The sequence below is a fragment of the Lygodium microphyllum genome, chromosome 13 (genome assembly GCF_053477565.2).
Source record: "Lygodium microphyllum isolate KBCC chromosome 13, Lygodium_microphyllum_v1.1.10, whole genome shotgun sequence".
Lineage (NCBI taxonomy): Eukaryota > Viridiplantae > Streptophyta > Polypodiopsida > Schizaeales > Lygodiaceae > Lygodium > Lygodium microphyllum.
This window is the reverse complement of record NC_141147.1, coordinates 45,236,626-45,380,804: the sequence shown is the minus strand read 5'-3', so window position 1 is coordinate 45,380,804 and position 144,179 is coordinate 45,236,626. Positions and strand designations below refer to the sequence as shown.

Genomic DNA, 144,179 nt, shown 5'->3' with positions numbered 1-144,179 from the left:
GGTTACAGAAGGTCATCAGAACCTCATAACTCATACTCAAATCATTCCAAACTATCAAAAACTATTCAATAAACTTTCAAAAGATCTCAATCTTCATCAATCATCAATCCATGCTTCATACAAAAGAAAATCAGAACAAAACAGAAGCTATACAGAAGGTATACAGAACCAATCAGAACCTCAACAGAACCTATCAGAACATCACAGAGCTTCGTATCTCCATTGAGAATCATCATGAAATTTCAAAAAATAATCAATATCATTCAAAATACTCTCAAATACTTTCTTTAACAACCATACATCACTCTAAATCCATCAAAAATCAATCATTCAGTCCCTCAAAATCAACAAAAATAGGTCAAAAATTCAGTCTTTTTCCACTCTCAACATGTTTACATGGCTAGAGATATGCACTTGGCTCCAGAGGAATGTTTTTCTCAAAAAGTACACTGTAAGTTTGAGTTGTAAAATATACGTGAGTATATGGTTTTATTTGAAGGATATTCTAAATAATGGATTATTGGTTGTAGATATCTTTCCATCAACAAGTTTCGAGTGGCAACCTGTGGAGAGCCTCAGCGAAACATTCCATGCCATTCATAAAGAATTTGCATACATTATTTATGGTAATCAGACCACAAGCTTTTTTCATAAGAGTGGAATTTTTGTGTATTATGCACAATATGTGGTTCCTTCAAGAGCAGGTGTGTATGGATACCTTGAAGATCTGCAGTTACCAAGCCTCTCATCTTTGGATTGGGAGATGCCTGATGAAGCAACAATGGAGAGTTTTAAACTCAAAATTGCTCAAGATATTCAAAAGGCCATGACTCTTGGAAGGATCTCCAGAAGAGTACACTTATCATGGTTTTTACCCTTGCATGTTTTTGTAGCTTGCTTTAAAACAACATGTTTACAATGGACGAAGGTTTCATGGCTAAATAGAAAATTTTCAGAGGAAGATTTGGACAAAATTTTAGGTCTATGTTGGAAAGTCAAGGAATCTGACCACAAAGGTGACTTTATAAGGTGCAATGTGTGCCCTCAATCATTGGGTTTATCCTATAATATATCTCGACAATCTCTTATCATAGGTTTTGATTATAGAATATACAAACTTAGATTGGGTGCTTGGGTTCCTCTAGATTCAGATATTAATTGTAAGACATTGAAATTTACACTGCAAGTTACCGCACAAGAAGTAAAAGAGGTGAACATTACTTCAAAGTGGAGTCTTAAGGATGTAAGAGACACCTTGGAGTTTCTAGACAATGTTACTCTTATGTTGTTTGCCTCATAGTGTTGTGAGTTTTGGACCATATATATGCATGTACAAATAATTTTGAATATTTCTTTTGCTCACAAATATTGCTGCCAGACAAATGGAATTATACACATTGAGAAGTACTATTAAAAAAAATCTTAGTATAAGCTTTGCAATGATTCTGTGAATAACAATTCATCGTTTGTGGACCAAAATGATTTCATTATATCATGAGTTACAAAATTGCAGTACAATTTAATAGGAAAGACTTGGTACAAGCTTTATAATTCTCTATGATTCTATGAATAAAAAATCGTATTCCATGGGTAAGATCAATATGACATATCATTACATTTTGGGTCAGAATATTGCAGTACAGATGTATATACAAGGGGAATGTTACTTCAGTACAAATAGATAAATTGATAATTATAAGGCTATTCTTTAGCTTCTCTATCCTTAAGACTTTTCTCCTTCATCCGCCATCACTAGTTTCCTCTTAGGTGTTTTTTTTCGTTGCTCAAAGAACTTAATTACCTCAGGCACTCTTTTCTCCTTAGGCTTTAGAGGAGATGAACTGAATTTCAATGGGGAAAGCTTAGGCATGCCCTTCATTTTGTGGCCCTTTTGTTTGGACCTTGGAGACTTCTTTTTCTTGGCGGTTTCCATTTTCTTGCATTTGCCCTTCATTATTCCCTGTCCTTTGGAATTTTTAGTTGCTGGGAGAGGGGAATCTGGGTCCATCGATTTAATTTCCCTATCCAAAACTAGTTCAATACACCACTCCCATATCCACCACATGTATGCCTTAGGGTAGTCTGTAACAAAGCACACAAGTTATTTGGAGTAGCAAGAGACTTTCATTATAAAAAGGATAAAGCACAGGAGACTTACATTCACCCCCTCTACATTCAGTAACTTTGAATCTATTATTCTCGAAGCATTTGAAACAACTCTCTAGCCACAACTATGTACGTCATTTTGCAATGGGACCTCTTGAAGTAGAAACTTGAAAGGTCTCTGAGGATCAACAATGCTTTCAAAACTAGTGTCCAAGTGGGTAGTAACAAGTCTAGCAACACTGGACATATTAACTTATTAGCGAATATTATAAACTCTATCCAATAAAGATAAAATAAAGAGTGTTTATTGACAATACATCTTTGGTTGGCCATGGATTCCTGAAAGAGAATTCATAGAAATGACCTCTCTTGTAGGAATATCGATATAGATTAGGCTCCAGTGACCTCTACAAACCAGAACACAAGTGAGCAATAATAATCCTAAAGACAAATCATCAAGAGATAGAATGTTGAAGAAAGTACCTTTCAATATATGGAAAAAAAATATGATGGTTTGTGACACTATTAAAGTCCTTAAAAAACCTTGCAATATTTGAATCAGAACTTGAAAACAAATCCATGAGAGAAGTGCATCAATAACAAATATACTCTTAGCAATATTAATGCTAAGAGAAGAAATATATGCCATGTATACAAAGTAAAGACAATAAGAAAATGAGTATAATATAAGGACCCTTGAAAATTTTCATTATAAATAAAGAGAAGCAAAAGACCTTACCTCAAACAACAATAAACTACTAAATCTGTAAGTTGAGTATCCTTTTTCTCAAATAGGATCTTATCCTCTGGAGAAATGCTGAGGTAGTCTTCTTTCTCAGAACTAACAGAAACATTCACGACCATTTGGTCGTACACTTTCCCCATCCTCTCGTAGTTCACTGGGCCAAGAGTCAAAATCTTTCTCTAGCAGATCAAATCCTCATTTTCTATTGCCTCTTTCCTTTTCTCCTCCATGACAAATTCCTGCTCACTTACAACCCTCGTAGGATACAAATGGGTAACCTCTTCAATCTTGGGTGGTGGTGGCTCTTTCTACTTTCTCCTGGGTGAAACATTGAGGATTTCAAATGCCTTTTGATTTGTCGATGGAAGAGGCTTCAAAACTTTGTCAAACTTATATCTAAGTCTGCTAACATACTAAAGTCTTTATTCATTAATGTAATTCGATGTGCATGGGCAGCTGCAATATAAGCATCATTCATAAAATCTATCAAAAAATCCTATGCTGCCTCTTGCAAGCATAGGAGGGCAGACAATTACCATCTCTTGTTGAGGCCATCCACAGAAGCAACAAGGGACAACCTATCAGATATCTCCTTGACGAGTCTAAAAAATGCAGCCTTAGGGATGAGGTGCCTAGTTGACTTTTGAGCTTTCCTGATCTCTACAAAACACCTCTGTATGTAAAACCATCTTGACTTTCTCTTTTTCCTCATAGGGGCTTCCTTGACAAGCTGAGATTGAGGAGAAGCTGAGGGCTTAAACTCACCAAATGATTTGTTCTCTGAGGTAAATTCACATGAACTACTAGCTGGTGTAAGAGGGACAACAGTTTCTTCAAATGTCTCCTCAACAGTTAGCTCAGCACCTTCTTCAGATGATTTCTTCACCAATACCTTGCACACTCAGGGAAGTTATTACATGGACATCTCTCTTCTCCTATATGGACATATCCAATATAAGGAGATAGATGGCCAATGCATAGTCACACTCTATGAGCTCCAAAGATTTTATATATCATGTACTCCTCATCAGGAATGTGCATGCTTTATTTGAAGGATCTATGAGTGCTAAGCATGACTTCACTACTTTTTGATGGTCTTTTCCATCTTGAAATTCCATGAGTTGTTTCAAAAGTATCCAAGTCATGTTGGATCCCTCGCTGGAGTATGTATGAGTAGCAAAGGTATTCACAAAGTCTTCTAGGATATAAAGGGGAGATCTGATGGTGAGAGCAAACATTCTAAATTGAAGACCTTTGAGAAAACCTCAAAGATCTCATAAGCTTTTCTAGTAAAGTAAGTGTCACGTGTTGCAAAGGCATCTATAGATGCAAAAGGTATAGTGGATGTTGAAAATGAGTCCAACGAGGACTTACTTAAATTAGATACTCAAATGTCCGATGATATGTTTATAGATGCATCAAATGCTTTATCCTTATGTTTAAGCAAAGTTAAAGATGTTGAGAGAGAGTTACTAGCTGTTGACAAAGAGTTTGACCAATTTCAAGAGAAGCTTGGAATCTCCAATTTTGGAAGGGAGGAGTCAGAATATGTAAAGGAGCTCAAGGATATCAAGGAGACATCAATCAGCTTATGGAATCCAAGCAACTTTAGATTGATGAAAATCAAATGGTAATGCATTCTTTTGTTTTTGTGGAATCACATACATATTTTTATTTTTTTCATTCTGACTGTTACTTTTATAGTTGGAGATTGCAGATGATGATAATTTCTTGGGAAGAGCCAAAGGATCAAGAGTTGGTGGTAGTTCCCTAAAGGATGTTGCACTTGGGCATTACATATCGAGGATTGATCCCAATATTCTGTTGGTTTTGCATAGCACTTTCTCAGAGGAGGCCTCATAGCCAATTGTATGTGTTAAAGCACTTACAATGCTTGTTGGTTTGCAATACAATGCACACAAAGTTATGTTTTTGGAAAAGATAGCAGCCATCTGAATATTTGGTTATGGTCCCGGCTTCTCTGCCTCCAGGGTTAGATACTTCCTTGCATACTCATCTTATGTTTTAGCAACCAAAAAAACAGATATCAAATCCATAGCTGGATACAAGAGAAGAAAGTTTTTACATTATAGAGGAAAAATACCTGAGGAGGAAGAAGATGTAAAGGCTCTTAAAAGCTAGCCATGTATATAACATTTTGAAAATAATATCGGTATTTTAGATTCCACCGTATTTATTGTGTTCTTTGAAGTTATCTTCGAAAAAACCAATTGAATAACTCTTGAAGGGCATTGGTTTTTGTTTCTCCTCCTCCATGTCTAATGCTCTAAAAGAAACACATGAGTGCTTGGTAGTGAGATTTCTCCATACCTTGGCTACTATAGGTTGCTAGGGGCCCTTGTTCTTCCACAAAAAAAGGCCCATAAATAAGAAGAATATGCTGTGACAACCCAACAAGCAATAATCAGTTTAAATCATTAAACCTTGTTTTCAAAACAGAAAGGTTCAAATTTGTGTCCATCTTACTAAGTATAAAGTAATATCATTTTCTCCCCAAGCTTCCTTGATTTCTTAAACAATATTCACAATTGAACATTTGTACTCTTCCGAATAGTTAGATGTTATCTTTTGTTGCATGAGCATCTTTAAAAATATGTCAAGGTGTCTCCAAACCTCCATTTGTAGGAATGCAATTCGTGGTGTGCTAGCCACATTTGTTGTGATTGCACACAACTCTCTCCGACACTCCCACAATGCATTCATTTGTGTACTAGTATGATTTCTTAGAAATCGTCTAGCTTTTGCACCCCCCATAGAGACATCTGCTAATACCTCTCTTATTTTCCCTGAGGCTTTTGGATCCTTTCTCAGGTAAACTTGACCTCCATGAAAACCCATTTTTGACAGTAAAGCCTCACATTTATCAATACAGTCATCTAACAAAGATACTGGTTTTATTGAATATGCATAGTCAAGATGCAATCTAAGCAACTTATCAATTATTCTAATCTCTGCATGTAATATACAAATATGAATGTTCCTTAGAGAGATTGAGAGAATAGGATCCCATAAGCCATCCACATTTTTGAACTTACTCAAATCTATAGAGTTTCGAGTCGGGGCTCTTCTTGCTGGCCACAAAGTACTCCATTCTTTGGATCCCAAACTCTCCATGCAATAAATGCAAGGATATTTTGCATTGGCTCCATTACTTACTCCAAGCATACATTTGATAGTTTTTAAGTCAACACTCATATGCCATTCCACATTAAAACTACCAACACCATCGACTATCAACATTTCACCTTCACTTTGAGACTTTATAATATCAGGAATGCCTGTATGAGAGAATAGCCATTTCAAGATTTCATGACTTTCAGTTGGTACTTGGGCCGCACCAATCCACCAAAGCTCCATCTCGAATTGTATCTTAAATTGTTGTTCTAGCTCCCTGTCGATACTGTAATCCAATGCCCTATTCATGATACAGATGCTGACTCTTTCCATCTTTTGTCTCTTTTGAATCTGTGCTTCATCCAATTTTAGTGCAAACTTCAAAGTACCACAATATTCTTGGACAGTAAATTTATACATATGGACCATTGCAATCTGGACTCTTTTAAGATCAATCCAAATATTATTAAATGTGTTGTATTCAAAAAAGGCCTTTGTTTTATGTTTTTCATAGGGCATGGATCCTTCTATGTGAATATACTCCCCAAAAACATCTGGAATCCTACAATTCATAGTTGTCCTAGCAATTGAAACTGCAAGAGACCGAGGCAAACCAAATGCACTTATTCTATGACATTTAAGATTTGTCAACCACAATTTAGACAAAGCACAATAACCTCTACACTGATACCCATATTGTCACATGTCTCCACTATTTCATCTGGTTTAACTGTTCCTTTTAAATCTTTCACTAACTCTTTCAATGTTTGGCTTCTCAAGTCTACATTTTCAGGTGATTTAAGAATCCTTATAATGTCCTTCTTTGTCATGGTTTCTTTAATAAGCTTAATCGTCTCATTGTTCTCTCGAATATTAATACCTAAAATATTAGAGACACATCTTTTTGCAAGATTTAGTTTCCTTTTCTTCACCCGACTACACAAGTCCATTACATTTTTAAGTGGTCTTTTTCTCTATCTAAATGCTATTGGAGTTTCTTTCAAGCGCAATAATTTTTATTGCAATGACTGATTAGAGTTTTCTAGATTATCAACCTTGTCTGTTAGCTCAGAAATAGTTTTTTGTGCCAATGTTAATGCTTCCTTCATTTCATGCATTTGTTTTGTAAATGTAAAAGATGCAGAATATAACCTCATGCAATAGCCAAGCATCCCATCACAACCATCTCCAACATAACTTATGCAGTTGTGAATATTTTAAAAAGGAGGATGCTTACCTGTAGAAGGGTCCAGAGGATAAATATTTCCATCCATCCATAAGTCTACAAGCTTCTTTCCTCGTAATCGCAACCTATTAGCTTCATCCTTGTCCAACAATGCTCGATGGTGTATACTCCTCCAAGATGAATAGACAGGATCTAATTGAATAGTAAGTTTGTACTTGTGTGGTGGGACTGTGCTTGTATTACTAGAAGAGGTACTGGTAAACATTTTGGTAGGGAATCCTAAATGGGACAACAATATCACAGAGAAAGAAATAAAAACCACAGGAAAGAGAGGCGCAGAAAATGAACGTCAAGGAATACAAACAAGCGACGTCTTTTGGTGCGAAAATTCAAAAATACAAGATTTTGCAATTTTGAAGAGAATAAGACTGAAAAGGTGACACTTAACGTCCATTAAATATTGAAGATATTTAATACCCGACCTCTTAAATGAATCATATATTCTCTCATTAATCGCGTCCAAGAAGCAAAATTTGGAGGATTTTTCTTTTCTAAACCTCTTCTAATTAGCAACTTAATCATTTTTTTACAAGTGATGTTTTGAAACGTTTTTTGCCCTAATGTCGGACCCTACTTACGTAACCCATCCACCGAGTGATGCTTGAGTGATGCTCCAACCCACTATGTGGAGGAGCCGAATGACAAAGAACCTTATGTGCATCCCTACGTGTTGTATGACAAAGAGGGCAATGTAATCCTTATGGATTAGTGACCTGTACCGGTGATGGATTAGGTGGAGGTAGAGGCAAAGGCTTTGGAGGGTAGAGCCAAGATCCAATCTTGTGTTGGACTTACAGACACCCAGGACATATATCCTCATGCTGCCTCGAATGGGAACAAGCTAATCAGAAAAAGGTCAATCTTAGATGCCCAAAGTGTGGAATCTCTCACTTGTTTGTCGAATGCCCTAGATAAATACCACCCTGTCGTGCGGCAAACCAGCCATCTATACCATTGAGGCTATTTGGAGTTGAGACATTTAACAAAGAGGGCACACCCATCCCATTGCATGTCATGACCCGCATACAAACAAAGCAGGCCGACATATTACTGCCTAGATCTAGCAACTTAGATGCATCCTCAATCGAAAAGAAAAGTTGTAGGCGAAGGAGAAAGAAAGATGATGCAAAGGTCATGCTAAAAACTGAGAGCAATACAATGCTACCTACCCAAAAAAAGTGACAGACGTAGAGGCAAAAACATTAGCTCCAAAGATGGCCGAGAAGGGAAATGTGAAGGTTGGAGAGTACCCCAACCCAAAGTGCTAACTCGAGGCTATCAAAAAGATCAAGGAACTAGGTAAAAGAAGCCTAGGAGAACCTAAAGGATGCTAAGCCCATATTGGAAGATGAGATCGATGATCTCTCAAGCATAAGCACGCCAATCTCGCCTGCATGACCAAGATCGAGGAACGTGGTTGTACCACAAGCAGTGCTGCTTAAACAGAGCCTACATGCTACGAGCCAGCAAACCAATCGGAGCTATTGGCCAAGAAACACAGGGTTACCAGAGAGGCAAGCAACTAATGGCCTTGTCACCACACTAGTAACCAGCACGGGTGACTCTAAGCCTAGGAGATCTGCTTAGGCAGCATCCAACGCTATGGCAAGAACTGAAGTAGTGGGTTGAAGGACCAATGGAGCAAGGGGCAACTGATCTACACGACCATGATGCGGTGACTCAGATGCTCAGTTTGACACTGCACTCGGTGCCCAAGTCCTTGCATGTCAATGCTTTTCAGGAAGGCACTAAAATGCATGCAATCTTACTGGTCCTAGCTCTAGGAGACACCACAAAAAAGGGAATTATGGATATGGGAGCAGGAGTTAGTGTGTTGAGCCACGCAATGCTCCAGGACTAGGGCAACCCACCTATTGAGAATGTTAGGTTCAATGTCACCCTAGCCAATGGAATGAAAGTGCTGCCATTTGGAGTATTGAAGAACTGGTCATTGAAGATCCCAGGGATCCAATTCTCCACTGACTTTGTAGTCATGAAGGGAGTAGACTATGACACCCTATTAGGCCGACCCTGGATGCACAATGCACGGGTCATAGAAGACTAGGGCAACATTCTGATCTTCCTAGGAAATCGAACAAAGGCAGTAAGAGTGGAGACAAATACATGGAAGACCACACCAGTCAACCTAGACACCATCTCCACCATGTTGAAAGGTGACACGCATATTAGAAACTCTTACGGGCCACTCACAAATTATATCCCTTGTCCAAAGGATGAGAAAGATTGGATGTATGTACTTGCTACAATTGATCTGCCATTTTCAAATGAGGAGGAGGAATACAAGCGAGTCGTAGAGAGAGATAGAGTGCCCAAGAAGGAGCATATAGTGCCAATATGCATGAAGGCCAAAATCTCGAATGGACGATCCAATCCTATCAAACTCCATGCTCCAAGTAACAAGTGAGAACTCATGGAGATCCTAGAATATCTGACAAGTACGCTAGTGGGCAATCAAGTCGCCAACCTTAAACCTCTCTAGAATCTCTTAGACGAACCTAGGTGGCAATGGACCAGAGTGCACGACTTAAACTTAATGTACAATCGGGCCTTATCCCACTCACAGGAAGAAAAGACCCTATCAAGACCTAGGAGATGATGAGTAGTCACAGAGGGGGATAGCTCTATATCGAAAAATACAAGGATTGTTGTTCCTTCAGTGATGGAAGTCAAGGAGAGTGGGACACAGTAGAATATGACATTGAGAGAAAGGTGATGGAGCAAATTCAAACTGACTCCAAACCGTGTAGAAGAATGCCTTCAGAATCGAGAGAGGAGTCATGCGCATGGATTGTGATCGAGCTTGGCTAGAGCACATGAGGGAAATTGACTATGAACAATCGGGCATTGCCCAGCTGAACACTTTGCCAGTGCTTTAGGATAGAGTCACCTTCCAGGTGAGACTCCCTTTTCTAGCGAAGATGGAGAGTTTGATTATGAGAGTTCAGATAGTGATCCTAAGGTGCCACAACCACTTAAGACCAAATGCACCAAAGCGGACCTACTAGTCCACCTGAGGCACCAAAGGTTCAGGGGAGAACGTCACGAGTAGCCTATGGATACGAAGGCTGAAGAGCAAAGGAAACCGTAGGACCTGCCAAAGCGATTTACTAAGTTTAAGAAAGTCAATAGGGTAGTGATCTTGCTAGGAGCTAAGTGACAAGGGCAAGAAAACAAACCAATAGAAGGACCAGTCAAGGAGGTTGATCTAGCTAAGGAAGGGGAGACACCCCAACCTGTCTTTATTGTTGATGACTTGACTGAGGAAGAGGAAGCAAGTCTCATGGCTCTCTTGCGAGAGTACATGGACGTCTTTGCTTGGTCCCTCGATGAGCTGAAAGGGGTAGATCTGAGTGTCATAGCTCATGATATCCCCATGATCCTTGACGCAATGTTGGTCAAGCAGCAACCGTACCCTATGAATCCCAAGCATGCTCATGTAGTCCAAGAAAAAATTGACAAGCTCTTAAGGGCAGGATTCATTTATGATATTGAGCACATAGATTGGGTCTCGCCCATAGTGATTGTATTGAAAAAGAATGGAAAGATTAGAGTGTGCGTCAACTATAAGAAAGTGAACGCTGCTACCAAGAGGGACAATTATCCTTGCCATATACCAAACACATGCTCGAGAGAGTGGCAGGCAAGGAGGCCTATAGTTTTCTGGATCGCTTCTTAGGATACAATAGTTGCAAGTGCACCCTGACAATATGTACAAGACTGCCTTCACCACTAAATGGGGTCTTCACCTACTAATTTCCAAAGACTAATGTGTGCGATATTCAAAGACATGCTTAGGAAGAGTTAGAGGTATCTGTAGATGACTTTGTGTTCACATTCTGGGTAAAGCACTGATGCATCCGAGGGCACATAGTGTCCAAGAACAGCATTGCCACAGACTTCTTGAAAGTCAAGGTCATTGTTAATCTTCCACCCCCAATCAATCACAAGGGAGTTCAATGCTTCCTACACCATATGGGGTACTATTGACAGTTTGTGTTAAATTATGCATTGATTGCTAGACCATTCTACAATCTATTGATAATATTTGAGTGGACTGAGGAATGCTAGCATGCATACGAGGAATTGAAGAAGGCTCTAACCAATGCACCAATTTTAAGAGCCCCAAACTAGAACATAACCTTTCATGGACATATTGACGGTTCAAAATTTACAGTGGGAGCGGTGTTGTGCCAGCCTGGTGACCACAATCTAGACTATCTAGTGAGCTTTGCTAGTAGACAACTCACAAATACAGAAATAAACTACTCCACGACCAAACGAGAGGGGTTAGCCATGGTGTTTGCTGTGAAGAAATCTCGACATCATCTTCTGGCTATGCCCTTTATTTTTTCGTTGACCATCAAGCCTTGCTGTATCTAGTGAGCAAACCCTATGCTACAGGACACATGGCGCAATGGTTACTTTTGATTCTCGAATTAGACTTCTCCATTGTTGTGTGCAAGGGAAAACAACACTATATGGTTGATCATATGTCTCGCATACCCACGAGAGAAGCTGCTGGATAGGGCATTGGAGACGAATTGCCAAATACACACCTATTCTCCCTATCTAGTGAAAGAGATATGTTTAGAGCCGACTTGACACCATACTGGGCATATGACATAGTCCAAGTGTTGGAGCACGAATTACTTGATTGACCCATAGAGAAGGCCCGATTGAGATGGTTCATTCTCAAAATCCAACCCTATCAATTAATAGCATGTCAATTGTATAGGCTAGGGCAAGACGGATTGCTACGGAGATATGTGTGTGAACACGAAATGCACGATGTACTAGTTGAGATGCACGACGGAATTGCAGGAGGATACTTCAATGGAGATACGATAGTTCGCAAGGTGTTCCAGTCTCAACTATGGTGACCCACACTTTTTCGAGACTTCATTGGGCCTATCAGCCCTGCGGCTCAATATTCACAAGCCAAATATGTCATCTATGCCACCAATTATCTCACGAAGTGGGTGGAAGCTCGAGCGATTTGCAAGAATGACATGCAAATCATTGCTAAGTTTTTATGGAAGCAAGTAATCTTTCGATTTGGATGCCCCATCAAACTTGTCAATGATCAATGCACACACTTCATCAATGAGGTGATTGCTCATTTCTTGTCCACCTTTCTGATCATCCATCGAAAATCCTCACCGTATTACCCAATGGCCAAGAAAAGTCAACAAATAATATTTTGGTAAGCGTCTTGACCAAGGTAGTCTTTGCTTCATGTAGCAACTAGGATAACAAGCTAATGGCAGTCTTATGGGCCTATCAAAGACAACCTATAAAACAACTGTGGGGCAGACCCCCTTCAAGTTAACCTACGGAATAGAGGCAATTCTACATATAGAATTCTTTGTTCCTAGCTTGAGAATAGCTATTCAAGAAAGATGGGAAGGAAAGGAAGCATGGACAAAACATTTAGTTGAGCCAGAATGCTTGTCAGAAACTCAACTTCTAGCCACCCACACACTGATTTGTGAAAAGGCACGATGCAAGAGATTTGGTTTAACAAGCATGTCAAGCAACACGATTTCTCACAGAAGGTGAGGGCATAGGCTTCTTCAATGGTAGCCACATCAAGAAGTACTACCCCCACACATCCACTTCACAAATCTTCAACTCCAGAAGCCCTTGTCAATGTCTGAGTACCAACCTTTATGGAGGTTGAAGACGAGGATGAGGAAGAAGTGGCTCTTGCTTACCTACACATGACCCTTATAGCCCAACAAACATGTGCCATCGATGCATTGATCGATGAGGGCACTGATTTTAACATCCTAACTTACGATCATTGGACTTAGATTGGCAAACCACAATTACAAGCCACTAACGCCAAACTCAGCCCATGTGGTGGCCACGCATTTGCAAATCTAAGAAAGTGCAAAGTTATAGTCTCTATTGGGTTTGAGAGCTTGCCAAGGTCTTTTATGTGTTGCCAAACATGAAAGATGTAGGCATATAATCACTATTAGGACGAACCTTTAAGAAGTAGGCTCACTATAATGTTGACTACCTATCATAGCATATTCACTTGGCCATCAGCAATGTAAGAATCATCACAGCTTTCAGCAAGGGCTTCACAACCTCATCACTGTCCGCAAAGCCACTAGTAGAGAAACCCACCATCAAGCCTCCGAAGGGGTGTCCTGATTCATCACCCCCCATGATGACACCAAAAGAAGCATAAAAACAAGGCACAAAAATGTCCATGCACATATCACAATTTCATCTTTTGTAAAGGGGATAACATTTACATTGTTCCAAAATCACTAAAATACACACTTACATGAGGGGGCCACATCTACATCCATCATAAATAAATGGTATGCTTTCAAGTGTTACGTGCATGCATTGGTGAAGGGTAGGAATACTCAAAATTAAAGGCCAAAGGTCTTATAATATCAAATGTATCAAAGTTTCAAAGAAATAATAAAAATACGAAGGGGTGTGCTTTTTGGGGAAGAGGTGGGATGGAGTGCACGAATGGTTATGTGCCTCTTTTCCTTCCTTCTCTTGTCCGATGGCACATTCTCTTTTTTGGTGGTGCAAAAAGTTGTCCTCTCTCCTCTCTCCTCTGTCTTTTGTGTAGAAATTCTTATTTTCCCTTTTGTTCTTGTATAATGGTTGAAGCTATGGATGAAGATGATGAAGATAACGAATCAGTTCATTATTAAAAGAGAGCTTTATGGTTTCTTTTCAGTTTTTGAGATTAATGGCTCAGCCATGTGCATAGATTTTGCATGCTTCTACCTTGGTTTCATGTTCATTTTCTGCCGTGGGAGGGTTGCTGTCATTTTGGTGCGCAGCCGGGGAAGAAGCTGATCTCAACAATTACTTGATCAAGATTATACATAAACAAGGAATGTTGATGCAACACTAACTGAGAAGCCGAGGGAGAAGTGTTATCATAAAGTCCTACTCCATTATTGTAATTGGCTTCTATTTTCTCATCCATTTCTATTTGTGCTTTTCAAAGAGAAAAAATACAAGAAAATGGAGGAGGAGAATGAAGATTTCAAACAACAGGACCAGGTTATAAAAGGAAAATTAATGGAAGAGTAAAGAGAGTGACAGAAATAGCGCTTCTCTCACACCCAATGTCCCTTCACATGAGCTATGTTTATCTTTCTCTTCCCCCTCTCTCTGCCATGGGGTGTAGGAGGGCCTAGGAAGGCATAGAAGAAGGAGATGGCAAAAACAACCAATGCCAATGAATGGAGACGATGGAGGAGGCGACGTGCTCGATCTATGAACACTCCGACGAGTGATCGGAAGCCTGTTGCAATTGTCTATAGCCAGGTGTTCTGCTTTGAGTGCATCCGCCATTGGGTGAATCAGAAGCAGATGCCGACGTGCCCACAGTGCAAGACAGAACTGACGGACAACTTCACACAAATAGACTGCGGAGGGCAAGAATCCTTCGATGTTCTCGATCTGGATGGCCCCGCCCATGTTGGAGAGGGTAGTGGCATTGGTGGTCTTGATATTGTATGTGATAACGGGCAAGATTATTTTATGCAGGATGAGAATCTGGCGGCCGTTATATGGGTCGCGTGTTCCGGTGCTGCAGATGCGGGAAGTGCTCGACGCCTCTACCGATGGTGAGGGCGAACATGGGCCTGCGCCATCTTCGATACCATCAACAACCTCAACCTCAACCTTGACTCCTGACCTCTTTACATCCACATTGAATCTGAAAATACTAATGAACGTCATCAAGACTCAAGATACTCCACTCCCTTGCCCACCCCTGCCCCCTTACCCACCTCAAAGGACGTCGCAAGCAGGACATCCAATCAACAAAAACATCCCTTGAGGATGACTCACCCACCATCCAGCTTCCCTCTGGTCCTCCCATCCTCCCCAACTACGAGCCTTCATCCTTCATTGTTCTCTGCCTCCTTGAGAGAGGCCGGAGGTGCCCTTCCCGTTCAAGACCTTCCTCCCTAAGGAGCACCTCACATACCCATTGTTGTTCGTCAAAGAGCCGAATTGGCATTCGTGTGATAGAGAAGAAGACGAAGAAGAATTAGGGCTACAGAGAGAAAGGACGACCTTGTCTCCATCGCTGTCACCAGGAATCCTAGGGTCATTTCTCACCCCCGAGCCCCAACTTCTAGGTGAGAAAGAGAGAGAGATCAACAATGGTGTGAGTCATTCGACTATGGTCCCCATCTCCTCCTCATGTTCCTCCACTAATGATGGCATGACAAGAACACAATCTACCTTATCTATCCACGCCGGTCCACCTCCATGAATTCCTAGTTCTTTCATTATCTCCAAACCTTAACCATTTTTATTTTTAAAAAACACATATTAGACTAAAACGTTTAAATTCAATGAACTACCCTTCATGTAAAAACTTGTTCTAATACCATTTCCTCATTTTCCATCCATGTGAATCCCTATCATTTTCCTCTATCCCTCCATCCCCTTCAAATTCCTTAATAATATCTCCATAACCCATTAAAAGCAACAATGTTGCTTTGTTTCTCAACCACAATGCCTTCTTCCACATGCTACCACCATCAACCTCTCCTTCTACTATATGCCCCACTCTATCTCCAGGTTCTGTAATAATCTAACCCCCCTCTTGATGCTCCATCTGGTGGCCATACCAGATTATATTTCTTCTCACCCTCATTTTCCAAGCAACAATAGCTACAATAAATGTTAAATTTAAAAGAAAAGAAAAAAAACACTAAAAAAGATAATCTAAAGCTTAATAATCCACACACTCTATCATTCATATCCAATATGAAAACATTTTTACAAGGTTTTAACTCTTTATTAAAGCTTTGTCCTCACATGAAACTAAACTAATAGACCCATACATTGGAAGATACCTAAAGACACACACATATATATGCCCTAACCCTTTTGTTTCGACTAACTTTGAAGTGTTTGGCGGATACTTCTTTCTTTCTACATTGGGATGGAGGAGTTGTGCTCATGATTCCTTGTGAAAGATAGAACCCTATCTTTTGGAGATTATACAAGTTTTTCAGTGTGGGAGTATTTGAGGCAGGAGTTCCCTTACTCTAGTGGTCATGGATTTGGAGTCCCATACCCTACCATGGCTAGGCCTCATCCTTGTGATCGAAGTTGTTTTACTAACAATTTTGGAAGTTGTTTTGTGATAGACAGTGGTTCTTCTTTGACAAGGTTTGCGAGGACGCTTCACATTTCAGTGTGGGAGGAATATGATGACACCAAAAGAAGCATAAAAACAAGGCACAAAAATGTCCATGCACATATCACAATTTCATCTTTTGTAAAGGGGATAACATTTACATTGTTCCAAAATCACTAAAATACACACTTACATGAGGGGGCCACATCTACATCCATCATAAATAAATGGTATGCTTTCAAGTGTTACGTGCATGCATTGGTGAAGGGTAGGAATACTCAAAATTAAAGGCCAAAGGTCTTATAATATCAAATGTATCAAAGTTTCAAAGAAATAATAAAAATACGAAGGGGTGTGCTTTTTGGGGAAGAGGTGGGATGGAGTGCACGAATGGTTATGTGCCTCTTTTCCTTCCTTCTCTTGTCCGATGGCACATTCTCTTTTTTGGTGGTGCAAAAAGTTGTCCTCTCTCCTCTCTCCTCTGTCTTTTGTGTAGAAATTCTTATTTTCCCTTTTGTTCTTGTATAATGGTTGAAGCTATGGATGAAGATGATGAAGATAACGAATCAGTTCATTATTAAAAGAGAGCTTTATGGTTTCTTTTCAGTTTTTGAGATTAATGGCTCAGCCATGTGCATAGATTTTGCATGCTTCTACCTTGGTTTCATGTTCATTTTCTGCCGTGGGAGGGTTGCTATCACCCCATCGAACCTCAATAGCACCAAAAAGTCAACCACGAAACTAAAACCCTTAAACACCATTAACGGGTATTGAAACATCCAAAACCGCCACCTAAGAGAACCCTGCCATGAACTTGCAAGGCTAGGAACCTCCCCTCAAAACCTAGGAGGCCCAAAGGAAATTACAGGCCGCCTCGATGATGAACGGTCAAGCCACTATTACGAGGGTAACACCTAGATTTGGGTGCCTAAAGACCTGACGGCCAAACACACACCAAAGGCCGCCCACAAGCTTGACCACACAAAGAATCCAAACGAATCAAACATCAACGCCACAAAAGCCCCTAGTTGCAGGGCCTATTTCCCCTCCAAAACCTAAACCCATCACAACTCAACAAGTCTATCAACCCAAACTGCAGCCCGCTACTCCTAAACCACCTCAACGTTGTCTTGCTAGTACCCCAACCACCGCCCAAGAATCTGGCAGTGAGCCACCCACCACACGGGCCGCCCCTAGTGCACCACTGCCAACACTGAAACTAGAGCTGCACCAAACAATTGGGGGACTATCCAGCCCCACCAAACCTTACCAACCTACCGGCCTTAAACCCTCTTACCAGCGGAGATCCATTCTAACCCTGGTCGCCGACCTAGTTAAGAATACAGGCGACAACTTGGTTGCCTACCTTAGATGCTTGGATGCCATGCTTACCATGCTTACTAAGAGTTACGATTGGCTAGACTTAGGTCTTTCAGACAAGCCACCAGCAACGGAAGTGCACACACTACCCTACTCATGGGAGGAATCTAAATTCGTATTTATCAAAACTGCCCAGGCAGCTGAGGAACTCATTGCCACCAAGATCTTCATTGAACAAGCTTGCAAACAACGCCTAATCACCTCTTTTATGCCGAGCAAAGTCCTTGCCACGAACCAAGAAATTGTGCACTTGAAGTAGCTCGCTGCCAATGACTCCTCTTTCTTACGCAAATGGTACACTCTTCGGCTTCAATGGGAATAAGAAGGCTGCCAAATCATGACCAATGCTAAGCAGTGGTGCGCCATTAAAACCTTCGAGTATGATCCCACTTACGTAGCTCCTACCTCTTTTAGGGTGTTGGCCACCACTCGCAATCAATCATTGGAAGATCATGTCATGAGCCACCCTTACCTAGATTGCATCCTTACTGAAGAAGAGCTACACATTGCTAGCAGGATCAACCCTAGCGATCTTATCACTGATGTCTTAACCTATATTACACATGTAGGCACCAGATCTGAAGATATGGATCACCATGCTCACTTCGAATATAACCCACAATTCTATGCCTAGCTTCTCCAAGGTCATGTACTGCCAAAGGCACCTAAACACCCTTAGCCCTTGGCTCTCTAATCTCAGGAAGGATTCAAATCATTCCCGAGGGAGGGAGGGGGTAAAGTGGAAAGGAAACAAGCATAAAAAGAAAACTAGAAAAGAAGAAAACAAACATGCCTTAAGCATCAATCAATGTTGAAATAACAAGACTTAAAATGTGGAAAATTTATCATGGATACTTTTGAATCATGTGGATTGCTTGAAGTGGAAACTTTAATCTATACTTAAGCATTTCACATTCTCAAGAAGCTTTCATGTATGTTTTATCTACCTCTTTGTGGAAGCCGACTCAAGAAAACTAATGGTGGACCATGATACATGACAGGAACCTAAAATGGCAAGGCGAGATAAAGGTAGCAAGCTCCCATTCATAGAGGAAGAGCAAGCAAATTATGGCTTGGTGGTAGAAACGAGGGGCTAAAACCAGTTTACATTCAAGCACACCTTAAACCTAGAAGATGCCATTATGGAAGAGCCACCCATAAAACAACTCATGGACCAGTGCAGCCTACAAAAGTACGTAGAGAAGGTTGGCTACAACAAATGCACAAAATTTCTAAGGAGTTTCAATACTGAAAGAAACTGTGGCATGGTGACAATCAAGAAAGGGGAAGAAGCCTACCAAGTACAGGTGGAATTGAGCCATGCAGTGGTGGAGAAGGCCTTATGTTTGGCTACCACGATAGAGAGACGCCCAAAGAAGAGGGACATGTATAGCATGCTGGGGATGAGCAAGGCTGCCTTATGCACAGTGGATGGGATAAGCTTGGCGGACATCCCAAATCTTGAGATCGAACTACAGGCAAAGATGGTTCATACTCTCTTCTCCAGTCAAAGGTACAATGCCCTTATGAACATAATCGAGGTGCCATTGCTAGAAAACATTGCAACTAGATCCCCATATGAGGTAGACTAGAATGCCTTTGTGTGAAAGACTATTGAAAGCTCAACAAAAGCCTTGAACACAAGCACAATAGTAGCAGGAAGGGAATCCCTAGCCTGCATAGCAAGGTCAGCCCAGAAGAAGTCCTCCTTTAAGGGATCAACCATCAGGTTTGGTGGAATACTAATGGCCATCATCCAAGAGGCCTTGAGGGACACAAAAGGAGGTGAAGAGGGAGTAGGAGAGACCCCTAAACGATTGCCACACCACAGATAGGAGCAATCCAATGAGAGGACTATAAGTGATAGGGAAGAGCAAGAGACACAATCCAGCCAAAGAGAGCCCAAGGCACCAAAGAAGGGAACCCCATCAAAGCCACAAAAGGAAATGAAAGAAACAACGACAAAGGAGGAATGGGCCGAAGAGCTAAAGAGAGCCCAAAGAGAGTCCAAGAGGGCTGAAGATGAGAGAAAAGGAAAAGCAGAGCAAGAGGTGGAAGAGTTGAGAAGAAAGGAAGATAAAGACATAGCGGAGGCCATACACAAGTCAATGGAGGAGACCTTGGGTATGGAAGAGCTAGCCACCATGAGCCCCCAAAGGAAAGGAGAGCCAAGCAGCAATGCCAAGGCCTCAGAAATTGAAGCAATCCCAATAGTATCAGGCAAGGGCAAGGCCCCAATGCACCCCCTCCCCTCAATCTTCACGTCCCATGCCATGACCACCTCGACCGCCCAAGACACTACAACTGTCATGGACACTAGTAAGTTAATGTCCATGATGTAGTTTTTGGTGACAAAGATGAAAGAGAAAACTCCAAATTTGGGAGCGGGCACCCTCTGCTATAGGAGCCAAAAGACTGCCGCAACCGACGTCGAGTCAAGGCAATATCCCAAGAGGCAAAAGCTAGAGGCCTCCATGACTACAACATCCCCCATGACGCCCACGGCCACAACATACAATGAGTATGTAAAAGAGCTCCTAGCATAGCTAGAAAAGGCCTAGGAGGAAAAGAGAGTGGCAACAACCGAGTTGGAGATTGAGAGAGAAGCCTCAACTGCACTCAGGTTAGAAGTAACCTGCCAAGAAGCAAAGCATCAACGAGAAATCCGAGAGCTAAAAGAGCAGCTCACAGCAAAGACAAGAGAAGAAGGAAAGTGGGAAGCAAGGTGGGTTGAGGAGAAACACAATCTCGTGAGCATGCAGCAGCTTAATGAGGAACTAGCAAAGTTGGGTGAAGAGCTACAAGGGAATATGAAAAACATCCTAGAGGTGACAGAGGAGCTAGAGGCCACTACAGAAGAGGGGGTGTGAAGATATAAAAAAGAAATAGAAGGCTTGAAAAAGAGGACTACCCTAGAGTTGGAGGAACAAGGGAGACTGGAAAGGGAAATTAAATTCTTGGAGCAGGAGAGGGAAGAAGCCAATGAGGAAGCAACCCAAGGGCTAAAGGAGGATCTAAAGAACATAGAACAGGAGTTGGAGGAGATAAAAACCATGGCCGAATCTAAAAGACAATGGCAGGAAGGAAACAAAGAAGCCCACATGCACAAGAATCAAGATCCACCAAAAGGCTATCGAAAACTTTCATGCAGCTCTCAGTAGCGCAACAAGCCTAGAAGATAGTCGAGGAGCAATTGAACCACCGAAACAAGGAAAAAGCACACATGCTAGATGTATGGAATGAACAATAGCAGGTGGTAATGATGCCGTCTCAAAGCATGGAGAAGGGCGAGGAGGAGTTGGAAGAGAGAGCCAAACAATGGGAAGGGCACAACTTTGAATGGGTGCAAGAACTTGTTAAGTGCTTGGCCATAGCAGAATGCGAGCGGGTGTTGGCAAAGGCCAGGAGCCGAAGCCGTAGAAGCAAGTTTAAAGGCACAATGACAAGCCTTCTTGAGCACAGTGCTCCATGCAACACAAGCGGATAGCAAGGATTCCGTGGAGAGGACGAGAAGGAATCTAGAATTGACCACCAAAGCCCTGAAATACGACCTGCACCAGTGAGCTATCCCAACAAGCACCAACCTAAAAAGAAAACAACAATGCTAGTATTTGAGGCAAGCCGGCCTCTCCACCACTGATGAGCTAAAGGAGCTAGGTTTTGAAGAGCAGGAGCAGTCGCATCCACCCCCAATTCCGACCTGACAAGAGCAACCCCAAAAGAAGGGCCGGAGGAGCTAGGAGAAGAGCAACGGGCTTGAGAGCTTAGCCAACCACTGCCAGATGTACCCTAAGTAGATCCAAAAGGTAGCAAAGTACCTGAGCGTATCATTGCAACTAAGAGAAGAAGACAAAAATTGGTGGAGCCAGCGCAAGAGAAAGCTAGAGTGTAGCCCCAACAGCTTCCTGGTGGAGAGCCTGTGCCACAACGTGAGGATTGCTATCCTATCAACTAGCCCCAGGAAAGGAGAACTCCAAACCTGGCCCTTCAAACTACCATTCCTCTACCCACGGGCCTTGGACCGAGTCCTACTAGTGGAAGTAGTGGACAGAATAATTCAAATGCAAAGTGGACTCATCTTTTTCTCTCCTTCTTGCTTGCTTGTGTGTGCTTGTGTACTTGGAGGAGGAGGGTACTCAATTGGGCATTGAGGTAAGCTCATTACACTTGTATAGAGGGAATGCACATTGGCTATGTGAGAGGTAGCCATTAGTGCTCGACTTGAAACACTTGAACAATAAAGCGGTCCATGGGTCTTCATGATCGAGCATGAGCTCCCAACATATTATATACTCCATTCATCATCACTACTCTAGATTTTCATGAAGAAGATCTCTCTCCTCTCTTCCTTTTTATATAACTAACAAAAGTTTTCTCTTTCTTACTTTGACACCTAGAAAGTTTTGCCAGAGTCACCAAACCACCTATTCTCCCCCATCCTTGGTTTCCCCCACAAAAAACCTAATCCTATGTTCCCTTAAGTGTTACGAGAATATGAGTGTATGATACACATGCATTTTTTTAGAAGCAAAAAGTTCCTAGCTTCCCATTTAGAATCCATAAACCCTCCCACCTCTAAGTTCTAATGCTCTCTTCCCCAAATCAAAACCCTGATTCATAATGCATTCCCTTCCTGGAGAGAGAGAGAGAGAGCTTACAACCCATTTTCCTAGCCACCATGGGAATATTTTTCACTAGCATCTTGCTCTAAAAACCCTAACACAAGTTCTAACCTTCTAATTTGTTTCCTCCCCAAACTTGGCCCCATGCCCAGAAAAGGGGAGAAAGACAATCCTAATGATCCCCAACTCTAATGAGTGTGGAAGAAAAAGCAAGGGAGGTGAAGAATGTAGCTAGTGTGAAGTTTCCATGAAGTGGCCCAGTGTTTTGTGCAAGGAACACTAGTTTCTCTTATTAGAATGGAGTGTGAAGTTGCCATGAAGCGGCCTAGTGTTTGGTGTAATGAACACTAGTTTCTCTTATCAAAATGAAGGGGAATGGGGATCTCAATATGGTTTCAAGATTATAAAGCACATGCATGTGTTCAGGTATTTCAAATACCCAATAGGTTTTGGAAAATTGATTAAATTTATTCAATAAGAAGCACTTTAATGAAACTTCCTTTAGTTAATATAGTTCACTTATTGAAAATGAAACATAAATTTCAATAGTTATTTACCAAGTGGAGGAAAAGATGAAGAAATATAGATGTCTACCTATTGGCATAAGTGGGATTGAGTATTGGGCTAAACGTTAGCATTGGGTTAAAGACACACTTGTTGGAGACCGAAGATCCTTAAATAAAGAGATATTGAAAGTTTGAAACATCCTTAAGAGTTGTTGTCATCCATTGCTTATGGAACAATACAAATAGAGTGGTTGTAATAAATAGACAAGGTGAAAGTGGATGTAATTTTTGGCTATTTTTGTTAGAGGGGTACAAGCTTCTATTACATCACTTAGAAGGAAGTGTCTATTAGGTTAGGTTTTAGCGGCATGTGCACACTCACACACTCATAGTGAACAAGTGAACAACAAGAGAGAAGAGAGAGTTAGGAGGTCATATCCATTATGCGAGAATGATTTGAAAGTACAATCCCTAAGGTTCTAAGTACCACACCCATTGAGGGGTGTTCACACGAGGAAAAATCCTTCTCCAACTAGAAGGTAAAATGTGCATGCGGATAAAAGAGCATTCACACCAGAACTTAGGAGGAACATGATAAGCCTAACAACCCCCCTTGAGTGAATGATGTGAATGTATACAGGGAATAGGTAGATCAATCCTCAAATGATATCAAGCCTAGAGCCTTAGGAAAGACTTCAAACTTCTCTCTGGAGAGAGCTTTCATAAACATATATGCCAAATTAACCTATGTAGGGATATAAATCAAGTCAATCTCCCTTGCATGGAGTCTCTCTCACACATAATGATAATACACCTCAATGTTCTTAGTGCGAGCATGAAAAACTAGATCCCTTGCAACTACCATGGCATAATGACTATGAGTATAGATAGGAGTGGGTGACTGTTATCCACACTAAGATTGATCAAAGGATGTCTAAGCCATACACATTCTAATGTAGCTATAAAGGCTACCCTTTATTTAGCTTTATATCTAGATATGACCATTGTGGATTGTTTCTTACTCAACCAACGAAACACATGAATCACCAAGCATGAAACAATTACCACTAATGGAAATCCTCGTGTCAAAACAATCGGCCCAATCACTGTTGGTGAATGGATGCAAGCAAAGAGAAGTGCCTTTAGGATAAAAGGCCATTAGGATAAAAGCCCAATCATTGTCGATGAATGCATGCAAGCAAAGAGAAGTGCCTTTAGGATGAAAGGCCTCTAGGATGAAAGGATAAAATCCCAATCATTGTCCGTGAATGCATGCAAGCAAAGAGAAGTGCCTTTATGGAAAAAAATGCCCAATATCTAAGTGCCTTTGAGATAGCAAAAGACATGTTTAATTGCTTGCCAATGTGTAGTACTAGGTCTGTGCATAAAGCATGCCAACTAAGAGACCCCAAATTAAATATTCATTCATACATTACATAAATACAATAAACAACCAACAACCTATTGATAAAGAGAAGCATCAAATGGTTATGATGCACCCTCAAGAGTAAGCATGCAGCTTGTCTCAACGAGAGTAGAGATAGACTTGTAGTCTTACATTTGAAAGTGCTCAAGAAGCTCCCCAATGTATTTAAGATTGTTGCACAATAATGCCCCACTCAATTGTAGTAAACTATATGCCAAGATAGTAGTGTAAGTGGCAAAGATTTATCACATCAAAAGCATGCTACAATTTTGCTTTAAGGTTGAAATCTATGTCTCATGAGATCCACTCAACAACATGTCATCCACATAAAGAATGAGAATCAAGAGGTTTTCCCCATCTTTGCAGACATAAAGTGTGCTTTAAGTGTGTGAATTACTGAAGCTAAGAGCAATCAAGTATGCATGCATCTTTTCATGCCATATCCTAGGTGCTTGTTTCAAACCATAGAGGGCCTTATTGAAATGGCACACTTTGCTCTCTAATTCCCTTTTTGAACAAAGACAAGAGGCTGAGTGACACAAACCTCCTCATGAAGATCACCATTCAAAAAAGCAATCTTCACATTCAATCGATGCACATGCCAATCACAATGAGTAACCAAAGTGATGACATTGTGAATGGTGGTCATACTTAATGTGGGTGCAAATATCTCATCATAGTCAATCCCATGCTATTGGGTATACCCTTTGGCAACAAGATATCCCTTGTAGCGATCAATGCTACCATCAGATCCACAATTTAATTTGTAAACCCACTTTGTGCCTATAGCATGCTTACCAACAAGGAAATGACATAACTCCCATATGCTTTTTATGAATAGAGTTCATTTATGATTTCAAAGCTACTATCCAATCTTCATTCTAGAAAGCATCATGTAAAGAGCCAAGTTCTTCATTGCATGAAGTAGCTACAAGTGCATACACAACTAAGTTACCATGTGCATGGCAAGTGGCAACTCTAGTTCTAGAAAGAACTGGAACAGACTGTTTGATATTTCATAATGTATCTAATAGCCCTCTAGGTACTATTTTTGCTTCCCAAATAGTAGCTCTCTCATTGACTACTTCATAATCAGCAATGCCTTGATCAATGGGCTGAAAATTAGGCTAATGTTCAGCATGTGTTAAAAAAACCCTAGGTGCACTTTACTAAAATAATGGCAAAAAACTGTTAAACATGTCAATAGACCCCAGATTGGGTTGATTTTCTCATTCCATGAAGGCTACATGGCATGGACAATAAATACCACATCTCTACTAACAAAAATCTTGTTGGTGAAGGGTTAGTACAAGTAGTACCATTTGCTTTCTACACTGTAACCAATAAAATTTGCATTTGATAGCCTTGTCTTATAGTTTATGTCTTCATGGCTATGGCACCAAAGCATATACCAAACAACCAACGATACAAATATCTAACCATTCCAAGCCTCATAAGGTGTATATTCAAACTAATGCTTTAGTGGGGCTATGATTTGGCACATACATTGCACACACAACATCAAGCCAAAAATCCGGGGCCAACTTATTGTGTGACATCATACAATGTGCCATTTCCATTAAAGTGTGAATTTTTCTTTCATCCACATTGTTTTGCTAAGGTGTGTAAGGCATAGTACACTTATGTATAATGCTCCTTTCAACCAAAAAAGAGTTGAACTCTCGTGGTATGTATTCCACTCTCGATTGGTACATAGTGCAATTAGCTTGCATCCACTGCCATTTTTAGCCAAGAACAATAAAGTTTTAAAACATGCAAACACTTCTAATTTGTATCTCAAAGCATATGCCCAAAAATGGCAAGTCTTGTTATGAATGAAGGTAACAAAGTACAAGTATTCTTTGATGGATTTGACATGCATGGGCTCACAAACAACATTATGCACAAGCTGTAATTTCTTATCAACATGCATCAATTCACCTTTTGGAAACAAAGCACGATGCATTTTGCAAAGTACACAACTTTCACATATGTTGTGAGTAGGTGCTTTTAGCATAGGAGATCAAACACCATATCTTTACTTTTTAGGTGAAGCAAACTGCCATAATTAAGATGACCAAAGTGAGCATGCCATAACTCAGTGTTATCCACAATGGTGGCATCAACCTGTAATGCATCCTCTAATACTCTCCTCTTGTATAACTCAAGCAGATAAAGTCCCTTATACAATGTACCGATGACAATGAAGGCATCTCCATTACTACAATAGTAGACATTGCATTGATCCATGTGGAATTTAACCACAAAACCAACACATGCAATGGCTAGAATTGAAATAAATTTTTCATTTATGCCTTTAGAACATATAATCCTTTTTTTTTTTCAGCTACTATCTTGTGTTGATCACATTTCCCTAAAACTATTTCATTTAATATTTCTCATTGAGAAATGAAAATTTTTGTAGAGGGTCCAAATTGTCACAAAAGTGGCTTTTTTGCTACAAGACTAGTGTTAATGGTGGCTAAGGTGATATTGGCAGCAGCAGCTAAAAGGTGTGCTCTAATACCACTATTAGGTTAGGGTTCAATAGCATGCGCAACCTCACATACACTCATAGCGAACAAGTGAACATCAAGAGAGAAGAGAGTGCTAGAATGTCTCATCCACAATGTGAAAATGGTCTAAAAGTACAATTCATAAGGTATTAAGTACCACACCCACTGATAGGTGTTCACACAGGGAAAAATCCCTTCTCTAGCTACTAGAAGGTAAAAAGTGTTGGTGAATAAGGGAGCATTCACACCATAACTTAGGAGGAACATGATAAGTGTAACAGTGTCATGGGTATAAGGTTAGCTATATGATGCTAAATAAGGCATGTGGCTAACTCTTGTGGGCTTGTTGGAGACATCTAATTGTGAGTACCTCACCATTGGGTGAGAGCCAAAGGTTGTGTCCATAATGTGGCTAACTCTTGTGGGCTTGTTGGAGACATCTAATTGTGAGTACCTCACCATTGGGTGAGAGCCAAATGTTGTTTCCACAATGAATACCACCAAAAGGCACAGTAATCACATTATAAACTCTTTTAGGCTTTTCCTATTGTATCAATATGATGCATATTTGATAGAAATATTGTATTTTTCTCACATTTAAAAAGAAGAACGAGAAAGCATCAATTGGAAAAGAGAGGGGGACTAAAATATTTATATAACAAATTGAAAAAAGAGATGCATTGCTCGCAAAAAAAACATTTTTTCCAATGAAAAGTTCAAGATATAATTTTGAGGTAATTATAAAATGTAAAGGTAGGATGACACAGTGCTCACGAAAAATTGAGGTTTAATATAAAGTGAATTGCAAATAAAAAAACCTTCAAAATTGAATGAAGAAAGTTTAAAACCGTGAACTTTTGAAAAATGTTAGTTATAAAAATGGCAAATACATGTAATTTGATTCGGAAATCCCTGCAAAAATTTGAGTTAAAGGTTGTTGTATCTGTACGAAAAATGTTTTTCGTGAACACTGGGATGACACTAGAGCTATTGGAGAGCAGGCAATAACATTATTAAGAGAGATAATAATGAAAAAAATTCGAGATAAATATCCAAATGCAAAGGCAGGATCGCACTAATAAAACTAACAGAAATAATAATGAAATGAACGGCCATTTCCCGCAAGACGATGATATGAGAGAATGGGAGGATTCTACGAGCTCCCTTCGGTACGTGAAGGGTGACGGGTTTCCGTTGGGGCAATACACATACATAATGTAATTACTAATAACAAGAAGAATGAGAAAGATTATTCTCCAAGACACAAAACACAGATCATCCAGTCCCTGCATTTCCACACTTCGACCTGCGCCAAATCTCTGCAGCGACAACAAGACATCAATACATTCATTCCATTTCGGTTAACTGTGCGCTGAGTCCAGATACGGCCTTTCTTCAGAGGGCTATCTCATCACACCGCTGCCTTTGAGCATTGTTGCCAACATTCGTGCCTGCCTACAAACCCTGGAGGTGATCAATGATGCGCTGTTTGCGCTTGCAAGTGCTGCTGATGGTCACTGAGGTGGCCTGCCTGTACGCAACAAAATATGAAGGAAGCGCATTCTGTTTGTTTAATTATCGCCATCTAGGTCACAATTATTTGATCAGAAAGATATGACGCAGGAGCGGTCTGTTTGGTTGATTACCGCAATCTAGGTCACAATCATTTGTCGGTTGGGGTTTAAGAGACTGCTGCTGGAAAGTAATTACGGCAATGTAGGACACAAATCATTTGATCAAAAACATATGTAAACAGTTATCCCTCTTGTCGGTTGGGGTTTAAGAGACGGCTGCTGCAACGTAATGATAGTCCAACCACGGTAGACACAGTTGATTCGACTGGAGCAGCGTGTTTTCAGATGAGTGTACTGCTTTTTCCTGATCGACCAGGCATGGCACCTGCACCAATGGTATGGATGATGGAAGAATCCATTTTTAATAACAATCTGCGGATAATACATTTCCTTGCCATATTGTAAGCTGCCATCATGTTCTGCATCCTTGCAAGTATTGGAACATTGATCGTTTCAAACAGAAGGAAAATCGTATTTGGTATCAATAAGTTGTTATTCAAGCGATCAATCAATTGGTTGCTACAAGCAACGGTCAACTGTTTTTCATGACAATGAGCAAAGTTTTCAGATGCATTTTATATAACTTATGTCCTTTTCCTATGAAGAAAGTACTTTAAATCCTGGTTGATGATCTAGATGCATATATACTTTTACTAAAGCTCCCCTCAATGGCAGTAAGAAATATGATGTTGAAACCGATAGATGGGAACTTGGCTGGCAATTTGGGATCACCTTTCTCTTAATGTTTTCTCAATGTTATTTAGGAATTGGGGGAACGGGAGGACTTCATAATATAAAGAAAACTTGACAAGCATATCAGTTTCTTTGCAGGAAGAAGCAGTGGGTGTCGACAGCTGGTTATTAATATGCTACTATATTAGCTTGGCTAGTTATTGCAACTGAATACATCTAGCAACTAGGCATATGGATCAAAGTGTTGATTCTTCCGGTGAAGTGCACAATGAAAATGATACTGAGGAGAAATATGATGCAACTGAGAGTGATACTGAGGAGAAATGTGATGCAAGTGAGAAAACCGACAATGACTTTCATGCTGATGGAAAATCTTTGCAAAGTGATGGAGGATCAGTCTCAGCTGACAATGGCAAAAATGAGGAGGCTGCTAGGGAAGAGCTAGTAGTTGCTGAAGATGACTGTGAATTTAAGAAAACTTTATCAGATGAAAATTCAATTGAGGCTCTGAGAGGTAAAGGAGTACAGTTTAGCCGGGAAAGCACACCAGACTCAGATACACTGACACAACAGTCGAGGATTCTTTCTAGCAGCACTAAGGATTCAAAATATGGCTTAAAGGTTGCAGACAGCAGTGAAAGGGGTGCAGCTTGTCCAGAAGGTAGCATTGAAACACCATCAGGTAGTTGGGCATTTTCTGCCAGAGCCTCAATTGCTCCCTCCAAGTTTGACCACATGGCCACTTTGAAGATGAACTATTCTGTACGCAAACAAACTAATGAAGGAAAGGAAGGGGTGCCCCTATCTTTGGTATGGTGATTGCTTAACTACATCTTCAGGTCCTTGGACCTTGCAGTGTTTTCAAGCTAAAGTTACATAATGAGAAATGCCCAAAGATGAATTTTCATTTTTCCATCTTTCCACTTCGCATAATGAAACTCAGGTTGCCAAATGACTTTGTTCAGAAGGAGTTTATCTTTGATTTGTGCTTTCAAAGTACCAGCTCTTTATGTGGCAATCCTGATATGTGTGCTTTATTATCATTTCTATGTACTTGAACAATGTATATAGAGGGCAAACTTACTACTATAAGTAGCATGGAAGGTAATCATTTGGAATTTTGAACCCATCTCCTAGAAGCACTGTTGTGAACACTGGATACGAGGAATTTCTCTGTTGATCAGAATGTTTGAAATGAAGAACAAACTTACATTCTTCAAGGTGTGATTCTGTACCAGAAACAAGCACATTTCTCAGCAGGTTATACTGGATTTACTCAGTGTGACACAGAGATGAGGAGCTCAGACCTTGGTCTTATTTACCAGCTTTGGTCATTGGGCAGGAGTACCTCCCAGCTGTCTCTTTTTGACTCTATTTGGGTGAGGGCTCTTCTATTCCACCCAAATCAACTAAGGATGTGGAAGGATTAATCATCAGGCACTGTTCAGGGGTTGGGCGGCATGGGAACTTCCTCCACCAAGGTACCACTTATCTCCAGGACAATCCTAAACCTTGCAGGAGGACCAGACTTATGCTCTCACTCCCGCCCGCCCCCGCCCCCCCCCCCCCCCCCCCCCCCCGCAATTGCCATGCAAAATCAGCATTTCCACCACCTCAAAGCATTGGATGTTAGCAATAGAGGATTTGTATCAAAGTCTAGTAGTCAAGCAGTCTAGGTCAAATTCATGGTCAAAGAACACTTGTTGGGGGTAAAGGTGCCTATGCCCATGCTGCCCGTATATTCACTACACTTATAGTACCCACACACTTGTACACTATAGGTTTTGGGCGCCTGTCATTGTCATGTCATTCTTTATTTTTTCAGTGACTAATGAATAAGGAAAGGCTAGTCACAATTGTGACTGTCGGAGTCCTACATCTTGTGTCTCTCTCTCCTACTCTGTTGCTCCATCCTCCATAGCTTGCACCTTTCTTGCTTTCGCTTGCTTGTGCTTCCACTTGGACTTCTCCCTTGAACTAGTATCAGAGCCTTGATCGAGGAGCTTCACCCGCCATTGCTTCAACCTGGTTTGAATACCTACAGTCCAGTATTCATGGCAACCATGGCTTCAACTTCAATGGTATGCATTTGATCTTCCCTGCTTCTCGGCTTGTTCTTGCCTCTTAAGGCTTGCTCCAGGGCTGCAATAGGCCTTGTTCATCAGTGCTTGAGCCTCCAGATTGAGCAAGATAACCAGCAACAGAGGTCAGCACAGCCAGCGTAATTTGCGCCTGTTGTGTTGCCCATCTTCCTTGGCTGACTGCATTCCTTCTCCAGCTCCTGTGGCCTCTCGTACTTGGGAATCAACCTTGGCAATCATCTTCAAGCATCCTGGCACGTGGTTCTTGTGGTTGGGCACCTATTGGAGTGGCAATAACCCTACTATCTGCTGTATACAGCAGTAGACCTATTGTGACATAGGTCTGTGAAGGATTTTTATCAGAGTTTGAAGCTTGTTTATGCTTCTCTTCATGCCTATTGGTGTTTGGATCATTGATAGATTCTTGGAAAATGTCTTGAGAGGCTTTATGGATTGTATTGAGCTCATTTAGCTCAAATTTTGGAGGTTATTTCACTGTTGTAATAAATAGGACAGCAAGCATTGTATGAGAAAAGATTATGCCTAATGCTCTTTGATGCTAAATGGGTATCCCACTTGGATACATTGATACTTGGTTGTTGTGTATGCACCCGGCTATACTCATGAAATGCTTTGAGCTTCGCATTTAAGCTTGGTTATATGTCTTGGAGCTTTGGTTACTATAGTGATTGTTACCTAGGGACTTGAAGATTTTATTAAGTTTTATGCACCCGGCTTATGCTTCATGTATCTTAGATGCTCGGATGTAATATACATGATGTCTTGAGCTTGTCTTGCTTAGTTGATATTCTGCTTTGTTTCAGTGGGAGTCACTTGACACTTGGATATCTACATTGAGCTTTGGATTCATATAGTTGAGGTTGAGCTTCTTTCATTGAGACAATGGGACTCATTGAGTTATGTATATGCTCTCTTGATGCAGTTACTTTTCAATGAGCTGATTTGATTGCATGTCTTAGACATCATCACTTATCTTTGTCGGCATGATGTTAGTGATGTATACGTGCTTTTTGGCTATGCATTGAGCTACATTACCTTTTGCTCAATTGGTTATGCATTTGGTAGTTCTCTTTTGTTACCCAAGAGACCTACTACATGCATGATATCTATGCCTACTGGATATATGGTTTACTGACACACTGAGGTTGTGATAGACCTTGGTATGGATTTTATGCATCTTTACTACTAGTTGCTCTTACATACTCCGTTTCTTGTAGGATATATCTAGTAGTGTGAGCTTGGATTTTCTTGATCGATTGTCTACAATTGATCTTGGATTTACTATTGCATTGAAAGAAAACTAGTAAGAAAATATTTTGGCCTCCATCTCTCTTCTTATGTTCTTGAGTGAGCTTCCTCTTATGTGTATTTGATGCAGTAGCTCAAGCAAGTTCTCCTACCATGCATTTTTTGACATGGTATCAAGGCATGCTTGAAACATGTTCCAAATATTTTATTTTATTAATTATACAATATTGGTAAAGTTCCATCCAATTTTGATATCGTATGCACATGTTATTTCAAATATAATGAAATAAGACTTGAGCCACTAAAGTGGCTTGCAACTACTTTTGTGAAAAATTACAAGACTAGTGTTAAGATTATATTATAAATTTATTAATTGTATAGCTCCAGTTACCCACCTTCTAGTAGACACACCTTGTAGGGAGAGCACAAGTGATATAGCAGGTGCAGTAGAGCACTCACAATACACATCAATATTAGTGGCCCATAACTATCATGATTCCTTGAGTATCGGCCAATTATCACTCCACCCTTTTCGAAACAACCTACCAAAGCATTGAGTCCTTCAGCATCACCATTGCGAGCCTATTTCCCAGTCCCTCTGCATCAACACACCATTCTTCCTCTCCTAGGACACCTCATCGGTAGACCCAAAACTTCTCACTTGTAACATGTTACCTTTAGCATGAGTACCATGGAATTGACACTCATCTAGGGTGGAGCCATAGAATTTGAATGTCAACTTTTGCAAAATATCCCCAAGAAAAATAGGTACCATTAGCATTACCAAAAGTATGGTCATTTTGATGATGGGTGTCACTCAAAGGGCAAGGGCAATCTTGTTAGCAGATTAGTTAGCTCATGATTGAGTCTGTACTTGTGGTATAGTAGGTTGGGCTCAGAGATTATTTAGGCATTCTATTTGCCATTGTTTATTGTGGTTTAGACATTATTTGCAGCAGGTCAGCCATCATTTAATGCTGGCCGACCAATCATGTTTTAGGCACTTATTTGGTCTATTTATTGTTAGCCTCTCTCCTCCACATTCATTCATCACTTAATAGTTTCTAGGGAAAGGGAACAGGTGCCAATGCCTCCACAATCGACCGAAGTTTGGTAGGTACAAATCCTGGAGCTGGGATTGATATCCAGGTTCATGATGGGCTGTTTCCGTGACAAAGAGCGGGCGGCTTTCGTCCGGTGCTCACATGAGCGGACACTTTGGCAGTTTGGCCAAAGAAGGGGAATCCATGGTCATTTATGTGCTGCGGCATTGGTGACAAGTTGGTCATGTATGCTACATCAAAGGCATTGTTGACAGAAATTGAGAGTTGCTATGATCTTCTCTATCTTCAAGAGCTAGTATGATCAACATCGACATCAGGTTCTCTCCGAGGCACCTTTGTGGTGGCTTGTGCACCCACTACTTAGGTATCCATGGTTCTACTCTGGTGGACGTTGTTGTATGTACTATGATGCGACATTATCATTGTATATTGTATTGTATCAGATCACCCATGATCTGAGAGAGGGTGTTAGCAGATTAGTCAGCTCATGGTTGAGTCTATATTGTGGTATAGTAGGCTGGGCTCAAAGATTATTTAGGCATTTTATTTGCCATTGTTTATTTTGGTTTAGGCATTATTTGCAGCCAGTCGGCCAACATTTAATGCTGGCCGACTAGTCATGTTTTAGGCATTTATTTGGCCTATTTATTGTCAGCCTCCCTCCTCCACATTCATTCATCACTTAACAATTTCTGGGGAGAGAGAGCAAGTGCCAGTGCCTCCACATCCGGTAACTCACATTACTTCTGTACTGTCTCATGTTTTGGTATATGGATTCCATTTCCCGAGCATACATCTGAGTTCTCATCTGTATTGTGCTCTCTCTTTCTTTTCTTTGGTCTTGTGTTAAGCAGTTTATTTCAGCACATATTTATGCTTCCATTGTTGCACCACTTTTGACAAGTCAGCCCACAACCCAATCCTCTTCCTTACTTGGAACTTGAGTTCATCAAGAGAGGGCACTTCTGCCCCTCCACATTTGAGAGGGTTTCATTCGTCTACACTTGCAGCTTATCCAAATCCGCACGGTGCTTGCACTTATCGATATTGACATGCAAGTCACATGGCTTCCTCCTCAAATTGCTCTTGCAACACCGGAGGGATTATTTGATTTTTCTACCAACACTCCCTTGGAATTTGGTGCTTAAGCACTCCTCGTCTCCCATGAAGATAGATTAGATTCAAACTTCACTTCTTTTTCTAAGTTGTCATGTACAGTGTGCAACTAGAAGTGGTAGATCCCACTTTCTTTAGAGACCCTCCAATCCAATAGATCATGGTGCCTCCCTCCTCACTCAATCTAGATACTCTTGCTATTCTATATCTTTAGTGTGCCTACCTATTGGTAGTGGGAATATGTAAAACAAAAACACTACCCCCTTAACTATACAAGCACCTAAAGCATTTTCATTGAAGTAGAGGTATACGTGTCTTCTTTGGTCCTGTGAGAATACCCAATGGAAGAGAAACATTTACACGAAGAGGAAAGAGAAGAGAGAGACAATAAGAAAAGAAGAGAATGAAGTGATAATTTTCCCTAAAACTGAATGGAAGGCTCAATACAATGGTAGACTGATTAGTCCCTGCATGTAGCCTAGGGCATTAGTGAGGGCACTGGATTAGGCTAATGACGGTGGTAGCATTAGAGACAAAAGACGGAGGAAAGCTGAAGTCAAAGTGTGTTGAACCAGCAAAGGAAGAAGAAGATGAATCTGCAAAGTGTGGGGGACAAGCTATAAATAGCTTGACCAGCCCAAAATTGGCCAACTAGCAGATAAAATAATAAAAAGTGTTATCGCAATCATCTGAATTTTACACTTTCACTAAGAAAGAAATGCATACAAACAAAATGAGCTGAAAATTGAAATAGCAAGAGCTCCTTTGTCTCCATTAGACTTTGATGGAGCTCACAACTAGGAGATGATAGACTGAAAAAATACAGGCTAATGCCCCCTTTTAGATTCTAGGGTGTTTGAATACCCAATGATGTCATGTGATGAAGCATAGAAGCCTAAGACAAGGGAGGGCTTTGTAAAGAGATCCGCTGCGTTGTCCTTTCTAGGATGGTAGGCCACTGCTAACTCAGAAGTCATGATCCGCTCTTGTACATAATGGTATTGAATCTCGATGTGCTTCATGCAATCATGAAACACATGGTTCTTCACCAGAGCTAGTGAACTCTAGTTATCCGGGTGCTACTGAGTGGGTTGTGTTTGTGAAAAGCCAATGTTTGCTAACAATTGGTGGAGCCAAATTGCCTCCTGCGTGGTAGAACAAAGTGCTTGGTACTTTACTTCTGTAGATGATAAAGCCATGATAGGCTGCTTCTTATTGCTCCATGAGATAGCTTTCAAGCCAAGGGAGAAAGCAAAACCTGTAGTGGAGCGCCTAGACTCTATATCTCTTGCCCAACCCGAGTCACTCCATCTAGTGAGAGTGATCCCCTTTCCATGGATATGTCTCATGGACCGATTTGGTCTTTAGTAAACGTCACACACACACACACACACACACACACACACACACACACACACACAGCGGACACACATACACACTCTTTTTTTCGTAAAAGGTAATTGTATTAATTCCAAAAAAAAGTACAAGTTTACTTGATTACAAGATACGTGATGACACTAAGCCATCATGTGTAAAGGCTCCAGTACTAAACTACAAAAGAGTTACAAAAGTCATGGCAAAGACGCAGAGGAAATTGCCATATGCCAAGGAAGTAAGTCCTCCCGAGGGAGTAAGCCCGAGTGCCGAATGAGATCTATCTGCCAATGCAAGAGACCTTTAAGCCTCACAATATGTGCCGGGACATTAGAGGCTTAATAAAAAAGAAGGCATTCCGAGTGGTCCAATTGTGCCAGCATCTCCAGTATCTAAGAAAATGAAACAAGATCTTCATATGCGGCTGTGTGGGTGTGGGGTATTTTGGTCGTACAAAAACCCAATCCAAAGGGCTTAGCAAGAAACCAACCACTGCGCGCCAAACCGCTGATAAGAGCGACCAGATATTCTTAGCGAGAGGGCACGAAATAAATCGATGACGGGCTGATTCCACAATAGTGGTGCAAAAGAAACAATGGCCGTTAGAGATTCGACGCTTGGAAAGAGCTGAAGCAAGCGGAAGGCCACCAATCATCACCCTCCAAAGAAAGAACTTGCATTTGAAAGGTGTCTTGTTTAACCAGCCCTCCATCAAAGTGGACACACACGCACACACACACACACTCTCTCTCTCTCTCTCTCCCCCCCTGGGTTTTAACAAAGAGTGGGTCTCACAATTTATCTACCTAATATGTGAAACTATCCTCTCTCTTACATGTGGACAATTAAATAATAAATAAAAGAGACTAAGGTGTTAAGCTATAAAAGAATCCACATGCATAGATCTTTGCTTTGATACCAAATCTTAAATCTAACGTGGGTGCTATCTCACAATAGATAGGTTACAAAGAGAACTAAAACCAGACTTCCTTTCTAAGAAGGTTGGTGAAACCCTAATTTTCAAATGATTGTAGTGAGCAATTGTTGCATAAAATTTCTAATTAGATTAATTCAACACTTTACCAACTTTGGGCTAAATTGCACTCACCAAAAGAGATGAGATGACATCAATTGGCCCCAAAACCTTGGTGCCCCTTGCATATTCGTTTTTAATTAAATTACAGAAGATGCTCAAACACAACAGAGAAAGGCCAAAGCTTTGAAAAAGTAGGAGACTAGAGTGAGAACTTGAAATCCTTCTAAGTTCCATCAACTGAAATCTCCTCAATATCAGTAAATCAATGCTCAATCCTTGACAAATGTAGAATAATTTGCTGTCCGTTTGCAACCAACTGCCCTAATTTGGCCCTTGATTTGAATGCCTGGGGAGCCCTCTTTGTTTCTTCTTCTGTTGCATACAATTCAGCCCTGGTTTATACCAGCATATACCTTCTAATCTGCTCTCAATTCGCTGATATCAGTAGCAAATCTTTATGCATAACTGAGACATGCATGCATACATCCCAAGGCAGCCATGCATGCCCTGATTCTTGCTGATTACAAACAGGGGATCAACCAAATTCGGCCAACAACAATAGTTCAGTTCCAAAGATGACACTTCAAATAGCAATTTCATCACAAGATTGGTTAGACATCAGATGTAAAAGAGATAGAAGCAGCAGAAGAGAAAAGTTTGTGTGGTTTTCTTCCCAGAAAGTGTCCAATAGTAGTCACCTTTATTGGGTCTTCAGATGCTGTTGCCGGTCCTTGTTGGCTCTCCAGATGTTGTTACCAGACCCAAGTTACTCAATTGCTGTCAATTGCTTCACCAAGTCATTTCAATTGTTGTCTTGTCTCCAAATTGCCCTCCCTTGTATTCTCTAGCCTTTCATGGCTGTGAAAGGGGTTACTTGTTTGCCACATGGCAAGTTAGTCCTTCCTTGTCACTTGGCATACCTGCCCATGCAATCTCCAGCTCACAATTGGATTTGTAGTGTCAATGGGACGTGAAATTTTGATGCTTTGCTTTGCATTTGATTATGTTGTCTATAAATGTGCAAATGTGAGGTGCACATGTGATTTGTAAGTTATTTATTTCACAATGATGGGCCCAGGACCTTGAGAAGTCAATGGGTGCCAAAGGCAGAAGTTGTAATAGGTTATCCTTGACAGGTACTAGGTGGTACTTGGTGTCGAATTTTGACCTACAATATTTTATTATCCATTCATATCAATGGTAACATGAGGAACTAGGTATTAGTTAATTAATTAATGCCAGGGTAGGGGCTAATTACTGGTTAGAATTGCTTGGGTGAGGAATTGGCCCAGCCACTTTAATTCTTGACCAGTAAAACTATTTTTACGAGCAAGAATTGAGAACTAAATTAATTTTCAAAATTAATATACTGAAAATTAATTTAATTGGGCTGAAAATTGCTGAAATATAAAATTAGAAAGTTGGCACTTGCAAAACTTGCCCATGCAAGTGAGGGAAAGGCTATTAGAGGCTAGTGGAGCCTCATTCCAGCATTGTGGATGTTTGAAGAGGAGAAAAGAGAGGTGTGGCTGCAATTTTCTAGCCATTGGTGATGAGCCTAGCCATTGGATTTTGTCAAAGAGCTTCCCGTGGCTGATCAAGAGGCCGTTGGAGGCAAGTGACAGCTTGTGTAGGCTATCTATAGGCAGGTGACAACAAATTTGGAGTCCTCAAGGGCAGGCGACTACATGTGGGGCTCTTGTTGATGGTGGGCTGTAGTCAATTGGCCATTCACAACAAGGCAACATTAAATTTCAGCCAATTTTGGTAATGAAACATTGGAATTTCTCTCTCCCTAACTTCCTCTCTATTCTCTTAGCGAATTCACAGCTTCCTTTAAGAGATCTTAGCCAAATTCAGTCCTGGAAGGTGCAATCAAATAATTTCTATTTCTACTAGCCACCTTGGGAAGAGTGCTCATAATTTAGGGCCTAATACTTAAAATTCAGTAATTGAAATTCAGGGGTTTCAGAGAATTTCAAGAGGCTAGCCAGCCAACATTAGGTTTGGGTAGAATTTGTCTTTCAAGGAGCGAATTGAAGGCCAATCCCTAAGCAAACCAAGGGGAGAATTGGTTTGAAGGCTTGTTGGTTGCTATGGACAACTGTTCAAAGAGAAGGAGAGAGAGAAAGGGAGAAACTCCATATCCATGAGCCTTCAGGCTCTCAAACTCATTCCTTCATTTCCACACACTAAAACTGAAAAGCACACTCTCTACAAGATAAAGTGACCTAGTGTAAATGTAGACTAGACTGATGACTAACTCTAGTCAGGTCACTAACTGACTACTAACCCGACTTATGTAATGTAGTCACATGTAGACACCTGTACACACTAGCTGTCATAGATGTCGGTCATAGATGAAGACACACTGACGGTGAGCTTGATTTCTAACACTCCCTCTCAAGCTCAAAAACAAAACTCAAATCATCTGCATCACTTCAAGTAGCTGTCTAAAGTGAATGAACTTATCTTTACCGAGTGATTTGGTAAAGATATCTGCTACCTGGTCTTCAGTCTTCACATGCTCCAAGTCAATCTGATCTGCTAAAACCATTTTCTTGATGAAATGATAGTGAACCTCAATGTGTTTTGATCTTGCATGATAAACAGGATTGCTTGCTAACATAACACTGCTCAAATTGTCACAATACAGCTTGACTTTGCTGTCCAAGTGTACTCCCAAGTCATTCAGCAACTTCTGTAACCACTTAGCTTCATAGGCTGCTAAGGCCGCACCACGATACTCTGCTTCCGTACTAGACAATGCAACTGTAGGCTGTTTCTTACTCTGCCAACTGATCATGCTACTACCCAATCCAAATGGATAGCCACTGGTTGACCTCCTGTCATATGTGCAACCAGCCCAGTCAGCATCAGTGTACCCCATCAAGTCAAGGGGTTTTCCATATGCATAAAACAACCCATGATCTGTGGTACTCTTTACATATCTCAGAATTCTTCTGACTGTATCCAAGTGTGGTTTGCGAGGCTTCTGCATGAACTGACTGATCAGCCCCACAGCATAACTCAAGTCAGGTCTAGTGATCGTGAGATAGATCAAGCTGCCTACCATCTGTCTGTACATAGTAACATTCTCAATCTCTGTCCCAACATCAATCTGCAGCTTGACATTCTGCTTCAAAGGCGCATCCATAGGCTTGCAATCAGCCATACCATATTTTTGTAACATGTCATGAGCATACTGCTTCTGCAGCAGCCATATGCCTTGAGGTGTAGAAACAATCTCAATCCCCAAAAAGTATTTCAACTCTCCAAGGTCCTTGACCTTAAACTCAGCCTGTAAACATGTCTTTATTTCTGCAATCCCATTTTCATCATCTCCTGTAATGATTAAGTCATCAACATAAACAACTAGAAAAACATAGCCACTATCTGTCTTCTTCGCAAATAGACTATGATCAGCATCTCCCAATCGGAAACCATGTTGCTGTAAATAACTGCTGATGCGAGCATTCCATGCTCTAGGTGCATGTTTCAGTCCATATAATGCCTTTTTCAGCCGACATACATGTGCTGGAAATTCTGGATGTACATAGCCTTCAGGCTGTTCCATGTAAACCTCTTCCTGTAATTCTCCATTGAGAAATGCATTCTTTACAACCATCTACCATAGTTTCCAGCCTCTAGCTGTTGCCAAAGCAATCACAGTTCTAACTGTAGCCATCTTTGCTACAGGGCTGAAAGTCTCCTCATAATCAAGACCATACTGCTGCGCATACCCTTTTGCAACCAGCCTGGCCTTATATCTTTCCAATGATCCATCTGATTTACATTTTACCTTATACACCCACTTGCATCCAATAGGTGTTTTGCCCTCAGGCAACTGTATCAAATCCCATGTACCATTTTCAGCCAAAGCTGAATATTCCTCATCCATAGCAGCACGCCAATTCTCATCTGCAACTACCTCATCAAACTTACTTGGTTCTCTAAAACCTGTTACTTTCGTCATATAAACATAATGACAGGCTGAATATCGAGTGTAAGTATACCTGTCAACAGGTCGTCTGACCCTCTCTGATCTCCTGAGCTGTGGCTCACTGTGAGCTTGCCTCTCATGAGGCGGCACATAACGGCTCTGCCTAGCACTTGGTGTCATAACAGACGGAATCCCCAATTCACTATCTAAGCTGTCACTGCTAGATGAATCATAACCTGCAGTGAGTGGACCTGTTACATCTTCAAAAACCTTTTCTTTTCCCTTATCTGTTCTCCCCCTCACTGACATATCCGTGTCAGTGGATGCAGTAGTGCGACTCCATAATCGTCCTGTCCAAGGACTCACTGTAGATGATACATCACCTGTCTGACCAGTCATGGAAGTACTCTCTGCAGGAGTATTTTCAGCATGACTCATACTGGGTGAGCCATCAGTAGGCACTGCAACAGGATTCCCATACCAAGATGCTAACTCATCAAATACTACATCTCTGCTTATGAGTGTCTTATGCGTAGAAGGTACATAACACTTATATGCTTTCCGTTCCTGTGCATATCCAATAAACACACTTTTCACTGCCTTAGGATCCAATTTCTTCCTCTTCTCATCCGGTATATGCACATATGTAATGCTGGCAAATACTTTCAAGTGTGAAATATCAGGTTTATGACCATACAGCCGTTCATACGGAGTGACATCATGAATCCCTGCTGTAGGGGTTCGATTCAGCACATATACAGCAGTCACCACTGCTTCAGCCCAATAACCATTTGGCAGATATTTTTCATTCAGCATAGCTCTAGCTGACTCCATCAAAACCCTGTTTTTCCTCTCTGCAACACCGTTTTGCTGCGGTGTATAACTGCATGTGAGCTGTCTTCTGATCCCATGTTTAGCAAGATACCTGTCAAAGTAGTTTGAGACATATTCACCTCCTCCATCTGATCTCAAACATGATATGTAACAGCCCAATTCATTTTCAGCATGTTTCTTGAAGTCTTTGAATGCATCAAACACATAATCTTTATGCTTCAAGATATAAAGCCAAGTGTACCTGCTGAAATCATCAATAAATGAGACATAATATCGTGCACTGCCAAAAGAAGCATTATGTGAAGGACCCCAGACATCAGAGTGCACCAACTGTAAAGGCCTAGTGCTGTTTTTTACATGTCTCATGAAAGGAAACCGTGCTTGCTTCCCAAACTGACATGCAAGGCATACATGACCAAAATCATTATACTTGAATTTGGGTAATCCAAGTACTACTTCTTTCTGCTGCATAGATTTCAGCTTTTGTACATTGACATGTCCAATCCGCTTGTGCCAAATCTCTACATCCCGAATAGCACTCTCATCATGTGCAAACATGGCTGCCTTGAGTCCTGGAATGGTCGCATCCAATGTAAACATCCTGCCATCCCTTCTACCCTTGGCAATTAACTTGCAGCCATTTTCATACTCCTCAATGAAACACCCATCTTTGTTGAACCTCACTTGCAAATTCTGTTCTGCCATTTGACCCACAGACAACAGATTCTTTGTTATGGTTGGTACATGTAATACATCATGCAGGCCTTTCTTCTTGCCATCAGGCATCATAAGAGGAACAATCCCTTTATGCTTTATGTCATGTTGGGTGTCATCCCCAGTACATACATGACCATGTGTACCTGCAACCATCTCATCAAACCACTCTCCATGCGGGGTCATGTGGTTTGATGCTCCAGAGTCAATGTACCATCTGTCATCTCTATCATGTCTCGATGCATTTTTAGATATATGCTGCATGGCAAAGAGTCTATCAATTGACTCATCATGAGCACCACTGGAAGATGCATAGTGCCCATGATGTCTGCCCTTTGCCTTCATATCTTCTTGCTTCTTGTAACAATCCTTTGCAATATGCCCATACTGGCCATAATAATGGCAGTCCTTGTCCCTGTTGGACTGATCAGACGACTGCCATGAACCAGATCCACCACCTCTACCTCGGGGTGATCTCCCCCTGTCTCTAAACCCACCAGATCCATGCTGGCCTTGTGTATTTGCACCATGCCAATTACTCTGCTGCTGTTGCTGTTGTCCATAAGTATTACGAGTGTCACCACGACCTCGAAACGAACCACGACCTCTAGATCCTCTGCCACGCTGGCTAGAGTACAACACAGTGTCTCTACTCTGAGATGCACTAGAACCTGTATTCAAACCAAGTTTGACTTCCTCATGCAGCAACAAAGCAACTAGCTCTTCCCAGTTAGGGGGCTCTTCTCTGATAGAAATGGAAGTGTCAAAAGCTTTGTACTCTTTGCCTAAGCCATTCAAAGCAACAGCAATCATATCATCTTCTGATACACTTGAGCCAATAGTAGCAAGTTGATCAGCTATGGTTTTAATCTCCGTGGTATACGTCTGGATGCTCTTGCCATTCCTTGACATGTTGTTGAACTGCTGTTTCAACTGGATCTTTCTTGCATGTATCATGGTTCCATAATTTTTCATCAGTATGTCCCAAGCATCCTTTGGAGTCTCACATCCAGTGATTTGAATTACCATAGTATCAGATATACATAAGGAAAACCAATGCAGCACCTTGCATGCTCTTTCATTCCATAGCCTGTAGGCTCTTTTTTGTTCATTTGTTGGATTGTGTGTAGGCAACTCAGGAGCAACTTCATCTCCTGTACATAAATCCCAATAACCTCTGCCAACCAGAAAGTTTTTCATTCTGAATTTCCATAATGTAAAGTTCTTATTATCCAACTTCTCTCCAACTATCTGAGTGATATTGTCAGTCCCATGTGCATTAGCCATGATGCAATAGACTGTCTATCAAATGCCTGACTCCCTGCAGTCCAATAAGTATGACTGACTAAGTTCAGTCCGTAACAGTTTATGACAGTTTTCTGCACTAAATTGCAGAAAAAAACCAGGGTATTTCAGCCCACTGACACCCCAAAACAACCCACAAACAAGTGGTCTCAACTGTAGATATAACTGTAAATACATAAGCTATGTGTTTGCTTCAGCTTAAGCTTCTGTAACCTCACTGCCAGGGCACATACATGCAGTCTGAAAACTGTAAACTGTGAGTAACCAACAGCAATTTCAAGTCCAAAACTGAGTGGTAATCATGTCATACATGTTCCAAAATCTCCCAGGTAGCTACTAGTACATTTGGCAGTCAAGACATGAGCATAAAGGCACAGAACAGTGCATAACCAGCACATACAAGTGTCAACAAGTTCAGTTGCAGGTTGTAGTCAACCAGAATTCAGCATAACAAGCTCCAAACCACTTCAAAGTGTCTTCAATCCAAATCATACATTTGCTCCAGTATGACAAGGTCAATGCATGACTATGTAGTGACCATAGACTATCTGTCTCTAATGAGCAAAGTCATACATTACTTCTGCAATTTGTACTCAGCCAACAAGACAAGATTGTATTTGCTTCAGCTCCAAAAATTTCAGCATTCAGTAGCACTTAATGCTTTTCTCAACCCATAAACATTCTGACATACACATGTCAGTACATACATCTCATAGATGTTACCAAATATCTCACTATACTTCAGTAAGGAACTAATGCTTGCTGTCCATATTCAATGACAGTTTTCAGCCTGTCAATGATTTTCAGATCTGAGTATTTTGAGCAAAAGATCTCAGCTCCAAGACATTTGATCCAATGTATACATGCTTTGACACATTCTTATGCTCCAAAGATGCCTTCTGAGTGTAGTACAAGGCTCCTGTGTGTCAGTAATGACTGAATGCATACTGTCCATTCGTGTTTACAGCAGTTCAGAAATGATTACAGGTCTATGTTTGTCACTCCAGCTCATAACAGAGCTCCCACACAAGCATTTACTTCTTGCACACTTCAAATACCTTCAATAGTGAGCATACATGCTCTATGAACCACTCAGATCAGCAAGCGCAGATCACGCAGAATTCCTGGCCTTGTTTCCAGCTGGTCCTCCTCATCATGAGGTTCAATGACCACTTGCAGATGCTCAAAGATGCCTACCAAGGCTCCCAGGAAGGCCTCAACCACTGTGATAAAGCATGGGGTCCAAGATGAGCAAATGCATACCTTCAACTTTCAATGGCATTCAACCTGTTTGAGAAAAAATGGCAGAAGTCTTCAACTGTAGACCATCTTCACTCCCTCTTGCTCCAGGAGGTCCACCAAGTAAGGCTCTGATACCATGTTTAAAGAGAAGGAGAGAGAGAAAGGGAGAAACTCTATATCCATGAGCCTTCAGGCTCTCAAACTCATTCCTTCATTTCCACACACTAAAACTGAAAAGCACACTCTCTATAAGATAAAGTGACCTAGTGTAAATGTAGACTAGATTGACTAACTCTAGTCAGGTCACTAACTGACTACTAACCCGACTTATTTAATGTAATCACATGTAGACACCTGTACACACTAGTTGTCATAGATGTCGGTCATAGATGAAGACACACTGACGGTGAGCTTGATTTCTAACAACAACAAGATATATTGAAGATTGAAGGAGATGCGATCGGATCTCAGTGTACTTCAACTTTTAGCAATACAAGTTAAATAAATACTATAAGGAGCACCAATTTTGGGGCTGATCAAGTGTCCAATGTCCAAGATTAATTGGTAACTTTTGTATTTTTAGTTTATGTGAATTTTGCTACGCTTCCTCAAATTATGTGAATTTTGTTGTGCTTAATCATGCTATTTACCACACTTCCTAAGAAGGAAGGTTGCTTTCATCTAGCTAGTTTTAATTTTGAAAAAATAGAATTTAACTAGGCCCTGCCTAATCTTGGCCATAGTTCACTGCCTAGCCTCAATTTGAAATTTCTAACCTCTTTGAAATTGAAAGTGTTTGAAACTTGCTAATCCTTCACAAACCTTAGTACGAGACATGAGATAATTTAATTCTCTAACTCCTTTGAAACCAAAAGTCATTTCTAAGGGGCTATTCAATGTTTCTGGCCAAGATTTGAATTAGGTATCCATTGGCATTTTTCCTTTACAACTTCTACCAATGTCCTCATTGCCCAAACTAGGGATCTGTGTCATTGTGACTCACATTTAAACTAATCTCACTTGTGCACAACTTAAATTATCCCAAGAGCAATAAGTTGAAAATTCATGACCTTGTGAGAGACTTCCCCCTTGAATCTTGCAATTGCTCCCAATTGCAAGATAGTGAAACAAAGGCATTTGTTACAAATGGAAACACATATAGTATCATAGTTAAGGAACATTTGCATGTATTGCTTAATCATGCTCATGTCCTTTTCATGTGAAAATTTCCAAAAACATTCCAAGCAAAGCCATGCAAACAGCTAGCATAAACAATGCCTCAAACCAAGATATATCCCACTTCTTAAATTCAACAAAACGTGGGTCTTCAATGAGCTGAGACAAAGTGCCCATTGTTGCCATGAATCGGGCTTTGAATTGGGCATCATAATCCTGTTTCTCTTGCTACTTTTCAGCATCCAGGCATTGAACTATCAACTTCATGAACAAACCGAACATTTCAACATGCTGCCCATGTTGAATGCCCATTCCATGATCAGACAATGTATTATTTCCATTGTCTTTTGATTCCTCAAATAGAGAGGCATCACCAGAACGAGATTCTTCATTGTGTAAAGACATGCTTGCTAAATTTGATGATAGAAAAGAACAATTCCTACAATTTTCTTGCAATTAGGTGCCACAAGGCCCACTTACACAAGAGAGTTGATGTTGTTGAGCTAAAATATGCTTTTCAGCTGATTAGCATTCTTAAACAGCCCAAAACACACTTAATTAATTAAAAACCCTAAAAAGGGAAGCGGTCCGAGAGAGTTTCAGTGGTCCCCCAAGAACCCTAATTCTTTGGGGCACCCTTCAAAATCTATAAATAGATAGATTGCCGCCATTCAGCCTTATTCCCATCTGTGCGGGTCTCACACCCTTGAGTGCAGATTTCAGCCATCAGTCCACACACATGTGGCTGTCTAGCCCCAGAGATTGCTGCCACCTGTTGCTGCGTTTGCTCCTCCAGTGTGTAGGCGACAACCGGTAGTCCATCTCCATCATTAGACGACCTTCTAATGCTGCGTTTGAACCTATTCTACACCTGGCGCCAGCTGGCGATCGTTGAAAATCAGAGTGAAGCAACATTGAGATGTGCACAAGAGGGAGAGAAGGGCTCAAAAGTACAAGAATAAGTGTTGCTTATTAAGTTGCTCATGAAAGTACAACTTGGGTCACTCTCACTCATCAGTTGATGTAGACCCATGGGCTATTTATATAGTCCCAGATGGCTAGGGTTAGGGTTTCCCCTTTCCCTCAAGACCATTCACATGTAGCTATCCTTATCCCCCCTAGCATAAGGAAGATTCACATGCTTACACTCTCAACAACCCCCCTCAATGCCAAGTGGCATTGGATTACAAAGCATGACAGGATGTCCCCCCCTTAATCCACAATGAGATGCCTTTATAAATCAGGCTACGAAGATGGTTATAGGTAGAGAGTTAACAAGACTCAAAAGAGTCGATCTTCAGTTGATTGGGAGAAAAAGTTAGCCTCCAATTCCTTAGGTGGTTCTGGAACATTGGGACACTTACTAGTAATATGCCCAATCTTTTTGCATTTATTGCATTTCATTTTTTTTGGGTACTTCTTCCAACAATTACTTACAATATGGCTCTTTTTATGACAGAAAGAACACTTTGTGGAAATTGTATGAACTACCACTTGCTCACGGGAAGTAAATGCTGAAGTGTCCTCCTTATGGTTCCTCTTCTCTTCATCCAGGCATGATTGGATGGTACCTTCCAAGTTGGGATTTGGGATGTTTGTTAATGTTGTTACAAGAGTAGGAAAAATCTTTTTGACGGCCTTCAAAAGGATAGCAATAGCATCAGGTTTTGCTACTGGTGCTTGTATGGAAGCTAGTTGGACCATAATCCCCTTCATATGGGAGATAAATTTTCCAAGATCCTCCCCTTTATTATATTGTAGGCTGAAAAATTCAATTTTAAGAAAAGTTTGTGAAATTTTTCCATGGGCACCATAGAGTTTTTCCAACTCATCCCATTTGGCCTTGGTGGTAGAGTGCTAATCTACATGGCATATTAAATTCATCAAGGTGGAGCATGATGATAGCCTGATCTCGTTGATCCTCTTCCACATCATTTAGGTTGGAAGGATTAATAGGTTTGGTCCCTATGATGAGAGGCCAATAACCCCTTTCCATCATCTTGTATTTGATAAGCACTTGCCATGGATGGAAGTCATTTCCGTTAAATTTTCGGATTTGTGGACAAATGTCAGCATAGGTTGAGGCCATAGGAAGATCTTACTCCTTGCTAAGTGCAAGTAGCAATGTCTAATCCTTTACAATAGGCCAGGAATAGCTCAATGCGGGAAAATTTAATGCAAGATGTTTTAGATAAAGTGGGCAAGTATTTGTGTGCTTATAAGTGGATGCACAAATATTACAAAAAATGGAAGAAGCTTAATAGGAAGTGGTTTACTGATTTAAGCTTGCTGATTTAGAGAATCAGACTAGATAATATCAGCAATAAAAAAAATAACAAAATACTTTAGTGTCAGTGTTAACAAACACCAGTTGCAAGCTTAGTATAATGCTTGACCATAACCGGAATAGTTAGTCTCGATGCACTTGACCTCATCAATGAAGTTTAGCCGAGAATCTCCAGACATGGAATGGGCTCTAGATGAAGTGCATCAGTGATTAAAATCATTGTTAATGATGACAATATAGAGAAAGAAGCAAGAAAGTCAAGCTTTCAAGCTTGTGGCTATGGCTGCCACAGGGTACATAGTTAGGGTTTGCCTTACTGTGGGTAGCAAGGTTGGAATTATGCCAAACCCTCTTAGGTGGAGATAGCCCACTTAGGGGGCTAACAAAGCCCTATGGTGGCTCAAGGGATTGTGTCCTCTATTGCCTATGTTACAGTGTGAAATCTCGTGTTGTCCAGATTGCGCTAGTTTTGCGTTTTTCAATAATTCCGCCTTCCTTGTTGCCCAATGTTGAAGTTTGTTGTGATGTTTTGAAGCACCTTGAGTTGGGAAGCAACTCTTGAGAAGAAAGTAAGAGCTGATATGGCTTCCTTTGCTCACACCAACTCCTCCATGGTCATGGGGTCAAGTTGTGGCTATGGAGGTCAAGGGATAAGGATGAAGAAGATGAAGGCTCATGTGCACTTAGTGATAGATGATGCTAAAGGAAGTTCAGGAGATCAGAGATGGCTTGGATATACCATGAGGAAAATTAGAGTGAGGCAGCATTGAGATGTGTAGAAGAGGGAGAGAAGAGCTCAAAAGTACAAGAACAAGTCTTGCTTATTAAGTTGCTCATGAAAGTACAACTTGGGTCACTCTCACTCATCGATTGATGTAGACCCATGGGCTGTTTATATAGCCCTAGATGGCTAGGGTTAGGGTTTCCCCTTCCCCTCAAGACCATTCACACTCAGCTACCTTTATCCTCTCTAGCATAAGCAGGATCCACATGCTTACACTCTCAACAACGATTGCATGTTTGGTGTCATCTCCCTAGGTGACAGCTCCTCCACACTAGGCGACAATTGCCGGCCCTCTTCGTCATCTATCTAGCTTGCGTTTGGTGCTCCAGGTTCTCTTGACATGTGCATTTGTTGCATCCTCTCCATCCTACACTCTGACTGGTGGTCACAGACTTGGGATCCGTCTCCGGTGGACGTCACTCTTTGACACTTTGCTCTGCCCTTGAGTATCTGCACACTCTTATATTCATTTACAATATTCATTCACTTTAGAGTTGTGTTCTTCTCTTCCTTCTTGTGTTTGTGTTTGAGTTTCTGAGTTTGAGTTTTTGAATTTTGCGTTTAGGGTTTGAGTTTTTCTTTTGGTGTCTATGTTTGTCTCTTTGTGTTTCTGTCGTGGTCATATACTCTGTGTTTCCTTAGTACAAATACTAACAGTTTTCTTCACAGATGTATCTCAACAATGGAACCATGAAACCAAGCAATTGTTACATAAAATAACTAATAAAATGAAATTCAACACTTTACCAACTTTGGGCTAAATGCCCATGCCCTCATGAAAAGATACATGCTGATACTGCTTGGCCCTAAAACCTTTGTGCCCCTTGTGGTATTTTTTTGGATTAATTCCAGAAGTTGCTTAAATACAACAGAGAAAGGCAAGTATGGGATAACGTGCTGTCATTTGCAACTGGCAACTCCTTTGGGAGAGAGAAATTTTTGTGTTTTTCTGCCCAAAAAGTGCCCAGCAGTAGTTGCCTGCCCCTAATTACCACGGTTGGATCTCTAGATGCTGTTGGCAGCCTCTGTTGGGTGTCCAGCCTGGCAGTTTCTGTCACCAGCCCTATTGGTGCTCAACTGCTGTCAATTACTCCAATAGGTCATTCAGCTGCTGTCTCTAGCCTGTCCCATACATTCTCCATCCTTGCATGGCCCTTTGAAAGGGGCTAATCGCCATGTGGCAGGTCAGCCAGCCATGCAATAGGAGATTGATGCAGTTATCCTCCAGGAGTGGCTGGCCCCTCCCCACTGAGAGCCTATGCCCTTAGGCCATGGGTGGGTAACATAGTTTTCGCTGACTGCACATAGGACAGCATGGTTTTTCTTTCCTCGATATCCCTTTGAGAAGGATCAAAGTCAAAGGTCTCCAAGGGAAGTTATGGCAGCTTGACCCATCCATTGGTAAAATATTCCCTAGTGGTGACTTTGTAGTTGGCTAGTTTAGATGCAATGGGATGGGATTTGCTAGCATTGTTCATAGTAGCACCTGTAGACTTTGAAGCATTGTTTATGGTCATGTGAGATTGCATTACCAGTGTGGAGAGGAGCTTATAGGATACTTTGTTGAGTAGAGTCCAACCTTGGGTGCATCTTCTTGGGGACTTTTCGTTGGGAGGTTTGTCACAGGGACATGAAATTTTGAGATGCTTTAACCTTGTCGATAACATTTGATTAAGTTATTAAACAAATGTGCAAGGTTTTTTAGCATATGTGATGCACACAACAGCTATTTCATGGTAACAAGTCAATGATCCCAAGAATGCAGTGAGAGTCAAAGGAAAAAGTTGTAATAAGTTATACTTGACAGGTATTAGGTGGTACCTGGTGTTAGATTTTGGCCTAGATCAACTTATTAGCCACTAATATTAGTAGTGACATTAGAGACTAGGCATTAATTAAGTAATTAATGCCAATCTAAGGGTCAATAATTGCTCAATGATACTTGAAAGACAAATTGGCCTAGCCAATTTAATTATTGATTGGTGGAATTAATTCTTTGAGTATTAGAATAATGATTAAATTAATATTGTGAAAATTAATTTAATAAACTGGATAATGCTAAAAAATATGATTGGAAGATTGTCACATGGCAAAACTTGCCCATATAGGTGGAAAAAACGTTTTTAGGGACTGGTGGAGTATATTTCAACCATTGTGAGAGAGAAGGAGGCTATTAGAGAGCAAGGGGAGATTGTTGATGTAATTTATAGCCACCAAGAATCAGTTCTACAGCATGTGATAGCAGTTTGGAGGCCCCCAGGAGCAGGTGACAGCAGTCCAAGGTCCTTTCGGTGCAGATAGCAACATACATGAGAGGGCAATAGTCTTTTTAGTGGCCCTAAGCTATAGGTGATAGCTTCCATGGTTGTTTGAGTAGGGCAACAACGGTTTTATTGTGTTTCTCATGATGAAACTTTGAAATTTCTCTCTCTACATTATTTTCTCTTATCTCCCAGCCATCTCTCAAGTTATCTTAGTATTTTTCAGCAGTTTAAGCTATCAGAGGAAGAGATTTCAGTCAATGTTTGCTGTAGTTTAAGTTAAATTTATCTTTCAAGGAGTAGGGTGAAGGCCAAACCCTAAGCAAATCAAGGGGAAAATTGGTTTGGGAGACTTGTTGGTCAGTTTTGACAGTAAGAGACACTTGGATTAGCGGAAGAGATTAGAGGATTACAATTTTACTCCTTCCATTTGCAATATAAGATGAAGAAATACCACAAGGGGTGCCAATTTTGGGGCCAATAGGGTATCCAATGTCCAAGATTAAAGTGGTAAAGTGTGCATTTTCAGTTTATGTTAATTTTATGCTTGTCATAATTAGTGCTTCATCAAGTTATTTACTACCCTATCCGAGGAAAAAGGCTGGTTTCATGGTTTTATTTTTGGGATACCATCAATTCCCTCGCATTGGTGGACTTGAGGCACCTGATTGAAGGTTAGAAGCTTTGCTCTAGTGCTCAGCTGAGCATTACAGTAAGAATGTCTTCAGGTAGTGAGATGGGATCAAGCAAGGATGATGCCTCTCAATCTGGAAGTTCACAAAGTGTTGGAAAAAATGCAATGCTTGATCTTGGACAAGGCATGGAGCATGGACAACAAGTTGAGAATGAGGGAATTGGACAAGAGGTGGGTCCTTCAAGGTCTCTTGAAGTTGATGATTGGTAAAAGGAAGAGAAATTTGTTGACCAATTTAAGATTAGTTGAGGATAGAAATTGAAATGTTTATATAATTGATAAATGATTATCAATTTGTGCGCTTTTTGAACCCTTAAAGGAGGGCAGCAAAGCAATAAGAGGAAATTATCTTCGAGAGCTTCGGGACAGCAAGATGCATTGAAGAAAGAGCCAATACAGCAGCATGATGTTCTAAATGTGGGTAGTGAGCATATGCAAATGATGCCAGTGGGGCAATTGATGCATATGCGAGGCCAACTTGGAAGTGCCAATCCAATGCTTTTTGGACAGCAGGGCATGTATGCAGTGATGGGGCAGCTAGGGTACTTTGATGATGGCACTAGTTTCCATGCTATGGTGGGTTAGGGATTACATACGAGGATGTATGACACTACTCCTTATGGTATGTAGCGACCAATGCATGGTGTGCAAGGCCCAATGTATTTAGGTACGGTTGGTAATATGCATAATCCCATGTATAACTATGTTGGTATGATGCTGCGGCACAAAGTGGCAAGTTTGGCAATGCATATATGCAATCCACTCTATTTGGGACTCATGGAATCAATGCTGGTCATGCATGCCCCGTATAGTGTTGGTTATGTGGAAAAATGTAGCCAGTAATGCATGCAATATATAGGAAAATGTATCTTGGTATGGCTAGTAGTATGCAAATTCTCATGTATACTCACATTGCAATGGTTCAAAGTATGCAAATAAGAATGTTTTCTAATGTATTTGTTGCTCTTAGCATGTCAGGTACACATGAGGGGCTAGTCAACTGGATGCAATATTGCATATTAGTTAAGTTGGAATTGCAACAATGTGAAAGTTCAAAGCATCGCAATGCTTAAGGGGAAGAAAGGCCTACAACCTAGTGGAGGTTTCAAGGCAAGTAAAGTTAAGAGGTAAAGTTTTCATATGCTTCTTGGTGAAGCTTTAGCATTGTTTTACTAGTAGATGCAAAGTGGATGTCTTGGTAGACTATCCTTAGTTGTTGCAGCTTTACCTAGGTGCCTTTTAGTTACATCTGACTTCAAACAGGTTCAACAGAGCAGGGGTCCTGAGTATTGCCTGGTGCTTAAGGTGGAGGTAGCACTTACAGTCCTTCAATTGTGAATAGCTCTTATATGTAGTGGATTTGGGATGTATTCAGCATGCATCCAAGGTATTGTGTTGACAGTACGTCTGCCATGAGTTCACTACTCAATGTACTAGTCACTGTGAGATGTATGCCGATGAGTATGAGTTTCACTTGGGCACTAACACTATACTTTTGCATCAATTTATGATTAGTTTGACATAAGTTTTTGACTTAGTTTTGAGACAAAAATTTTGATCAGTTTCAACTAAGTTTTTGATCAATTTGAGAACCGTTTATGGTCACTTTTGGAATCAGTTTTTGCGTTAGGTACTGATCAGTTTTTACAATCAGTTTGGGGTCACAATTGCAGCAGTTTGTGATCAATTCTCAGATCAGCAAGTAATCAGTTTATGCTTAGTTTTCAATGGTTTACAGTTGGTTTCATGGACAACAACATATTAGTAAATGCCATTGATAGTTTTAGCCACGGTTTATGTTGAAAATATGCTTTACTATAGTTTTGAAGTTAAAACAATTGAGAAATATGAGTTATGGATGCATCCAATGGGTTTCTAGCAACAGTTCTAGATTCATTTTCAGTTTTATGTTATGTACATGATGATTGGAAATTTTCAGCAAGGTTTGGGGCATATGGCATGGTTGGACGATAGTGGCTAATGTTGTGACTGTGATACCTTATGGAACTTCTAGTCTTTTCCTTTGGCACAATGTAGTGTAATCAAGGACGATTGCAAGGTTTTCAAGGGGGTCTATCGCAGAGATGTGAAATTTTGAGATGCTTTAAACTTGTCGATAATATTTGATTAAGTTATTAATCAAATGTGTAAGGTTGTTTATCACATGTGATGCACATGGCAACTATTTCATGGTAACAAGCCAAGGATCTTGAGGATGCAGCGGGTGTCAAAGGCAAAAGTTGTAATAAGTTATGCCTGACAGGTACTAGGTGGTACTTGGTGTCAGATTTTGGCCTAGTCCAATTTATTGGCCACTAATATCAGTGGTGATACTAGAGACTAGGGTTAGTAACTATTCAAGGATACTTGAAATACAAATTAGCCTAGCCAATTTAATTATTGGTTGTCAGAATTAATTTTATGAGCACTAGAATAATTATTAAATATGTTGGATAATGCTAAAAAATGAGATTACAAGGTTGTCACTTGGTAAAACTTGCCCATGCAAGTGAGAAAAACGTTTTTAGGGGCTAGTGGAGTGTATTCTAGCCATTGTGAGAGAGAAGGAGGCTATTAGAGAGCAAGGAGAGGTTGTTGATGTGATTTGCAGCCACTAGGGATTAGTCCTATAGTATGTGACAACAACTTGAAGCCCTCTAAGAGTAGATAACAACAACCCAAGGTCCTTTTGGTACAGATGACAGTATATAGGAGGGGCAACAATCTTTTTGTTGGTCCTAAGCTGTAGGTGATACCTTCCATGGCTGTTTGAGTTTTGTAGTGTTTCTTGTGATGAAACTCTGAATTTTCTCTCTCTATAGCATTCTCTCTCATCACTGCGCCATCTCTCAACTTATCTTAGTTTTTTTCAGCAATTTGAGCCATTAGAGGAAGAGATTTTAGTTATAATGTGTTGTGATTTACAACAGAAATTAAGGTTTTGATAGCCACCTCAGGATACATGCTCAGAATTGAGGGCTTAGGACTCGAATTCCAACAATTGAAATTGAGGAAATTTAGGGAGATTCAAGAGTCCTGCTAACCAATATGAGATTTGGGGCTGAATTTGTATTTCAAGGAGTAGAGTGAAGGCCAATCCCCAAGCAAATCAGGGGGCAAATTGGTTTGGAGCCTTGCTGGTCACTTTTGACAGCAAGAGACACTTGGATTAGTGGAGGAGATCAGAGGATCTTAGTTGTAATCCTTCCATTTTCAATATAAAGCCAGTAGGGTGTCCAATGTCCAAGATTAAAGTAGTAAAGTGTGCATTTTTAGTTTATGTGAATTTTATGCGTGCTGTAAAAATTTTTTTTTGGGCAAATAAAGTGTGGCTAATTATATTACTTCAGAGAAAACCTAAATATAAAGAAGTGCTTATGCTTAGCAGACTAGTTGGAGCTGATGCAGAGTCACATATATATCAAGTATACAAGCCTCTCAGGGCGGTCTAGGGGGGATGGGGCAAGAAGCCATGGAGGGGGGGTGTATTTCCATCTGGGGCTGCCTGCCTGCATCACGAAAAACAGGTCTTGGCCGCCCCAAGTGTGCATGAAATGAGAATGGAGCTTCTAACGAGCTCGAGACTTGCCTTGTACCTGGTCCCATTGGCCATGGAGGGAGTGGATAATTGAGGTTTAGAGCTTTGCTAAAGTCGCCTGTATTGAAAGTCTCTCCCCACTAAAAACCTCCTGACACTGCACCTTCTAGATATGCCATCCAATAAGACTCCCTACGATATCCCATACCTCAGAGCGGTCTGCTGTGGGCTCCAATACTTGGCGGATGGGTAGAGCCTCCAAACCGATCACTGCGCACGACCCAATCTCAATAAGGAATATCATGTCCTACATTTTAGCCTCATACAGAAGGTGATAGCCTTGGCTGACTGCTTGCTAGTAGAAAGCTCCCCATGAGATACATCCAAGGCTAGGTGCTATATGGCGGAGGATGCGGCATGCTCCTCTCCACACGAGCTGCGCCGCCTTACACAACCAAAGGCAGTGCTTTGGAGTTTCCACAGGTTGTTGTGTGCAGCGTTTACAACCTCCATCCTTCTGCATTTGGGCTAACCAACTCCCTGCCGCCAGGTCTCCATGTGCCACTAACCATAAGAAATACGATACTCTCCTCAGCCTCCAGCTATTCCATAGGCGGCGCCAAAAGGTTTGTCAGAAAGCATTCGTAATGCTGTGCTCCACCTAGTACCTGCTACGCGACGGTGCCTAGTCAATGTCCTCTTGCATTAGTATGTGTCTGCCAATCCTAGCTGTGTACTCCAGGAACCTTGGTGGCTTCTTGGCGACCGCAGTGGCCGGCCATAGCCACTCTCTCGGATCCCACTCCCGCTCATCAAGTGGCCTACCCTCCCAAATCCAGAGGCTCCACTCCCTAAGCTCCTCCTAGAAGACATAAGGGTCTAGCTGCCATGTCTTCCCCTGAAGGCCAACCACCCAAATCCTCCTCAATGAAAGGACAACTATCCCCTCATCCTGCTGCCCTCTATCAAGGGCCAGATGCCCCCCCTCTTGTATGGTAAAGAAAGTTTCAAGTGGGGCGCCGCTCACTCTACCTGCCACCTGTAGGGGGATACCTATTGCTCCCCAAGCTCTACCGACTCTTGTATCGGGGGGGCAAGTTTTTCGTGAGGTATTGCTGCATCAATATCCCTTCTCTTCAACTCAACTCCTCTCTGGCAACCTGATGCACGTTGCAGCACCTCCTCGTTCACCATCTTGTATACCTCTCGCCAGATCCTGATGGTACGAGCCGGGCTGGCTTCCCAACGAGCCCACTGGATGTGGGGGTGCTCACCAATCTATATCCCATCCCGATCTTTGACCTGGGGGTTCCAGATCACTGGCTGGCAGTCTGTCTCCTCCAGGCAGCCTGGGGGGCTCTGAATTGGGGCCTTATGGAGGCCCTGCCACACACTCTCTGGCAACCTGATGCACGTTGCAGCACCTCCTCGTTCACCATCTTGTACACCTCTTGCCAGATCCTGATGGTTCGAGCCGGGCTGGCTTCCCAACCAACCCACTGGATGTGGGGGTGCTCATCCCATCCCGATCTTTGACCTGGGGGTTCCAGATCACTGGCTGGCAGTCTGTCTCCTCCAGGCAGCCTGGGGGGCTCTGAATTGGGGCCTTATGGAGGCCCTGCCACACATGAAGAAGACTGTGTAGGAAGGGGGATCTGGGGGGGGTGATCTAGACCGTCGTGAAGATCCATCTCAAGGACGGCCTCCAATCACTGCCAAGCCTCGGTCTACACTCTTGGAGGTCCTCCCGCAATAGGACCTTCTAGGTCTGCCCTCCTGGTGTGAGGTCATGGACTACTAGCTTGCCCAAGAGGGCCATACTCTGATACTTTGGGTCTATGATCCCAAGCCCTCCCTCTGACTGATGCAGGATGATGGTCGCCCATGCCACCTTGGCCTGGGAATCCTTGGAACCATTTGACCCGGCCCAGAGGAGGTTCCGTACTAGGCGGCGAAGTTGAACTACACAGGACGAGGAGAAGTACCAATACAAGGTGATGTACCAAGCCGTTGCTAAGAGGACCTGGTTAACCACCAGGGTTTGGCCTGTTAGGAAGAGGCGAGCAGTACTCTAGTATGTCAGCTTCCTCCGAATAGAGTCAAGGACTGGAAGAAATTGCTGGGCGGGAGTGATGTCGAGTCCCACCTGGAAACCTATGTAACGAACGGAATTCCCTCTGCATATCCATCTAAATCCCAAGTGGACGCCCCACTTTGTGCTAGAGTCCAGGTTTGTAAAGAAACCAACCCACTTTCGCCAGTTGATTTTCGCTTCCAGTGTAGTACAAAACACCTCGAGAGCCAGTCTCACTCTCTCCAGCATCAACTCATCGTCCTCTATGTAAAGTGGTGTATCGTCTATATACTCCGAGTCTAATAGCTCCTTCTCCTCTCTCACTGGAAGTCGGAGGCCGCATAACCGACTCACATGGGACCTGAGGAAGTGAGACATCGCCTTTGCAAAGAGTAAGAACATGTATGGGGCCAAATGGCAGCCCTGCCGGATTGATCTCTCCAGCTGAAACTCCTCCCCTCACCTGCCACCTATGAAAACCGTGTGGTAGTTGATTTGTAAAGTGTGGAGACCCTGCGGATCCATGCCTGGGAGAAGCCCAACCTCACCATGGTGCTCTCTAAGAAGTCCTAGTCCACCTTGTCATAGGCTTTCTCGAAATCCAGGAGTAGTACAGCCAATCCCTGACCACTGTGCTGGGCCCACTCTCTCGCCTCAAAGAAGGTGAAGACATTGCCTAGGATGCTTCTATCCTGGACAAAGCCTGTCTGTGTGTCATGAATGATGTCACGAAGCACAGGGTGGAGTCAACTACCAATCATCTTTGCCAGTGCCTTATAGGCCATTGACAACAAGGTGATCGGTCTCCACTAGGATAGCTCCAACCGGTCTCCCCCTTTAGGGAGGAGACTAATAAGACCTGCTGATAGACTTCGTGGCATCTGTCTCGAAGTGAAAATCTCCTAGAAGGCCAGCAATAAGGGGTCCTTTACCACCACCAAATAGGTAGTGAAGAAGGCCTTAGAGAGGCCATTCTCTCTCGTGCATTTTTGCCCGTCCTATGTACGGAAAGCCTCCTCTAGTTTCTTCTCTATGAAGGAATCTAGGAGGGAGTGTCCCATCTCCTTTGTGGTGATGAGAGACAGGATGTGATCCGAGACCTGCTGTCTACATCGTTGTTCTCTAGTTGAGGTTGTCTCTCCTGCTGAAAAAGGCATCTGTTGTAGTCAGTGGCAATCTCCATTACCTCGTCTCGGCTAGAACAAATGCTCCCATACTGATCTTGAAGGCTGCGTATCTGCTCTCCTAAAGTGCGGGGCTGATGTACTTGGAAAAACTCCCTGCATATCGTGTCCCCCTTTCGCACCTAGAAGGTTGTTGAGGTGTGGAATGAGAACTCCGAGCGCTTGTCCTCTAGGCCGGCGATGGCTGCTCGTGCGTGCACCTCCTGTGCGTGGAGGATGGGATCCCCTGGTGCCTCCTGTAGTAATCTCTGCGTGGCTGTTAGGTCCCGCCGGAGTGCCCTCTCCTCTGCCCAGCTCTGCTACTGGGCTGTAGGGCTGCCTCCTCAGTTAGGACCTCTGTAACTTTCTCTGCGATCCGGTCCCTCCTACCCCACTCCCTAGTCCAAATCTGCTCGATCTGTCTCTTCACCTCCTCCCTCTTGTAGATTGAGTCCGCGATCCAACAAGATTGTGTGTCTAGGGCAGATGTTGGGGGATCAAGTGTCAGGAGAACCAGGCAGTGATCGGGACAAAGAAGTGCCAGCCAATCGCCCTACCTGGCCTCTACGAGAGCATCCCCACTCTCCCACACAGAACCTGTCCAACTGCTCCAGCAAGACTCCGCCTAACTGCTTGTATCCCCAAGAGAAGTCCAATGACCTCTCTCTCCTGTGGAAAGCTGGGTCTCTCCAAGCATCGCATGCTCCTACTGTCAGTAGGAAGACCTCCCATGCCTCCTGCTCCTCCCCAACCATGCCTTGGTAGTTTTTGCCTTTGCCCTGTTGGTCCTCTAGGGCCTCCAGGTTGTTGAAGTCTCCTCCAACAATGTAGGATTCCACCTCTGGGAGTCCTGCTGCGATCTCCACCCAGAACGTGTTGCGTGCCCTAACCTTGGTAGGGGCATAGGCATTGAGGACTCCAAGGCACGAGTCCCCAATATCCAATATGATCCATAGAACCCTCCCTGCCACAATCGTCCCGTGGTCTCGTACACAGGCGGTGAGGCTCGGGCCAATAGAGGTGCATACGCCTCCACTCTTATTGTAGGCACCGATGGCATGCTCCTAGTAAGTGTGTGAACTGCCCGGGAGTACCTTCCCTACCTGCTGAGCCTGGGCGGGAGTGAGCTTGTGCTCCTGTAGAAGTAAGATGTCGATCCATCCGGCAAGGGCAGGCTGTAGCTCCTGTCGAAAACTTCTTGGAACCACGTGTTCGACTATAGTGGAGGTTGTTCACATTCCCAGATGCAAGATGTAAACTCATAGGAAAACCTGTGACTAACCAAACAAACATCTGTTCGGTGTGGAAGCTGCTGATGAAGAAGAGGAGCTATGAGACATGCGGACACGCTTCGTTGCCGGCCTGGATGGTGAACTCCATTCCCTCTAGGGGTGATGGATATTCCTGGCGGTACCACCAGGGCATCTATTAACCAGGCTGAGAGGCGAGACTCTGTATATTGGTAGAAACGGGCTGCCTGTGCCAGGGGCCACTCGATCACATCCATCGGAGCTCTCTACTACGGAGGGGCTCGAAAGATAATGCTTAGATGTGGGACCTTGGCCCCAGCCCACCAGTTAATGTCCATCATGCAACTTGGACACTGCAGGGAAGAAAGTACTAGTCCACCTTCTCCCATCCACTGGGAGATGTGGTCTACCACCTGGCTCTTCAACTCCTCCTCTATCTATATCGTTGTCTAGTCTCGTGTGTGAGAGGTCTGAAGGAAGAAGGCGTAGTTTGGTCCATTTGGTCGTGCTAGTAGATGGACCTTGCCGCTCCTTGACTTGCGTACCACGAAGATTCCCACCTCTAGGAGTAGTGGGAACTCTCCACACTCCACAACTCTCAGGTAAGACTACGACCCACTGCAAAAAAACTCGTGGTAGCAGTTGCACCCGTCTTGGGAAAGTGTGACGGCATGGACGGATGAGCTGGTGGCTGTGTGTGTGGGGGGGGGGGGGGGGGGGGGAAGGAGCGGAGGGGGGCTAGACTGCCTGTGAGTTGAGGATGTTGGCATATGGGGCTCCTCACCTCTTGTGGGTGGGGGGGGTTCACCTGTATTGGGTGGGGATCAAGGGGGGTGGTTGGCACGGGTGATGGTGGGGAGGGGGAGGATCGAGGAATGGTGGGGTGGTTGGAGGCACATGGCGGGTGTGGGGGGGGGGCTGGTAGCTCTGGAGGGGGGGTGCTGTGGACTAGGGTTGGGGGGGGGGGGAGGGGAAGGGGGTGGGGGATATGGGCCCTCGGGTGAGGTGGCCTGTGACACCTGTGTGGGGGGTGGATGTGTAGGCCTGTGACACCTCTATGGGGCCGCGTGGTGCTCTGCTGGAGGGGCAATGCTCGCCCTCTTGCTCCCTGCTGTCGTGGCTATGTCTGAGGGGCTGACTGTGGCCCCCCTGCCCTCTCCCTCTCCCTTTGTTGTCTCTGGACCCATGTAAAGCCGTCCGCGTCCACCTATGGGCTTGTCGACGAGGCCACCTTATCTCCGAAGCGCGTGCACTGTGCTGCCTGATGCCCAAAGTCATGGCAATGCAGACACTGCCCTGGCTGCCCAGTCACAATAACTTGCTGCCTGAAGGAGTGCCACCCCCATGTAAAGCCGTCCGCGTCCACCTATGGGCTTGTCGACGAGGCCACCTTATCTCCGAAGCGCGTGCACTGTGCTGCCTGATGCCCAAAGTCATGGCAATGCAGACACTGCCCTGGCTGCCCAGTCACAATAACTTGCTGCCTGAAGGAGTGCCACCCGTACCTTTGGGACTCCTACGATTGTCACTGCATCTGTGAAAGAGGCAGGAAGGACAATGCCGAAGAGTCGTCCAAAGTCTTCCACAAGTTGGCGATACTCTATCGCCAGTCCGGGGAAGAGTAGGGTGACCGGGCGTCTAAGGAAACTATTGTGGAGCGCAAATGCCTCCATTATGAAGCCACTGTACCAGGGAACCATGTGGATGACCCCCTTCATGGAGGTATAGGGTGAGCTAGCCAATAGCTCACATGCTGCGTCTGCCGAGGTGAGTTGTACCATGAAGATCCCTTGACCCATTAGAACCGCCTCCACTATCTGCGTTGTGCCGATGCGCAACGTGGAGTGAAGCCAATCCCGAAGCTGGGCCTTAGATGGGGAGTGTCCTACTATCTGCCCAAAGATCGCTGTTTCTTTAAGCTCCAACTCTGTGGCATGGATGGCTAAGAGTTGTTCCTTAGAGAGGACGACGCGCAAGGTGTTTGACTGGGGGGCACTCACAGAATGCACTGGCGTCTGAACAGAGGTTTCCATTGCGCGTCCCTGCTGAGAACCTACCAAACATGCTGTTGCGTTGCTTGGGAGGGGGCGGGGGAAGTTGCTGCAGAGGGAGGGAGCAATTGGAGGGAAGGAGGGGGGCGGCCGATGGTGAGGAGGGGGGGGGAATGCTTTTTTCGATGGTTGGGGGGGGGGGGGGGGGGTATTGGGCACCATTGTAGGCTGGCTCACAACGGCCACAGTGCGGGTGTTGGGCCTGTTGGACAGGACCGGGGCTGCTGTACGGAAGAGGCAGAGGAACAGGGTGGAGGAGGTGGGGGGGTCAGGGTGGAGGAGGTGGGGGATCAGGCCCTCAGACAGGAGGACAGGGCGAGATTCAGGCGGGGGAGAGCTGGCGGGGGGGGGAACAGCAGGCGGGCAAGTGAGGTGGATACAGCGCTGGGGGGGGGGGGAGGAGCAGAAGGTGGGGGAGTAGGCACAGTAGAAGGCGGGGGAGTACGCACAGCAGAAGGCAGGGGGAGCTGGTACGATGGCGGGGGTAGAGCAGCAGTGCGCGTCAGTAGGAGCTTGATAGTAGGGAAACCCTGGATTAGCAAAAAGTAATAGTAGCACATGCTTGCTGTAATTAGTTCTTAATCAAGTTATTGACCACCCTATCTGAGGAGGAAGGCTGGTTACAGTAGTTATTCAGTCAAGGACATCACATATTGTATAAGGTGAAGATGCATAATATGACTCCATCATCAAGGCTAGCTTGTGCACGTGGTGGGCTGGGAGGCTCTACCTAGTTGCCATGTTTTAGAGCCTATTGTGTTGCTATCAGATGTGTGGTAGATTATTGAAAGCCTCACATGTTGGCATATGTGGAAGGCTCACGTAATTGATCTTCAATGGTAAGAGCCGCTTGGTTTATGCCACCTTGGCTGAGCTTTGGTCATCCATCATCCACTCTCTTAGAGGCCATTGGGAGCAGCTTCATGGCGACTTTTGATGTTGTTGATAGCTTCAGCGCAGTTCCCTCACACTTGGGGTTGCCATAGCTTGTTCTTTGCTCTACAAGAAGGCAAACCCTGATGGTGTTATACTCCTCTACCGTGGATTCTTTTACACATTCTCCCCAAACCACCCTGAGTGGCCTTGTATATATATGATCTGATTGCATACAGCTCCAGCTAGATTGTTAGGCACTTGTACTTCATTGTTTTTCTCCCGAGTAATATGAACAACCACATATTTTTCCACAAAAAGAAACTATAATAGAAAGGATACCTTTTGGGGCCAAAAGCTATCATATAATGACTCCAAACATCCACAGAGAATGGCTGTGCAATACATATTTGTATCAATGGACTGATATTGGAGAAGTTGGACCAATCCTTCTCCCTAGTTTTGGTCTTATAACCAAAAAAGGGCTATCTGGAACTTCTTCTTGGAATGGTTCTTTCCAAGTTAAACTTGGAGATAATCTTTGAAAGGGTCTTCTCTGGCAGGCCAGAAATCTCCAACTTGCCTTTGAGATGGCTTGAGGATATAAGTCAAATTCAATGTACCACATCGTGTCTCTATGAGCCATCACTTGGATCCTTTGTCTAGAGGACTCCAAGGACTCCCTCATATCTATCTACTATTTGATCAACTGGCCAGCATCTTATATAGTGAAGGTAAAGATCTGTCCTCTAAGCCTCTAACCCTAAATATTCAGGGGCAACCCTAGGAAGGTCTGCTGTTCTCCAACTATGCCTCTTATCTCCAAAGATAATCTGCTCTAGTAGAAGTAGGTTTTGTTTCCTATAGTGTGGCTTGTTGAATCTGCGAGTAGGTTGTTGAAGAGAAAGGTATCTTGCAACAAGCTGAGGCAAAATCTGAGAGAGGTCACACAAGAAACTACTCTTCATGTATTGAGGATGGCTGCTGCAAACCTGTCCTCAAGAGCCATGCAGAGCTCTTTCATGGGATAAAACAACAAAGTTAGGGTTAGGGTTTTTTATTCACAATAGGAATAGGATATCTAATTAATGATGATACAAACAACAGACCCTTAGGAAAATATGATGCGTACACAGTTTTCACAAATTGTACTTTAGTTGTGCACCCCCCAACACATTAAATTCCCAGCATTTTCCAGCAAAGTGATCTTTCTGCACAGCTTTCAGCCTTCCAATTCCATCAGCATTGTAGGACATGTTCTATGTTTCCGGCCTGTGTTTTGTGCTCACCTGTCTCATGTTTTAGATGATGGTGCTTTGGAATCCTAGAAGCCTTATTGCTCCTTTTTGAATCTTTGTTTTGGGAAAAAATGGACGAGTTACCACTTATTAAAACTGGGAATCTTTGATTTGGCCAAAAATGAACGAATTACCACAAGCCTTGTAACAAAATGTTTGTAAATCACACAAAACATGCTGCTTTTTAATTTAAAAATCAATGCTTTGCTGGTTATATGCTTGATTTGTGACCTTAAAGACATGTTTATGCTGAATAAAAGCTTCCAGAGATCCTTGAATCAGCAAGATTTATGGTTCCACCACCTCGAGATCTTTTGCCATTATTGCAAAGATTGGATGTAGAGTACAAACCGGGCAGTTTAGTAAGATGGAGCTTGCTTCAAAGCCTTGCTCTACAAATTGAACGCAAGGAAGCCAGATATCCATCTGTTTATAATCCAAGGTATCATTGGGCTAATGAGCTATCATAAGTAAATTCCATGCCCTTCATCAAAAGAATATGTTTCAAAAATGACATGTATGTCTAAAATGCATTTGGGTAAGTATATGCATCAAAGGTTAAAGTGTATAGAGAAATTTTACTGTCTGACACCATGTTATCTAAAAAACAGTGTGTGTTCTTCATAATCATTAATGGTTTCTATTAACTCTTTTATAATTACAGATGTAGTCTAGTAAGGCCAAACAGCACTTCTCCAAGCAGTTGGAAGGCTCTGCAGAGAAGTCCCAGTCGAAGGACTCACCCTGAAGATGATTGTCCAGAACTAGAGCCTCAGGTGATCTTGTCTGCCTGACTTTGATAAGCCTTGGAATTTACTCAAGAGTCCATTTCAAAACACTTTTTATATTGTAGATGGTTCACTGAGCGTGATGTTTATACACAGCTGAAATTGTGCCGATCTTGGGATTTTTGTATAAATTTTGATCAAGGATCAACTCTCAACACAACTTTCGTTAGTCGCTATATGAGTCTGCTCTGATAATGTCAGAAAGCTTTGAACTTTAGATGTACAGTTTAATATACCACATAAAACTCACATGTTGTCAAAGAAACATCTAGTCTTGGGACATAGCTCCATATATGACTTGCATATTGTACACCATGCCTTCTCTTCACAAAACAATGAGATGCAGATTTAGAGAGATCTCAGCTATGATACTGCCTTTTTCCCAATTCTGGGATCCTACCAATGCACTTGCAAACTAATCAATCACAAAGCACAAATATGGATGAATATAAGCACAAAACAAAGATCTTCTTTTGAGTACTTTCTCACGTCCAAGTGTAGAAATTCCACTAAGAATCATCCATGCACAAAGATAGAGAACATACCTTAGAGAAACATATATTCTTTCATGGAGCAACATCTTTGATATAATGTCAAGATACATCCTTTGGTGGGGACTTAGCTTCACCATAGGATGCAGAACAGAAAGGCATGAGCTCGGACACAAGCTTTTTACTTTTTTCTTGACTTCAGGAGTGCAATTGTAAGTGCATATTGGTGCTCATTCACTTTATCCTCACATCTGGACATGCCCATTGGTGTACCTGAAGGTCTTGAAGAGCTCTTAGGTTGATTGCTTCATTTGACTTTTTGAGAATCCCTTGGCAGGAAAGACTATCTAATGAACATCCTATAGATCCACTAAAGGGGTGATGGACACATCTGATGCTTTGGTTTCACACATCTTCCTATATATGAGTCCTTACAAATTTCCACCAAACCTGCAAGACTTCATCTAAGTCCAAATCCCCCTCAATTTACAAGGCCTCATGTGTCTTGAATTTTTTCAGGTTTATGAAATGATGAAGGAGATTGATAATCACAGGCGCAAATCTGTAAAAGAAGGAAACTACTTAGCTGCAGATGCTGCTGCGCAACGCCTCCTGGAACTCAAGGTTGGCCCACCACTTGTGCTTAGTTCTAATGCTTGTGGTCTTTGTGAACATTGATCAAAACTATTTGATAAATCATGCAGCTGTTTGAAGACAACAAGAGGAGGGCATCTATGTTGGAAAGACATGCTCAAGAAAGGGAGCAAGCTGAGAAGGCATACAAGGAGGAGCTTCAAGAGAGAAATCAGGTATGTGTGGTTGCTGTTTATGTGACAAGTGGCAAAATTATCCATATCTTTGAGTAATCTCCTGCAGCTAGTGTGATTTTAATCTGTCCATTAAAGGCCATCTTCAATTTTCTTTGAGGAGCTTGAAAACTGATATCATATATGGTCATATAAAGATGATAATATTGACTGGTAAACTAGCGTGGCATTTCTCCATAGCTTCTGTTTTGAATTATGTTTATAGAGCCCTGGTAATTCATGGATTCCTTGCAACTTTTTGCAGCATGTCAAAGCATATGAACCAAGATCCATAGAGGTTTACTTGAGAAGCTTTTTTAGAATATAAAGGCCCTAGAAGCTTAGTAGAATGAGTTGCTGAATTTAACCATTTTGTTTGAAAGATACTAGAGCTCTAAGATCAGAATTGTGGCTGCTGAGTCATTGTGACAATTGCATGCTGCCCTTCTCCTTGTGTGCTATTGCTACTTCATCCCCTCCCCTTCCCTTCAAACAGCTTGTGCAACTGTTTAACTCACTGCCCATGTGACAGAGTCTGGAAACCTGCAGAGAGATGGAACATATGCTAAATGTGTGACATGGAGGCAAAGGGGAAAGGAGAATACTGGAAAATGTCAAAGGGCTGATGCCTTGTCTGCCAAACTGAGTACAAGATCAAAGATTGAAGCCCTGAACTGACTGGCTGGCTGGCTCAGAACTAAGATTCATGTTAAACAGTGAAGAATCTTGAAGAAAGTTAGAAAGTAGGTCAATTTTTCAGATATAAATGCAAAAACTTTATATCCTTAAGCCCCACTTTTCTATTTAAGATACTGTCTAGAACCCATTTTTAGTGACAGAACTTTGGCTAAGCTGCCAATTTTCCCTGATTGCAGAAGTCCTAAAAATTGGTAGTGGAAGTGTTCACGGTTGCGGAAGTGTATTATTTGACCTAGAGGACATACTACTAAGCTTGCTATCTGATATACTAACTTTCGACCGAGTCTGCTAGACTGTAAATGGAACTCCAGTTAAATAATGAAGTTTGGGTTGGGGAAGTATTAAGGACTTGCAAATTTTGGACAGCCAACTATTCTAGAACCTTCAGCATATCCAAGGAACTTTGGTAGTGCTTTGGATAGTCATGGATTGGAAACTATGCTGCTGGTTTTTAGTTTGATTGCAAGGTTTGCAAGGGAATATGCTTGGGCATATGAAACCCGAAATGCATTGCTGTATGTATGGTAACATTGGCTTGCAGCCAAGGTTGCACAGTGGAATGTTTGGAAACATGGGAGGGCCTGCAGGGCTGTTTGGTATGCGAGGAATTGAGGCTGGTTTAGGAAACCCTGGTATGGGTGTTGCAAATGTTACACCATTTTTTCTGACAGTTATTTATGGTAATTTGACACCTAAAGGGAAAGCAAAGAATTATAAGAACGTGGGGCAATCAGTGAAATTTGAGTCCTTTAATGTTGCACAGGATAGGCCAAAAGCTTTGACTTTAATTCAGTAATTGATGCAGCCTATTCTGATGGCAATTTCATTAGGGCTTCCAAGGTGGGCAAGGTAGTCACCTTTTTGAAGGGTGATGCATTGCAATGGTGGATTGTTATTTTGTTATAAGGAATAGCACAATCTTCTTAGATACAATTTAAATATGTTTTCTCATCTACATGGCTGATAAAAACTTTTGAAGTGGACGTAGTGACAACTTGGCATAAGTTAGATGTAGCACTGTATGAGAATCTTGAAAAATACCACGAGGAGGCTTTGATGCCTATTCACTCATTTTGTATTGTGCCAATCAGATTACGTTGAGTAGTATCACTGTGGGTCCAAGAAAATCAAGGAAACCTTTCAAAGTTGTATTTGTTGTAGGAAAAGGGAGTAAAAGATGAAATGCTAATTGGAAAATGCTTATAGAAAGGAAAGTTTTGATGGAAGCTAAAGAGTGCTTCCATTGTGAAGAGGAAGGGCATACCTCTCAAGATTTTTCTCATCACAAAGCCCAAAGGTAACTTTGATGATGGGGGGAGGAAAAAGGCAAGAAGCCCAAGCCACCTTTAGGATTAGTGCCCAATCTAATTGATGGGCAACTAAATGGAGATGCATCTAGGTTATGCTATGCATGGGGAAAGATTAGAACTAGGAAACTTTGATGTTCTTTGATTGATGAGCTTGTGTGGATTTCATCTCTTGAGAGTTAGCAAGAAGATTGAGGATTTGTGCCAAATGGGGCTTACGAGTGAGGCTACTTGAGGGATGTCATGTCTTATTGGGTATGCCACGGTACCATAGAGTTCATGTGTTGGTGGATAATAGATACATCTGACAGGAAGATGTCCTGGTTGCATAGAGGAAAGACTCATGTTCTAGATATAAAGTGAAAGGGTGAGCACTCCCAACAATCTATCATCTACTTTGCTGGATGCTTTGAAGGCTTTGGTATATCATCAACTTTGAAATTGTTACTGGGGCTCCAGTGGCCTAGGACCTGCCTATTGTGCAAGGACATGTTGATGATGGACAGAGAGGACATGATGTACCGGCTCCACAGCTATTTTGGTGATGCTCTACTAGAGCCTTGCATCCTCTTGATCATTATGAGCCTACCATGCATTATGTCATGTTGAGAGATTTTGATGAGCCCTTTACTTATGAGGAGGCTATGCACAGAGGTGATAGTTCGTCTTGGGAAAGGGCTATGTATTCTGATTTTGACTCATTGTAGAAGAATCATACTTAAGGTCTGGTTTCCTTGCCTAATGGAAAACATGCATTGCTATGCAAGTGGATGTATAAGCTAAAGAGCACCTTTGGTCTCCCTAAGCCAACATATAAAGCCTGATTGGTTGCAAAGGGTTATAAATAGGAAAAGGAAGTTAATTTGATGAGATCTTCTCTCTTATAGTCAAGATAACTACCATTTGCTTGGTTTTTGTCTTGGTTGCACAATTAGATTTGGACTTGTACCAGATGGATGTTAAGACATATTTTCTACATGGGGACGTGACTGAGGACATTTATATGCAACCCAAGGGCATTGTGGAAAAGGACAAGGAGCACCTAGTGTGCAAGTTGAGGAAGAATCTATATGGACTTAACTAGGCACCTAGGGAATGGTATTATAACTTTGATGCTTTTATGTATTCATAATCCTATACTTGCAGCACTATGGATCTATGTCTTTAAATGAAGAAGGCGTGTGATGGTTGCCTTATCATTTTGGTATTATGTTGATGATATGTTGATTTGTTGGGAGTGCTTATGAAGAGTTGGATGCTTTGAAGACTTTGGTATATCATCAACTTTAGTGGGAGAGTTGGATGTCATCAACATGTAAAAGATATAAAGTGAAAGCAATGTATATTTTCTCCCATAATTGCTATGCACCACTGGTAGTCTCAATGACATTAAAGTATACTTAGACAAAGACAAAATAATATAAAGTGAAAGCGATGTATATTTTCTCCCATAATTGCTATGCACCACCGGTAGTCTCAATGACATCAAAATGATAGAGGACTTGCATAACTAATCAAGCTTCTCACAAACATCAATATCCATATCTTCTAGCTTTATGCCTTTGCATTTCAATGGCTTTGACTTCTTTTGCACCAAAACTTGCTATATTTGAGTCTTCCAATAGTTAAAGTTATTGCCATTCAACTTATCAATGGTAAAGATGGCAGAAACCCTAGAAGCACTAGAAGCACCTACCATTATGATTGCAAAATAAAGAGAGAATGGGTTGCTGTAATAACAGTTAAACAGCCCCAAAACCGAGCCAGAAATGCAAGCAATAGGAGGAGAACAGCTCAATGTATAAGCAAGCTCAATGCATGTGTATCATAACATATGGAAGTCCAATAATGCCAATCAATATACCTAGGAACATATAAATGACATAAATATGCAAGCACATAAATGGTGATACTGGCCAATGCGACTGCTATCAAAGATGAATGTAAAGGAGCTTAAAATGAAGGTTCAAAGCTCAAACAAGGACATATCCAACATAGCAGCAGTGGTAAGCGTGCATATGATCCAAGAGCATTCTGGAGTGGCATAGAAGCATGTATTTCACCAATATTCAATACATGTGCTTGCTGTCCACCATTTGTGACAGCAATAAAGCTTCCAATGACTAAGCAAAGTGAGTTATAATCGATCCATACAGCATCCCGAAGCATTGATACATCATCCTAGTATGAAACCTTCAGTGAAGAAGCGTCAAGAAAGCATAAACATTCAAAAGTTTGCTGCCCCAAACTGTGAACTGCTCTGTCCACGACAGTGAATTGATGGCTGATTATCTTTGCCTTGGATAGTGCCCAAGATGGAGTCCAATATGCCATAAAAAACCCCCAAAGGCTGGGCAAGGAGTAGGAGGAATGCCAGGAGCAAAGGACTGAAGTAGTAGATGCAGGGATAGCCCCTAAAATTGCTGCTCAATTTTTGGGCTACTATCTTGGGGGATTTCTCTGTTGTGTTTGACCTCCCAGGGTCACTTTCCAATGAGTAGAGATGTTCGTGGAGCTGAGAAATAGGATAGGAAGGTGGGGGAGCTGATGGGTACCTTAAATGGAAGAAGGAATGGCTGCCATCGAAGCTCAGTTGAAGCTCTCTTTCCAGGCTGAAGCAAAATGGTTGAAGCTCCTTGAATGCCCACTCTGATACCATTAGAAAGGGTGAGCAGGAGTGATCCAAATAGTTTCCATCCAACTTGACAAATTAAACCTAGGATAACCATTCCTAACATCTTTTGCAAAACCAAGTACCAAAAAAGATAAGATATAACAGAAGTTGATGCAACAATGACTAACTGTTTGGTGGATAGTTTTCTTGAAGGAGCTCAAGGATTTTTTCTGAGTCATTCCTAGGGGAAATTCCACAAGAAAGGTTTGATGATTATGTCATTTATCTATAGCCAAACTGTTAGTGTGGCCCAACAAGAAGAGATTATAAGTGAGGTGAATGATTTCCTAGAGGGGCTGATTTATTCTAGTTTCTCCCCTTTTGTTCACCTATGCTTTTGGTTCTTGGTAGATGTGCAGAAAGTACCAAACATTCAATGAAGAATCGGCTCCCCATACCAGGTTTGATAATATCTTGGGTTGGTTAGAGGGATTTGCAATTTTCAGCAAGTATATTTAAAGAGCGGGTATCATTAAAAACACATTATACTAGAGGATGTGCAGAAGATAGCTCTTAGGATCACTTTTGGCTTGCACGAGTTATCAGTCATGCCATTTGGACTTATGAATGTACCTAGGACTTTCCATCGAATAAGGGATAGAATCTTTCAATACGATAGGTTCTTCCAATCATGCCATTTGGGCTTAAGAACGTTTACGACTTTCAATCGAATAATGGATAGAATCTTTCAATACCATAGGTCCTTTGTCGGCACTTTCTTTAGTGAAATAATAGTATATTGACAGAATGAGGCAAATCATTAGAAGCATTTGGCCATATCATTTGGAAAACTAGAAAAGCATAGGTTGATCAACAATGGTCAAAAAGTGAACTCTTTTAGGGATTCACTTTTTGGGGAACATTGTCTCTAATGATGGTATACACATGGGTCCCTTTATAGGGGAAGCAATTCATAGCTGGCCTCATTTGAGAAAATTTCATGATAAGAAGGGATTTTCTTTTAGATGAGCTGAAAAAAAAAATGTAGGACTATAAGTCGCAAGAAAAACTTACTTTGATTCTAGTTTTCATCTTACTAGGTATTCGAAAAGCTTTTGCCATTAGATGGGCATAAAATTGGGCAATTCTAATGCAAGATGGAGTGCTAGGATGTGGGAGTAGGTTTTACAATGTGTCATATAGAAGTTGTAGGATTATGCGAAAGACTTATTTGCTTCTATACACATGCTTTCCATGCTACATGCTCTTTTACTTGGAAACATTTCTTGGCGCTGATTTTATTGTTTAGACACATTGTGAAAGTTTGCACTGCTTCCTCACACTTGGAACAAGTTGTTTGAGAAGCATATGAGATGGGGCATCAATTTCATACATTGTATGTGAGGGTAAAAGAAATGTAGTGGTTGACGCTTTGTCAAAAAAACCACAAGCTTTTACAATTTCTATAGCTTATCACCATGAGTTAAATGAGATGTAGGCACAATATGCAAAGAATGAGGATTTCGCAATGTAGGCACAATATGCAAAGAATGAGGATTTCGCAAGGGTCTATTATCAATTGTGTCATGGTCAAAGACATGAGTATTATACTCAAAGGGATGACTTTCTTATGAGGCATGGTCTTCTTTGTGCCACAAAATAGTTGAGGCCTAACGTTGTGGTTGAAAGTCATGCGCCACCATATGCAAGATAGAGATACTACAATACAGACATGTTCTTTATTAGCCATCTTTGAGAAACATTGTATGCCAAAAGATCAACTTTGTTGTTGTTGTTAGATATGCTCAATGTCCCACCCTCATAAAGTGCCACCAATGATCTACTATATGCCATGTTACATTATTCGTTGTGCACCACCAAAAACATTATCCTATACTTGCTGCAAATGAAGCTACAAACTAGCACCATAAGTTCCTTGCATACCATGACCACCTATGCCATCCATGGCTTGGAACATTTAACCACCTTAGAAACAACTTGGATATTCAGATGGTTGCTACATAGTTGGCTGCCCAAATGCATGTTGAAAATTATTTCCTTATGTATGTATGCTAGCACCATGCTTGAAACCAGCCTTTCTTCTTGAATAGCGGTACATGACTTGGTTTGACAAAATTTACAGCAAGCATAAGTTTCACAAATTTGAAATAATTACTTTACCACATAAATCGTGGACAGCCTGACCCCAACAACTAGTGCCCTTGACATTTGGCTAATTTCTATTTTCACTCGAGTCTCCACATGCAAAAATGAAGTGCCTAGCACTTTGGTCCATCCCTCATTTTTGATAGTATTTAATGTTGCTCAACCTCAATTTTAAATTCCTAACCTCTTTGATCCCAAAAGTGTGGAAACTTTCCACAAACCTTAGTTTAGGTAAAAAAATAACCTCCATGCACAAAAGTCATTTCCAAGGGGAAATTTAATATCCTTGACCATGATTTATTAGAGCCATAAGGGATACATAGATGTGCCAAAACTGAGCATTGTTTTGACCACCAAGGCAAAGCAATGAATAATTCGAGGCCTTATAGCAACAATGTATTGTGTAATATTCATGAAAGCATACATTGATCTCAAAACAAATGTAACTTATGTAAATGTACTTCTCTTACATCACGTGCAAATGCACATTGCATACCATCCATGTGTCTCATACACACCTTGCAAATGTACATCACATCCAAATATACATTTCATGTATTCCATATATGCCATGCAAACATATGGTTTCAAAGTCCAGGTGCAAATCCTACCTAGGTTCTAGGATTTTGTCCTTTGGACTCCACAGATCCTTGGAACTTTAACATTGCTACCAAAAATGGTACATTTGTGACAACTCCAACATGACCACCAGTATTAAATGGAGCATTTGTATAACCAATATTCATTCCATGAGCCCCATACAATTGGGGTAGTAGATGTATTTCCAAATATTCCTATTTGTGCATTGGGAGCCATGCAAATACGACTATACATTGGATTATACATGCTACAAACCATTCTTGTATACATCAAACTATGCATTGCTTGCTACATACCATAAGCATTTGGCCCATACATTCCCATATTTGAACCATGACCAGCCATTGAATGGAATATGGAACCACCTCCAAAGTATCCCGGATTCCCAACATTAGGATGCATACTTTTCCGTGCAAAACTCATCAAGTTGGCATTTCCAAGATTTTGGTGCATTTGATGTGCTTGCCCCATAGCCAACATTAGCTTTTGCTTATTGTTAGCATTTGGTTGTTCTTGAGGTTGACCTTTGGGGAATCATGCTGTCTTGAAGCTTTTGATGATGATATTTTCTTTTTGACCTTGCTGTCCTTTGGAGAATGCAAAAAGTCCACAAACTGAGGACCCTTTGCAAGTTGTGTAAAGATATCAGCTATTATCTCCAATGTGCTTTGAATTGAGCATTATAATCATCTTTTGCTTGTTGTTCATCAGCATTTAGGGCCTCAAAAGACCCACCTCTCGATCAAAGCCAACATTCTCAACATGCTGCCCATGATGCGTAGCCATACCAAGATTGGGCATTGCATTCCTCTCAATGCTCTGCAATTTTTCAGATTGTGACGTATCACCATTGCTTGAACCCATATTAGTAGAGTATGATAATGACATGCTTAATGATTTGCACTTGGCTGATCACAAATTCAGATAATTGCGATGGCTTGCAATCAATTCCCTTGGGGCCGCCGGGCCACCTACTTGAAGGAGTTGATGTATCTCGGTGATGGAACCATGAAACCAGATTTTCTTCTTGGATAGGGTAGGAGATGACCTGATTCAACACAATTTGCAGCAAGCATAAAATTCAAAAATCTGAAATCATCACTTGACCACATAAATCTTGGGCAGCCCAAACCTGACTGATCCAATAACTAGTGGCCTTTGCCGTATTTCTTTATCTTGTGTTGCTCCAATTTGTAGTATACTGAGATATAGGCTGATCTCTCCACAAATTTCAATGCATTGGGCTGTCAAAATAACCAGCAGCATCATGATCCAATTTGCCCCTTGATTCTAAACACAATTTGAGCGCAAATTGAATTGTCAACACTTACATGCAGGTCGATACAAACGTTGATGAGCAATCCCCTTCAAAATAACTGTAATTTCTTCAATTGTTGCTACTACTCTGATCAACAAGTCTTCAATTAATGGGCACTACTTCAGGGTGTCTAAGAAACCTAGTTTCTGTTGTAAATTAGGGTTTTGACAGCAAACACAGTGCTGTCCACCCTCAATTTATTGGAAATGGCTGAGAATGGCTTAGGGTTTATTAGAGAAAGGGAGAAATATCTGCATTTCCAGCCCTAAATAGTGTGACCAACATCAAAATCCCCAAATTTGCCCCTTGAATTTAGCACATCTGGTAATAAATTGAGTCTTCTACACTTGCATGCAAGTCACCCTGGCTATAGATAGCAGTCCTTAGATCTGCAAAATCCCCAAATTTGCCCCTTGATTTTAGCACATCTGGTAATAAATTGAGTCTTCTACACTTGCATGCAAGTCACCCTGGCTATAGATAGCAGTCCTTAGATCTGCTGTAATTTCTCATATTTCCAGCAAGGCCCTGTATTGCATGGTTGAGATTTGATGGCAAGCTTCTCATGATAGCTGAGAAACCTAATTTTTATAGAGACTTAAGGTGTACCATCAAATTAGAGCAGAGAAATATCAGATCTGCTAAGGGAGAGGGAGAAGAGACGAGCAACAATTAGAGAAAATTCTCTGACTTTCTCACAACGTAAATGCTTACATAACAATTGACTTGCTTTCCAGCTCTACAAATTGCTGTAGATTAAGTCTCTTGTCTATCTCTAATGGCTTATTTCTTTGTGTCCACCACTCAATTCTCCACCCTTAGATCTGCCCCCAACAGTCAAAAATGGGAGAAAAACAGCCCAAAACTTTCCAAGACTTGACATTTGGCAATTTTGCATTCTCATTGGGGCCTCCACATGCAAAAACAAGCTACTGAGCCCTGTAACCCTACCCTTATTTTCTAATAACATTTAATAGTGCCCAACCTCAATTTTGAAATCATAATCTCTTTGAACCTAAAAGTGTTGAAACTTTCCACAAACCTTAGTTTAATAATTTAAACTTGTAACCCTCATGACACCAAAATTCATTTCCCAAGGAAGATTTAATCTCCATAACCAAGATTTGACCATGTTCCCCATTGGCACCTGTCCCCGACAACTTTTGCCAATGTCCCCTATTGTGAAAGCTAGGATTGTCTTGTCAGCATGAAACATTTAACTTAATCTTACATGTGCACCTCATATGTGCACAACTTCAAAGTGGTACACCTTAGGTGTACAAAGAGCATTAGGTTTTAAAAAAATTTCACATCCTTGTGACAATGCCCATGTAGAGACTATTGAACTAGAGCCCCATGCACATTGGGCTATTGCCCATGAAATGGCATAGACTGAGGTTGTAGCCCATGTGCTCTTCTAGCATGTCTAGTTTACAAATGTGTCTTCTTGTTCTTTGACTTTTGAGGTCCAGGAATTACTTCAGAAAATTTTGGGTGTTGAGAGACTTGTGCGAATGCATTCATTGGCTTCATCAATTGCACATGAAGCATTGCGTTTGTTGATCTTCCTTTTGTGCCTCAGAAGTTCCACTAAAAGGAGATACATACACCTTTGTAGTGTCTATTGCATTAGTGTGCTATTACCCAACATTGACATAACCTTCAATTGAACTTGCACTATGCAATGACTACTTCTCAGCAAAGGACAGTGAGTTGTCATCACTGGCATCTTGTTCCCCATGAGGCATCTTTGCTGAATTTCCATAAATTCATCACTGTACATAAGACAAAACTTGTTAGTACACCTCGAGAAAACAAGAGCTTACCCCCTTAGGAAAGATGGTGATGCCCCAATAATGGAACCATGAAACTGGCTCGTAGATCTACTCTATAGAGCGATGAATTAAACTTGGAGCACATACATTGCTCAACAAAGGAAATAAAAGCACGAAGAACCTGAGAGCTAGAGCACTCTTGCATGGTTGACAACAATAGATTGGCCCTCAAGTTGAGCACCCCTTAAGGTATTCCTTTAATATTGAAGATGAGCTTTTATACAAACCATTTGTGGCCTGTCCATGCAATCAACATGGCTATCCTGACCAATACTCTTTTTGCTAACGACTTCTCACATGCCTAGTTTTTCAATGGACTAGATTCACTCCAATTGCTATGTCCTCAGTTTCTCTTGCCAACCTTGACTAGTGAACTTTGAATCTGTGTCAATTGCACACTCAAACCAATGTGTCTTCAAGCATATGGAGTTGCAAACCCTCCAATGTTGACCAACATGACATTGAGAAGTATATCCATGGTCTTTCATTGCTGCCATAGTGCACTCAATGAGGAATTCACATAAATCTCAGTCCTAGATCGATCTGATTTGCAAATGAGGCTTCTACCTTGGTTGTCGAACAATCTTAAAGCTTTGCCCTTACCAATGCGCCATTGATTCTCTCTCAAATTAAAGTAATTCAAAATTGTAAACATGCGATCCATAAACTTTATTTACATTATCCCTTCACCTATGCCCGTCTACTTTTTACAATTTGCACAGGAGGGAGCCTGGCACTCTTTTACAAAATTTGGGAGTGCCTTTGCATTTTAAAACGTGCCTTTCCCCTTTGCCTTCTTTGAGGTTTCCTTTGCGCCTTTTGCCTTTTCTTTTCTTGTTTTCTCCGTCGGGTTCGCATTTCTCAATTTTCTTGGATTTATTTTTTCTTTTTTTTTCCTTGTCTTGCACTGGGGTTAACATTACCCCCCTCCTAGTCAAGTGCCAATCCCATGGCACTTGTGGGTCTTTGTTGGTGAGGGCTCGGTGATTGAAAGTTTGTCATGTGGTTGATGATGGGGCTCTTGTGGGGATTTGACATGGAAGAGAAGTATGTCAGAACGGTTGAGGCTTTGAAGACTGAGGATATATTGAGTGGTTGATGGGGGCCTCCAAGGTCTGTGGTTGGTCACATTGCTATTTACTTGGAAAGGAAAAGAAAAGTGCACTACGCCTAGGGGGTGTGTCTACCTTACCGTGTGGTGCATTGTGTCCGTGCTAGTGGAATTGGGAGCTGGGTCGACAAAAGCCTAGGGTGTTGTCCCCCCACACGTGAGGACCCAGTTTATGCATAGGGGAGGTGCGGTGGGTACAGCTAAGGAAGACAGTCTAACCATAGGCGAGCATGAACTCCCTAGGTATGTCCTGTCCTTGATGTGCCCTAAGCATGGAGTGAGGAACAAAAGGGGCTAGGGGTTTAGATACAGACTTGGCTGACTGAGGCCACCGGACGTGCCTCTAACTTGAGGACCCCTAGGTGCAGTGATTGTGACACTCAACAAAAATGTGATGTATTTTTTTCTTGTGTTTGATTTTTTTTTTGTTGTTTTACTTTTTCCTTGTCTTTTTTTTTCTCTTTTCTTTTTGCTTTAAAAAATAATAATAAGTATGTGGAGAGCTAGTCCTCATGATCGTGGTTGTGGGAGGAGGCGGCTAGGGGCTCAAGGGACTTGCCAAGAAAGTACTTTCCCTACATGTATCCTTTTAAGTTTATACGTACGTTGAGAGGGGTAGTGGATATGAATAGGTGGTTGCATCTAGTGAAGCGACTGTCATTCATGTCCTCTAAGAAGGCCATGCAAAAGGATGGAAGGAGGGTGGCTCATATCATTAACCTAGCCATGGCGTAGCTATCTATGCCGGCATTTAGATAAAAAAATAGGGGCGGTATTCTTGTGGTGTAGGGTCCTGTTTAGCTAGTACTCTAAGCAGCCTAAGATAGTTACAGGTTGTGATGATGGGATCTTGGCAAGAAGAAAACTCACTAAGAAAATGGGCAATCAAGGTCCATAAGTCATCCTTGGAAAAGGTAAGGGCTTCCTCCGGCTTAGTCGCATTTACATTTGTATATTTTAGGGAAATCATAACGGCCATGGATGTCGGGGTTGAAGTCCACTCCTACCCTTCTCGGATATGGCATGTATGTTGGGTTGTTTCTCTCGAAGGGTAGGGTGTTATTGTTTCAAAATGACATCAAGGCGTCTATGTTCCTGTCCCAGATTCTTCTCCTCCACTTTGGTTGGGACTCGTACCCCTTCATAGTCCTGGGCACCTCCATAACTTTATTTTCCCAGTAATCCTGTGCTTCTGTCCCCCATAGTGTTGGATTCTTTTCTCTCTCTTGGTTCCACCTGTCTTCGAGTCTTCTATCCATGCTTATCACCTCCTCCACCACTTTGGTTGATAGCACTCTGCTCAGTGTGGAGGGGAATCAAAAAGTAAAGTTGAAAGGTTGGCGGCCCACACTACAAGCTCTACATTCCAATTCATTGGTAAAAAATCTTCTCTTTGTGGAATGGGCACTTTGGGGCTACTATTGGTTGAGCTCTTAACCTTCTATATGCTTGCTCCAACATCCTCGTTCTCTTCTTCTCGACCTTCGCTTTTCTTTCAGTAGTTGTGTCCACCTCCTGCTATGCTTTTGGTCATGAAGAGGGAGGTTCTAGGACGTGCTCCTTGTCTTGTTGCCCCATCTCGAAGTCTAGCCTTGCTTCTGGAAGTGGCACTTGTTGCTTTCTTTCCCTCATGGGCTCTTGTGGTCCTTGTCCCTCCTTCAAGCCTAACAGCTCCACCTCTTGGACTGTTAGCCATGTCCTTAACAAATACTCTTGTTGCTCCTTTTGGCTCATGCTGGTTCCTGCTCTTGTGGTTGGACATACAGTCCATGCCTTATAGCTTTGCGGGTGATCTCCAGCTTCCTCTTTAGAGTTTCAATGGTCTTCTCCTCTTCTGGCTGTGTGACGTCGAAGATGGTACTAAGGAAGGTGCGTTGTTGGGCTTCCAATCTTGTGTTCGTAGCTTCTGCCCTGCTTTCCGCTATTGCTCTGTCACCTTCTGCATGGGCTAGACAGCTTGCTAGGTCTTTTACTCTTCCTTCAATTTGGGTCACCCACTCTTCGGCCTTCTATTTCATCTCCTCTAGGCTCTCACTCTACCTTTGGGCTAGGGCCACTATCATTGGCTCTTGGTCTCTCCACTTTCGGGTCACTTTTTCATTCTCCTTCTCCAAGTACTCGATTTTTCTTTCCAGCCTTCCTTGCTTCTCTATCTCCATTAGCAGTCTATACCTCATTTCCTCCATCTCTCTTTGATACTCTTCTCCTACCCGAGCTCTCTCTGCTTCTCTTGCTGCGAGTTGATCCATGGCTTCTTGAACTCTTCTCATCTGCCTTGTCAGGTCTTCATGTTGCACTTGTACTGTCTTTGTAAGACAATTAGCTCTTGTGTTTCTTTTGCGAGCTTGTCTTGCCACTTGTCTTCGTCTCTTCCTTTGGCCTTGAGCCTTGCCTTTAGCTTACTTATCTCTTTTCGATAACTAGCCACTTGGCAAGCCCTCTCCAACTAAAAGGTTGCCAATGTTTCTCTTTCAACTTCCAACTCGGCCATTGCTGTTTTCTTTTCTTCCTTAGCCCTCTCTAGCTATGAAAAGAGCTCTTTGACGTACTCATTGTAGCCCATGGATGGCGGCACTGCTGTAGGGATGGACATTGTGGATGCCTCTATTTTTTGCTTCTTTGGGTCTTGTCTTGATTCGGCATCTGTAGCTGCTAGTCTCTTTGTTCTAGTTGTCAGGGCTCCTCCACTTGAATCTGGAGCTACCTCTTGCACTTTATTTACGAGGAATTGCACCCAAGCAATGAGATTGCTCGTATCCACCGTGGTTGAGGTGCCTTGGGTGGGTGTGGTAGCTGGGGTAGTAGGCACGAGAATAGATAGAATTGGATGTAACGGGCTCTTGCCCTTGCCTTCTGTTACTGGTGGTGATGTGGTTTTTGGCACTTGGGCACTAGTGCTTGGGCCTTCTTCTCCTCGCCGGCTCATGGCGATCGACTCCTCTTGCCTGGAGGGCTGCTCTACCGACATGCGTAATGCTTGAGCCATGTCTTCATCTTCCTTTTTGCGTAGCTCTCCTACATCTTCTTCTGCTTTCCTCTTTCTTTTCTCTTCGGATCTCTTAGACTCCTCTTGTATCCTTTGCAATTCGGCTTATTTTCTCTGTCTCTCTCTTCAGCCTTCTTTGACTCTTTTTGTGTCTTCTGCAAGTCGGCCTTTTCTTTTTTCATCATTCTCTCCTTGACTTTTTGCTGCTGCTTCTAGGGAGTCTTCTTCTTTGGCTTTTTAAGCCCTCCTTGAATGGATTGTGTCTCCTATTCTTCTCCCTTGCTTATTGTTCTTGTTCATGAGATGGTGTCTTCTCGGGTGTCTCTCCTACTTTCTCTTCACCTACCACCTCTCCCACTGCCTCTTGGATGAGGGCAATTAGTACTCCACTGAACCCTATGAATGAAGCTTTTGAGACAGGTTTCTTTCTTTACGTTCCATCTTTTGATATTGGGGACTCTTCACCAGCGGGCCTGCTCCCTAAGGCTAGTGCTCTGGCAAATTGATCGATTGTCTTCTGTACATAGCCATTCCAGTCAATCTCATTGGGTGAATGGGCTGCCAGGCTTTCCAACAAAGACACTCCAATCTTGTGCATGAATGAGTTGGTACCTCTGGCTTGAAAACGTGTGGATGACCTTGGCTTGGTGTCTCACTTCAGGGTCAGCAGGGATATGTTGGATGTTGATGCTCCAATCTTGTGCATGAGTGAGTTGTACCTCTGGCTTGAAAACGTGTGGATGACCTTGGCTTGGAGTCTCACTTCAGGGTTTGGGATATGCTGGATGTTGATGCTATTTTTTGTTAGGACTTGGTCCTTGTTCATGTTGAGCATGGCATAGACATTTCTATTTGGTCTCCTCTCCACCTTGTGTGCTAACCCTAGTGCCTTCTCTACCAAGACCTTGCTCATCTCTATCTATACCTGTTTGGCCTCTTCGCCTCTTCCCACAGTCATGGTGCTACATTCTCTATTAGAGTCGTAGGTTCTCAAGAACTCTACGCACTGATTGTAGTCAGCCTCTTGCCCAAATTTCTCAACGTACTTAGCTAGGTCACATTGTTCTATGATTCTTATGGCTGCTTCCTCCTTGGCCACCACCTTGTCGCCATTATGGATGGTCCTAAACTTCAGTTGATTATAGGCTCGGTTCTCTAGGGCGATGCCGTATCGTCTTCTCTCTTCTTTTGTGAATGGAAATCGATGGGGACGGTCTTATTGACTTGCCATTTCTAGCTCCTATCATAGCACAACAAGCTTCCATTAGTTCATTTGCAAGATCGTTTTCTCCCCAAGAAGACAAAGGGATTGCAACACAATTTTCACTTCAAGAAATTCATTTATTCCAAGCAAGCATTTTCTCCTTATTCTTTTTAAGTATAAAATCACTTTTCTCTTCTTTCCGCTTTTAGGTTTCAGTTTTGAGATTCTCTTATTGTTTCTTTTTTCTTTTCATACTTGTTTTGTTTACTTTTTGGTGTTTTGATTTCCAATTGATTTCCACCTTATCCCCTATGCCTCGGGAATGATGTGAATCCTTCCAAGGATTATAGGTTGAAGGGTTAAGGGCATTCAACATATGCTCATGGTGCTTTACTTACACATGAGTCAAGCATAGAAGTGCGGGTTGTACTCCAAGTTAGCACAGCGGTCCATGTCAAAAAGTCGGATACCTACGTGAGTAATGTAGTAAGGACATCAGTTAGGAAGTCACCACGAGTCGATTCTGCTGGTGATGTGTAGTTCTTTCTCAATAAGGATGCGATCTAAATAGGGGTGGGTCATGACATGCTCTTCTAGAGGTCGGTTGCGAGTAATGGCCAATACCCTATAGGAGGTGGGAGCTACATAAGCTAGGTTGTACTTAGAGGTTTTGATTGCGTGTCTCTACTCAGTGTTGGTTATAATTTGGCAGCCCTCTCTTGCTCCATTGAAGTCGGAGAGCATACCCTTTTCGCAAGAAAGAGGAGTCGTTGTCGGCTAGGTTTTTCAACTCTTCAATTTCGTGATTTGTGGTAGAGATCATGCTTTTGTCAAAAGATGTGACGAGTCGTCGTTTGTACGCTTGTTCGCGAGAAAGTTCATTGGTAATTAACTCTTCAGCTACTGTGGGGGCCTTAATGAACATGAATTCTGATTTCTCCTAGGTGCAAGGCAGTGTACGTACTTTTGTTGCTAAAGGCTCTTCTAAAAGATATAAGTCTAATTGCTCATAGCTTTTAGCAAGCATGGTAAATGTAGCATCCAACCCTCGAATGCAAGTGACCAAGTCATCCCCCGTATTTTCAACTAAGTCAGAGGTGAAGGTAAAGATGGATCACCGCTCATAAGAGGATTCAAGGCCTGTGGGAGGTTGGGGTTTAACTAGACTAGACAACTCAGCAACTAGTATCTATGACTTCAGTTGATCCTGAGGGTGCAGTTTAGCCACTTGTGCAATAGGGGTGGTTTGCAATGCTGATCTTTTGCTTTTAGATGCTTGTGATGCCCTTGGGACACTAGCAACACTAGGTTGAGGCGGTTTGGAAGCAGCAAGCTGCGGTTTCTGTTAGATGCTTGTGATGCCCTTGGGACACTAGCAGCACTAGGTTGAGGCGGTTTGGAAGTAGCAAGCTGCGGTTTCTTTTGCTGTTAGATGCTTGTGATGCCCTTGGGACACTAGCAGCACTAGGTTGAGGCGGTTTGGAAGCAGCAAGCTGCGGTTTCTGTTGGTAGACTTGTTGAGGCTCTATAGGCTTAGCGGTTTTGGGCTCTATAGGCTTTGCAACTTGAGTCTCTTGTGGTTTCGTTTCCTTAACTGTTGTGCAGTCTTGTGTAGACAAGTTTGAGGGTGGCACTTGAGTGGTGCCCTTGGCAATCTTGGCTTTAGGGCCCATATCCAAGTACTTGCAATAGGGCTTTGGGAACCCATTGTGGCTTGACTGTTCATCTATGCCTATAATGTCTTCTTTGCCTCCTAGGTCTCGAGTACGAGTTTCTAGCAGTATGAAGTTGCGTCTGCTTATTTCTAGGTAGTGGGGTGCTTAGCCCATTTGAACTTGGGTTCATTGGCCTTGGTTACACTCTCGGCGGTTTGCTGCCGTTGAGGCTTGGCGGGTTGCGACAAATCACGACCCCCTTCCTTAGACTTGGTTGTAGGTTTATCTATTGGTAGCTTTACGGGCTTTGATGGAGTTGTGATGCCCTTGCTAAAAGCTGTCACTATGCATATGTTGCCGATGGCAAGGTGAATGCGCTGCGACTCGTAATCGACATTGCAATGTGCATGCTTCTTAAAAGCGCGTCCTAACAATGATTCTTTACCAGCATCCTTTGTATTTGGCAACACATAAAAGACCATGGGTATACTCTTAGGCTCGATAGAGATTGCAACTTTGCACTTTCCCAAAAGCGTGTATGATTGGCCCCCAAACAGGCCAAGTTTAGCATTCGTGGGTTGTAGTCATGGTCGAATCAATGAGAGTCCAATGATCGTGAGTTAAGATATTATTGGTCCCCTCATCGATCAACGCGTCAAAAGTATGCATTTGTTGGGCGGTGACCATTATGCGTACGTAAGTGGGTGCTACTGCTTTCTTATCTTTGTCCTCAATCTCTGTAATTGTGGCAACTCGTACGTTCACAAGGGATTCTAGCATCGGAGGCTCGTGCAGTGGATGCGTGGGAGGATAGTACTTTATGCGACTACTGTTGAAGAAGCCTATGCCCTCTCCATCTAGGGACTTGAGCTCTACATTGCCGGTTCGGCTGATGGCGTGGACTTTGAAAGGCCCTAATCCCCTAAACTTCATCTTTTGTTTATGGCCTTTCACCAAGTATAACAATACTAGATTGCCCTGGTTAAAGTCTCGCTGCTTGACATGCTTGTCAAACCAGCTTTTACGTCGTGCCTTTTTGCAAATTAGTGCATGGGTAGCTAGAAGTTGAGTCTCTGATAGGTGTTCTAGCTTAACTAGACGTTCCGTCCATGTCTCCTTTCCATCCCATCTCTCTTGGATGGCTACTCTTAGGCTAGGGACAAAGAATTCCATTGGTAGAATGGCTTCAGTGCCGTAAGTAAACTTAAAGGGAGTCTGCCCTATAGCCGTTTTATAGGCTATTCGATAGGCCCATAAGGCTGCCATCAGCTTGTTGTCCCAATCATTGCATGAAGCAGAGACTACCTTGCCTTTGTATTTATCAAAAACAGAGTGTGAGACAGAGGGTAGGGTGAGTGTCTAGCCTTGATTCTTTCAATTCAAATGAGAGGTGAGATGTTTGAATGGAGTATTGCATGTACGAGTTGGACTCTTAATGCACAAAGCACGATCTATTCCTATGCACGGCACTATAAGTCTTATTGGCTTTCCTTCTTGCATTGTATATCGACACAGAGCGGGATGCACAACTGCACCATCAATTGCACACAAGTCATACAAACCTTTATATTGGTGGCGGTAAGATAGGTGTGAGAAATTGGATTGCCCTCCTGTATCTATCAACAAAGCATGTGATATAGAGGAGAGGCAGAGTGTGACCAGTCCTTCATTTAATAGAGAGGTGAGGATGGAGGGATGTTATGACATTTGGCGATCATGTACGTTCCTGTTTACCTCTACATGCATGGGACATGCCTTTGTCACCACATTAGGACTATCACTCTGTTCTATGCACTGCACTATAAGGCTCCCTTGCCCTCCTTCTTGCACCTATATTGTCAGATGGGATGGGATGCACTGATGCACCATCAATTGTGCATGTTGGCATACTCTCTTTGAGCCCCTCAATTTTGTCAATTTCTTAACTGGGAGTAAGATATGGATTCCCTTCACTTCTTTTTTGAGTGACATGAGCTATGGGGTGAGAGACTGCTCTATCATTTCCACATGAGTGGTTGTTGAGTTGAGTGTTGTATTCTTTGCCCTCGACAACTTAATGGGTCTTCATTAACAATGCTACCTCCTTGGGTGCTATTGCATGGACCCTGCCGTGCTTGAAGTGTGCTGGCAAGCTGTGGTATCTCTTGCAAACGACTTTAACACCGAGCGCATCAACGGCTGTCCACCTTGACCATCTACTAAATAGGCCAAGTATTTCTAACCCTACCTTTTAGATTTATACGTGTATGTCATGTCTTAAGTGTGGGGATTCAAGGGTTCAGTCTATTGTCAAGAGTTAGGTCCCTACCGGTTAACAAAACTAGTCCGAAAAGTTTTAAGTATGGGGATGCATCCTTGTGCGTCTCTTCTGCAGACACTCACAAAATCATCACTATCTAATTGTTTATAGATGCAATGTCTTTTCTATATCCTATTGGGGTCCCTTCCCCACCCATGTCCTGTTCCACCCCGTACCCAGGGTCTTCCCTTTCCCATGTGGCCATTTTTCTCTTTCTCTCATCTTCCATGTAAATGTATCCTACGTTCACCAAATGTGAAACTTGACCTTATAGCCTTGTTCATCCCCTCGAACTGGACTCTTTTCGCTTTTACTGCCCTCTATTCTGAGCAATGGTTTGTAAGCTATTAATTTTTGAAGAATTTTACACGAATCGAATGTATTTCTATGCGAACACACATTTTTTGCACCGGACCTATAGTTGGACCTTCTAGCCCCAATCCTTTACTTCTCCCCAATATTTTTTCTTTTTACGGTTTGTAATTCTAACGTATGGATTGATCGTTTTTATTAACTTTTGCGTGTATTTTTCTTTGGCGTTTTTGGTTATTTTTCATGTTCTGTTCACTAAGATCTTATTTCTGGATTCAACCTGGCTATTTGCTTGAGGGTAGTAGGGTAAAGGTTTCCTATGGATGATCAAGAAGGTAGACAGGAGATGGGCAATCACTTCGTTGATGAAGTGCGTGCCTTGGTTACTAACTAGTTTAATGGGGCAGCCAAATTGTGAGATCACCTGCTCCCAAAGAAACTTGGCCATGGTCCTAACGTCATTTTTCCTAGTGGCTCGTGCTTCTATATCCACTTTGTGAGGTAGTCTGTGTGGTGACTGTAGACCCACACACGAAGGCTCCTACCGTCGCGTGCGCTGTTGCTCCACCCCTACCATCGTACTAGCTCCCCTTGCCTTCTACTTCGCCTACTCCCCCGTCTACTCCTCCCCCTTCTGCTTCGCCTTCTCCCCTGCCTTCTCCCTAGCGGACCCCCCCCAGCGCTCCCTCTGCCTGTTGCTTCGCCTGCTCCCTAGCGTGACCCCCCAGCGCTGTCTCTGCCTCACCCATGCCTGCCTGTTGTTCCCTCCCGCCAGCTCTCCCCTGCTTGAACTCACCCTATTCTCTCGTCTAAGGGCCTGATCCCCCACCTCCTCGGCCGTGACCCTCCCTGCCTTCTCCGCCTCTTCCGTACTGCGGCCCCAACCCTGTCCGACAGGCCCAACACCCACGCTGTGCCCATTGTGAGCTGGCCTATAGTGGTGTCCAACACCTCCCCCATCGTCGAAAAAAGCATTTTCCCTCCTCCCCCCCCCCCCCTTCCCCTCCGTAGCGCAACAGCGTGTTTGGTAGGTTCTCAGCAGGGACGTGCAATGGAAACCTCTGGTCAGACGCCGATGCATTCTGCAAGTGCCCCCAAGTCAAACACCTTGCGCGTTTTCCTCTCTGAGGAACAACTTTTAGCCATCCGTGCCACAAAGCTGGAGCTTAAAGAAATAATGATCTTTGGTTAGGTAGTAGGACACTCCCCATCTAGGGACCAACTTCGGGATTGGCTTCACTCCACACTGCGCGTCAGCACAGCATAGATAGTGGAGGTGGTTCTAATGGGTCAAGGGATCTTCATGGTACGACTCACCTCAATAGAGGCAGCACGTGAGCTACTGGCTAGCTCACCCTATGCCTCCACAAAGGGGGTCATGCACATGGTTCCTTGGTATAGTGGCTTCACAATGTAGGCATTCGTGCTCCACAACAGTTTCCTTAGACACCCAGTCACCCTACTCTTCCCCGAATTGGCAATAGAGTATTGCTAGATTGTGGAAGACTTTGTACGGCTCTTTGGCACTGTCCTTTCCGCCTCTTTCGTGGACGCAGTGACAATCGCAGGAGTCCCAAGGGTATGGGTGGTAGTGAAAGAGACACAGAATATACCATAGTTTCTAGAGATTGAGGCAAACGGACACTCTTTTAGGCAACAAGTTATTGTGACTGGGCAGTGTCTGCATTGCTATGACTTTGGGCATAAGGCAGTAGAATGCGTGTGCTTTGGAGCTAAGTTGGCTTTGCCAACAGGCCCACAGGTGGATGTGGATGGCTTTACACGGGTCTAGAGACGACATAGAGGGAGACGGCAGGGGTTGGCTACAGTCAGCCCTTCTGATACAGCCATGGTAGCAGGGAGCAGGAGGGCGATTGTCGCCTCCTTGGTAGAGCACCACACGGCTTCCCCTTCCTCGCTTTACCCGGTAGAACTACAGGCCTACATATCCATCCCCCACGGAGGTGTCACAGGCCACCTTACCCAAGGGCCCACATCCCCCACCCCCACCCCCTCCCCCCCCCCCCCCCCCCCCCCCCGAGCTATTGGCCCCCCTCCCCCAACACCCATCATGCGCCTCCGACCACCCCTCCATCCCCCCTGCCGACCAGCCCCCCTGATCCCCACCCAGTACAGGTGACCCCCCCCCCCCCCCCTCCAACAAGAGGTAAGGAGCCCCATATGCCAACATCCTCCACTCACTGCTAGTCTAGCCCCCCTCCCCCTCCCCACACAGCCACCAACTCATCCGTCCATGCCGCCTGTCACACTTTTCCAAGACAGGCGCAACTGCTACCATAGGAGTTTTTTCGCAGTGGGCCGTGGTATTACCAAAGAGTTGCGGAGCGCGGAGAGTTTCCACTACCCCTGGAGGTGGGAATCTTCGTGGTGCGCAAGTCAAGGAGTGGCAAGATTCATCTACTAGCACCACCGGATGGACCAAAATACACCTTCTTCCTTCAGACCTCTCACACATGAGACTGGAGGACGACATAGATAGAGCAGGAGGTGAAGAGCCAGGTGGCAGACCACATCTCCTAGTGGATGGGAGAAGGTGGACTAGCACTTTTTTCCTAGCAGTGGCAAGGTTGCACGTTGGACATTAATGGGTGGGCTGGGGTCGAGGTCCCACATCTGAGCATTATTTTTCGAGCCCCTCTGTAGTGGAGAGCTCTGCATGGATGTGATTGAGTGGCCCCTGGCACAGGCGGCCCGTTTCTACCAGTGTACGGAGTCTCACCTCTCAGCTTGGTTGATAGATGTCATGTTGGTACCACCAGGTGCATCCATCACCCCCATGGTCCACCCGAGGGCTACCATGGGGGAATGAAGTTCACCATTCAGGCCGGCAGCGAAGTGTGTCTACGTGTCTCATAGCTTCTCTTCTTTGTCAGGAGCTTTTACACCGAACAGATGCTTGTTCGGTCAGTCACAGGTTTCCCTATGATTTTACATCTTGCATCCTGGAATATGAATAGCCTCCACTATAGTGGAGTACGTGGTTCTAGGAAGTTGATTGTTCAGCAGGGGCTACAGCCTGCCCTTGCCGAACGGATCAATATCTTACTTCTATAGGAGCACAAGCTCACTCCTACCCGGGCCCACTGGATAGGGAAGGTACTCCCGGAGCAGTTCACACTTACTGGAAGCACGCCATTGGTGCCCATGGCAGGAGTGGAGGCGTATGCAGCTCTATTGGCCCGAGCCTCACCGCCTGTGTACGGGACCACGGGACGATCGTGGCAGGGAGGGTTCTATGGATTAGATTGGATATTGGGGACTCGTGCCTGGGAGTCCTCAATGTCTATGCCCCTACTGAGGTTAGGGCATGCAGCAAGTTTTGGGTGGAGATCGCAGCAGGACACCCAGAGGTGGACTCCTGGATTGTTGGAGGGGACTTCAACAACTTGGAGGCCTTAGAGGACCAGCACGGCAGAGGCAAAAACTACCAAGGCATGGCTGGGGAGGAGCAAGAGGCATGGGAGGTCTTCCGACTGGTAGTAGGAGCACACGATACTTGGAGAGACCCAGCTTTCCACAGGAGGGAGAGGTTGTTGGACTTCTCTTGGGGATACAAGTGGCTAGGTGGAGCGGTTGAACAGGTTCTATGTGGGAGAGTGGGGATGCTCTCGTGGAGGCCAGGTAGGGTAGTTGTTGGCTGGCAACACTTTGTCCGATCACTGCATGGTTCTCTTGACACTTGATCCCCCAGAATCTACCCTAGACACACGATTCTATTGGATCCCTGACTGGATCTATTGGAGGGAGGAGGTGAAGAGACAGATTGAGCAGATTTGGACTAGGGAGTGGGGCAGAAGGGACCGGATCGCAAAGGAGGTTGCAGAGGTCCTAGCCGAGTCGAGCAGTATCTGCCAGGAGGTAGCCCTACAGGCCAAGCAGCGGAGCTGGGAGGAGGAGAGAGCACTCCGGTGGGACCTAGCAGTCACGCAAAGATTACTACAAGGGGCACCAGGGGATCCCATCCTCCACGCATAGGAGGTACAGGCACGAGCAGTCATCTCTGGTCTAGAGGACAGGTGCTCGGAGTTCTCATTCTACACCTCAGCAGTCTTTTGGGCGCGGAAGTGGGACATGTTGTGCAGGGAGTTTTTCGAAGTGCATCAGCCGTGCACATTAGGAGAGCAGATGCGCAGCCTTTAGGGTCAGTATGGGAGGATTTGTTGTAGCCTAGACGAGGTGATGGAGATTGCGACTGAGAGCATTCAATTCAAGCTAAAGAAAAACCACAAGGGGCACCAAATTTTGAGGTCAATCAGGTGTCCATTGTCCAACATTGATCGGTAACAATGTTATGTCAGTTTATGTGAATTTCATGTTTGCTTTATTTAGTGTTTAATCAGGCCATTACCATCCTTTCCCTGAAAGGAAGGCTGGTTTCATGAGTGATGAGTAGTCCCGGCCCTTGATCCATCTATCAAAATACCCCACCAAGGACCTAACTTTGAGTAGACTGGTGGCAAGCATTACTTCCATCTGCTCGGGTGAGCTGAACTGAAGCCTGAAGCATCTGTTTCCCAAGGGTACCATTGTGTGATCCTAACTGGGTTGTCAATGAGAGCCGCTTGGATGGAATCCTTCAAAATGCCAATGGGGGGTTGATCTCCATCCAATTTGTTGGCCAAAGAAGACACCTAAAGGGCTTAATTTGTGAAGCACTTCAATGAAAGTAAGAAATTTCCATGAAAGTAAAGAAACACTGAAAGGGGCGACTGGGTTTGGGGCCAATCCGTGTCATCTATACTGTGTGGGAGCATTCCTCTCTTGTGCATATTCTGCTTTCTGATTTACTGTTTTAAGAAATGTGTTTGCCAGGTTTAGATCTACTGCCCTTCAAGATTACCAAAGGCCAGTTTAACAGGCAAGGGCAAAAATAGAATGATTTTCTCTCGTTGGAGATAGCTCCTAAGATGGATTTCTTGGTCTGACTAGATACCTCACTGAGACTATACTTTACATTTGTACTTGTATTTGTAGCTCATTGATGGCTCTTCAGAGGGTTTGATACCAGTACTATCAACCATGGATTGATTTAGCTAGGAGATTTTTGTGCTGACCATTTGAGAATATCAGCAGTCTCCAATTGTGTGCTTATAAGGTGGCATGCACTTGTTTGTAGGTACATGTAGCTATCTAGAGGAGGAACCTTTGCAAGATGTCAGGATTGAAAATTTGGGTTTTTCCAAATTGGCATAGGCCTAGGCTTCCATGGGGCATTTAGATGATGACATCTCCAGTTGAACCTTCCCAACTTCCAAGTCTTCTAGTTATTTGGATATGTGCACCCATAGGAGATGGAGACTTGGAGAACCTGTATACCTAGGTAGGACAAAAGTCAAGTATACCCCAAGAATGATAAGTTCATGTATGTGTCCCAGGTAGGTCCAGAGAGTATACCTTGAGATTGCATACCTCAGTAGGACCAAGGGCAACTGTACCCCAAGAACAATAAGTTTGTGACTCAGGACCAGATGCAAGTATATGCCAAGAACAATAAGATCAGGACTGTGTCACCCAGGCAGTTTCAGAGGCAAGTATACCCCAAGAACAATAAGATTGCAGACCACAAGAATGCCCCAACAAAAGTGAGAACCAAAGAATTTGCTGCCCGATATATCTCTTGAAAATGGCAGGTCTGGGATCAGACCATTCTTGGAAGATGCCTACATGTAAAATAACTGAGAAGATGGAATTCTTTTCAGACAAGCAGAGGAATGTTAGCAACCTTTTGGTTCTAAAATTTTGAAGTTGGAACTTTATGTCAATAAAAGTCTTGAACAAATGAAGTTATTACAGGGGTGAAGTAACTTTTTGGTTTCCAAAATAAAGTTTTTGGGTACATGTGAATGGTGGTGTTACTATCAAGCTGATTAAGTTTTACATTTAAGATGTGTAATGGGATCGCTATGCAGCAATGGGACGAGCGGCTAAAGAACTTTCAAAAAGAGGTGGTTGATCATGCTCAGCGTCTAAAACAACAACAGGTTGCAGCTTTGCAACATTTTAAAGAAAAAATGGCTTCAAAAACTCCAGTGAAGGCACAGTGGTCGAGGGAACTTCTCAAACAACGGCGAATCCAGGTGTTTGTTCAAAGTTTACCTTTGTGTTTCTTGTTTAGCTTTGTAAACCATTCGAGATTTAAATCAACCTAAATGAGTTTTTACTTATTTCACAACTTTCCTATATTTAGTGACTCATATTGATGAATTGCATAACCTTTTCTATGGTAAGTTCACACACATAACAGTTGGAACTTGGTCTGGGTTTTCTATGGCTGTTTTCTGTAGTTACTACAGATAGTTGTTGTAGTACTAGGTTCAGCCCATACGAGTTCTTTAAATGATAGTCCTACAGAACATCCACAATTTGTCTTATCATAAAACAGTTCTGAATTTTCCAATAGTTGATAGTGCTCTAAGTGCAACTTCAAAGTAACCACAGGCAGCCAAAGCATCCACCTAGCAAATTCTTGATCCCTTCTGTCACATCATTGCCATTAGGTCTTTTGCCATTTAAAACAAATGATTGCACATTTTGACCTTCAGAAAAGACAGTTTGCATTGCAATCTTGTATTTAAGAGTGGGTCACATGTTACTTGATGGTCTTGAAAGCCTTTGTGCAGCATATCACACAAATTTTAGAATAACAACCAATAGAGAGAAACTGTGAAAGCAAGCAGCACAAAGTATTTCATCGTCTCTCCACTCTCAAAATACATTTAAGTCTTCAATAGAGCATGATGAGAGGCATGGCGAGAATTTACAAGGAAATGCTTCCTGAAGAATGAGAAAATAGTTTAGTTTTGTTAGCATTCTTCTGAGTTTATTTAGAGTTTTGGCATGGCATTTGACATGGATATCAGAAAGCCACCTTCAGCTAAGATAACATCCTTAAGATCAGAAGTCTACCCCGTTTGTCTTCCAAACTCTCCTACTCTTATATGGGAAAGGCATATTAATAGGCTCCTTGAGATCCAAAATTTAATGTTTTTGGCTCTAAAGCTTTGTATCACTTAGAAGTCAAGAAAATGATTATTGCAATCCTTAGACTAGCTGAGACTTATGATTAGAATGAGATGTAGAAATTGATTCATGATTCTGTTTAGAAACTTTTCAGATTTACTTGGGAAAGCAAGGGAAATACTTAGAAGCCCAAGAAGTGAAACAGAGTGCAGACAGAATGGAGCATGCAGAATTGCAGGCAGCAATAGCAGCATTTCAGGCTGAATCTATTGCCAAGGAACAAGCTTTGCGGGTAAAACAGCAAAATGAAATGGACATATTGTTGCAAAGGGCAGCTCGAACTCGTGAGGAAATTCGGAAAAGCAGAACAATAGATCTCCAACGTTGTCACCAGGCATGCCAAAATTTCCATTTCCCGTCGACTCTATTGCAATGAACTGCATCATAAACACACTTCACTACAACGGTAACCTTGGAAGAGTATTGGCTAATACTTGAAAATAATGAAAGATTCTGACTATTCTGGTTTGCAGAGACATAAAAATGTGATGAGAGAGCTTGCTGCACTTCAAAAGCAAGAAGTTTGTCGGTTTGATCAGCTAATGTCTAAGAAGGTGCAAAATCCCTATTCTGGTGTCGCTTGGAATCAGCGGACTGCACAGTCCCCGTCAAAATCTCATTCCAATGTTCCAGATTATAGTACAGATGATGTGTTTTACTCGGGTGGTGAGGAAGACATGACAATGAAAGAGGAGTGATTATGTATCCTTGCCATCATCTTCAGAAGCTTACTTTTGCCAGTGTCGACAATTGACAGTTATATAGGCAATCTGCATGTGTATTGAAATGTTGAATTGACGTGAGTGTGCCAATGAAAGGTTTTTTTAAAGACAATATGCCTTGTTTCTTACCTGTAACCTGGGCAAGCGCTCCTTATTGTAAACATTTTACAGTGCATCGTAAGACTGAGGAGATAATGGATGCTGACACACTATCTATCTTTGGTGTCCACTGAGAAAGTTATTCTTCCAGATCAGATAACATTCAACACCCCACTCCAGATAGACATTTTTTCCTTGTACACCTGATGTAATAGACTCGTTGCAAGGTTTTCTTTTTTGTTGTTCTAAGAAGTCTTCCCATACTTACAAGTCAAGTACTATCACAAATAAACTTGTTTATGCATTCATTCCATGGGAAAGGACCTTTTGTATTCTCGGAACTAAGGTTTTTTGATGTGGCAAATAAGATTATATTAGTGAAAGTGATAGATACATTGCTGGTGGTCAGCTACAATGCCTCACATGGGGGAAAGCCTCTTTCCTTACAACAACAGGTTTTGAACTCATTTCAGAGACCAGCAACCAGGGGAGGTACTCCAAAGAGTAGAAGGGAGTACCCTGGTTTGGTGAGGCAAAGGTACTCATTGCTTGTTAGAACTATGGGATGCAGTTATGCTGACTGGCTGCCCATGGATTCTATTCTCAGGAAATTTGGTTTAAATGCTGGTGAGGAAAGATGGCTGCAACAGGTAGGTATTGGTCAATTTTCTTTCAGAGTTTTGTCCAACTTTAGACTTTATCAGTAGTGACTCGTGAGCACAAGTTTGCTCATATTTCTTCTTCGGTCACCCTCATGCATTTGTCAAGACTACTTGGTTCATTGATGGTTTTTGGGACATAGCTATAATATGAGACTTTGACCTAATATGCTTTGTAAAGTTGTGTGCAAGTTTGACCGCAGAGAACGCAAATGCAACCATTTCTGATTATGCTTGCACACAACTCTTACTCTCTTTTTATCTTTGTAGTCATCCAAGATTGCCTCAATAAGCTCAAAATCGGATCCTACATGATTTCACATCAAAACTCTCACAAATTAAACTTCAAAATTATTACAAACTAATTATATGATACATATACTAAAGCAATTTTCAAAGAAACCCAAATCTAGTAGAAGTTGAACTCTTTCATTAATTGATAATTGTTGCGTATAAAAAAAGCATCCTACTTAAGGTTTCGATGGTTAGAAAGAAGTCACTTACCTCAATGAGTGCTATAAAAAAATAGCAATCTCCTCTACTACAGCTAAAACTACATTCATATTATCTTCATCGCTTTCTTCTACATCTTTTGAGTTAATAGTGGCCCAAGTATGGAGGTTACACATTTTAGCTTTTTGCTTTGGAAGGTGGCTTTCAGGAGAATACTGACTAGGGTAAGGGAGCCAATTGCGAAACGGGTGCCAAAAATCAAACACCTTTGGACAATGATATCATAAAATAAGAGAAATATGTTGAGAATCTTGCTTAGGTGTCACTCATTGATTTGCCAAGAAGTGTTACATTATTGGCCCTCAAGTGTACCCTTACCTCTCAAAATTATATTTTTTAAATACACCATTGGAGAATGGTGCGGTGGAGCGTGCGAATTGGACCATGGTGGAGATGGCCCAATCCATGCTGGAGCAGAGGAGTCTTCCTCATATCCTTTGCCTCTGAAGAAGCTCCCAAGTTAAGGCCCATTAGAGCTAGCTCTTTTGCTCTTGAGGATTGCTCTAGTGATCTTCTAGTTGCTAGGGTTCTTCTCCTCTTTTTCTTTTTCCTTTGTTCCTCTTTCCTTTTGGAGGCTTCTTTCACTTTTTTGAGCTCTTTCTCCTCTTCAGTTATGTCCCTCTCTTGTTCGATTGACACCTTGATGCTAAAATTTTCACTTTTTTCCTCTTGATTGATATGGATTGTGGCTTCTATTGCTTTTACTAGGTTTCTAGTCTCCGATACTATGGATCTTGGAACCTCTTGCTCCTCAACTGAGGTAATTGCTCTAGCACTATGGCTTGTGCTTGAATATCAATTGTTATGGGCCATGACTAAGTTGCTTCTTGTTCTCCAACCACGCTTGTCACGGGGGTTTCAGTTGTAGCTCTTTTACTAGGTGCTTAGAGAATGTAGAAATTTGGCACAAACGCATCGGTCATGTTAATGTACAGAAACTAAAAAATATGCAGTAGAAAGAGGTTGTACTTGGCTTGTCAAAGTTCAAGTACACTGATCTTGGACATGTATGCTTTGCTAGTCAATTTGGGAAACAAGTGAGATTTCCATTCATGAGACATGTCAGAAATAGTTCTCGGCCTTTGTAGTTCATACATTCGGATGTATGGGGTCCTGCCCATAATGCGTCTTTTGGTCGTGCTAGGTATTATGTATCCTTCATTGATGATTTCAGTCGATACACATTGCTATATAATGCAATAAATACTTTTTACATGATCATTATTCTCAAGGCTCATAAAATATTTTAAAAATATCAAGCTCAATCTTAGACTAGTTTAATTCCTCTTGAGATCCCCTACATGCTCATACATTCAAATCTTTAAAAAAACTACAAAATGTGAAATCTCCCTTAAAAATATCTATTTTTTCTGAAGTGTTCTATAGTTGGGTCGTCTACTTACCCTAGAGACAAGACTTTGGATCTGGGGAGTTGTACTGGCTGTATGTCCTTTGTGTGAAAGAAGTTGCATAAGTGGTTGACGATTAGAATGTAAAGGGAGGATGAATCCTTTTCTCTCGTGCAGATGGTAGGTAATGAGAGGGCTAACTTTAACTGCTTGGAAGTTGGAACTAAGGTTGGTTACACACCAAACATTTACACATAAAAATGATGGATTTTGTAAAAAAGTGAAAATTAATTTAGATGTCTTTTAAAAATCGGTTGCACATACAAAAAGTGCACTCTTGTCCATCACTTTATAAAGTGGGCAAGGGAGAGCATGGAGTTTACCAATTTAGCACCTATATAGGAGGTCATCTACTCTCCATCACTTTACAAAGTGGTCAAGGGAGAGTGTTGAGTTTACCAATTTAGCAGGCATACAAGAGGTTACCTACTCTCCAATGTATAAAGGAGAGGGGACACCCAACCCCAAAATAAACATTTTGATTGGTTGAAAACTACTAAGTGGGGACTGTCATTTGGTATGTAACCAACCTAAGTTTGACCAAGAGATCTATAAACCTTTGCATTTTCTTTTCTCCATCCTTTTAGCCACATGTGTTTGGCAAACGTATGTACTAGAGTCGTTGTATTTCAGTTTTGCTCAACTTTGGCAATCCAAGAACATTGCTTTCATCATGTCAACAATTTGCATTGCAAAAAACCTCAAATGTATAAAGGTGTCATTTTAATATTGTTTATTGTGTAGCACAACTTCTTGCATATCAAGATGTTGACCTCATTACCTACCGACTCTACCCCCCTCCTCACACTTCAAAGTTGGCCAATCTTCTACTGGATTGATTATTATCTCAAACCGAGGAGGCAATATTGTCGGCCTTGAGAAATGGTTTCTTTCTTTCTCAATGGCACACCCAATCCAAGTAGCAAAGGTGGACATAGTAGGATAGTGTTCATTTTAAAGCCTCAAAGCACTTACATGTTCAAGCGGGTTCGAAGTGCATGAATGATTAGGAGTTACAACTACCTCTTATGAGCACCATATGTAATCCGTATGGTTATGTTACAATACTAATTATGTATGAGTTGTTTCACATATATATTCTACTTACAAGCATGTGACTCAACCTTCTCAAAGTAGCAATTATTGTCCACACATGTTGATTACTAAAATTGCTATATATTGCAATTAGACCTTCATCTAGGCCACCAATCTTCATGGACAAGGGTAAGGCTCCATTAGAAATGCCTTTCCCTTCACTTGTAGCCACCACATCACCCATCTTGGACCCCATTGTAGAAGACTTGGCTAGAAGGAGACTAGAAAGTATGGTTTATTAGCTCGTATAAGTTGTCACACTCTTACATGTGAGATCTGAAGAAGCTATTGCTAGGGGTGCTAAGTGATTGGCAATTGTGGAATCTAGGTAGAAAGCACCTAAAACACCAATGATGAAAGGATCATCAGCTTCTTTACCTATGACCGCCCATTGCCCCAAGCCCAGCACCATGCTTTGAAAATATATTAAAAGAGTGGGAAGAGCAAAGTCATCAGTTGGATGAATAGAGGAAATCTGCCTTGGCAGCTTTAGAGAAGGAAAAGAGAGCCCGTGATGTCGCATACCAATAACAAAAAATGAGAGATTTTTTCAACCTAAAGAGAGAACTCTCTGCAATAAGGGAAAGTAATAACAAAGAAAAAGGATATGAAGAGTTGCAGCAACAATGTGAAGTAGAAAGAGAAAATCATGTGCAACTTAAAGGCTAGTATACCCAAGCCTTGAAGGACAAAGGCACGTTAAAAGGAAAATCAGTGGAGATGAAGTAGCTCCAACGACAATGAATAAGGGAGATGGAGGAATCAAAGTGAGCCAAAGAGAAGGCCTAACAGAAAACTAGGCAGTTAGAAAACTAGGCAGCTAGTGGAGTTGGAAAATGAGATAGAAAAATCTATACATAATTGTTGAACTCCAAAAGTGGCTACACTATGAAGTGCAACAAAGAAAAATCCTTGCCCAAACTTGGCAAGAATAGCAAACCACGTTGAAAATCCTTGCTAAATGGCAAAACTAGGGACTAGAGATGGCAAAGGAAAAGGTGAGTCTGTGGAAAGTAAAGAATGAGGATGCATTGGCAAACATGGCCACCTATTTGGTTTAAGCAGAATGTGAAAGAAACCTGGTAGCAAAAAGAGCTAAAACAATAGAAGCAGTGCTACAAGCTCAACAACAAAGTTTATTAGCACACTAATTGAGGTGTGGAAGCCATATGAGGACGATAGGATGGACAATCTCAAGAAGAAGTTGCAAGTCACTAGGCATGCACTCAAGCACATTATGGAGGTGAGAGTCCCCTAGCAGAGAGTACCAAATGACCAAGGAAAAACAAGTGTAAAAGCTTAAGGAAATGGGGCTCTCCACAGAAGAGCTAAGGATGATTGGGATAGTCTTCACTAAAGAACTTGTCCCAACCATGGAAGCACCACCATCATCACCCCTCACTTGGGAGCAAGAAGAGCATGAGCAACCAATGTTCCCACAACCAAAAACCACCATAGAATTGGAAAGGGTACCCACCCTTCTAAGATATATTATGGAAACCATGCAAAGAAGAAGAGAATGGATGTAAAAAAAGTAGAAGGAAACTCACTGCCACTTCTCAACTAGTGTCAGGCATGCCCTAGTTTAGACAATGGGATACTTATCGATCAACTGAGATAGAGAGCTAATTTCTTGGAAACAATGGGAGGTTCAGAAATCACCTATACAATTTGCATTTAACTTCTCATGTGGGCTTAAAAAGATATTACCTTTAACAATTGTGCAAAAAGTGATTCAAGTGTCATTAAGGCTAAGAAAAAAATGGATGGAGCAAAAAATTGAAGACCCTGGGTTGAGAAAGTCCAAATCAACATATTATTAGCATGACAAGGTATTTGAGGTGCCAAGGACTATGAAGGGTTAGAAAAGAAATATCTTGGATGACAGCATGGGTGGCTTTCTATAGCTCTCTACCATCCGAATGAGGAAACTGCACTTACATGCCTTATACTAGGTGACACAAAGTTGACTAAGATTCTGCAAGACATGGCAAGCACGATTTTCCTCTAATTTATAATCCTTACCTCTTCTATATCGATAGTGAGCCTATTCCCAAAGACTAACCCGAAGCTAATTTCATTCCAGCCTAGCACTAGCCCAAAGTACAAGGATACTACTAGTTATCCTCTACACCTCCAAATGGCACTAACTACACAAGGATCCCATCAAACCACAATGTGCCATGGGATTGGCACAACTCTAGGAAGAAGGGGGTAATATTAACCCCATCTATGAAGGTGCAACCAAGGAATGTGCAAAAGGAGGAAGAAGAAAACTTGAAAATTTATAGAGATGTAATAAAAGTTGAACCAAAAAAGCTTGCAATTTTTGAAATCATAAATTACTTGGAATTATTTTTGTAGAAGATCGTTGGGCTCGCTCCCATGCAAATTGTAACAATAAATCTCAGCCAAGCTAGTTGGTAACCAAGTAAAAGAGTATAAATTGTGTAAGCTAATGAGAGAAGGACAATCTAGGCACATGCAGAAGGAGGGTGCCCAAATTTTGAGGCCATATATAAAAACTAGAAAGTAAATGGATAAGCTCATTCTTGTGGTGTGCAATCTTGTGAGCTCTCTTTTTACTGCTTGCTTTTGTGTGTGTGTGTGTGTGTGTGTGTGTGTGTGTGTGTGTGTGTGTGTGAAAGAGGAAGAGAAGAAAGTAGAGTGAGGGACCGATTGGAGAAGATCTTACTTCCTCGTCTTCTTCTTCTCCTTTTTCTTCTTCGTGAATCTTATGTGGCAATTGAGGCAAAGAAAGTTGAGCTAACATGCAATGTATTGCAAGGTTTGTGCAGCCATCAAGGAGTCTTCCATTGATAGACTACAACAAGAAGATAATTAGTGAGTTTGCTACGCTCTTTTAGAGAGTTGCAATGGTTATGTGAGAGGTAGCCATATTTGCATTGCCCAAAACACTTGAAATAATCAACAATTTGTAAGCCCAACGATCTAGCTCATGTGAGTTATGACACTAGCATCTTCTAGAGATTTCTTAGAAGATGCAAAAACATTCCGAAAGAATTTTAAGGTTTAGAATATTCCTTTGAGCCTTTGAGGATTCTAAAAGAGTGTTTGCATCAACACTTCCATCAACATTGCTTCTGTCACTCCTTATATCAATAATACTCATGTCATCAATGATGTTATCATGCTTATGTCAGCACACATGTCATTTCACATATAGAAGCTTCCCCTTAACCTCATCAAATCTAGTATTGGGATATGAGCTCTTCAGTCTCGCCAACACCAATTGTGAGGCTCCTATTGCTATAAGTGGGTGCAACAATGGAAGCATGTGAATAAATTATAATAGACTACACAATATAAGAGAGAAGAGAGAAGAGAAAAGAGAAACATTGTAAAAGAAAATAAGAATGTTGCAAAAAAAACTCACAACAATGCTTGGGATATGGAATCGATAGACCAAGTCAAGAGACGATACAAAAACAATAATGAGTCACTAGTTGTGTGGGCACTGACACTGGCTTCCTCTCTCCAATGGAACATGCAAGTAGAAGTATGTAGAGTGACACAAACAAGACAGAGTGTCAACTTATAAATAGGCTACAAACATGAACAAGTCGGGGGCCAATAAAGTACAAGTCAACTAGCAAATAGTATGCCAGGTTGCTGCGAAATACATGTACAAAATCTAGCAAGCACATTATATTTGAAAACAAATGAGCCCAACCCACTAGAACATGCAAAAAATCACTCATACATCATAGTATATATATCAATGATACTTAGATAGGACCATCGATACCCAGGATACCCAAGCAGTGGTTGTATTGACCATCACCAAGGTGCCTCTGAAAGAATTGGTATCAATGTTGATCATATCAACTCCTAAAAATAGAAAGAACTCATAGCATCTCTCTATTTCTATTAACAATGCCTCTAAAGTAGCACATATGACTAGCCTGTCACCAAAGTTGTAGTGCAAAATGACCATAGATTTCCCTCATTTAACTTTGTTCATTTTGCAAAAGTGTCCCCTCATGTGAGCTTGGGCTAGGAGTAAAGCCCGCTCTCTATTAAACAGCTCAACATGAACTTGGATGTTGATCCCAACTCCAAGATTTTGACTTGCCAAAACTTTGGTTGAGGCAAAGGGAAAACCCCCTTCTAGGTTCTACGTAGCTATATAAAAGTATAGATGAGGCATGAGTGCCCCACCTTCCCCACATGTTCTCACTTCCTATTTGGCACTGGAGATTCATGAGGGATAATTGCAATCACCTGTACTATAGCAAGCTAGAAGGGAGGCCCTTGTAGCCATCACTTGTGTCGCACAGCTAAAGCTTGAACTTGGATATATAGATTATGAGGATTCATAGATAGAGTCATCACCCTTCTCCTTCTTCTTCTCCTTCTCCTTCTCCTTCCCCAAAGCTATTAATATCTAGCAATCCTTCTAAAGTAGTCCCTTCTTGCCATAATAATAACATTGAGACCTAATAACATTGAGACTTCTTCTTTTGTGATATGTCACTCCATCGAGAAGATGGAATATCTAGAGTACCCAGAGACAACATTCTCATTGAAACCTAGATCTGAGCACATTAAGTATTCAATAGAACAGTCATAGATGAGTAAATAATATATGCATGCTAGTTATCAATAGTAGTAGAAGTTGGAGGAGCCATGATGAGATATATACAAAGAAAATGAACACATGCAAGGGATCTTGATGAGGGTTAAAGGATGCCAAGAAGGTGAACTCACGATAGTCTTTGAATCAGTAGTACCCAAAATGTGGTGTGTAGAACACAATTACTAAATATATGAAATCCTCTCTAAATTTGTTCTTCCAAGTTCTAGTCCTATAGTAAATATCATTATATCAAGAAATATTTTTGGTACTCCATGTTATTGCAATAAGAAGCAAGTCCTTCTTCTTCAAGTTATTCTCTTGTAAGTTGTAAGGTGATAATCCTTGTCCTCACCAAGTTCTTGTCACCCTCATAACAGTTGTCACTTAGAAGACCTAGCTCATCTTGAAGCCAATTCCATGGCTAGATGGAGAAAAAGAAAGGATTCTTACTAGCAAGCTTCTCATGTTTTGAGATTATAGGAAACTCCATGATAATAGTATCAATATGTTAGTAGGATCTTTTTTCCTTATGAACAAGGAGATTGTCACTTAGAAGAGATTGGTAGAATTTATGTTTCTAGAGGAGTAGAAAGAGATTGTCACTTAGAAGACATACCTCTATCATCATCATGTGGCCACTTTCCACCTAAAGAAGAAATTCAAACAAGTTCTTAATAGTGAGCCCCATTAAATTCCACTCATAATGAAAGAGCATTGGCAAGTAAATTTAGGTCCAAAGTGCCATACCATATTCTTAGTCTTACCAAGATTTTGATGTGTCCATGTAGATAACGTGCCTCTTGTTTATGGTGTGGAAGTAAGACTTCTGGCAATCTCCTCTACCTCATGTTTCAATATCTTGATTTCCTATTCTTCTCACTTCCTTGAGGGTTGATGCTCCAGAGTTTCAATGTAGGTGGATGTCACCTCTTACATTGCTATGCCTATAGAAGTTCCTTTGTTGATAGTTTTGCTCTTAGATGTGATTCCTTAGTGATTTCTTATATAATGGCTATTAGTACCCCTCAAACCCCATCAGAATGGCTTTGGTTGTTGCCTCCCTTCTTTTTGCCTCTCTACTCTACCAATATGGGTCTTGATTTCGCAAACTCTTGTGCACTAGATCTCAATGCATTTGCTTCATCATGGATGGTTTTTATGATGTATGCATCAAGGTTTTTGTATCCATTGCTTGAGTAGCCATACTTTTCAGCATTGTGACTTGGATTCTACTCATCATGGAATTGTACTTGTTTCTAGAGACTAGTGCATGCGTTAGTTAAACTTGAATTTTAATCAAATGATCTAGAATATTCTCCAGGCTAATGCCATCATTAGTAAAAACCTTCTACTTATCAATCCCTATCATTGCGTAGACATCTCTCTTTGGCCGCTTCTACTATTCATCTGGTAGGCCCAAGGCTTTATGCACCACTTTTGGATTAAAAGGAATCTCCACGTGTTTCTTTCTATGGTTGTCGCTTATTGTGATTGATCCACTATGCCTATCAGGATCATAGGTCATGAGAAATTCTATGCACTGCTCATAATTTATTTTCCCTTAAAAATTTTCCATGCACTCATGTAGTTCAAACTAGATTTTTGGTTGCCACCTCTTTTAGGTTGTAGGTTTGTTTATACCATAAGTGGCAATATCTTTACCTTTTGTACTCAGCTTGTAGCCTACTTGTCCTCTTTCAAAAAATGATATCTAGGACTTGATTATCCTTTTGCATGCGGCCTTGCCTCATTGTCCTACCATATTCAAAGTCTGGCAACTTGTGGTGAGTTTTTGAGAAGTATTGAATTTGTTAAGAATGAAAAATATATGTTCAACTTGCCAAGAAAAACTAAAGCTTCTCGCCTCACACAAATGCAAATAATTTTTTGCATATTAGAAAATTCAAAGAAATAATCACTTTTCAAACTTTATGTAGAGCTTATGCAAACTCCTCCTCCCAATGGATTGCAATACTTATAATATTGCACAAGTGGGTCACATCGAGGATTTGATTTTGAGGTGCTAACCCCCTGGCTTACATTGCAGTCTGTTAATCCTATTCGACTAGCAATATGAAGCTCTTTCTCGCTAAGGATTTGATCCATGTATAGATGTAGTGTCACATTATCTTTTAACAAATGTTAATGGGTTAAAGGAAGTACCTAAAATGATGTGGGGGCAACATAAGTAGGATCAATACAATAGCGTCTGAATAGTATGCAATCACTCTGTGTGTTGGTCATGATGTGACATCCCATTCTTTCCCATTGTGCTCGTAAAGTAAACCAATGTTGCAAGAACAACAATTCATTTTGTGCAAGATGATCGAGATTGGTTAGTTCATCAAGCGTGGTCTCAAGTTAGCTTTGTTTGAAGGAGGCAATCAATCTTCCTTCTTTCGTATTGCTCTCATGAAACCTAAGTTGCAAAAAGCCCTTCAATGATTGAGGCATGCTTAGTGAAGATGAGTTCATATTTTTGCCATGAGCATGGTAGAGACCTCATGTCGTTTGTGGTATTTTCATTGAGAAGGTCTAAGTCAAGCCATTTTTAGCTACATGCAAATAAAGTGAAGGTGTTATCTAGCCCATCAAATACGTGTGACTATATCATCATTAGTATACATAGCCATGGTGGCAGGTAGGTCCAAATGAGACTTCCTCTCATAAGAAGGTCTAAGGCAAAGAGAGACAGTTGGCTTTTGGTGGGGCTGATTTGATCAAGTGATGTGACTGCTTGACCTTGGATTATTGTAGGCATTGAATATAGGGTGTTCTTATGTTTAGATGGGGGTTTGACATTTGGGGTACAATTTTAGTGGTCTTTGGTGTTTCCTTACAATAGGTAGGGACACCTAGCCTATGTGGATCAATCAACTCAGTGGATTCTGTTTCTTTGCAGGTTGTTTGCCAATGTTCTACAAGTTGGCACAACACTACTCCTATGGCAAACTTTGAGACATCAATGTGCACATGGAAGGTTATGTTCCAATTCAGGGCTTGTAAAATTGATGCATGGTTAGATACTTTTTTAGTATTTCATAGGTACATTGGCACTCTTCAGTCCATTCAAAAATAATATATATCTTGTATAGATGTTGACTAATCATTGTGTAGTTTAGCACAAACCATTGGTGATACCATGTGTAGCCAAGGAAGCATTGAACTCCCTTGTAGTTTTCCGATGGTGGCAATTCAATAATGACTCTAAATTTTGAGAAGTCTATTACAATGTTGTTCTTTGATACCACATGCCCTAGAATGCATCCATATTTCACCTAGAATTAGTACTTCAAGGGGTTCAAAGAAAGATCTTATTGCCTACATTGTTTGAAGACTATTCGTAGTTTCTTGAGATGATTTGCCTAGTTGGTGTGTACGTAGAGGTCACCTATAAACACTTCTAACTATTTATGGAGCATGACTTTGAAAATTGTGCATATTAGTTGTTTTGGAAAGTAGCAAGCATGTTGGTTAGGGCGAAGGGCGTTATGATATATGCAAACATGTCCCATTTAGTGGCAAAAACTATTTTGTGTATGTCATTCGGATGAACTTGCACTTGATTGTATCTTGAGAATCAATTGAGGAAGCTATAGGCTTCCTTTCCTATAGCGTTTTCCAACATGTTATAAGGCAATGGATAGCAACATGTTATAAGGCAATGGATAGTTGTCTCTTTTTGTGGCTGCATGAACTTTCTTGTAATCTACGTACACTCTACATTTTCCTTCTTCAACACAATGATGATAGGAAAAACCCAATATGTGTGCTCATTTTCTTAGATAAATCTAGCATTTAGGAGCTTATCAATTTCCTCCTTAACAACATTGGTATGGTTTGGGTTCATCACATATGGGTGTCACTTAACTGGCATTCTTCATTTCTCCTTGTTTCTCCACACTCTTGGCCATATCGGTTACTTGCTTATAATCATCCTCATTGTTTGAGAAGGGAAAGTTGATGGTAGCGAGGATATGCATCCAATCTTGCTCTTCATCAAGACATGGGATGTATTTCATAAGTGAACCATAGTTTAGTGTGGATTTGGTGTTGCCCTTCAATAGGGTGGAAATGGTAACGAGGTTGACAGATGAGGTCTTCTAAGTGACCATCTCAATCCTAACAACTTCCATATGGTTTTCAAAGGACATCAAGCTATTATCCTAGTCCTCGATCACTTGAGCACTTCTCATCTAGGGTTGACCTAGTAGAATGTCGTAGTCGACTCCCTTCATGATAATAAAGTTCACTAAAAATCTGACCCATGCAATTTTTAGAGGCCAATCCTTCAACACACCAAATGGTTTTTCCTCTATTCCATTGGCCAATATAAGGTTAAATCATGTAGTTTCCATAAGAAGATTGTCCCAATCTAGTAATATTGCATGGCTAAGGATACTAATCTCCTCTCATGTGTTTATAATTCCCCTTTTGGTGGAGTCTCTCAATGTGACAATTGGAAGTACCACATGCATCTCTATTCCTTCCTAGAAAGCATTTACTTGCAGGTTCCCTATTGTGGGATTTAGAGTCAAGCTAGGTATGTGTATGTTAGTGGTATTGCCTTAGGGGATTGGTCTTTCCAGTTGCATTGGTTCTTTGGTTCACTTTTTCAATACATTCTAGAGTGAAGGGCTTTGCTTCAATATCAACCCTAATGGCAAGGACACTAGTGTTCATGTAGCTAGCAAGCTAGCATTCGATTCCTCATGTGCATATTCCTTGATGTCTTGTTTCCAATGGTCAAGCTATACCTTTGCTTGCCTGTAGAGGAGTTGCATTGGGCAAGCGGTTTTCTTGTAGTCTCGTATAGGTAGGAGAGATGGGTTGGTACATTGTCAATAGGTTTTGCAACCCTTTTTCCATGATATGGGCTCAACATCTTAGAGAGGGACTTGAGCTTCTTTTCCACAACTTCTCACTTTATCAATAGCATCCAATTGCTGCTTGGGATCTAAGTATTCCCCCACTTTAGTGCTTCCTCTTGCCTTCATTTTGTGAGTTGAAGTCCCAGATTCAGCATCAAGAACTTATTTCCCTTTCATCAAGGTTGTTGCATTGTTGGTCTTAAGTGTTAGTTTCACTTTGGTTCTCTTTGTCCTTTTCTTTTGATTCTTTTTGCCTATAGACAAGGCGTCTAGGTTGGACCCTCTAGGTACTACAATGCTAGTGTGTTTTGCTTGAGCTCTAGTCATAGCATTTCATGGGATTGGTGTGGCCTCATTATCAGAAGTTTTGACACTAAAGAGCTCAAGTGGCGCAGATGGTACAATCCTCAAGCTAGTGGAGGGTTTTCACCTTAGGCAATTAGTGTACATGTGTGTGACACCGCACTTTAGACACCTCAATTCGCTTTTTCTTTATTTGCGTGTTCCCTCTTTGGGCATCTAGATGGTATATCTCAATGATGGCCACACGTCCCAGCAAGTTAGTTGTTCTTGCATTGGGTTTCCTTCCATGCCTCGCACCCATTCCTTATCTAAAGCCATGATTGGAACTGGTCGAAAATCCATCACGATAGAATATCTTTCATCATCATAAGTGACATATGGATTTATGTGTGACTCCTCTTTTGGTTGGTTTTTCCACAAAGTGTATTGGTACATCACTTGGTGTATGTGTGACTATAAGTCCAAGTTGTCTTGGTATCCCTATTGGATTGATGTCGGAGCCCTAGGAGCTATGGTCCATTGGTTGTACTGGTGCATCGCATGGTGCATGCATGACTATAAGTCCAAGCTGTCTCGGTATCCCTGTTGGATTGATGTCAGCCCTAGGAGCTATGGGTCATTGGTTTTTGGGTGTAGCAAAGTGCAAGTGGAACTCCTCTTCCATATGTAAACTACTTATTTATTGGATAATGTGACTGTGGACGAAGTTGTGCATATGAAAGCCTTCTTGATAGGAAAAAATGCATGGCCTCATGGCCCATTCTTGTGTAGTTTGTGTAGGTGTGTGGTTGAGGATTTGGACATTTTGACGGAATATGATTGCCTCCACGATGGACACATTGGATGTACAGTCTTATGGGCAATCGTAAGGCATCCTAAATCTTTGACATCTCTAACTTTGCCACTTCATTTGAGATTTCTAAACTATTTTCTTTATCTTGGATGTCTATGAGGGGTTGCTCCCTATGAATTTGGATCTTTCACTATGGATGGTAAGGTTGATAGCAAGCTATATAGCTTTGGTATTTCTCTCCTTTAGCACGTCATCCACATGAATTGCCTCTTCAAAAATCCTAGCTAGTGTATCTCTTTGTTGCAAATCTGAGTTTTTTGCGAGTGCCCTGTAGAGTTCTTTGTCCTTAATCCCATTAATGAATATAATGGGGACTACCTCTTGAGTGGGTTGTTTCACTATTGGAATTATTTTATAAAGACTTTGGATGTGGGTGATGTAATTAAGGATTTTCTTTTTGTCCTTTTGATTGGCATTCATCGATTTGACAAGTAGATTTATATGTGTATCCTACTTCGAATAGTATCTTAATAATGAGGTTCTTCAAGGTATCAAAACTGTTGTGTTTGTCTTTAATGAGACTAGTGAACTAGGTACATCCTTTTTCTCCTAGACATAGTTCAAAGACTTGTGTATGTTGGGTAGCATCTTGGAGGTTGTTGGCTTCACAGACCTATTTGAATTGTTCCATGAAATTGCATGGGTCATCTCTTGCCTTGTATTTCTCAATTTGTTTTGTGATTATTGGGATCTTAGTTTGGTTTTTGGTGTTTGGTATTTGGGTTTTGGTGTTTGGTGCAATTCCTAATCTAACTAGGATAGAGGCAGCTAGTGCAGCACTATTCTGTTCATTAGCTACATTTTCCTCTTGGTTAAGAGCTTAGCTGGAGTGAGATCAACTTCAAGCATTCTTTCTAAGTCAGCATTAACTCTCAATCTAGTGTGCCCTATGAATGCCAAGCTGCCTCTATCCTAATCTAACTAGGATAGAGGCAGCTAGTGCAGCATTATTCTATTCATTAGCTAAAATTTCCACTTGGTTAGGAGCTTAGATGGAGTGAGGTCAGCTTCAAGCACTTTTTCTAAGTCAATATTAACTCTCAATCTAGTGTGCCCTATGAATTCCTAATCTAAATGGGATAGAGGTAGCTAATGCAGCACTATTCTATTCATTAGCTAAAATTTCCACTTTGTTAGGAGCTCAACTAGAGTGAGGTAAACTTCAAGCATTATATCTGAGTCACCATCAACTCCCAGTCTAGTGCGCCCTATGAATGCCAAGATGCATTGCCTCTTTTCTTTGCCTATCCACCCATTGTGCTTGTGTGAATCTCGTGATGTGCTACAATAGGGGTCCTTCCCTAGCCTTCTTTTCTCCTCTATCTTAGTGATATTTTCATGTGCTAGTCTTCTCATATGCACTATTCATGCTTTTTTCTCATATTGCACCAAGAGTTGTTAGATTTTGGCTAGAAACCCTTGAGGATCAATCCTAGGTCATTAACATTTCATCCTAAATGCTAACATGGTCGCTTTTTGTTCTTGTGCGACTAAGATTTCGATGAGGCTAATGAGCTATGCTAGAATAGTGGATTGCCCTATGGAAGACACTTCATCTAGGCACTTGTCCTACTGGGATTCACTTGACCACGTGTTTGTTTTGTCATCTCTTCCTCCTTGTCTTAGTATTGTTATGGTTCAATTTCCTATGGTCTTTGAGTTTTGTTTTCTCATTTGGTTTCTTGTGATTGGTTGCTTTCTCTCTCCCTTTTCAAATGTCTTGACAAGTATATACAATTCTTATAACATCAGACAATCCTAATATAGTTAACAATGAATGATGCACAAATATGCATTTGATCTTTTTCAAACAACATGAACCGATGTAATGTAGCTTTTGTGATAGGAGTGCATAATCAAACTTTTTGATCAATTTCCCTATAGATTACATGCAATGTTAAGCTCAACAAGGAATGTCAAAGCTCAAAAACATATAACACAACACTGAAGAATTTCACATTAGCTTTCTTGATTTGAAAATTTAAGCCTCCATGGCTCTAGATGTTAGTTTTGCACATCAATGAATAATTTTGTAGTTTGTTCACCTTTGATCCCCATTCACAATTCTCACAATTGCTATAATGGTGATCACAAGTTTTAGGTTGGATGAAGTATAGCTATTCTCAAGACTTTTCCAAGCAAATTTTGGTTGGCTTTTGTTGTATGTCTACTAGTTCCAACTAGAACTCTAGGGTTCTCTCCTCAGAACATGTACGTGATGTTCTTGCCAATGTAATTGCTTGTGGTCCTTGATCCTATAGTGGTAGCACATGTATCCTTCAAAGTGTTGCTTCTAGTGTCTTGGATGTGCTTCGACACACCCACCTCAGAACCCAAGATGACTACCACTCTCCCAAGGCCTTAATTGCACCTCGGTTTCCCTCTCTCCCCTTTTCTTGTTTTTTAAAAAAAAGAGATAAATCATTAATAACTCTCCCAAGGCCTTAGTTGCACCTCGGTTTCCCTCTCTCCCATTTTCTTGTTTTTTTTAAAAAAAAGAGATAAATCATTTTATTAATTTCTTAGAAAAATTAGAGCCTTATGTCCAAAAAGGTAAGTTATGTTAAAAAGGGCGAATCAAGCGCAAATCATGACGAATTTATGCTTTCATGTCGTGTGCGCCTCAATTCACAACGTCCTGTTCTTGAGACGGATCGAGGCGAATGCCTCGTAATGCACATCATGACGATATGCCCTGTTATTTTAATAAAAACCTCCTACTTGGACAAATTCGACGAATGTGACTTTTGAAAGGCAAGGACTTTCGATTTTCGACTCTTGTGAGAGGCGCCTTCTTTTTTTTTAAATGCCTGCGAATATTAATATTCATCAAAAGAAGTAAAGAAAATTACAGCATGAAAGATATGCCCCTTGGCTTGGCCTAAGCCCAAATCACATAGTTTTTTACAAAACAGCTTCACCAGCTAGTGAGAATCCTTGGGTTGCTTCAAAACTAGCAAAATCTCATCCTTTAGTGAACCTGCAGCACCATCAAGACTCTTGAAACTGCAAGATTTGAAAACACATGCATTCCTCCACTACCAGATAAACTTCAGAGTGATGGCAGATAGGAGATCAATCAATCTCCAAGTATCATCATCCAATGAGCCTTGATCACCAAATAAGGCAACTAAAAAGTAAAACATGTCATTCAGATTGGAATGTCTAAGCCACTGCTTCACTTTCCTCCAAACAAGCCTCGCTTGTACATAGTCCCAAAAGAGATGCTTATTAGTCTCCACTGCTCTCTTGCACAAAGGACATAGAGGGGATATTTGGAGTTTGTTAGCCAAATAACACCTAAGAGGGGGTTTCTTAAGCAACAAACGCCACCGAAATACATTCAATCTATCAGACGGTGTAGCCTTCCAAAGTCTTTTAAGTCGCACCTTCCAAGTCATAAAGCTAGCAATTGGGGACTCTTTCTTCCACTTGCACTGCACAGAGAGGAAGATGCCAGTGCAGGGTGCTGATACATCCCGCCGAGATTTTCACTAAGTGAGAGGCTTGCCTACAGGGCTAACAAGATCCTTCAATACTGAATCATCCTTTTTGAACAGCAAGGTTGGCCATGATGGCTTTAAATGAATCAAAACAGAGCATAAGAAGTCAAACTCCTTATTGTTCAACCCATATATGATCCGAATCAAGTCAACTTGCATCCAAGAGCATTCATCATTGTCCCATAAATTATCCCGAGAGGGGCCTATTGGCATGTGAGGTGCAAATAAAATTTATTGAGAGAGAGAGAAAGAGAGAGAGTCACCAAACACGACTAGTTCATGAATCCCATCCAAAAACTTGCCCTCAAGCAATGAAATAAAGAGCTAGAATCAATTGCTAATGGTTTGAGAGTCCTACTTAGATGTCTAACGATAGCAAGATAGAGTCAATTTGTGACAATCTGGTTGCTCCGCTCTCCTCAATGCTAGAAGTCTCCAATCATGATCTCTTCTTTTTCTTCTCCCTTGTTCTTATAAGCCCTTGCACTCCATAAGCTTCTTTCCAAAAAGTAAATGTGAAAAGCACAAATGTGAATCCCACCTCAAAAAACGAAAAGCAAACTTAAAAATCCAACGCTGATTCCAGGGGAAAAGCAAGACCCTACTTTTGAGCAACTCCCACGCCCTTTCAAACCCCCTCCTTGTAGAAACCCCTTGCCTCCTATTATTTGCAAAGACTTAAAAGCTTTATATTTCAAAGGATTTTTCTAAGGTTTGGAACCTTATTCTATAGCTCCCTCTCACCTAACCATTGCAACTCTCCAAACGAGTGTAGTAAGCTCACCAATTTACCTTCTCATTGAAGTCTATCCATAAAAGGCTCATCGATGGCTCCATGATCCTTGCAATGTGTCACTTCCTTTGCCTCAATCACCGCATAAGCTTTATGAAGAAGAAAAAGGAGAAGAAGAAGAAGAGGAAGCAATAGATTTTCCAATTGGTTCTTCACTCTAACACACACACGCACACGCACACACACACACACTCTCTCTCTCATGCACACACACACTCTCTCTCTCTCACGCACACACACACATATCTCTCTCTCTCTCTCTCTCTCTCTCTCTCTCTCTCTCTCTCTCTCTCTCTCTCTCTCTCTCTCTCTCTCTCTCTCTCTCTCTCTCTCTCTCTCTCTCAAAAAGTAAGTAAGAAGCAAGAAGAGAGCTCACAAGATTGCACACCACAAGATGAGCTTATTCATTCACTTTTCAATTTTTATATTTAGCCTCAATTTTGGGGCACTCTCCTTTTGCATGTGCCTAGATTGCTAGCTTTCTCTCACTAGCATACACAATTTAAACTCTTTTATTTATTTACTAATTAGCTTGGCCGACATTAATTGCTACAATTTACATGAGAGCAAGCACGACACTCTTGTACAAAAATAATTCCAAGTAAAATTTTGGTTTAAAAAATTACGAGCATCTTTGTAATTTTTCAATTTTTCTTATGATGTTTTTTGCATGCTCCTTGGCTATGCCTTCGTAGATGGGTTTAGTAGATAGATTTCTTGATGTCCATGGCATTACCCCCTCCTTTAGCAACACACTGCATAAGGAGCGGTGGGGTTTCTTGGTAAGACTCTTAGCTTCAATGGATGTCATTGATAAAATCTCTTTATTTTAGCAAATGCTTGATGAAGGTTGGAGGCTAGCTCTCACTTTTGCTCACTAGCATCCTAGCCCTTTTAATCAACAAGGTATTTAGGCCATCCACAAGAGATTTTGGAATAGTCTCCACTTCATACTCCTTCAATCTCAATAGATGATGATGGTCATAGGTTCCTCCCCCTCATTGATGATGTATGGCACGGCTCTAAGATTGAGGCATGGAATATTGGGTGAAATCTCATGGACTATGGTAACTAGAAATGATAAGTGATTGGATTCACTTTGCCAATGATCTTGAATGGCCTAAATCTTTGAGAATCCAACTTCTTGAAAGGGTGAGAAGAGCATAAATCTTCATGCAAAAGCCAAACTCTATATCCAATGTTGTAAGTTAGATGTTTGTATTCGTTGTTGATTGGCATTGTCTTTATATCTATCTTGGGCTTGTTGAATATGTGACTCCAATTCCTTATGGATTTTTTATAAGTATGCAATTAGATTCTTAACTTTTGGATTCTTCATTATGACTTTAGGATTTTGCTCATAGTTATCAAATAATGGAGTTAGCGTAGTAGAGTGTGACTAGCATCATTGTAGGAATTCAACCAAAGAAAGTAAATCCACCCAACTATCTTGATGATAATTGTTTGTATACTAGAGATATTATTCCAATACTTGATTTACTCTCTCTATTTGTCCATTACTTTGAGGGTGATTAGGTGAAAAGAGGTTGGTTTGAATGCTTAGGAGATTGAGAATATTTCTCCAAAAACTTGATACAAACTGTGGTTATTATTCCAAAACAATATCATATGATAACCTGTGATAATGGTAGATATATTTGAGGAAACGTTGGGCCATGACTTTGTTAGTAATTGCCTTATGGTTGTGAATAAAGTGTGCAAACTTGATAAACTTGTCAACCACCACAATAATGGAGTTGAACCCCTTTGAAGACAGTTGATTGATGATGAAGTCCACTAACACAAATAACCAAGAGTTATTAAGAATAGGCAAGGGGTGGAGCAATCCATGAGGTTGATGATTAGGGACTTTGGCTTTATCACATGTATCATAGGTGCATAAATCCTTGATGAATTTCCGCTTTTGAGGCTATTAAAAGTTTTGAGAAATGAGTTCTATTGTTTTACCAACCTCAAAATGTCCTATAGTTGAAATGTCATGCCTTGTTTCCATTTGCTACCTAGATTTTCCCGGTAGTGGGAACTTACTCTTTTGCATGTCTATCTATTGTTACATGTTGACTCACTTTAGTTCTATGGACAGCTAAAAAAGTTGGGGGGAGAGAGAGGGAGCTTGAGCTCTTGCAAGACACACAACTCACAAAGAATGCACATAAGATAGGAATTTGAAGACCCTAGTGTTTCTTCTTCTTGTTGATTTTCATCATTATAATAGTCTACCTACAATATACATAATATACAATGGTCCATAGTGTAAACATACTAAGTACAAAAATAAGTATCACTAGAATGATATGTAGTGGTCCATACTATGAACATGCTAAGTAGAAAGATAACTAGATAGATATCTCGTAACTCAAGGTGGAGTAAGTGATGTCTAACTGCAAAGTATCACTAGATATTCATAACTTGAGTAGGTGGACTAATTGACATCCAATTGTAAAGTATCACTAGAATGAGATGTCAATGTAGGTACCAACCATGTCAATGATATGAATGCAAAAAGGTCATCTATCTATGTGAGTGTCAGCTCATGTTGAGCTTGATGTCTCAACACTCCCCCTCAAGCTCGACTCCATAGCTTGTACTCCAAGTAAGCTTCAGAAATACACCAAATATTTTTTTGCTCCTAGGGCCTTAGTGAAAATATTTACAACCTACTCCTTCGTGCTCACATATATGAGATCAATGTCACCTATCAAGACCCACTCTCTAATGAAATGGTAATGAATCTGAATGTATTTTATGTGTGCATGAAACACTAGAACCAACTATATGTTGCTTATGTTGTCACAATAAATGGAAACTCTCCCAAGAAATCAAGTAACTTTCACATATATGCTACCTCACATGACATAGCAACACCCTTATACTTTGCCTTTGTACTTGATAATGCAATAGTGGGTTGTTTCACATATATGCTACCTCACATGCCATAGCAACACCCTTATACTTTGCCTTTGTACTTGATAATGCAATAGTGGGTTGTTTCTTACTACTCCAAGTCATAGTCCCACTCCCAAAGTAAAATACATAACCATAGGTGGACTTTGTGTTAGACACATTGCCTTTCCAATCTCAATATAACCATATAACTACAGCATCGAGTCTACCTCATAAAAGATGCAATAATCCAATGTGACCTTAAGGTACCATAAGGTTTATCTCACACTATCCGAATGAGGCTTATAAGGTACCTCTATAGACAGACTCTCTAAGCCAACTATATAGTTACAATATAGCTTGGTAATAGTAGTGAAGATCAAACCTCCCACTATCTTCCTGTATTCTATGGCATCCTCCAATATCTCACCCACATTAGTGCATAGTTTCACATTCTAATCCAATGTCTTCGAGATTGGCTTACAATCAACCCATATTTGGTCAACATATTTAAGATGGACTACGATTTTGAGAGCCATATCCCCTTAGATATTTTCATCACCTCAATGCCACGAAAATACTTTAGCTATCCCAAATCTTTCATGCCAACTTTTTGCTTGAGCAGACTATTTGCATAATCCACCTCTTGCACATTATCACCCCCAACAATCAAATCATATACATAGAAAGTATTAACAAAAATGCCCTATAACTCTAATGCCCATAAAGTGAGTGATCTACATTTTCAATATGAAAACCAATAGAGATAAGATACTATGCTATTTTGTCATGCCATACTCTCAATGCTTGTTTCATGCCATACAAGTCTTTGCATAGTCTACACACATAATCGGGGTGAGCCATGCTCTCATAGCCTTGTGGATACTCCATGTGCACTTATTCTTGCAATTCACCATAAATAATGCATTCTTTATATCCTTTTGATGCAAAACCCAATCTTTTGCTACAGTCAATGCAACAATGACATCTCTTATAGTTGTTGTCTTTGCTACTGGAGTAAATCTCTCCCCATAATCAATCACATACTATAACGTGTCCACTTGTTCCCTTCAGGACACGTCTTAGCAGTCCATCGGAAACAAGATCTAGAAAGCTCCGCCCGGCACTCCCATGGAATGTTACGGGGTTTGCGATCTAGGACTTTCCGCGTCTGCCATGTAGTGGAAGTATTCTGGCCATTTCCACTTAGGACCGACCTGAATAAGGGTTTCCCCTAATGGTCATTTCCTAAATGGCAACTAGCGTCGAACCCCAGGTGAACTACTTTACGCAGAAACGCCAAGGCTGAAGCGGATTCATGCTGCACTTGGTTCAAGGAGAATGGGAAACAAGAGGGATACAAAGCTCGACCTCTCTGCCATAAGGCATAGCCCCATTCCATTCCCCTAAAACAGCGTAAACCGAGATTATTATAACTTAGACTCTAGGTCAGTGCCCTTTCTGTTCGTGTCCTTTGAAACGATTTTCTTGCTGTCATTTATGAGGACTGAGAAAAGTTCCCAACCAACCAAGACCACCCATCCATAGGACGGACCCATGGCCACATCCACCGCACTTTCCTCAGGTTGTTTTAGTTATCTAATTACCTACCATGTTTAGTTGGACATGCATCAATCAGCTTCCTTAATTAGCCTATTAGGCACCGGTTCCTTCACGTAATCATAGCACTTGACATAGAAAAGCAGTGTTAAACAAGTTCCTTGTCAACTGGTTATCATATTTATCTTTGGAATACATTTAAAAAGTCTAGCCCGTAGGCTTATCCATAATCCGCCCGAAGGCTATCCAGCAATCCACAGGGATTACTAATCCAAGATTCTGTCTGTAGACTAGTATACGGGCCTCGAGATCCAATCCCGAGTCACATTGGCCTCTTGTACAAGGCCCGGAAGGCGAGGGATTTACAGCCAGAGCCCCCCCTGGCACCCAAGCGTCTTCCTGCTCCAAGTAGTGCTCAACGAAGAGACCTCTCGCGGGGGGTTCGGTCCACCTTCCTGGCGCGGTTAACAACGCCCTTGGTTAGGGTTAGGCAGACAGTCGGGGATAGCTGAGGCTACCTCTCCCTTTAGGCCTTCAACGAGAAGCATTAGATATCTTTTCATCCTTTAATTCCTTGAGCAAACAAAGCAAAACAGTGCTCTTTAAACTATTACAAGCACAATCATTTCCATTGGTCGTTTATTCTTTTCATCCTTTAATTCCTTGAGCAAACAAAGCAAAACAATGCTCTTTAAACTATTACAAGCATAATCATTTCCAGTGGTCGTTTATTTTGGCCAACTACTAAGGAGTGAATCCTTCTCTCCGAATGCATCCAGCACTCAATCCGGGTTCAATTGCGACTTGGCAAGATCCCTAAGGTTTTTTTTTATAATCCGTATGTCCTTGGGTTAGGGCTGTACCTTATTAACCTAACTTAACCAATAACCTAAGTTTTATTAACATAAAGTATGTTGCTCCAATTTATTGATTGGTCCTTTGCTTCCAAGCAAATATCTAATTCCCTTATCTTGGTCACTTTTCCCAAGAAAGGTACTATATCAGGATGATTATTCATCCTCTTGCAAGATAAACTTGGGCAAGAATCTGCTAATCTCATTCCGAGGAATTTGGCCATTCCCTTGTGATCAAATCACAAGATCATGCGACTCTGCAACTTGTTGCACAAGTGTCGCATCTAATCCATGGGACTATTTTACCCATCGAACGGTGTCTTCTAATCAGGAAATCATGATTAGATAGGAAACAGGGTTAGGGTGTCTTCATACCAATCCGTTCCCGATTTCACTAGGCCAACATTGTCGGTCCTAGGGTTCCAAATTCAAACCGAGTTTCATCTTTTTAGCGAGTGATCCTTAGGGTAGAAACCCTAGATCGTTTCTTGCAAATATGTCCTATTGTCCCTACATTCCATAAATGTGGGCAGGTCTTTAGGGATACGAGAGTTTCATCTTGGCAATAAGTGCGACTAGGTCATGTCCTCAATTTGCTAAACCCTAGTTAGCACTTTGGGATATGTTGCATCGATTTAACCCTTCCTAAGAGATTCCTTCGCGGTTTTAGGTGTTTAGGGTAAACCAATTTACTTGTCTATTCATGAAGATATTGTCTTGATCAAATAGGGGAAAAACTAGTTGCATTACGATACCATTCTCGTAAGCACACAATTTTTTGCCTACGTATGGTTAGATTTACAATCCCTAACTTTTCTGGTTAGGATCAATGCGTATGTTAAGTTATGGCATAATTCCTATTGATCCTTCTATAACATGCAATCAAGATTCATGCTACTAAGCTTTAGGGTTTTATGTTTAAAACGAACCATGCAGCCTTTTCCTAATTTCATTTCTAAATGAATTATTCGTGTGATGAATTTACACAACCTTTCATAACTACTTACATAATTGATTGAGATTTATGCCAATTTCCTAGAGATTAATAATAATCCTAGAATCATTTCCATGCCTTGCAAATTCCTTTGGTTATTAGCAACCTTCTTTAATGAATCATTGCGAAGAAAAGATGTCTAATAATGCGACATGCGATTTATTCTTTCCATGCATAATCGAAGTGTACTACAATAATTTTGACTTGTAAAGATGATCATTAGTTGATTTAAATTCGTTACTTTGCAATGCATAAAAACCACTTGCTAAGAATGCATAGAGATCTTATGCTCTTTTTTTGTTCGTTTCATTGAAAAATACCAATGACTGAATTTTTCAATCATGAGCTATTTTCCCTAAGATAGCCAATGTTTTTCAATCGTAAAAGTGCATCTTACTTTCATGAATTAACCATGCATAATTACGATATTTTGACGTAAATCAAAAATAGAAAGAAAACGTGGACTTGTGGATTCAGTGAAATGTCCACATGGATGTTAGGAGATGATCCTCCTGCGGTTTCGCCTTGTGCCTATTTAGGGGCCATCGTGAATTCGACCTTCTTGTCTTGACCACAGACTTATGATCTTGGCCCGTCTCCCTCACATGTGAAACTCCTTTTGAGGTTCTCGGCTTCCTTGACCGATGCACCGTCTTACGAAATTGGGCTTTCGAAGGATTTATAGGCTTCCTCCTCAAAGTAGGGATTTCACGATTAGGACTTTACAACTGGCAAAAATGACTTTGGGGAATGTAAGGGAAAGGGGAATTGGAAATTTCGGATATAATAGGGCCTTCACGAAAAGGGATACAATGGATTTAAAAGACTTGTAATGGAAAGCTTTAAAAGGAAACGGGGTTAAAACTTTGTGGGGATGCTATGAAAAGAGGCTTGAAAAAACCCAGCTATTGCAAGCTTTATGGGGGATGTAAGGGGGGAAAAGAGTGCTTGAATCCCGAGGTTATAAGGACTGCTTGGGAAGGCTTATGGAAGTCCAAGGAAGGGAGCTTTAAATGGACTTTGTGGAATGCAAGGGAAAAAAAAAACTTAATTCTCGGGGTAAGGTGAACTTTAAGGGACTTGGGTGGAAATGGCAAAGAGAAAGGGAACTTGGATGGAAATCGCAAAGAGAAAGGGGACTTGGGGGAACCCCACGGGAAAGGGTGCTTAAATCTCGGGGGGGTGGGGTTATAAATGCCACAGGAAGGCGGGCTTTCTAAGGGGCCCTTAGAAGCTTCCCATGAAGCTTCTGGGAGTCGTGGAGAAGCCACGTAGACAAAAAGGAAGGCATCGGATTCTGGTAGCTGGTGGCGACTTCACGGCCCAGGTGGCAGCTTTGGCGGCGTCTTGGCTTCTCCTCACGATTCAGAATACTCTCCCCTTCTCTCACGATCAGCCTATTCTCTTCCCTCCACTTAGAGAGACTGCCGCAATAATTTCTTTCCTCATGCCTTCCACGTTTTTTTCAGGCCCTCATCCTTGCTCCCCTCCCCCCCCCCCCCCCCCACAAGGGGTTTTTATAGGTGAAGGGAGGGGGACCTCCCTCACCCACGCAGCTACTTGCATGGGCATTCTCCCCCCATATCTTCCAGGTCTATGCTGAATCAAACCCGCTTCACTCCCTTCCCTCCAGCACGGCCTTCGATTGGGGGAAAGAAGGGATAATTAAAATTTTTTGCCATAAATTAATCAATTTCATATTGTCATCCTCCCAAGAGGAGGTTCACACGAACATATGCGGGTTTCATTTACTTTGGTCTCGTTTATGCTAATGGAGATCAGGATACGTCGAGTACACTTTTAAAGATCGCACCGTCCGTATCTTCAATGCCGGTATCGTCATTGCATGAGACTCATGCGTGTACGTAATATTTTTCAGGAGGAATATTACACATACATCTATGCATAAACTTTAACAACTAATCTCACTTCATACTTGCTCACATTTCTATTTGCAGTATGTTTTCCTTCATAGATCCACTTGTTCTCTATAGCTTTTTTTCCCTTAGGAAATGGTAAGAAATCCCAAGTTTGATTTACAATGCAACCATTTATTCATCCATGGCTTTCTCCCAATGCACATGAAAGATCTTTCTCAAAACAAGTACCTCAACTGATTTTATAACCTTCGCCATATATGCATAATGTGAGCAACTTAACCATTATATGTCAACCTATTTACAAAATACCTTACTCTCATTAACTTGTGCGCTTGAGGAGAACTCTTTCATCCCTTTACATTAGCCTTAGTTTTCCTTACACTAGGTGTACAAACAACTAGAATATATGAAACTCCTCATCTATACTTTGATCATAACTCACCGTCTAAATGCAAATGGCCTACAGAAACATTTGGAGCACCAAGAATGGAAAGACAAGCTAGAATTGGATTGGATATTCAAAATCCTTTAGCAAGGCGGCCGACTAAGGGCATCAAATCAAACCAAAACTTGGAATTCTATGCAAATAAAATACCTCAAAAAAGATTTTCTAGAATATATTTGGAGAAAAATTGTGAACACACATCAAAGAGGTCTTTTGTTGGGTTAGACTTCTTGGATTCTAAAACTTCACCATCAAACATACAAAGAGAAGGTAAAGACCATGAAGGAAAAGAAGCTCAAGAAGACAAAGGAGACTAAGAAGACTAAGAAGAGCAAGGATTCCATAAAGGCTACCAAAGCATATCAAAGACCAAGAAAGGAAGCCAAAAGAGCAAAAGTAAAGCAAAAGGGAGATTAAAAGCCCAAGATTAAAAGCCAAAGAAAATGAACAAGTAAAGCAGCAACACAAAAGAGCACCCACATAAGAGGATTAAGAAGTTGTGGGAAATGAAGGAAAATAAAAAAACTGATCATCCATTAGTAGTAGCCATAGGATACACCTAGTGATGGGGGATGAGAGGTGCAACTAGGGGCCAAAATTGAACTAGATAATGAAGCATTTGCAGTAAAAATGAAGAGGAACCAGAGTTTCCTAAGCAAAAGCAAGTGGCCCTGAACACGTTAGAAGTGTTTGTTTGTCAATTAGAGTCCATTAGACACCCATTTAAAGAAGCACAACTTTAGCATTACAAAGTAGCCACTTAATCTAGAGGCTAAAAATAGTATCTAATAGGCCAAGTTAGTAGAAAACAATGTCAAGAATGTAGCTATGCTTTCAAATCTCAAATCCAAGCTCGTTTAGGTCTTTGATTTTAGCATGACCACTTGTCAACAGTGTGGACGCATGAGAGAGGAATTGGTTAATTATTAATAAGTGATTAAAAAGAGTTTAAGGCTCAAAATTCTTCATGTTTGCCCCCCCCCCAATTTTTTTCAGTGTCTATCCAATTCTTGGAAAAATGTTCAACTGCACTTGAGCAACATGGCACTAAATGATTTAGATATGGCTATAACAGTAGCAAAGGGAGTCCAGTCAAGAATTCAGGTTGTCTATGTAGTAAGAGGGCAAGCCCTCTCAATGATTGGGATGGTGCCAAATGTGGTATTAACAAGATATAACTCAATACTTGCACCACCTAACCAATAGTATCATAGGTCAAAGTCAAGGGACTTTAAATCAAAGGTTGCTTCAATTATCCGCGCATGTAGGGCTACTAACTAAGACCGAGATGTCTATGACCAACGAGCAAGGTCCCATCGTAAACCAAGGGTTTGTGCAGCCACCAACCCCTTTACAAATCGTAAAACCTAGTGTAGAGGTGGCTCCTAATGCCACTGGTTATGAATGCTCTACATCAAATATTGTTGAGGAAGTTAAGGACATGATGAAACATTACACGGACATAATTACTGAACAATATAAATAGATCATTGTGGATGTCAATTTCATAAAGCATCAATAAAATTTGATGGGCACTAGGAAGCCTAATGATGTGGGTTCATCAAGATTTAGTTATAAGTGGTGTGATGGTCAACACTTCCCTCGAAATTGTCCCAATGTTAAATGTAACATATCTGGGAAGTCTAGCCACTTACCCAACACTCATTGAAGTAAGATTAGCTCCCTTTAGCAAGAAAATAGAAAGGTAAGTCCTATTAAATCAACGACAAGGAAACAATAAGCAAGATGAAGGACACAAGCCGTTTTTGTAGCGAGGAAAGGCTATTGTGGAAGAAGTGGCTAGTGGCAATGGTGTAAGTTTGATTGAAGCAACACATGTTAATGCCACTGATGCTTCTAATTTATAAGAAATTACAAGAGGTCAGAAGGCCAAAGAGGAAGATAAGGATAATGCAAAACATGTTGAAGCAACCCCTAAACAGGACAATAAGGGCAAGCAAGTCATTATCCTTGGTGTACAAGGTGGTCCTTTGAAGGTTGTTGATGGAAAAGTAGACCTAAGCTGGCAAGGCATGAAGTGAAGACCAAGAAAGAGTCGCCTAAACCTATGAAGCAATGAAGAGAGCAGATGATTTGGTGAGAAAAGAGAGTTATTGCTAACTTTTAGGAATTTGATCTAGCAAGTTCTCTTTTTGAGGTCAAGCCTAATGTCACCTCCTGCAGCTAATTAAACTATCCTTAAGAGTGCGAAAGGAGTTTAAGGAGATCCTTTGCACTGGATATATTGTTGAACCCTTGGGTACATCCCATGCTAGATTGGTTTGAGCATGCCAAAAAACATTGCCCAAGGGTGCCAACTTATATTGATAGTATATTGGTGGACCATGCCATTGTGGATATAGGATCCTCTCTTAACATTATGAGCTCAGAACTAATGGAGAGGCTGGGATTAAAGACTCAAAAAGATGCCTCCACAATTCTAAGGATGACTAATGATAGTTTGAGACACTGGAAGGTTGTATTACTAAAGTCCACATAACCATTGCTAACATTGAATGTATCCTAGATTTTAGGGTCATTAGGTTTGCAGGGCGGCCAAGCTACCAAGTGCTATTAAGAAGGCAGTGGATCTTGCAATCCAACTGTCAAGTCAACATACTGGTTTGTCATTTGATCTTTGGTAGAGATGCCAAACGAGTTATAATTGATGCTTACCCAAAATCACCTCAAAGCAAGAGAGCGCCCATATCCTCAACGGAATTAGATGTGCTAGAGGGGCCTTCTAATAGTGAGACTTCATTGGGTGATGAATCAAGAGAGGAATCTATTACAAAAGATGTTCACCAGGTAACTCTAAACAAGCCTATAGAAGCTCACGATAGAATCAAAGATGTGGATGTGGTAGAGATGGACCTTGGTTCATTGAATGATTCGTGACCAATCGAATTAGGGTCTATGCTTAGCATAAAAGAAAGGAAGGACTATGTGTCCTCAATCCATAAATTCTATGATATATTCACTTGGAGTTATGAAGAATTGAGGGGAATTCCCCCAGTTTAGCCATGCACACTATTCCTTTGAAAGAGGGAATTTGACTTGTCTGATAGAAAGTGAGGTGCATGCCTTTTGAGTTAAGGGATGGGCAATTTAAAGAGTTACAAAAATTATGTAAGGCTAGAATGATATTTCTTATGCAACATACGAAGTGGTGTTCACAAGTGGTTATCAAGAAGAAGAAGAAGAATCAAATCCGGCTTTGTGTTGATTTTAGAGAGCTCAACAAACAAGCAATTAAAGATTATTATCTATTGCCATTCATTAATCAAATCTTAGATTAACTAGCAAGTAGGGATATATACTCCTTAATGGATTGTTTTGTTGGCTACAATCAAATGGCCATCGCAAAGGAAGATAAGTTAAAGACAAAATTTGTAATTGTGTTTGGAACCTTTGCATATCATGTCATGGGCGCCTTCATATTATTATGTAATACACCGGGTTCTTGGCAATGCATGGTTGACAAAACCTTTGGTGACATTTTTCCAAAAGAGCTAAAAGTTTTCATTGATAATGTGGGGCCAGCTACCACTAGGAATAGACAGTTAATCATTTTGAGGAAATGTTCATTGCAGAGAGTTTTGCATTGCTCTAAATTCGAGGAAATATGCCTTTAGAGTGCCCTACGGATTACTATTGAGTCTTATAGTTAGTTTGATCGGAATTGCAACTGATCTAGAAAAGGTTAAAGTCATTGTCATTATAAGTCCACTACAAAACCCCAAGAAAGTGCATAGTTTTCTATCATTAGTCAAATATCACCGTGACAATGATTCATTAATGCACTAGCTCTGAGAGGACATTGATGTTGACAAATTTATTACCCTTCAACTGTTTGTTTGTTTGGAGTGATACGTACAAAATGTCCTTCAAGGATGTGAAGCAAGAATTGTCTAAAGCGCTAGTCTTGAAAGCACCTAAAATAGGTGAGATGTTTTATGTGTTTTTGGCAGCCATGATGTATAGTATTAGTTGTTGCTTAACTCAGATATGGGATGAGAAACGGTACCATCTGATTACATTTGCTAGTTGTCACAAATTGGGTGTGTTCAATATTAATTATACATTTATAAAACAATTGTGCCTCAAAATGGCCTTTGCTCTACAAATAAATTTAGGCACTATATTATGTATGAGAATGTAATATTTTATACAAAGATAGAATATCTAAGGTTATTATTGAACAAGTTGCAGCCGCTCAATCACCTAGCAAAGTGATTAATCACTTTATAAAAAATTGGTTTGACAAATACATCAAGAAAACCATTGCAAACACGTAAAGTCCACATGGCCCTTATGAGCTGGGCTACAAGATTAAGAGTAAGCTACCAAGATTGTGAGGCATTGCAGAGTGTCTTGTAGACTTCGAGGAGCTGAAACAAATATTGGCCGAAGTTAGCGACCCTGAGGGTCTATTTAAAATAGAAAGAGCCTCCATTCCATTCTGGTATGTTGCAATAATGCATTATCTATCCACAAGAGAGAATGGAGCCTCTTTGTCTAAGGCTCAGAAAAGAAAAATTAAATAATAAGCCTTAAATTTTTCCTTAATTGCAAGAACTTTATATTAGCAAAAGGGGTGAATGATGTTTTTCATTGATATGTTATCTTTGATGAAGTTCCATTCAACTTGGAAGAGTGTCATGACTCTGCTTGTGGAGGGCACTTTGCTAGATGGTTGATTGCATAGAAAGCCTTAAGAGCTAGATATTGGTGGCTATTTATCTTGTTTCCAAGATCATTTTAGAAAAGAAATGAGATTGGGACATGAAATTGTATGTGGTTATATGGGCATATAACGCAACTTTTAAATGAGCTACTGGCCACAATGTGTTCAAATTAGTCTATAGAGAGGAGTGTGTATTGCCCCTTGAGATCGAGTTACCTACAATAAGATTCATGATCAACCATTTTTTGGGGGATAAAGATGCACTTTTTGAACACTTTACAACCTTAGCACATCTGGATGAGCTTAAACTTAAGGGTTTATTACATCAAGAGGTGGCCAAGCTTGTATGAAATAGCTTCATGATGTGAAAGCAAAGAAGTATATCTTTAAAAAATGACAATTGGTCATGTATTATGATGCATGTAGTAGGGAGCTTTTTCTTGGAAAATTAGAACCTAAGTGAGATGGTCCCCACCACAAAATAGCTAGAATAGGAAAAAATAAGTCCACAGTTTAGTGGAATCTAAGAGTAAGGTTAATCTTAACTAGATTAAGCCTTATTATCTATAAGCATACTAATGAGATGAATGCCCTTGCAAGTTTATGTCGTGTTGATTTGAAACCTGTAAGAGAGGTTAGAACCAATTGATGGGACATCTAATCCCCTATTTGGAGCACCCATACCTAGAACAAAGATACTACCAGAGACAACTTGTTTGGTGGAGCAAAGGGTATAAGGTGATTGAGTAAGAAGATGGGACATTTGTTTGGGAAATTAAGGTATTCTTGTGAAAAGCATGGATCTAGAGCATGGTAGGAGCTATGGAGGATGGAAGATGAATACACAACTCATGTGATGACATAGACTTAGATAGACTAACTGTTACACAAGTGAATTAGATTCCAAGATGGAAGCTTGGACCCATAAATACATTCTTGTGTAAGATGGACAATGACAATGACACTGACACAAATTGATAGTTCCATTACATTGAAATGAGTGTCAAGTACATGCCTCTATAGCTTCTGGATAGTACCACTCTCCCTCAGTGTGCTTATGGGATTCTGAACATCTCTTCCTAGAGCATACATAATTTGTCATCTCTTTCATATAAAGCTACTTATGGGAAAGCCTCTTTTGGCACACATATCAAGCATCATTTGCTATTCTCAACACCCCCCCTCAAATGATGAGTTCCAACACTTGTTGGCTTTTGCTCCCCCACATGATGACAGGGCCCAAGAGACTAGCTCATAGGTAGCTAGTCAAGTTAAAGCTTGAAACTTTACATATTTGGAAAGGGTTTTGTTTTACAAAGCAAATCCACTAAGGGAAACAAAAATCCACTATGGGAAAACATAAGATCCACTATGGGAAAGATAATTTCTTCAAAACAATCTGTTAGAGTTGTTGTTGATAGCAGAAGCATCTTCTTCATTCATGAACTGATTTTGACGATGGTTATCATTCTGCACGTGTTGTGCTCTTTTGCGATGGAAACATTCACTGGCTATATGGCTAGTCTTACCACAATAATGACATGTCATCCGATCTTTGTTGTCAAAATTGAATCCTCGGCCTCTTTCTTTAGGTCCAATAACTCCTTTGTTGTATAGGAAGTTTTCCCTAGATGATGGGACACCATCTTTTGCATTCTTGTTCTTTTGTTTATTCTCTTCATCAAGAAGAGAGTGATCAATATCTTTTTGTGACAAATTAGGTACATTTTTGAGAGTAGAGACAAGATTTTCGTAAGGATCCTAGTTTACACTAGCAAGGAGTACAACAATGGCTTCATCTTCATCTATTGTTTTCTTCACAATGGCAAGTTGAGTTTTTAGACTTTTGAATTTGTTAATATGCATAGTCATTGAAGTGCAGTCTTTTATGTCAAGTGTATAGAACTACATTAGCAACTTGACCTTAGAGTTTTTGGCTTGAATTCCAAAGATCCTATCAAGCTCATCCCAAGCCTTTTTAGCATCTCTAATGCCAGAGATATGATGCAATACATCGTCAGAAAATCCCCATGCAATAATTCCTAGAGCTTTATTATTCATCTTTTTCCACTCTTTGGACTTTGGTTCTTCAAGATTTGGTTGGACCCTTCCAAGGATGTTTCCATCTTCACTTTCTTCTTCCTCCTCCTCTTCCTCAAACAAGTCCCACAAGTCCTTCTGCATAAGGTGGTACACATGGTCTTCTCCTTCCACGCATAAAAGTGTTCTCCATTGAACTTGGCTATTTGATCAAGCTTTTGCCATGTTGACCAGCTTCAAATAACTAGCAAAAGAGTTGTAGTTCAATATGTTAAGAGACACAAGAAGATCATTGTCAAATTGACACTACTAAGTATCAATGGATACTATTCTTTGAGCTTAGTGTTGGAAGTCGATGCTTAATCCACTTCCTGTTTGTCGATTTCTCACAAACTTTGTGGATGACTTCTGTGCTTCCTTGCACACTTCTAGATCTGCTCTGAACTTCAGAGAGTGTAGCTTAGTGATTAAAATCACTATTGATAGCTTTAGTGAGAAGAAATAGTGAAAATGTCAAGCTTTGAAGCTTTGGCTATGACTGCCCACAAAGATGACAGTTAGGGTTTCATAGATTGTGACAAATAGAGAGAGAATTTCGAGGAACCCTTTTAGTCTAAGATTTCCCACTTGGGGATCTTCAAATGCCCTACAAAGCTCTGGAGAATCACACCTTGTGCTAAATGCTAGATCAGGTTGGAATCCCTGCCTGCAAAATCTACACCAAATTCATGTATTTTTGCAATGTTGAGTCCTACAGGGCACAATGTTGACATTGGATGTAACAAGGAGTGCCTCAAGATAGGAACAACTTTCTTGAAGAGAGCAAGAGTTAAGATGCCTTAGTTTTCTCACACTACCTCATCCAAGGTTAGTAGGTATGACAATCTGCAGGCGCAGTTAGGACAAGGAGTCAGGGGAGAGATCTCCAGAAGAGAACTTGAAGAGATATGCTCTGGTTTGAAAGATCTAAGTGTTCAAACAGAGATGGGTGTAGACTAGCTATGGCAGATTCAAGGTCAAGATGAAGGTGAAGTTGAAAATGGAGTCATGAGCTAGATGTGAGCTGGATAGAGATGACCAAAGGTGAAGAAAAACCAAAGAAATAGTGTATGGAGCTATGCCATGTTCAGCTGAGCTCTGATACCATGTGAAAAGCATGGATCTAGAGCATGGCAGGAGTTATGGAGGATGGAAGATGAATACACAACTCATGATGATATAGACTTAGATAGACTAGCTGTTACACAAGTGAATTAGGTTCCAAGATGGAAGCTTGGACTCATAAACACATTCTTGTGTAAGATGGACAATGACACTAACGGTGACTCAAATTGATAGTTCCATTATATTGAAATGAGTGTCAAGTACATGCTTTTATAGCTTCTAGATAGTACCACTCTCCCTCACTGTGCTTATGGGATTCTGAACATCTCTTCTTGGAGAATACATCATTTGTCATCTCTTTCATACAAAGCCACTTATAGCAAGCCTCTTTTGGGCACACATATCAAGCATCTTTTGCTATTCTCAACACTTCTACCATCACTACTCGCGTATCATGGCAAGTATCCCTGTAGGTTTCAATGAAGAAGGTGGGATGGATCATGTGGTTCATCCTTTAAATATGATGAACTTTGATTATCATAATTATGAATAGCAGCATTGACTATGGCCAGTTGTGTAAACCCTTTATAGGCCTATATATTTTATTTTGATGGAGCGTGTAGGGGTCCCAATAAGAAAGAGAGCATCGGGGTAGTCATTAGAGATCCTCAACGTAGGGTCATGATGAAATTAGCTGCTTGCCTTGGGGTAGGATTTAGTAACAATATGGCAAAATATAAAGGCTCCTTAATAATGGGACTAAACATTGCTAAGAGAGGCAGTTTTCACCAATTATTAGTAAAGGGGGATTCCCAATTGATATTGAATCAACTAAATGGGATGTACATAGTACACATTCCCATCATTCGTATGTATTATCATGTTGCTATAGACCTGATCATCAAGTTTGAAAGAGTGTCTTTTTAGCTAATTACATGACATTGGAACCAATTTGCCAGTTCATTAGTGAATTATGCTTATGAAGAAGACCACTGTTTTAATTATGGTCCTAGCTTGAATATATCTCTTGATAATGAGATGGGACCTTGTCAATTATGGGGACTCTTCTTTGAACATGCTTTATATGGTAGGTGGTGGTTAGTTTAGGTAATGCAAAAAGTAGTCAAGACCCATCTACCATTATTATCCTAAATCCATAGGCTAGTTCGATGACATGTTATACATATGACTCTTGTTGTATATGCAACAGGTATGGGTCATAATTTGATGCACCTAGCTTAAGTCTAGGAGCCCTATTTTCTCCTTGGAATGGAGCACCTTGTTGCGTATCTAGTACCACTCTAAGGGGTGGATATAGTATAAGTTGTATTGATTTATTACTTTAGGCCAAGAGGGCTGATTGTTGGATATAAATGTTACATTTTGTTAGGCCAAGAGGGTCACTTCTTTTACAGTGAAATGCTTTACTTCATTAGGCCAAGAGGGCCATGTGTTTGGTTGGTGTTGGTGCATTTGATGGTTTTGCATTTTAGTGTTGCACTAGATAGGTTTGAAGAAGCACTTAGAGGGAGCCAATTGCTGCATGGAAGCTTCTTGTGGCTATTCTAGGTGGTGTCTTTCCTTTCAGATTTGCTTTCCCTTAAGTAGAATGTATATGTGTATTTGGGGATTGTTTATTTGTTTGCTGGGGACCAACAATAAAGGCATGAAGTCCCAAGATTAGGTTAGGTATGTCTAGGGAGGTTCGAGCAGTTATTTGCCTCCTGCAAAGATATTGTCGGGCATACAAAGATCTATCTCAAAGGTAGCACCAGTGACCTTGTCCCCCTAGCCTACTAGAAAGCTAGTTCTAGGAATTTGTGAGGATGTGTAAAAATGGATTCTAACACATGAAATAAGATATATTAAGAGAAAAATTAGAATAGCTTTTTTCTTTGGGTAACTTTAGAGCATTCCACCTTGCATGGAAAGAGCATAAAAGTATGGTATCAAAATAAACCTCCTGGATGCATAGCAATTGTTTGAAAACTAGTTGACCCACGTGGAGCGGAAGAGGATACCTAGCTGTAGGTTAGCACATTTATTATTGGGGGAAAGATTATGCAAGGTTATGAAAAGTCTCCTAGAATGATAAATATCAAGAGAGGAGTATATTACAATGTTTTATGTGTTTTAGATGGCGCATCTTAGGGCCGATCCTTGGGGTGTAAGAGAGTTGTAGGGGCCATAATAGTCGACTAGGGGGTGCCCTTTATATATGTGATTTGAGGTGAGATAGTCATTAACGTGTGGGAAACTCCTTTGCTTGGAATTGAGAGGGGTAATTAGTTGGACTACAATTTAGAATTGCATCTATAAATGCAACAATTAGAAGAGTTATTTAAAGTACCCAGACGCTTCTAGCCATGAGGTTGTGTGGGATCGTTTAGCATGTTTAGGAGCCCAACTAGAGCCATTAGAGCCAGTGTAGCTAATGTAACTGCCCGACCACCTTGTAGTAGCTGAATAATGCACCAAGGGGGGTGTTGAAACATTTGAACATTGTGGTATTCGTGTGTGTGTGTGTGTGTGTGTGTGTGTGTGTGTATGTGGTGCCTTCTTGTATAAAGAACCCAATATGAACTACCATGTAGGGAGTGGAAAGATAAGAATGAGTGGAGGGGCTAGACAAGCATGCTGAGGTGTCAAGTCAAAGGAGTCCACATACAAAGTATTACTTGTACAAATGTGCCTATTTAAAGAGGTACAAGGAATGCAATTATAAATCTAGCTTTTTTCTCAATATGAATAATTCTTTCACCTCCCATCTTTGATCTCTTCGATCTGTATATGTCTCCTCTATGGATACCCACCCACCACAGAAGTACTATCTTGGGGAGGACACACATTACAAATATACATATGCACATGTGTACATTCACACAGCTACACATGTATATGTACATATTTATACACAAATACACGCGTGCACACGCGCGCACACACACACACACACACACATACACATGTGCATTCATGTGGCATCTCCTTAATGAAGGTCATTCCTTTATTTGGGATGTTCAGAGAGACTCTCTAATGTGTGCATTGTTATGCTCCTCCTCGGATGAACATGCTACTGTAGAGCTTAGCCTTCACACAGTCAATGAGGGCTTCCCACATCTCTCTCTCTCTCTCTCTCTCTCTCTCTCTCTCTCTCTCTCTCTCTCTCTCTCTCTCTCTCTCTCTCTCTCTCTCTCTCTCTCTCTCTCTCTCTCTCTCTCTCTCTCTCTCTCTCTCTCTCTCTCTCATTGGCAGTGTAGCTTCACTCTCGCCATGCAAAAACTTTTTTTGGCTTCCTAGAAAATCGTACAATTGACATCTTAGCATTGTCAGGTTTGGGATAGCCTCAGGAAGTGTAAAAACAAGAGATAGTATAGATGAAAAGAAAATATGACTCTTTGGATGACTTGGAGCATTGTTTATGTTAAAAACAAAATAAAACATTTTATTGTAGTGAATCTTGACCCTCTCTCCTATTGGAACTTGTGGAAAGGCTCTCAAACCTATGTCACACACACACACACACACACACACACACACACACACACGTGTGCACGTGTGCACACATACACCTATGTACATACATATACAATATGTGTGTGTGTGCTCACGCATGGGTGCATATATGTTAGGTTCTTTGTGATGATTCATGAGTTTCAAGTTTTTGTGAAGCTAATCCACCATACTACTATAAGTCAAAATAATAAATAAATTATAACTATTTGAGCATATGGGCTTTAGCGAACAAGGCTAGGATGTACAAGATTGGAGAAAAAACAAGCAATTTGTAGGTGTTTTTGATTCATTGTCATTATCAATATGTGGATCATATTAGGCAAGGAAGCAAGTCTCCATTGGCTAGCATAACTCCATGTTTGGTGTGCAAAACAATGGTGCACGCACACACACACACACACACACACACACACACACACACACACACACACACACACACACACACACACACACACACACACACACACACACACACACACACACACACACACACACACACACACACACACACACACACACACACACACACACACACACACACACACACACACACACACACACACACACACACACACACACACACACACACACACACACACACACACACACACACACACACACACACACACACACACACACACACACACACACACACACACACACACACACACACACACACACACACACACACACACACACACACACACACACACACACACACACACACACACACACACACACACACATTCATACATAGATGCATAAGGTTCAATAGGAGAGTATCTTATATAATTGCTAGAGCTTGAGTTGGTATTGAGCAAAAAAATTATAAATAAAGCTCTAATTGAGTAGTGCAATTAAAAGCTCCTAATTCATATCCCTCATAAAATAATATCTCAAATCAACAATGGCTCAGGTGCAAAGCCATACCTCTACAATGGAACTTGCTCTTTCTTGGACCATTGGCACACAAATTTTAAATGAATCCCTAGTTTATTCACATTGAAGCCTAAAGATTCTCTCTTATCGATAACCCTTATTTCCTCAACTTCTATTCCCTTTGTTGGGCTTAATGTCACTAGGTTTTTAAGACATTTGTCTTAAATCATCAAAATTTCAACATTTATGTTTAACCCTTAATTATCTAGTTTCCCCTAGTTCATCAACATCTTACTAGAAACTTTCAAAAGCAATAATACTATAATCTTTTTAAGAAAAAGCTTTAACAATGTGGACTTAAGACATTATTCGAGGCTTAGTGGGATCTCCACTAACTATATTCTCTCTCTCTCTCTCTCTCTCTCTCTCTCTCTCTCTCTCTCTCTCTCTCTCTCTCTCTCTCTCTCTCTCTCTCTCTCTCTCTCTCTCTCTCTAACCCTCAGTGAGTTTTAGAGCTTTGCCTTGGGGATCGTAAACCAACCAAAAGGCTTCCAAGCCTATGTGGCAAAAGGAGGAAAATTTTGGTATTCAAGAAATAAATAGGGTTTTTTCTTGAAGGGTGAGCAAGGGTTACATTTATTTTCTACATTCTCTCTCTCAATTGAATACACATGCAAATGCACACACTCTCTCTTTTAATTGAACATACACACATACTTTGTGTGTGCTATAAAGCAGTAAAGTGGTCCACATTCAAGTTTCTTTTAGCCATGAAAGTTAGTAGCAATAATCATTTGGTAAGTAGGTGGCTTTTGAAAGATGTTGAGGATGCTATAGTGCATGGCTAATTCATAGAGTCCTCATATTGCATAATTTTAGTACCTACACCTCCCAAGTGGACTTATCTATTAGGGGAGATCACCTTAGTTATGCACTCTGACACATAATGTGTTTGAGGAATTATTTAGTTATTAATAGTAATAGTAGAGTTGGCCATGGTCTCCCCAAACAAAAACAGATATACCAACTTTAGTTCTTCCATTCAACAAATGCACTTTGAGTTTTTGTCCATGTAAGCTAGTTCCTTAGCATCAATGAAGTAGTGCTACACATTCGTTCCCCACCATCCTTTGATGAAAAGGCTTAGCGAGCGATTGGTAATTAAGTCCTTCGATGATCTTCATAAATGTATCATGCCAGTTGTAACCTTGTGGATGAAACACATGCATAAATATAGAACAAAAAACAAGAAAGTGCTATCATGGATCAATATGGGCATGAATGTAAAGTCATCATTAGCCAAACAAAACTTTTATTAACAAAAAACTTTATGCAAAGAAGTGTCTCTTTGTTTTGGAAATTCATACAAGAGGAAGATAGTTGATAGATACAACAAGATCATCCATGAAATTGAGACGAGGGTACAATAAAAAAGATAGGGTGCTCGTTCAGGGTTTCCACTTCAAGGCATTCTTAAGGAAGGCTAGAAAGTTCCTCAATTGGGAATTTAGAGAGGGTGAATAGTTATTAGCATCTATCCCATTGGGTCGAATAACCTGATGATAGACCCACTAATTTATGATCATTGTCTTAGCCTCGTAATGAACTAGAGGATTGTCATGTGATTGAGGGGAGACAAGGAGTTGGGCTAACTTGAGCCTCTCAACCCAATGTAGCTTCCACAACTCATACTCAAGGTTCCTTGCCATGCCAACATAGAAATAATAGTATGAACTGAACATTCTCCACTCTTTGTACTATGATCACCCAGTATGAGAAAAATCCTAATGCATCAAGTAACCTCTTTGTATATGTATGCACATGTCAAACATGAACCTTCCTACTTTTGGGATAATGGTTCAATACTCAATCAACCCAATGCCTTTGTGTATGCCTAATCATGTAATCAAGCCTTTCTCTTCATGCAAGCTTCTAATGATGCTTTATTCGTGAAGTATATTCAAACTTGCATCAAGCTTCTCAAATTTGTCCTCAATATTGATTCAAACTCATTATATACATCTTATAAGCTAGTTTGAGGCCATCTAGTCCCTCAAGTAGTAAAATAGATGTAGGATGAGCCAACCAGGCATGAAAAGGAGTTAGGGTTGCTCTCAAGAGATTAAAAACTAGTTTCCCCTCTCATGAAGGATATTTTATTTATTTATTGAATCTTATATTTCCATTGACCCAAAATGCATCCAATACATAATAGATATAGAGTAAAGCTAAAGATAATGCAAGATACAAAGATTATTATGGATTCTTATGCTTTTCTAAAATGTCTTTTTGTTCCTAATTTGCTACTCTATTTAATTTTCCTATTTCACATCAGATTAGCCCTCTACTCTGACTTGATCGATTTCAAGAGCTATCCCTTCTTGAAAGAAGAGTATATCACAACTCCATCATTCGGAACCATGACTACTTCCTAACTATTCAACCAGTAAAGAAATAGAGCACCATCAAGTAGGTAATTCTTGTTAGTCATGGCAATGAAACCAAATGCTTCGCTGTATGAGCTCAATGTTAAGACATTGATGGGATACTCTTGTTTATTCAAGAGTATCCCTCACTCTTAGTGCATTTGCCTCTCACATAGATGGCATGAGCAAGATGGCCTTAGCTCTTGCTCTTGCTATCTATATCTTGCTTACTCTGTTCATTCTCCCATACTTGTAACCAACCAAGAAAAGAAAACAAGAAAATGCAAAAAATGCTATTTGATACCTCTCCTTCTTCATTACAGTTATGATTCTAAAGGTCTTTCCTCGATGCTTGCTTGATTTGAAGAGCATGAATAATGGAAGGTCCTCTTTAGCTCATCCTTGATCTACTCTTCCATGCTCCCATAAGTGAAAGAGTAGAAGAAAAGATGAGGGAAAGCAAGCATGAACAATGTATTCCTCTTTCTTTCACTCACTTTTACTCTGTCAAGCTCTTTGTATCACTCCCTCAAGTGCGCGCGTGCACTCTCTCCATGGAGTTGGGAAGAGGGAGAAGAAAATAAGAAAATAAGGGATCTCCAAAGTTTGCATAGCAAAGAATGAGAAAATTGAGCTTCAAATATATGGGCTTACATGCATATGTAATCATCGTCTCTCTTGCCTTGCCTATTACAATGATTGTAGGCCTTTATGGCACGCCCATGGAATTTAAATCTAGAGTGCATGACTATTTTGGCATTTACAGGCTTGCCCATGGGTTTACAAAGATTACACGAACCTTGTAGGACAGTATATTTTATGTGTAGATTACTACCATTTGACGTGGGTGAGCTTAGTGCTCTAGTTTCACATAAATGTTTTGTTTTTAGTAGTTTCTCTAATATTTGACTTTACTTGCTAGTTTTTGTAATTGCTATTTTTAGTAGCTACTATTTTGGTACTTATTGAGATAGTTCGTCCACCCCCCTCCCCTCCATGAGAGAGAGAGAGAGAGAGAGAGAGAGAGAGAGAGAGAGAGAGAGAGAGAGAGAGAGAGAGAGAGAGAGAGAGAGAGAGAGAGAGAGAGAGAGAGAGAGAGAGAGAGAGAGAGAGAGAGAGAGAGAGAGAGAGAGAGAGAGAGAGGTTTGTGCACACAAGATCTTGCCTTTCCATTTTGAATTTATATAGATTTGCATTTTGGCACATTAGAAAGACCATTAAACAACAAGACCTTATAGTAATGATGGCAACCATTCTACTAAATGCATGGAAAAATTTTAAAAAAATCAAGCTACTATTTGATTATAGTAATGATGGCAACCATTCCACTAAATAATTCTATTGCATAAAAGTATGAGGATAGAAATATGATTTTTGACACTAATCAAATGAAAGTCTCATGATTTTTAGAGACTAATTCTTGCTTCATATATTTCTATAGGGTAAATACGTTTGTAGCATGTGACATGGATATCTCCAGCTTGATAACTAGTTGCTTATAATGTATTTTAAGTACTAATTTTGTTTAAGACACAAAAGTGAGATATTTGGTATAAAACTAGGTGAAATTTATAGCAGCTTACAAAAAACATATACAACATTAATGATGTCTAAAACTACTAAGGGGCATGAAATAAATACGTAACTTGTGTATAGCATGAGCGATGTCTATGTATCTCCATGAGTCCATAGCCTTAATGAGTTATGAATTAAGCTAATTCAACAGCATTAGTGATCTCTCTATATAGAGCATTAGTGTTGTCTACATATCTCCATAGCGTTAATGACTTATTAATTAAGCTAATTTAAGGGGCATCAATGATCTCGATATAGCATTAGTGATATCCATATCTCCACAACATTAATGAGTTATGGATTAAGCTAATTCAGGGGCATTAGTGATCTCCAAGTATTATTAATGCTGTGTATTATCTCCATACCGGTAGTGAGTTATGAATTAAGCTAATTAAGGGGCATTGGTGATCCACAGCCTTAATGAGTTAAGCTAATTAAGGGGCGTTCGCGATGTCTATATGCCCATAGCCTTACTCAGTTATGAATTAAGCTACAAGACGGGTTTTGTAGCGTAGCAGAGCCATGGCTTGAGATGCTGCTATGGCGATTCGCAGGACTGCGTCAGACTGCACAGCATGCTGGTGCAGAGGCATCGGTTGAACATCAGAGGCTCCAAGGCTCAGGAGACCATTCGCCTGAGCTTCCCCTTCACACCATGGCAGCAGACGTCAGTTTGAACGCGCCCCTTCCCAAATGGGAAACCCTGACCTGTCTAGCGTTCGGGATCATGCCATTGCTCTCTTGGAGGGTTCCATTCAACGGAAGGACCCGGCTGCCGCCTGGAAGGCATACTCCGCCATAACCAGCAATCGTCTTCATTTGAATGCAAAGCTAAGATGCCAGCTTATCAAATTGCTTCCTTCATGTGGCCGCATGCCTGAGGCTCTTCAGGTTTTCCATAGCCACGAGAAAGATGTCTACACATGGTCTGCCATCATTCTGGCACATACACAGCTTGGTCAAAATCAGCAGGCTATGCTCCTCTATAAGCAGATGAACTCGTCGGGCGTGGTGCCGAGCTCGCACACTTTTGTTGCTGTACTTAAGGCATGTGTTGACATAGGTGCTGTAGTTCAAATTCATAACGACATTATGAACCAAGACATGGAGGCAGATCTGTACGTTGGGACCACTTTAGTTGATATGTATGCCAAGCATGGGAATCTACAAAAGGCCTGTGAGGTTTTCGAGAGATTGCCAGTGCGCAATGTAGTATCCTGGTCTGCAATGATTGCAGGATATACAAACCATGGGCAGGGCTGGGAAGCACTAAGCCTGTTCAGGCATATGCAGCAGGAGGGGTGTGAAGCAAATGAGTACACGTTCATGTGTATACTTAGAGCATGTACAGATGTAATGGCCCTAGTTGAGGGCAAGCTGATCCATTCCAATCTTGTAAAACAAGGCTTTCAGCTCAATGTATATGTTGGAAGCAGCCTGATTGACATGTATGCGAAATGCAACAGCATCGAAGATGCACAGAATGTGTTCAGTAACTTGCCTATCCGAAATGTGTGTTGCTGGAATGCAATCATTTCAGGCTATGCTCATTCTGAAGATGCTTCTGAAGCACTTCATCTCTTTAAGTTGATGCAACAGGCTGGCATGGAACCGGATGATGTTACATTCTTGTCCATCCTCAAAGCATGTGCCAGCATGTTTGCTTTAGATCAGGGGAAGCTTATGCATATAAGAATTATGAAGCAGGGGCTGGAATCAGACTCATTTATAGGAAATAGCCTTGTTGACATGTATGCAAAGTGTGCTAGTCTAGATTGTGCATCCAAGGTATTTGACCTTCTGAAAGTTCGAAGTATAATATCCTGGAACACAATTATTGGAGGAAGAGCAGAGCAAGGATATCTTGAACAAGCTTTGCTGATGTTGGAAACCATGCAGCGAGAAGGTACAAATCCAAACAGTGTCACCTTTCTATGTATTGTCAAGGCATGCACAGGTGAAAAAGCTTTGGATCAAGGCAGGATGGTTTTTGCTGACTGCATCAAGCATGGGTTGGATAGTGACTCAACTTTAGCAATTGCTTTGGTGGACATGTTCTCAAAATGTGGTGATCTAGATAGTGCACAAAATTTGTTTAATAAACTACATGAAAAAACGGTGGTGTCATATTGCGCACTGATGGCAGGCTATACTCTTTATGCACATGGCCTGGAAGCTCTACAGCTATTTGAGAGAATGCAACAGGAGGACATAAAGCCAAATTATGTGGCCTATATGTGCATTTTGAAGGCGTGTGCCAGCTCTGAAGCTCTGCAGTATGGCAGTTTAATTCATGCTGACATCATAGAACAAGGTCTGGAGTCCATTCTTTCCATTGCAACTTCTCTTATTAGCATGTATGCCAAATGTGGCAGTCTGTTTGATGCACGGAGAATGTTTGACTGGCTAGTTGTCCGCGATGTGATAGCATGGTCTGCGCTGATAGAAGGGTATGTAGAGCTTGGGTTTGTTGGGGAGGCATTTGATCTGTTTGAGAGAATGCAACATGATGGCATAGGACCTAATGTAGTCACACTCGCTACCATGCTCAAAGCGTGTGGCATCCTTGCAGCATTGAATGAGGGCAAGTTGATGCATGCTGATGTTGTGAGTCGAGGATACGAGTCAGACATGCACATTGGGAATACACTGATTGATATGTATGCTAAATGTGGCAGCTTAGATAGTGCTTCAAGTGTTTTTGACACGCTGCCTAGACCAGATGTGATATCTTGGTCCACAATCATTGAAGGTTATGCTAACCATGGGCACTGCCAATCATCACAGCTGTACTTTCAAACCATGCAACAAGAAGGTTTCCCACCTGTTAATGTGACATTTGTAAGTATCCTTTCTGCGTGTAGTAATGCAGGCCTCATTGAGGAAGGTCAGTTCTATTTCAAATCCATGAAGAAAGACTTTCAGCTTTCACCTGTAAGTGACCATTATGTGTGTATGGTTGACCTTCTTGGGCGTGCAGGACAGTTGGAGGAAGCTGAAAATGTGGCAAACAGAATGCCAATAAAACCAGATTCACTTGTGTGGATGACCTTGCTAGGTGCATGTGCAAAATATGGGAATTTGGAAGTTGGAACAAGAGCTTTTGATTCTGTCGTACGAACTGATGGGAAAAATGGAACAGCATTTATAATAATGTCCAACATTTATGCTGACAATGACTTGTGGGAGGATGTGAAGCAGCTGCAGGCTTTGGCAGTGTGATGACCTCTTGTGATTGTACATCAGGAGGAAGTGCAGTTTCTGGGCTGAGAGTAGTTGCTAAGGATATGAGTTGCAGAGTGGGGTAGTGCACCCTATGAAGCAAACCTCAAGGGACCTTGTCCTTGAGTCTAACAGAGGAGAGCACAAGATTTGATGCATGGATAGACACACCAACACCACCTTGTTGGTTCAAACAATCAACTAGGAGGGACATCACCCCAAGTTGAGTCCACAAAGAATCCTGAAGTCAAAGGGATTAACAGTTAATGATTAGTCTAGAAGTGTCATAGAAGCCAAGTTGACCCTGAGATGGATTGACACTCAAAATGAATTGTATTATGTTGATGCACTTCATGGAGTTGCCTTGCACACATAAATGATTGCCATCAAAGAAGATTCACAAGCAACTGAATGTTATTTAAACTAATTGCTCCTAATTTGCAAATGAAAATTGTTTCGATCCACAAATCTATGACTATGAGTACTTAAGAGGTAATGCATGCTTATCTGTAAACAAACATTGCTCTGATCGGCAAATCTATGGCCATTGAGAGCTTAAAAAAAGGAAAATATACATGTATGTACAAATTGGATTAAAAAGGAAAATTGTACAGGTATATACCATTTGGACACTTTGCACATGTATATTATATGTAAGGCATGTTCTACACGGGGAAAAGGCCATTAACTAGAGAGACATTGAGCGCAAATGAATCAACAAGCACAAACATTTGGTGCCCTTGTTTCTAATTAAACTAATTAAGGAGTTGCCTATCGTTATTTGCTGTCTTAAAGTCATACATGCTCTTTCACTTAATGATTAATTTCTCATTGTAGGTGTGTCTTTGAGGACAATTCTCTCTACTTTGGCAAATGCAAATTATTGGGTGGATATGAAAACGACTTTGTGCCTGTGGGTACATGGAACTTAACAAATGCCCTAAGTTAGTTATTTATCACGTGCAGTTTTCAAAGGGCATGCCATTGCTTCCTTTGTTTAGTATCCAAGTTTGGCCATACTATCTTGTTGGCCATCCAATTAGATGGAACTATGACAAGCTAAAAATGCTAGAGAGAGAGTCCCTTCCAACTTTTTGGCTAAGGGTACATCCACCCATGCCCTTAGAAGATCCTACTACTTTATGTAGTGTGGGCAATTTTGAATGGTGTGAGGGATTTGGGAAGCATAACTTGTGGTGAACAAATGCTTGTTTTGAGTGCTGTTGAAAGCAACATAGTTGAAGCTCACCCAGTATGGCAAAGAGTAAGTGTTGTTAGTGAGGATATGCTCCTATGTCCCCCTACATCTTGCGAGAACTTAATAAATTAATGCAACCCTTGGTCTATTTTTGTCAATATATTGTCTTCTAATCTTTGCATTACCTTGTGTTTCTATCTCAATCTTTAAAGGTGTTTACATTTGGTCTCTAATTTGATCACTAGTGATTATAAAACATTGTTATTGGAAAAAAAATTGTTTTATAGTTATAGCAACTCCTTTTTTGGCTTGCCAAAAGGCTAGGACATTACATTCACTTTGCGTTTTTTTCCAATTTTTTTTAATTGCAATTGTATTTTTGTATTTGCAATTGATTTCTCATTTTAAAAACCTTGTTGATTGAATATTTGAAGAGATCAAAGTAATAGTGATCTTTTGCAATTGGCATCTTTGATATGATTTTGTCTATTTGCAACATGATTTGTGTCAAATTGCACAAGGAGTGTGCATGTGTGATATAATCCATTATGCATGGTAGATAGGTGGAAGGATACTATGTACTTTGTGTTATAGTCAATACATTATTAGGTAGAACTAGGTGAATTAGTATTTTTAAAGAATTATCAAGTATAAATAATCTTTAGGTAAATGTATAATGTAAAATCATTACTTTATTTGTGAATTATAATTTTAAGATTCTTTAGTAGTAATTTTAACTAGATCATGATTTAATCTCTTTAATATAAATAATATTAGAGCATTAGATTTAAGGTATGCTTTTATCGAAACAAGCTTTCTTTATAAGAGCAACAAGTTCGCACCACACAAAATAGGAAAACAAGGTAAAAACTTAGTTTTGTTGTTTTTTCTTCATTCAACTCAAAATTCAAAGCTTTTCGAGTTATTTTAGAGGTTTTGCCATGTTTTGGATGTGATAGTGATGTCAAATTATCATGATTCAATGCGTAGAATTCTCTATAATAATTACCTCAAGCTATAAGAAACTTCTTTACATACAAAACTTTGTATTTTCCATGTAATTAGATATATGCTATAAATGTAAATAGCTATTTAAATTATTATTCCATAGCAAAGGATGGCAAACCATGGCTTTTGTTATAGGGGAGGCTGGGCCATATTGTATGTTTTTCTCTCGTTCTTTGTGAGTTTGTTGAATTATTTCAATTCTTTTATATTCTATTAAGTTGTGTATATTTAAGATTTGAGATGTTAGATATGCCATGTGGTCTACTTTGCAATAGTGGAATCCTTATGGGTCTTACTTGCTCATTCTTGTGGTGAAACTTACATTGTGCTTATTTTGAGTTTAATTTTTGCAAAATATTAGCTCAAAGTAATAGACATGATATTCTTAAACACATTTCATGCATTCATATACTATAATGATCAATTGGTGGTCAATATATCAAATCCCTCTATATTTCTTAGTCAAGATAGTAAGTTTGCATTCACTATCTACAAGGATGTTCCTTTGATTTGATATTTTAGACAACTTCCAGTTCTTTAAAACCTTTGTGCTCATTGAAATGGGACAGTTTATCTTCTTGAGCACACATTTTCTAAATGTGAAAATATCATGTAAAGACTGGTAACTCTACATTTGAAATTATGCTAAGAAGTCTTTCAGCTATATAACAAATATGTTCATTAGATAGGTAA

At 41.2% G+C, this 144,179-nt stretch overlaps 2 protein-coding genes across 3 annotated transcripts; both read left to right on the top strand.

Annotated features, from left to right (window-relative positions):
• Nucleotides 1-27,978: 27,978 nt before the first annotated feature.
• On the top strand, nucleotides 27,979-94,942 carry LOC148026580 (uncharacterized). 2 transcript variants are annotated; one of them, XM_087691025.1, is made up of 9 exons: nucleotides 27,979-28,758; nucleotides 29,254-29,925; nucleotides 64,803-64,984; nucleotides 65,207-65,318; nucleotides 66,341-66,445; nucleotides 66,526-66,630; nucleotides 92,664-92,831; nucleotides 93,869-94,108; nucleotides 94,248-94,942. In XM_087691025.1, exons 2-9 carry the CDS (start codon nucleotides 29,347-29,349, stop codon nucleotides 94,470-94,472), a joined length of 1,716 nt encoding a protein of 571 aa, XP_087547151.1. In that variant the 5' UTR covers nucleotides 27,979-28,758; nucleotides 29,254-29,346; the 3' UTR covers nucleotides 94,473-94,942. The 2 variants fall into 2 exon arrangements, with proteins under 2 accessions (XP_087547151.1, XP_087547150.1); XM_087691024.1 differs by having other exon boundaries at nucleotides 29,243-29,925.
• A 43,565-nt stretch (nucleotides 94,943-138,507) lies between these two features.
• On the top strand, nucleotides 138,508-142,460 carry LOC148026579 (pentatricopeptide repeat-containing protein At3g16610-like). Its single transcript, XM_087691023.1, has one exon. The coding sequence runs from the start codon at nucleotides 138,752-138,754 to the stop codon at nucleotides 141,278-141,280; it is 2,529 nt and encodes an 842-aa protein (XP_087547149.1). The 5' UTR covers nucleotides 138,508-138,751; the 3' UTR covers nucleotides 141,281-142,460.
• The last annotated feature ends 1,719 nt before the right edge of the window (nucleotides 142,461-144,179 follow it).

What these genes read in the sequence shown, in the direction of transcription:
- LOC148026579 (XM_087691023.1), top strand. Translation starts at nt 138,752, where the DNA reads ATGGGAAACCCTGACCTGTCTAGCGTTCGGGATCATGCCATTGCTCTC.
- LOC148026580 (XM_087691025.1), top strand. Translation starts at nt 29,347, where the DNA reads ATGGATCAAAGTGTTGATTCTTCCGGTGAAGTGCACAATGAAAATGAT. An exon ending in AAGGGGTGCCCCTATCTTTG is followed by an intron (nt 29,926 to 64,802) that starts GTATGGTGATTG and finishes GCTGAATAAAAG; the next exon opens with CTTCCAGAGATCCTTGAATC. An exon ending in TCAAACAACGGCGAATCCAG is followed by an intron (nt 92,832 to 93,868) that starts GTGTTTGTTCAA and finishes GAAACTTTTCAG; the next exon opens with ATTTACTTGGGAAAGCAAGG.